Here is a 144,179-nt window from a genome sequence, read left to right on the forward strand (position 1 = left end):
CATGTACGACCGCGCGGACAACTCCAGCCACCCGCACCTCCAAGGGATAGCGCCACACTACACGAGGCCGCCCGAAAACTTCGGCCGAGCGCTACCACGGGAGCTACTACAAACACTAGTTTGCACCATCGCCGTAGCGGACCACGCCACCCGCACGGCCCAAAACAAACATCAAAACAACTCTAATCATAGATGCCACCGCAGTCCACAAAATGACTGCAAACAGCCCGGCCCATGATTATGGGACCGCGACAAGCCGCCGCCTAAGTGACTAAAAGTCAGAAAAGGCCACCCCAGCGTCGTTAATGCAGATGCTTGAGGAAGACGAGGGACGACGAGCGCGCCTACACGCACTCACCACACCGGATGCCGCCTACACAACAGTAGGCACGACGCACACGCCAGCCTAAGCTGCTGGTCGCCTTCCCTGCTTCCCCGACGCCCGGCCCCGCTCAAACGGTATCACCGGGCTAGGGGTCGCGGGGTTGGATAAACGGCCGGTAGCGAGAAAGCTGGCCCATTATGGACACACAGCCGTCCCCAAAATGACGAGCGACTGACCGCCCCACAAGGTGGGGCGCAACCGGAGACAGCCTCCGCAGCCGGAAGGCGGAAGAAGCCTCTCGCACCCCTTCAAAAGGGTGCCGAATGACACTACTACTACTACGAGCGCGCCTATATATACGCGCCCACCCTGGGAGCTCACTCTCTCATCAGCAAGCATCAACAGAGGCACCAGCCTCCCAACACTCTCCAAGTTTTCTTTTAAACCTACAAATATGTTTTCATTAAACACCCTACATATTCCCGGTAATGGTGCGGTAATCCAGAGGTAACCAGCAGCCAGCGAGCCAGCCAGCGTGTTCCAGCCTGCGTGAACGTGTCCTGACTGCGGAATCTGCGAGCCCCACAGTAACTACGCTCGACATTTATGGTCCTTCGTTGCCGAATGAAGAAAGAAACACGTACGCGCTGAATTTTAAGTAGAGCTATACTTGATTCAGAGGAAAAAAGAAAAACGAACGCGCTGAGCCCCCGAAGTTCGCTTCGGCTCAGACCTTACCTACCTACCTCTCCATAACCCACCATTACCGGCTTGCCGGCGGACCGTGCAGTGTTGTAGGTTTTCCTCCACTCACGCGTCCTGGCAACTTTAGTTGCATGTGTCACATGGTGATACCATCACGCTGCTTTCGAACGCTCTAGGCACTGCACTTAGCCATTGCGGGAGATTCAGTGCACCGAGGGATCCACGCTTAGGGGCACTGGCGTTGCGTTCTGTAGCGTCAGAGCATAGGCGTTAGGCAGGTAAATTTGTATATAGTTAGGGACCCCCCGCGTGTGTCAAGTGTTGTGTTTTGTGCGTAAAAATCAAGAAAGAAGAAGATGTCACAAGACGGAAGATCACTTCTCTCACGCAAACGGGACCAGCCTGTCCCCACGCCCACGCCCTCGTCCGGCAAAACTACGTCCGGCGAGACCCATACGTGGAGCAAAGGCACCAGCGACAACCGGAAAACTAGTGGTGAGAAAGATAATGAGTCGGTACACTCAGACGAGCGTCATGATGAAACAGTGGTAGTTCGCAGTAGGTCGAATACTTTAGTGCCGCCCGTTGTTGCGCCGCCGCCGCGAGCGCCGTCTGTTCGCGAATCAGTTAGGTCTGTCCGCGAATCGGCAAATAGGGACCGCGATAGTGAATTAACCGTGCTTTTAGCCGAGCTCGAGGTTCGTAAAGCCGCTCTACTCGTAGCCAAGGCAGAGTCCGATACCGCCAAAACGAAGCTGCAGATTGCCCAAGCTAAGGCGCAGTCTGACGGCGGCAGTATCGCGACCGAGGCCGAGGTACGAACTAGAAGTTGGGTAGAACAAGCGAGGCTACAGCGCGAAATCGCGAGTGAAAACGTAAAAATCCCGCCGCCGAAAGAGACCGCGCCGCGCGCCGCGACCGATAGGGTTAGCAAGCCGCCACCGCGATTTTTAGAGGTGCCGCAAGGTACCTACGCGCCAATGTATCACAAGCCGCCATGAGTTACCCACATTCGGTGGCGATATAACCGAATGGATATCGTTTAGGGCGGAGTTCGAGGACACGTCGCCCATGTTTAGTGCCGTTAACAATGTCAGTAGAATTAGGCGCGCACTTAAAGGCGAGGCCCGGACGGCCGTAAAATCGATCATGTACACAGTTCAGGATCCATACGAAATTATGGAAGCGCTAGAACGGCAATTCGGCGACCCCGAAGAAATTGTACTTACGGAACTGCATAATATCAAACGCATGCTGCGTTTGTCCGAAGACAATGGTAATATCTCTTCTTTCGCCGCGCATATCGCGAACGCCGTCGCCACTATAAAATCGTTGCGTCAGGAAAAATATTTGCACGCGCCTGAACTAGTGAACAAAATAGTGGACAAATTAAATTTGATAGTGCGTTACGAATGGGCCAAATATAGGCAGACTAATTCGGAAACTCCCGGCCTAGCCGCTTTATCTGAGTTTCTCAACGACATTAGTACTGCAGCCAAACGCGTAAACCGCAGACCGACTAATAGATCGCGAGCTGTAGTGAACACGGTATCTTTTGAGCACGAGCCTAGGCGGTCGAGCAACGCTCCCTCTAGATCTCGCGCCCCCGCGTTCTCCCGCGACTGTAGTACGGACTCGGAGTCAGATTTCCACGAAAATTACCCACGCGAAACGGAGGGTAGATCGCGTAGTAAACATACTGTCGCACAAGTCAAGTCACGCGAAGATAATAACAATAAAAAAAAACCCGCGTCAACCGGAGCTAGACCCAAACAGCAGGTATCGTCCGTCCCTGTCTCTCGCACTACGTGCGCCATTTGTAAGAGCGGGAACGAGCACAAGGTTAGTGCGTGCTCGAAGTTTTTAGCAGCGACGATATCTGAGCGATGGGACTTAGTAAAGGGTGCTAGATTGTGCTACAGATGTTTCGACGTGAATCACCGTAGGCCGTTTAAGTGTAAATACGTCGCGTGCGGTGTAAACCAGTGCGAAGCCGGACACAGTAAGCTGTTACACGGACTGAACGCGGCCGCGCCCGCGAACGGTAACAGTACGCCGGCCGTATCTGTAAACAACATTAGACTCCCGCAAACGTATCTCAAAGTCATGCCTGTAGAGGTGTCGGGACCGTTAGGTACCGTACAAACCCTCGCGCTACTAGACGAAGGCGCGGCAATGACTTTAATGCTGCACGAGACAGCCGATAAAATCGCGCCTCGCGTACGCGGAGAGACGTTAGAAATTGAAGGAATAGGCGGCGTAGTTAGAGACCCAGACTCGTACGCGCTACAGGTCGCGATTAGGGGTTTTTGTAGCCGACATTTGGAGTTAATGGAGGTGCTCACGATAGGCGATATAGGTATAGGTTCGCAAGGCGTACCACGTGACTTAGTAGACAAGTGCGAACATTTGTCGAAAATCGCGGACGAGTTAAGTTACCCTACGGCCGTACCTACTATCGTGATAGGTCAAGATAACTGGCACCTCATCATTTCTCGGCAAGTCATAGACTGCCCGCCTAATCTTCCCGTCGCGAGTCTAACCAGATTAGGATGGGTTCTACACGGCCCAGACCGAACGCGTCGCGCCGCGGTAAATTTTGTGGGGCATGCACGGCCTAAAACCGCGGACGACGAAGCTTTAGAGCTCATGAAACGGCATTTCGACATAGAATCGTTAGGCGTTTCACAAAAGTTGCCTCGGGCCGATCCCGACCAACGAGCGCTAGACTTATTAAAAGCCACGTGCGATAAGATACCGGGGGAGAATCGGTATCTAGCGGGCTTATTATGGCGAACCGACGACGAAAAACTCCCCGATAACCGAGCGCAAGCATTAAAGCGGCTACTCAGTCTAGAACGTAAACTAGACCGCGACGAAAAGTTGAAAGCCGAATATGCGAAACATATGAATAATTTGCTCGATAAAGGTTACGCGGAGAAGATGGATTCGCCCCCGCCTCCCGATGCACCTCGGACGTGGTACCTAGCGCATTTCCCCACATTTCACCCGCAACGTGGTAAAATGAGGCTAGTTTGGGACGCGGCTGCCACAGCATACGGTCGCTCACTGAACAGCGCGCTGCTGGCCGGCCCCGACCTGTTAGAATCACTTTTTGGCGTATTAGTGCGCTTCCGCGAAGGTAAAATCGCGGTAATAGCCGACGTCAAAGAGATGTTTTTGCAAATCGAAATTTTAGAGCGTGATCGCGATGCGTTACGTTTCGTTTGGAGGGGGGAAGACCGTACTTCTCCACCGCAAGAGTACAGAATGAAGCGGCTAATATTCGGATCGGCAGCGTCGCCGACAACCGCTTTATATGTCAAAAACGAAAACGCAAAAACGCATAGTGCTGAATTTCCGATCGCAGCTGAAAAAACAATTAAAAATACGTACATGGACGACATGTTAATCGCCCTCGACACGTCCGAGGAGGACGCCAGACGCGTAGTAAACGACATTTACGAGCTAAACATGCGCGCGTCATTCGAACTCCGCGGGTTCGCGTCGAACCATCCTGCGGTAATTGCTGACGTAGTTAACAGCAAAGAGGAAACGTCTTTGTTAGGCGCGAACGAGAGCGAACGTACCTTAGGTTTGAAATGGAATCACAAGCGTGACACCTTAGGTTTCAACGTGAACTTTCGTAATACGCCCGAAGACGTACTTAACGGTCAGAAATTACCTACAAAGCGACAGGTAACGAGTAGCGCGATGTCAATATTCGATCCGATCGGTTACGTAAGCCCCATATCCGTCTTAGGCAAGGCGTTAATGCAAGAGATATGGAGGACCGGAATCGGTTGGGACTCGCCTATACCCGTCTCACTCGCACCCGCGTGGCGATCGTTCATCGAAAACGTACAACAATTACGGGACTTAGAAATTCCGCGACACGTGCCCGCATTTAATAGGGAGGCATATATGCATGTTTTTTGCGACGCGAGCGAAAAAATATATGCCGCGGCCGTGTATCTGGTTAGTGTCAACCCCGAGGGGATTAGAACTTCCGCGTTAGCAGCCGCTAAGGCCCGCGTTTCGCCTCTCCGGGTAGTGAGCATTCCGAGGATGGAATTGCAGAGCTGCGTACTAGCCACGAGATTAGCGGAAACCATAGTCAAGGAGTCAGATTACGTAATAAAGGAAAAGTTTTTTTGGTCTGACTCTAAAACGGCGCTCACGTGGATACGTGCGGACCCACGTAGGTATAAAACGTTCGTAGCACATAGGTTAGCAGAAATCGAGAACACTACCACCCCCGCCAACTGGCGCTGGGTGCCTAGTGCAGCTAACGTGGCTGACGACGCGACCCGCGGAATACCTGCGCAATTTGGAGTGAACCACCGGTGGTTCATAGGGCCCGATTTTATACGTAAACCCGAAGAGCATTGGCCGACCGAGAAAACGCCCACGCCCGTCGCCGATACGGGCGAAGAACGCGTTAGCAAACTCGTATGCTCAGTAGGTGTCGCGAAAAATAAGTTTGAGTACCTACCGGAGGTATGTAGATTTTCAAAGTTCGTACGACTAGTTCGCGCCACCGCTAGGGTTCTGGTTGCCGCCGAGGTTTTTAAAGCCTCATTGCTATCTCAGAAAACAGATACAGAAATGAACAAAGGGCATGTAAATCTAGCAGAGATATTGCTATTTCGCCGGAGTCAGCATGCTGCCTTTCCAGAGGAGATTAAGCTACTGGAAACTGGGCGGCCTCTACCGAAGAAGTCTCCGCTGCATAAGATAGCAATACGACTTGATAAGAACGGAGTCATCGTGCTGAACGCCAGAATTGACAAAGACGTGCACGTACCCGTTCTGTACGCAAAAGAAGATTTTGTCAAGCTGCTGATATATCATTTTCATGCGCTCTTCGACCACGGTAACCACGCAACCGTAATCAACGAATTAAAGCAGAGATATTTTATCATCGGGCTGCGCGGTAATATTCGCTATATAGCGAACAAGTGCCAATGGTGTCGGACCTATAAAGGAACCACACTCAAGGTTCCTGTAGGCGACCTCCCGCCAGAGAGGCTCCAGGCGAATCAACCGCCATTTACCGCTGCAGCCGTAGACCTGTTTGGCCCTATGCAAATCACGATAGGCCGTCGCCGCGAAAAGAGATGGGGTGTATTATACACATGCCTCACGACACGCGCTGTGCACTTAGAGCTTGCCGCCTCACTTTCGGCATCATCTATGATACTTTCCTTGCGCAGAATGATAGCGCGACGCGGCACGCCCACGGTTCTATACTCTGACAACGCCACCAACTTTTACGGCGCAGAGCGAGAACTGGCAGAGGCCAAGAAGACGCTGCCCGACAACTTAAAGCCATTTTTGATCGAGCGAGCCATAACCTGGAAAAAGATACCGCCCGGCAACCCTTCCGCCGGCGGCGCATGGGAACGGCTCGTAGGCAGCGTGAAAAGGTCACTAAAAGTAACACTCAAAGAGAGAGCACCTCACGAAGAAGTTCTGCACACATTGCTGCTGGAAGCCGAGCACATAGTGAACTCTCGACCGTTGACGCCAGTAAATCCAGACTTAGACAGTGAAGCCCTGACGCCAAACCATTTTCTCATCGGTCGATCGAGCTCCATGTCACCACTGGGCGTCTTCACAGATGCAACTATGTCACTCTCGTCATGGAAGACAGCGCAGACCTTAGCCGACCATTTTTGGAGGCGCTGGCAGAGGGAATACCGACCCAGCCTCCTCCCTCGGCCCGGTGCTCATCAGAACGCGAAGAAACTACATATAGGCGACGTAGTCATAGTCGCGGACAGCTCCATGCCAAGAGGAACATGGCCTAGAGGCGTAATCGCACAACTCTTTCCCGGCCCTGATGGCCACGTAAGAGTAGCCATTGTTCGCACCCGCGCAGGTGACGTCCGTCGCCCAGTTTCCAGGCTTATACCTATACACTCCTCACATACAGACGGTGTTGACACACGTGGGGGAGATTGTCGTGTATAGCTAGTTTTTAATCATTCATGTTTAGTTTTAAGCGTTCCATATGTTACTAATCTATTTTGTGTGTTTATTTTTTATTATTAATTATTGTACTAACTTGGCTATTTTTTACGTTTTATTATGTCACGTGTTAGATAATAAGTCTTTATTGTTCCCCAATTAAATATATCCTCTTTTTCCCTAATTTTGTAACATGATTGTAGCCGCCGTGCAGGTCAGGATCTCGACGACTCAAATAAAAAGCTTCGATTTGAAGTAAACTATTATAATTTCAATAGGTACTGGTTTTACAAGGGTTCCTTGACTAAACGGTTAAATGTAAAAGTGGTGTGGTGATTGTATGGAGGCTGATGAAAGAGTGATTTGCATAATTTGAATGTCCGAAAATAGTGGTTAAGATTTGGGTGCCTCTAATTGGCCGCGATACATAATATGTGGAGCGCTCCTATTGGTGCTTTAGAAAAAGCTTCCAAATACTAGCCGAGCCCGACGGCTGCGTTTAGTTACTGTATTATACAAATAAAGGTTGCGTTCGCAACAATGATTATATTTACTGTAGGTACTGTGATTGGCTCAATAAAGAAAATACTTACTCTGCACGTAACACCCACGCCTTGAGTAGGCGTGGCCTAGAGTACCTACGGTGGGGGTGCGCTGAGCGCGCCTATATATACGCGCCCACCCTTAGAGCTCACTCTCTCATCAGCAAGCATCAACAGAGGCACCAGCCTCCCAACACTCTCCAAGTTTTCTTTTAAACCTACAAATATGTTTTCATTAAACACCCTACATATTCCCGGTAATGGTGCGGTAATCCAGAGGTAGCCAGCGAGCCAGCCTGCGTGAACGTGTCCTGACTTCGGAATCTGCGAGCCCCACAGTAACTACGCTCGACAATAACAATTGCTGTTATTTAAAAAAAATGTGAGATCTTAAAGTAGGTTAGATTTGACTTGGCCAGTTTTCATTATATCAATCATTTTATATATATATATTGTAATTCTGATAAAACCTGGCCAAGCCAAATCTAACCTACTTTAAGATCTCACATTTTTTTTAAATAACAGCAATTGTTATAGGTATCCAATAAAGCAAAGAAATAGAGTTTAATACTTGTTTATAATGTTATTTTGTTCCTATAAATACATATTTGGATTTTGCATAGAACTTGGCAGTGGCACTCATTTAGATCTCCATTCTTTTTGCGGCGAGCCCCACAGCCAAGCATAATTTTTGTATTGAACTTGGCTCTCTTTTTTTACATTTATGTTTTTGGTGGGATATCAATACTTTTTGTAAAGAAAACTAGGCAGGTATTTAGATTTAATGTTTTTTCTTGTGTTTCCGCTGTATGGTTTTTACTTCTGTTCTTTGTATAATTATGTGGTGCCGCGCGCCGCCGACGACACACCGTTGGCCGGTTGTTTAGAGCGTATTACAAGTTTTTTTGTATGGGGACACCACTTATTTTTTGACTAAACTTTATTTTAATATTAGGTTTGGCGGCCTGGGCATCCGCAAAATTTCTTGTGTATCCTTACCTGCGTTCTTGTCCTCGGTGCATGGTGCTCAAAGCCTTATAGGGAAAATACTAGGTCCTTCTATTGGATCTATGGAGGCCGCGCACTGCTCCGAGGCCAAGAACGTCTGGTCTATAACCTGTCCCAACACAGACCTGCCTGAAAACCCCTGCTCGCAGAGGCAGTGGGACGAGCCGCTCTGTCAACTAGTACGGAAAAACCTTTTAGATACGTCACCTAGTTCGATAGACCGAGCTCGTCTCCTTGCGACTGCAGAGTGGGAGTCAGGTCTGTGGCTGCAGGCGCTACCCTCTCCAAACATTGGGACTTTTCTCGACAACACTACCTTCCGCCTAGCAGCTAGCTTACGTTTAGGGGCATCTACCAATCAGCCACATCGCTGTCAATGTGGCACCACGGTGGACATTCTTGGCCACCATGGCCTCTCATGTGTTCGAAGCGCTGGCAGGATCCCCCGCCATGCCAGCATAAATGATGTCCTCCGTCGGGCTCTTGTTAGTGCCAAAGTACCTGCAGTCCTCGAGCCCAGCGGTCTGGCCAGGGATGACGGCAAGAGGCCCGACGGAATGACACTGGTGCCTTGGAGCATGGGTCGGCCGCTAGTTTGGGACGCTACCTGCGTTGATACCCTGGCACCGTCCCATGTTCCAAGCACCAAGGATTCTGCTGGCGCTGCGGCTTCCTCAGCCGAAAGCCTCAAGCGCCGCAAATATGCCGCTCTGGGAAGCAGCTACATATTTGCGGCGTTTGGTGTCGAAACTTTGGGGCCGTGGGGGCCAAGTGCGCGTCGACTGTACAAAGACTTGTCGGCGCGCTTAATAGAGGCTTCTGGTGACCAGAGGGCTGGCCACTATTTCGCCCAGCGTATTAGCATCGCTATACAGCGGGGAAATACGGCCAGCCTTCTGGGCACCTTGCCCGTTGACGGCGATCTGGGGCAAATTTTTTACCTATAGTTTTTGTAAGTTTTATTATGTTTGTTAATTTATTTCTTTGTTTCTATCAATAAAGAATCATTGTTTAAGTAATGGCTAATATAGCAAATATAATAATACATATATTGGGGTAGTTTCAAATATCTGCTTGTAACGGTTCCAACGCTACAATAAAAAAATATTTTTTTGTATGGGGACCCCCCCTATTTTTTAACTTTTTTTTGTTTTTAGATTTTTTCCTACGCTTACACACAATAACCGAGCTGGATTCCAAATTTCATCCTTCTAGGTCATCTGGAAGTAGGTTAGGTTTAGGTACTTATATGTCAGTCACAATAAAAAATGTTTTTTTTTGTATGGGGACCCCCCCTATTTTATAACTTTTTTTTATTTTTAGATTTTTTCCTACGCTTTCACACAATAACTGAGCTGGATTCCAAATTTCATCCTTCTAGGTCATCTGGAAGTAGGTTAGGTTTAGGTACTTATATGTCAGTCCCAATAAAAAATGGTTTTTTTTGTATGGGGACCCCCCCTATTTTTAAACTTTGTTTTATTTTTAGATTTTTTCCTACGGTTACACACAATAACCGAGCTGGATTCCAAATTTCATCCTTCTAGGTCATCTGGAAGTAGGTTAGGTTTCGGTACTTATATGTCAGTCCCAATAAAAAGTGGTTTTTTTGTATGGGGTATTTTTTAACTTTATTTTATTTTTCGATTTTTTCCTACGGTTACACACAATAACCAAGCTGGATTCCAAATTTCATCCTTCTAGGTCATCTGGAAGTAGGTTAGGTTTAGGTACTATAAGTCATAAGTCAGTCTTAAAATTTACGACTTTTTGACCTTCATACCTTTATAACCGTTTGAGCTAGCTTCATGAAATTTGGGCTTCTAGATATCCTTATGGATATAATTAAACACACGTAGTTTTATGTGTTTACGTCAAAGATGTTTTGAGTTATAGAAGGGTCAAAAGTGGCACCAAGTGGTTCGTGTAATATTACACTCGGCGCTGGCTAGCCAGTTCCTTTGCTTGAACTTGGCTTGACACGCTGCCGCGTGTCTAGATCAAAGGATTGATTCACCCCGCGCCGCATCGCTTCGCTTCGCGTTCACGTGTTGTTCGCCTACGGAGTACGCTGCATGAGACCACAGACAAAACATCCTCTAGGCTGAGTATAGTCGCGCTACCCCCGCTGCCACGCATACGGTAATTTTACTCCATGTTCGAGTCGAAAGTGTCTTTGTGTGACGTCCGTGAACTCGTTCGTCGTTTGAACGGACCAATCACGGCACGGGACTTCGCTAACCTCGTCCCGCGCAGCCCCGCATTTTTGGCAGCATCGGTTGCATGAAATAATTGCTCTGAACTCCGTCGAGAGGATCAAGTACGTTGTTGAGCGTTTTCCAAAAAAAACCGGGCAAGTGCGAGTCGGACTCGCGCACGAAGGGTTCCGTACCATAATGCAAAAAAAAAAACAAAAAAAAAGCAAAAAAAAAACGGTCACCCATCCAAGTACTGACCACGCCCGCCGTTGCTTAACTTTGGTAAAAAATCACGTTTGTTGTATAGCCCCATTTAAATCTTTATTTTATTCTGTTTTTAGGGTTCCGTACCCAAAGGGTAAAACGGGACCCTATTACTAAGACTTCGCTGTCCGTCCGTCCGTCCGTCCGTCCGTCTGTCACCAGGCTGTATCTCACGAACCGTGATAGCTAGACAGTTGAAAATTTCACAGATGATGTATTTCTGTTGCCGCTATAACAACAAATACTAAAAACAGAATAAAATAATGATTTAAATGGGGCTCCCATACAACAAACGTGATTTTTGACCAAAGTTAAGCAACGTCGGGAGGGGTCAGTACTTGGATGGGTGACCGTTTTTTTTTTTTGCTTTTTTTTTTGTTTTTTTTTTTGCATTATGGTACGGAACCCTACGTGCGCGAGTCCAACTCGCACTTGCCCGGTTTTTAGTATTTGTTGTTATAGCGGCAACAGAAATACATCATCTGTGAAAATTTCAACTGTCTAGCTATCACGGTTCGTGAGATACAGCCTGGTGACAGACGGACGGACGAACGGACGGACAGCGAAGTCTTAGTAATAGGGTCCCGTTTTACCCTTTGGGTACGGAACCCTAAAAAAGTGTACATTTCTGTCATGTCTTCAAAATATTGACTACTTGGGCTCCTTTTACTCAGAATCATTTGTACATTCCCGCCTCATACATGAAAATACATGTGTCCCAAAATTTTGTATCAAAAAATTTTTTTCCAGTGCGTCACGTTAATACAAATAAAAAAAATTTCATACAACAATGTGACGATCTGGAAAGGAATTTTTTGGACACCTTTTTAGGGTTCCGTACCCAAAGGGTAAAACGGGACCCTATTACAAAGACTTCGCTGTCCGTCCGTCCGTCCGTCCGTCTGTCACCAGGCTGTATCTCACGAACCGTGATAGCTAGACAGATGAAATTTTCACAGATGATGTATTTCTGTTGCCGCTATAACAACAAATACTAAAAACAGAATAAAATAAAGATTTAAATGGGGCTCCCATACAACAAACGTGATTTTTGACCAAAGTTAAGCAACGTCGGGAGTGGTCAGTACTTGGATGGGTGACCGTTTTCTTTTTGCTTTTTTTTTGCATTATGGTACGGAACCCTTCGTGCGCGAGTCCGACTCGCACTTGCCCGGTTTTTTCATGTATAAGGCGAGAATGTACAAATGATTCTGAGTAAAATGAGCCCAAGAATTCAATATTTTGAAGACACACTTTTTTTGGAAAACGCTCAGGACCCCTATTCGACAAGCGACGTTTGACGTATCGTGTTGATCTCCCGTTGATGTGGGAAAAATCATAAGTTCTCGAATACGTACAATGTCAAAATTTGACATTAACAATCCACAGTTAGTGTGACAAGCAAACCAAACCGAACCACCCTTAGTTTAGAGTTGAGTTTTGGTTGTACCAAATGATATTATCCACCGTTGATGGAATCACTCAGTATGCAATAAAATCAACTGTTGATTTGACGTGGATGCGAAATCTGACAGTTGTACATGTCGAATTTGGCCCCTGTTATTAGGGCCTCCCCACATCTGGCGTCTTTCGAGCGTCGGCGTCTGTCGGCGTCGGTCCAGCTCTATGGAAAATGACGTCGCTGCGCAGTTGCGTCGACGCTGCGTCGACGTTGCGTCGACGTCGGCCATAGAATTGTAGACGCCGACGCTCGAAAGACGCCAGATGTGGGGGGGGCCTTACCCCGAGTGAGCGTGATGAGGAAGGCCCCGAACGCCTGCCGCGGGAGCCGCCAGGGCTGCATCTGCGGAAACGTTATGTTTGTCCGCACCTCGTCTTCGCCTTCTTTATATCTGAATTTGACTTGCGAGCCCGGAGCACCACGCCTCTCCACTCCAATACCTAAACATTTAATCTTCATGTTAATCGTTTCAATACCACACGTACAGTCACCTGCAATAATATGTTACATAATGAAGGCCGCAAAAATATCTGACACGATCTTATTTGTAGAGGCATAAGAGCGTGTCACATATTTTTGTTGCTTTCGAAGAGTAACATATATGTTATTGTAGGTGACTGTACCATACCATGATTTATTTATAATATTAACAATACACAATGGATCTATGTGGGTCAAACAGAAAACTGTGTTCGCGTCTTTCCTGTAGACATACACAAGAGTTAAGGGCTATAAAGGTCAATTTTCTTATTTAACCCTTATCCACGTGAAAAGGTCCTCCTTTTATTTATAGACCTATGATAAAATCATTACTTACATGCCCACAAGCTGTTAACTATTGCCCACAGGAGAGAAAACTAGCGTGTTCGCGCGAACTGTACATTTTTCTCTCCTGTCGTAAAAGACCGGGATTTATAGGTCCGTGAAATCGAAAAAGAAGTGGGTACAAAATTTACATTAACAGTTTTCGTCTATAAACCATAAAGTTGCCCGGAGCATCGTCCCCAGTACGGATCTGTTGGTCGTTCTTGTCTACGTGACAGCGTGATAAAACAGTGTCTGTCACTTTCAATCCCGCGGTATTAAATAGAGACGATTATTTTATCACGTGGATAAAGCAATCCATAATGCCTGCTCGACGCTGGCTGCGTTTCCCCGTTGTATTACCCAGTGTTGCCAACTCGGATTTTGAAAAAATGCTAGACTAATGTCTAGGTTAAGCCAAAATTATGACAAAGTTTTTTGAAATATGCTAAAAAAAATGCTAAAATATCACTAGAAATTAGACACTTAAAACACATACATTTTTCAAATTTGCAGCTTTTTTCTACTGACAGGATCTGGGCCCAGTTTTATAAAGTTACAAGTTACAGGTTACAAGAGTACAGGCTACAGGCACCTGTAATGCACTGTGAACGGCTACAGGTGTTTTATAAATACACATAAATAATTACAGTTGTAAAGAACCACGGTCAATCTCGATTACATGTGAAATCTACAGGTATGAAGGACATCACTATTTAAAAAAAAACGTGTGTCATAGATACTCGGTTCTCTACTAAATTATGTGTTTTTGTTTGCTGTAAAATATTAATTACTGGAAAAATGGCCAGAAACGAAGGAAAAATCGAGTGGTTGAGAGCGGCGTTCTATGCCAAGGATATACTTTTTGGGCCGTTTTCAGATTCAGATTAAGTTAGATTTAATGAAATATTTACGTAATAAGTAAATAACATGTAAATAAGTACTCTTTCACATTCTTACATTAAAATGTATCGTTTCGGTAGCGGCTCAAAGATAAATACGGTGTGTATCGAAAATTATGAATAGTACACTTTACCATAATGTGAATGCACTATACTTAAATAAAGACACGAATGCTAATAAATCAACGACAAATATCGGCAATAATCCCTTTCCATTTCCTAGTAGATATAATAAAACGAATCGTCAATAAAATCAATATCAAACATATAGTCACTTTATTTCCTATTTACTATATATTTCAGATACATTAACAAAAACTGATAAGGTCAGTGCATGGAAAAGTATGCATGCCCTGGCACAATCGTTGGCGTTGGTGCTTAACAATAAAGAGTAAAGTTTAAAATCTCTCAGAAAACGAGTCACAAGTAACTGCTGTTGTGCTGTTACAGGACTCAAGACGTATGTAAGTTTTTGTTATAAGTGTACCAATCTACACTTGTAATTTACAATATTTTTATAAAACGCTTGTTCGATTATGAGTTTAAAACTATAAAACTCCCGTATTTTCGTCTATGGTTGAGCTACAGGCACTTGTACCTGTAACCTGTAAAATTGTAACACAGTACTTTTATAAAACGCAAATTGTAATAAACGGAGCAAGTGTTGCCAGTAAACGCCTGTAAACTTGTAACTTGTAACTTTATAAAACTGGGCCCTGCTTGACCAACTTTATATATTCCGTCGACGTCCATCCGTCCACAAAAGTCAAAATTCATAATGAAATATGAACCACATAAGGCGATGGCGTATATTGTTGCTGCCAAGTTGGTGCAAACTTGGCTTAGACTAATTTATGCTAAAAAATATGCTAAATGGACAATTTTGTTGCGAAGGCGAGTGAAAATATGCCAGATATGGCATCATTTATGCCAAGTTGGCAACACTGGTATTACTAGACTTACTTACCAAATGTCTTGTCAAACTTGACAAATCGTTACGATAATCGACAACGATTTGTCATACACACACGGTAGATAAAACTGCGCAAATCGGACTGCACAGTTTAATCGCTACGATTTATGGTCACGTGTGTAGCCGGCATTACTTAGCCGCTGAGCGAAATGTTCACCTGCTCGACGGGCGCCAGTCACCCATACACTTATACATAGAATATAACCAACGGAGACGCCATCTCTATAATTTTCGGTACAAAATAGTCTGCCGTTTTTTGCGGGCGGGGACTTTGTTTTATGTTGTAGTTATTTAATAACTTCTCCATATTATAGGTACTAGATATACAGTGTGTTTTCTGTAACAGGAGCAATAAATTAAACTGTATTAGGCTGTACTCCTCAAACTGACCAACATTTGTTCATCAACTTTTGAAAATAACTCATGTTTTGATTTTTATTACACTTTAAAGTTTATATGTTAAAAGCGTGACAAGTAACGTCAAACACACTCATGTCAGCGTACATTGAAGGCAATATTTATTTTGTATGAAAAAAAGGAAGTCTAAAGGATTCATAATTTTTAAAAGTTGCTGAACAAATGTTGGTCAGTTTAAGGAGTACCTACAGCCTTTAGTTTAATTTATTGCTCCTGTTACAGGAAGCACCCTGTATAGGTAATAGAGTCGATATTCCGTTGGATCTTTAAGATGGTTAAACGACTTTCTATTACTACATTTTGCGGAAAACCTAATAGAGTTAGACCAAGAAAAGTCTGCAGCGATTTTCATAAGTACAAGTACAACCCCACAAGTTGTCTGAGTACCCACAACACAAGCCTTCTTGAGCTTACTGTGGGACTTAGTCAATCTGTGTAAGAATGTCCTATAATAATTATATATTTATTTATTTTTATTTAAACTTGTATGAAATTATGACGTGTAAATAACACTTGCACTGCGTGGGCTATTAAAATCGCTGCAGACTTTTCTTGGTCTAACTCTTATTATTTTGTACATACTCTTGTGAAGTGTGAAGAAATGAAGTAAAAGAAACGACCAAGTGCGAGTCGGACTCGCACACGAAGGGTTCCGTACCATTAGGTATCTATAAAAACGGTCACCCATCCAAGTACTGACCCCGCCCGACGTTGCTTAACTTCGGTCAAAAATCACGTTTGTTATATTTTAATTTATTTAAAATTATTTATTTCATGTGATTTACGTACACACATAGCAATACACAACAATAAACAATAAACTTACAAGAATTACACATAAACACAACATATACACATTAAAATTGACACAAGATATACAGTGCTAGCCAAACTCTTAATTTTTGCTACCACTGTATCACACTTGTAGGGGAATGTAGTCCCTCACAGTGGAGCATTATGGGACAGTCTGGCTTTTCCGCTATCATTCTCAAGATGGTGTTGGGACTGTCCCGCACCCGGCGCACCAGGGATGCGGCGCGCACACGCAAGGTCGCCTGAAAACAATCAACGCCCGCCTCAGCAAACATCCCTGATGCGCTACAGAAGCGAGGCAGTCCCATCATCACCCGGAACGCGTTATTATATTGGACTCGAAGGGCCCTATAAGCCCGTTGCGAATACTGAACCCAAAGGCTGCAGGTATACAGGGAAGTACAGAACGCTCTAAAGAGAGTGATCTTTACCCCCCTGGAGCAACCCGCAAACCTTCGTGCTATCATATTTGCCCGCACCGACAAGGCCCTTCGTTCCCTTTCAATATCTATATCGTCCTTGAGGTCGGCCGCAACAACATGACCTAGATATTTAAATTGGGTTACTCGGTCCATTGGACTGCCATTAAGATATATTGCGGGAAACTCTGAAGACCTGTTGCGGCCGCTCTCAAAGACTACATATTGGCTCTTCTTCTCATTATATTTGAGACCGTGACTCACCGCATAGTCCTCACATATCTTGAGCAGCCTACGCATGCCACAGACCGAGGCGCTCAGCAGCACCATGTCGTCCGCGTAACTGATGTTGTTTACACAGACTCCGTCTATATGGCATCCGACATGGATGCTGCTGAGCTCCTCGATGAGTTCGTTCACATACAGGTTGAAGAGCGTTGGTGAGCTCAAACCCCCCTGCCTCACCCCGCATTCCAACCTGTATTCGTCCGACAGCGCATTTGACCATCTAACGCAGTTGACCTGGTTTCCATACCAGTACCTAAACATACGTACTGTTTCCGGTGGTATACTGGTTTTCCTTAATTTTTCCCATAGTATGTCATAGGAAACCAGGTCAAATGCCCTAGAAAGGTCCAGGAAACATGCAATCACTGGGGTCTTGCTCTTGGTGTAATACTTGACAGTATGCTTCAGACACAGTATTGCAGATTCTGTAGACAAACGCGGTCGAAAGCCAAATTGGTTGTCATGCAGTTTTATATGCTTACTTAGCTGTGAATTAAGCACACTGTCAAATACTTTGGCTATAATCGTTGCCAGTGATATCGGTCTGTAATTGTTTTTGTCTGCCAAGTCCCCAGTTTTGTTTTTAACTACAGGAACCACGATAGTACGCATCATATCATCAGGCAGATATGAATGCCTCATACACATTGTAAAAAACATTGCCAATATCCTAGATATGTGAGGACCAGCATTTTGGAGATGCTCGATACTGAGACCGTCATGACCCGGGGATTTGCCTCTGGACATTGATTTAATTACTTTGTCAATATCCTTGACCGTAAACCCCGGGCCTGGTTTTTCATTGGAGGTCTCAGTCACAAGCCCCCCCATCAGCGATGGACCTAAGGGAGATTTCAAAAAGAAATGGTCTTTAAACAGGTTCGCGACACTTTTAGGCTCGCTTACGCCATCAACACTGACCGGGTGACCAGCCACAGGCTTCATTTTACTTGTGGATCTCCAGAAACCACGGAAATCTTTTTTAGAGTGATGAGAGGTGATTATGTCCAGTTTAATTTGGTTTTGATGATTTTGACACCATTTTAACCGTGATTTAAAAATCTTACGACTCTCCACCATCTCTTTAAAAAGACATCCGCTTTTAGGTCTCCCACCTAATGTCCATTCATGAAACCGTTGCCTGGCAACCCTATGAGCGCCACTGACAAACTTATTCCAGCCCACTACCTGTTTTTTAGTCCTACTTCCTCTTTCAATCCTCCCTATAGTCGCCGAATTTCTTAAAGCATTAATTATGTCACTATAGAGATCGTCCAGAACTTTTCTGTGCCCATAAATTTGACAATAGTTGTCCGCACAGGTCCTTAGTTCAGTCGGGAAATCAATACATGTTAACATCTGATTACATTGTTTAGAATACATTTCAACCTGCTCTGGTGTTCTTTCTCCCCAAATGACATTATTATTCTTGTTTAGATGAGCCCCACCAGTAGTAACTCTGGGAACTATAATATTCAGGTCACATTCCATAAACATAGGGAAATGGTCAGACCAAGTAACACAGTTATCTACAAACACATTTCGCACGGAAGACAAGGCAGCTTCAGTAACCACGCAATGGTCCAGCCAGCGCTCACACAAATGCGCGTCACTAAAAAAAGTATAGGTATTCGATGTAATCCCTAGCTTAAGGCGATATGATTCGACTCATCAACGAATCTGAGGGGGTGAGGTGCGCGGCAAACCGTGAAGCCCCGCCCGCGCGTCCGGACCCGCTCGACGAGCTCGTGAGCGCGCGCTGTGCGCGGCGGCGATAGCAAACGGGTCACAGTATAAGGATCTTATGATGGCAGTATTTTAACCATACCGTGCAAGGGTCACGTTTTTATAGTTTTTATTGTATATGTATATATTTTTTGCATTACGTGTTTCTGATCATTATATTTAGAATTATTATTTTTACAGAGCCATGTGTACTTATTATTTACTGATCGGTAACAACGTTTTAATTTAATGGCAGCGTAGTAGAATTAAAGTACCGAAAGGAAATAAACATTTTAAGGTGACGGTCAATTAAGGTAAGGTATTGTTCATATAAAGGTAAGGTATAGGTAGGTAGGTAGGTAGGTAGGTAAGGTAGGTAGGTAAGGTAGGTAGGTAGGTAGGTAGGTAGGTAGGTAGGTAGGTAGGTAGGTAGGTAGGTAGGTAGGTAGGTAGGTAGGTAGGTAGGTAGGTAGGTAGGTAGGTAGGTAGGTAGGTAAGGTAGGTAGGTAAGTAGGTAGGTAGGTAGGTAGGTAAGGTAGGTAGGTAGGTAGGTAGGTAGGTAGGTAGGTAGGTAGGTAGGTAGGTAGGTAGGTAGGTAGGTAGGTAGGTAGGTAGGTAAGGTAGGTAGGTAGGTAGAACCTTAATCAATCGGGGTGAGAGATTAGCATTTTACTCTTAAATACGACAACCTGATAAGAAAACGCAAACATAATCGAAGAGTTTGTATACTACATTGTAAAACACCGGTTGAGTAGAGAGTAATTTTTTTTTATTTGACAAATGGTATTCGGTTTTTGAGTATCAAGGCATACCTAAATAAAGAACACTATTCAATAAATTTCAGCAAATCGCTTGAATACATCCCGAAAAACAATACATTAAAGAAAAATAATAATAAAATCATAAGTCAAAAACTGTCACTAGTAGGATGTTGATACTCAGCAAAAATATCCTTCATTATAAGAGGTACTCACAAAAAAAATAATTTAATCTTTTTTTTATCGGGTTTAGGGAAAACTCAGTTAAAGGTCAGATGGAGGAGCGGATGATGGAATTGAATTGATTGGCAGAGCTAGATAAAGATAAGTCTGCAACGATTTTGATTTGGTCTAACTTTTAACATTTTTCATATTATGAGAAAGCCACATAGTGCTTTCGGTGGGGGGTGTTTAGTATTAATCCTTAATACCTACTGCTATACTGATTTACTTGAGGTAGCGAGGCTACTGGCCGGCGACACACAAGCAATGGTCTAAAAAGTAATAACTAACGGTGTCAGTGTCACCAAAACATCGCGACAGAAAGGATATCTGAATTCGCAAAATATACCATAAAACAGTGCCTTGAAATAACGAGGAAGCCAGCAGCGAGCAATCCACCCGCCGAGGCCTCTGCCAGCTGCAGACCACAAAATCCCGGTAAGCCCTTCTACAATCTGGTAAAGCAGTATAGTGTAGCGAAGGAACTAACTTAAAAAACTACAGTCCACTGGCTTTACGCCACACGTACATACCGTAATGTAACAAATTATTTTCAATATTATGTTTTGTTTCTTCCAAATATCTATTAAATAATTAACTGATTGTTGTTGAAAACCTGTTCAAGGACGCCGAATTAATATCTACTATTCCACGTCCTTGAACAGGTTTAAAACATCAATCATTTTCTTTTTCTACCAGATATGGTTCAGTCAAATTAATTTCTTCTACCTTTCTTAGCTAAACTCTAGTTCTACCTAAATTAGCCAGACTCTAAAACTAGTACAGGCAGCAGCAGATATAGATAAGCAGAATAACATGTTCAAAATGATCGACACAGACCTTATTATCTTGACATTTCCGTGTCATCATTTTGATTACTAGGCCCCGTAGCTATTTCTGCTGCTGACTGTACAATCCAGTAAATTTTAGTGAAACTTTTATATTTTTATTCAGTCTAGCGTATGCTTTATGTTTATTTATTACTATCGACCCGCCCCGGCCTCGCGCGGGTTAACAAATCGCTTAATAATCCTATAAACTTTTGTATAGGATTTTGCTTTGTTCGTCATTCCCACAGCTCGACTTTCGGCCTCGCCCAAAATTACTGGGGGTGGAGCATGCTTGGACATTCGAGATAAAGCTCCGGGCCTGACGACCCTTCAGCCTTCGGCCTTCAGCCTCCTTCGGGCTCGCCTAACCTACTTGGAAATTTGAATTTGGCCTGTGTCCGCCGCCATTTTGGATTTTTCCAATTTTTTTTTTCACATAATAATCTTGGGCCTCCAAGCTCGCCGCATGCCTAATCTCAGCGCACTCGGACCAACATGAAAAAAATTAAAAAAAAAAGTCGCCCTGTGTGAATTTTTTTAAATGCAGTTTGTTTTGTCTTGGGGCCCTCTATGACATTTGGTCGAGCACTCCCCACCCATCTCGCACCGTTTAAAAGTTGCCATACAAGATTAAAATGACCATTATTTCCGCCATCTTGGATTTTTTCCAAAAAATTTTTTTCATAGGAATTTAGGGGCCTCTATCTTCTGCCATGCCAAATCTCAGCGCGCTCGGACCAACTTGAAAAAAAATTAAAAAAAGTCGGCCATTTTGAAAAAAATTAAATGTATTTTGTTTTGTCTTGGGGCCCTCTATGACATTTGGTCGAGCACCCCCCACCCATCTCGCACCGTAATATGAATACTTTTTGAGATATTGGGGAAATTAAAGATCTCTACTTTTCCCCCCTTTTTTTGCTTATAACTTTTGATATTTTGTGTGTGCTACTACACGCTTCGAATACATTTTTCTAGGCATTATGACGAATCTAATGAGGTATCACACGTATTTTTAGGAGTATTATCTCTATTTTTCACCGTGTTCAGTTTCTCGAACAAGACTAATACAACCAAGCACAAGATGAACTGCCTGTAGGCACTTGGAACTCTCAATTATATTTAATTCATGTCGACCGTGGTCAAATATTAAAATTAGTGATATGTATTTAGTTCTTAAATAATTGTATTGCGATATGCCTATTATGGTAATTTTTTCAATTAATTCAATTTGACATTTTATATTTATATAAATTTATGATTATGATGATGAATTTGCACGCTTGACGGGCCTGGCACGTTGCATGCGATCCAAAGCCGGGCGCCTTCGGCATCCTCATACTAAAAGCGTAACACTATACATATATTGTAACATCCCCATACTGTGTCAATCCAAATAAATAATTTCTGATTTTCAAAGGAGTCAAAGAGCACGAAGGAATATAATCATTTTGCAGATCGGACGTAGGTATATCAGTAAAGGTGAAATACTGTAAATATATCATACTTACATACTCACAATTATATTATCTAGGAATATAATATTATTTACCTACATTGAAATTGGTTGCTGACCTAGTGAATTTACTGAAATATTTTAACTGTTGATGTAGTAAAGCTAGGCGCTTTCAACCACCTCGTAAAGTATTAGATGCTTCTGTTATCAGAAAGTGTGTTTTTATAGCACTTAGTGACTTTTTCTTACGTTTCATATGCTTTGTTTCCCATTGTTTGTAAATGGTAAAATCACGTGACCGCGCGGAACACACTGACACAGGTCCGTCCTCTACAAGCGCTGCCGCGCGACTGAAGAGGGCGTAAGTGCGTTCGCGAGTGATTGCGCTTGCGGATTTAGTAGGTATTGAAACATAGAAATTATTTTAATGATGTTACCGAGACAAAGTGATCCAAAACGTCTAGATTATCTTATTACCTATACATTTGTGTAAAAAACAAGTCAAAAAAGTTTGTATTGTAGATATGGTTTGGATTTATTGTTAAAAAAAGGCGTAACTTTGGAATTTTTTTCTATCGAGCAAAGTTTATCTAATCATGTTTTTGAGATCCAAAACGTATCTGCCAGATCCTTAAGTATAAGATATATTTTTTTCACAATTTTAAAACATTGTTTCTTATATTTCTAATGGATTCAAAAAACTGGTTCGCTTAGCTCCTACGGAAAAAGCACGCCTTAATGACGTCTACGCAAGACCACTTTTGCTCGTCACAATAATTAATTAGCTCGGTATAAAAACGTTCATTTGGGTGAGCATTAAAATCCCCCATTAAATAGACTGATTCTACGCCATAATCGTCAATCAATGCACTGACCTCAGCTAAACAATCCGTGAATTCCGCAACATTATCACTGCAATCCGTGGGCATGTAAACACTCACCACTATGACCGGTTGATTATCAGCAGTCATTATCTTTATAGCACACAACCGCGCGTTTTCGCATTTCACCACACTCACACTTTGAAACGCAGATCGCCGCCACAACAAACCAACGCCACCATATGGGCGCCCGCGCAACATTCCCGCCGATGTATCCAGCGCCGAGGTCCCCGTCGAACAGAAATTCTCGTCAATTGTATTTAGATATGGTATGGGATGGTATGGGATGGTATGGTATGGTATATGGGAGCCCCACTTAAATCTTTATTTTATTCTGTTTTTAGTATTTGTTGTTATAGCGGCAACAGAAATACATCATCTGTAAAATTTTCATCTGTCTAGCTATCACAGATCACGAGATACAGCCTGGTGACAGACGGACGGACGGACGGACGGACAGCGGAGTAATAGGGTCCCGTTTTACCCTTGGGTACGGGCGGAACCCTAAAAAGTTTTTGGCAAAAATTTCCTTTTTGGTACAAGCTTTTATCGCTCACTGTACTTTTCTTACAACATACAATAATACTCATCGAGACAATTCAAAACCCCTAACACAATTAGGTTGCGTTGTTTCATCACAGGGTTCCTATGGCCACCTCCTGTCTCCATCATCAGATCAGCTCCATGACACCATAATATTGCATAGTCATCCGATTTATACATGCATGCAAAATTTCAGCTCAATCGGAAACCGGGAAGTCGATCAAATTTAACTTGCAAGATTTGATTACAGACCGACAGACAGACAGACAGACAGACAACGGTCAGATGAAACGTGGGTGAAACTAAATAAAAGCTTGTAAAAGAAGCACTATCTTACTGAATTCATAATATTGTCCCTGTGCTGTGTTGCCTTTGTACTGCGACATCAAGATTAACAACCTGCAAGGAGGTAATGCAATCACTATAGTTCGTTTTTTTAGCATTAGAAAGAACTCCACAGAAGCAAGCGTGCAGTTTTTATCAGGCTCTTTAATTGTTAATAATTATTGAATTATCTAATGTACCACGGTCAATACATATAATTTACTTCAAATTATAACAGCTAAAAGTGCTGGATTTGGAACCACAAGCTTACTTCTGCGAAGTTCTTTCTAATGCTAAAAAAAACGAACTATAGTCAAATCTCATAGCCGGTTAAAATACAAATATACCGTAAGCCCCCCCCCCCCCCCCCCCACATCTAGCGTCTTTCGAGCGTCGGCGTCTGTCGGCGTCTGGTCAGCGCTATGGAAAATGACGTCGCTGCGCAGTTGCGTCGACGCTGCGTCGACGTTGCGTCGAGCAGCGCGGCCATAGAATTCTAGACGCCGACGCTCGAAAGACGCCAGATGTGGGGGGGCCTAAGGCCCCCCCCCCACACAACTGCGCAGCGACGTCATTTTCCATAGCGCTGGACCGACGCCGACAGACGCCGACCCTCGAAAGACGCCAGATGTGGGGGGCCCTAAAATGGGGTGAGTAGGCGCAAAACTAACTCGACATTTTATTTTTACATATGCAAACTGAATGGTGTATCATCATCATTGGCCTGTCACATCAATAAGATGATGGTTTAAACAGCGTCTATATTAAGAGTGCGGCACTTCCGCAAATGACTATTAAGTCCAATGCGAGAGCGGCAGCCGCGACCGCATAGCTGGCAGGAGAATGCCGTGCCCGGTGACGAAGGTGGGAGAGCGGCGCGTTGGTGTCTCAGTTCTCGCCTAGTGTGAAGAAGGCTAAACCACGCTTTATCGTGTGCAACTACCCCTTCACCCAGGGTTTTCCTCCAGTGGTCGCGATCTTCAGCCTCCCTTTCCCAGTTGGTGGGAACGATCCGGAAGGACAACATGTCTCGCTTTGCGCTATCCTTAAAACGAAGCATTGGTCGCCCAACCGGTCGTTTAGCGTGCGCTATTTCGCTCAGGAGAGTCTTACGTGGCAAACGAGAGGGCTCCATCCTGTGCACGTGCCCCAGCCAGCGTAATCGTCTCTGTTTCAAGATTGCTGTGATACTGGGTAAACGTGGGTAATGGTGTATACTCGTATAATAAGTGTTCCGGACATTTGTATTTTAGTTTTTTTTAATTTTATTTTGGGTAGTTCCATTTCATAACTTTGACGATAAACCGGAAATCCCACGTCACCCCGTAGTCCCTCGCAATTGGGGTGAGATGGGTTTTCATACAAAGGTGATTTTGGAAGATTGTTGGATCGATTTTTTTTATTATGAGTAAGTATTACTATTTACTATAGCTCCATTTTAAATTGGAATACATTATTTTTGCAGCAGTAGGCTTAAAATCCCATCTCACCCCCCTTTCATCCTTTGTCTCTCCATTCATAAGCCAACTCTCCCCGCGAATCCTACTCACCCCATTTTACGGTAAATGGTCAAGCAAATCTTGTCAGTAGGAAAAGGCGCGAAATTCAAATTTTCTATGAGACGATATCCCTTTGCTCCTACATTTTTTAGCCGCCTTTTTGTATTGACAAAATCTGCTTGACCAACTATAAAAATAGGGGGTATTACTGCAATATTTTGCCACCAGAGTGCAGCACTAGCGCCTATCGTAAACCATAGAGTAACTACCGAATACATTCTGTGAATTTCTGTGCCTTAAACTGTTATTTGACAAATTTTCAAAGATAATAAAATATGACATTGATGCAATATAGGGAAACGCGAAAAATCGAAATTTAGTTATCTGCCTCTTTATCGCTCGAATATGCAAGAGTGAATGAGGAAATTTAGATTTTCTTGTTTCGCGGTAGACCCTCAGGTTGTGATGGATTGTGGTAGTGGCGCCCCCTACGCAAAGTTTTGCGTAATATTTCCTATCCATAGGATTTTTTTGAACAAAATTTTTTTTCCAAAAAAAAGTTGATCGACATATACAGTGTGGAAAGATAAGTCGGGCCCTGGAGGGAAACTACCTTTGAAATCCTTAAGCTGGCTCATTTTACTTAATAGGAGACATTCCTTTATTTTTAAAAGAAACAAAACAACATTCAAAGATTTTCTAAAACTCGCTTGCCGCTTGCCTCGCCCGGGACTCAAACCGACTAAAAATTCCAAAAAATAAACACTCGCAATTTTATTCTACTAGTCGATACAGTTAATGTTAATGATAACATTGAGAGATGCAACGGATAGTTTTGTTTGGCCGGAGTCCGGATACGGATACCGGATATTCGGCCAGACCATCGGCCGAATATTCGGTATCCGGCCGCCGAACGTTCGAAATGAGTGCACGTGCAAGTAAATGGAATGTTTAAATTGTTTTAAAATAATAAACGAGTACGATTAGATTACGACCGTGACTGTTTCTTTTTCCAATTCTGTTTACAATCCGGCCGGACAGTATTCGGTATCCGGTCAGATGGTAAAATAATGGCCGGATAGGCCGGAAACCGGATATAGTCAGACCGTAAAAAGTCTGCAGCGATTTTGATAGCCCACGCAGTGCAAGTGTCATTTTAAACGTCAAACTTCTATGAAATTATGACTTATACATAACACTAAGACTGCGAGGGCTATCAAATCCGCTGCAGACTTTGTTTGGTGCGACTTTAGTAACCGAATATCCGGTGCATCCACAGACAAAACATCCTCCAGACTGAGCATAGTCGCGCTACCCCCTCTGCCACGCATACGGTAATTTTACTCGATGTTCGAGTCGAAAGTGTTTTTGTGTGACGTCCGTGTCACGGCGGTGAATCACGGCACGGGACTTCGCTCACCTCGTCCCGCGCACCCCCGCATTTTTGGCATCATTGGTTGCATGAAATAATTGCTCTAAACTCGGTCTAGTCTAGAGGATTCCTTAGTCTATGGGTGCATCTCTAATTTGTATACGGTACCTCTTGGAGGTAGACCACAGCCCCAAATAGATCTCCCAGAAGTCCGCCGATGTGTTGACACTCTGTAGATCTCGTATATTGTGGAAGGTATTGTAGGATGGTTTGCCAACGCATTCGGCTTTCCTACACCAGCCAAATGCACCCTGAAATGCTGAAATTGTGACACATTTTTTTAGAATAGTGAATAGAATCAGGCGTTACTTTGCGGAAATCCATATTAATTAACCTCGTGCCGCTCAATGTACATTAGGATGTACACTCAGTTTCGATGGAATGTCAACCTTAATGAAAAAGAAAGTACCTAGGTAGCATTTCATTTGTCTCGTGAAATTTTCGAAGAAATGAAAATGAACCCAAGTGAAAATACAACAAGATTCTAATTTCTTTGGCTATAATTTTGTATGGTGGGCGGCACGAGGTTAAAACCAAAATATTTCTTTGCTAATCCGCGTAAAAGATAACGTGCTAGTCAATCAGTGCTAACCCGTTATACCGTAAAACGGGGTGAGTAGGTTTCGCGAGGAGAGTTGGGTTATGAATGGGGAGAGAAGGTTTGAGAGGGGGGTGAGAAGGGATTTTAAGGCTACTGCTACAAAAATAATGTATTCCAATTTAAAATAGGGCTATAGTAATACGCGTAATAAAAAAAATCGATCCAACAATCTTCCAAAATCACCTTTGTATGAAAAACCCTCTCACCCCAAATACGAGGCACTACGGGGTGAGGTGGGTTTTCCTCTTTATCGTCAAAGTTATGAAATGGAACTACCCAAAATAAAATACAAACGTCCGAATCACTTATTATTTACACCATTCAGTCTTCCCATGTAAAAATATAATTTTATCGAGGTTTGAAAGTCAAATTTCACCCAACTCACCCCATTTTACGGTACTTACTTGCGTATTTTTTACATGCAATTAAATTAATCATTAATGCATTAATTTAAAAAAATGTAAAAAATACGCAAGTAAGTATAACGAGTTAGCACATCAATCTGAACTAAATCAATCCGGATTGATCTGTCGGCGGCAGATCGTAAAATCGGGCATATCGAGATATTTCTAGGCATATAATGAAACGCCGCCATTTCACGATCTGACTAACGACTACCAGCCATACCGTTCAAACATCAACGTTTGACGATTCGCCTGGCAACGTTCAATCGAATTGACGCGTCAATCCGATTGAATCAATTGGAATTAACGCATCAATCCTCTATTCGGATTAAATTAATTCTCAATCTAGATTAACCATAGTCCCTTTCCCTTCCCTAAGAATTAAGATTACTTTTCAAAGGTGTCCTTTTTTGGGACTTACTTGCTGGACTTAAAGTCGATATCTGAGGTTCCCAGAGGTTCGAAAACATGTTCCTGATGTCAGTATTGACTGATGTCCCTTTTTAGGACATTTTTCGAAATTGGCCGATTACGTTCATATTCGAATCGATGTCGACCATAGGCACAGAATAAATAATAGTACTACCGTACAGAAAGGAAACTTCCTACAAAACCGAAGTTTGACAGCGGTTCAGGGTCGCATCATGCTATCCCTTTCTAATATATGACACTATCCCTTTCGGCTATTTAATGTTGTCAAAATTCAAGTGATTATCTTATCTGTGGTCGTGCACGCAGAAGGTAGTCAAGTGGTGCCAACCCTAATAATTGCTCGGAGCAATGCTGAGCCGAGCGGAGCCGAGTTTGACCGATCTCAGGAGTTTCGCACCCCTGCCATAGGTCCCGAAAACTGTTTCCTACGTCAGTATTGAAAGATGTCCCTTCCATTTCGGGACATTTTTTTAAAATTGATCGTTGGCAGTTTAAAACGATATCTGAGTTTTCCAAAGGTTCCGTAACATGTTTTTAATGGCAATACAGACGGAGTTTCCTTTTTTTTTGGACATTTATGGGACATTATTTCTTAAAATTAACCGATTGCGTTCAAAATCGATATCTGAGGTGCCCAAAGGTTTCGAAACATGTTTCTGACGGCAATACCGAGAAATGACCTTTTTTGGGACATTTTAGGACGTTTCTAGAGATTAACCGATTGCGTTCAAAATTGATATCTGAGGTACCCTAAGGGTCCGAATCGAAGGTAACAGGGGTTACGGGGCGTCTGTTGTCAGACAAGAGGGATTGGCATAATTGTAACAAGAAGGTAACAGGGGGCTTACTTGGCGGCGTCTTCTGCGAAACCGCAACCGCTACAAACAACACTGAAATCAAATCAGTAACACTGTTTACAAAATATAGCATTAATAAAACTTATTGTCTAATAAAACTTATTGATTAAGTTACGAGGTATGTTCTGATTGTAATAATAGGTAATGTCTAATGAATTTCAGCCAGAAACGTCACCTTTGACTAAGCAATCAAAAGCAAATTGTTTTTCTCCTACGATTGAAAATCAAAGAAATATCGTCGAGTGACAAGCAAAAGTCAAGTGACAAGTTAAAAGTTTGTTTGAGCATTCTGCGCTTTAATTTCTATAGAATCACTAGATATATGTCTATATCAAAGTTTTGTTCAACATGACATGGCTAAAAGTATCGGAAGCGCCGCACCGATATCGGATGTCGGAAGGTGGCAATGACAAAAACATTTGCAGGAGAGTGCCATTGGCATTAAGTCCGCCTTTTTGCGCTATAAATAGCTTTTTAGCAATAATGATTTATTAAATTACATATTTTACATTCCTTTCTTCCGACATCCGATCGGATTTTGTGAAAAACGTTCAAAGGTGCCGTAGTATTGAAGAATTTTACCTGATATACATACAGCAGTCTCTATAATTCTGAAGGCACTCATTTTCATCGGCAATAACACTCAAGTGGTTTTACAAATCAAAGGAGCTCAACGTCGTTACTCAGATGTACGCCTGTGGGGGGGGCGATTTCGAGTATTTTGTTCAATAATATCTCCAGTATCTCCACTACTAAGCATTTAATTTCTACTAACAGAATTGAAATCGAGTGGTCAACACAAGAGATGCAACGGATAGTTGTTTGGCCGGATACCGGATATTCGGCCTGATCACCGGCCGAATATCCGATATCCGGCCGCCGAATATTCGGTCAGCGGAATTATACCTACATTTCGGTTTTTCAGGTGCGCATTCTGCAGGTTTGACCTGTTTCCTAGTGAACGTTCGCGCGGACACATTTCTAACTAGGTTCGAAATGAGTGCGCGAGTCAGTGGAATTTTAAAATAATAATCAAATACGATTATGACCGTGTTTGTTTCTTAAATCCAATTTGTTTACTCCAAAATCAAGCATTGTTACTATCCGGTATCCGGCCGGATAGTAGGTCACTATTCGGTATCCGGCCGGATAGTAAAATAAAGGCTGATAGGCTGGATACCGGATAGTAACCGAATATCCGGTGCATTTCTAATAGTCAATACCACTAGATTCCAAATTTCATCGCTCGTATTTCAAAAATTTGCATTTCGCCATTTTCCACCGATTTTCGAGTGACGAAATCGAGCGGTCGAATTTCAAAAATCGACCCCCTGTATGGTATGTGCCTGCGCTTTAATTTCACGCCTCTATACATTCAATTTCACACGCCTATTTCATGCATCACGTCTCCCCTGGAAGCCATTGAAGAAATGGAGAATCAATTACCTAAATTAAACTTATTTATTTAAAAATTAATTAATAAGTTAATAAACATATTTATTTATACAACGTGTTGCACTCTGGGAGTGCCGACAGAAGTGAAAACACAATGACAGGCCAAAATGTCTGCAGCACTATTATATGTATAATTGACCCATCCTTCTTTCTATTGAAAACTTTAGTTCCGAAATTGCGGGCCAGTGAGCTTAAATTTGTAGCGTTAATTGTTTAAAATTCGGATAGAAATTGTAAAGTTACCTTGCACAGCCCTCGCATCTAAATATATTTGGTCATGATATTTTGAGTTTTATTCACCAGTATACTAGTAGTCATATGCCTTATGGGAATATAGTTCAGAGCCGGAAACCGCTACCAACTTTTAGTATGTAGTTGGGCATGGCATTGGGTCTCCAAAACTGCCGGGAGACGGCGGCGGCGGCCATCTACTTCAGCGGAATGACGTCATCAAAATGACTCCCGCTTCGTTGCGAATATTGCATACTGCACCCAAACTATGCATAGCACATACACGTGTGGGATATTAAATGAAAGCCAATTAAATAAACTATATTTTATTTATTCAAAGTGTATCAAAATATGCAACAGTTTAAGAGAAATTTACAAAATAATAAAAATTACGTAAAAAAATATTCGATTATTTGGGTTTTACAACCAAACCAAAAGTCGGACGATAAAGCAATGTACTACAACATTAAAGATGACGTCTCAAGCCATACACTGATATCAATAAAATCAAAATTGGACCAAATATGTGGAAATTATGCATCAAAATGTAGATATTTGCCCATACAAATGCATAAAAGTTAAAAAAATCCAAATTGGTCATTTTCAGGATAATCCGCATAAGCTTCTAGTATGTTATTAGCAATATGACCTGGATTGTAAAACTGCCGGGAGACCATCTTTATTGTTCCCCAGTCACGAATTATGACGTCATACAAATAATCACTGCTGAATTTCGTAAAATGTAAATTATAGCTATACTATGAGTCACACATACATGTGTGTAACATGTAATGAAAGGTTATTAAATTTAGTATGATTCACCTAAACATTATTTATAAAATAAATGTATGGTTTAAGAGCTAGAAACAAAGAAATACCACTTTTTATGGAAAAAGTAGATGTATATAAATTTTATAGCTAAACTAAAATCGTCAATAAAACGTTGCATATAACATTTAAAAAACCAGTTATTCAACTATACATCACAGTTTAAATTTTACATTTTCGATAAAAACTGTGGAAGTTGTGGAAAAAAAACTAAAGCGCGCCAACAATTATACCTTAATGCGCTCATATTATGCAAAGAATAGTTCTAATTATCGAGTATTAAATGAATGAACATTACATAAAATACATGAAAACGACATTTTCGAATGGAACCATAATTAAAAAAAAAATAATTTACTTGATAAGTAAGCAAAATACTGTTTCTTTAAGTACATAATGTCCTCCTTTCAAAGTCGGTTAAAATGTGGTTTTTGTGACCTGGGCTACAAAGACAAATAAATTGACACCTCATTTATCAAAATCAGATCAGTTGTTTCGTGTAAAAAATACATAATTACATACGTAGACAGTAGTTCCTGCTGTAGTCGCGGTAAATATTAATATGAAATAGACTCTTATTGTCATGGCCTAACGCTACATTATTAGAGAAATGTAAAGTTACATGCCAGTAAGTAGGTACATGCCTAATATAAAATGCCTTATCGAGGTAAATGCCATATCAGTTCACTTAATGCGATACATAATTATATATTTAAGCCTCGATTAGCCTTATACATACATATATCACTAGCTCAGTGACCCAAAGCAAAGAGGACCTTGGCCTCTGACACAAAAGAGCGTCACTCTACCCTATTCTGCGCCACTTCGCGCCAGTTGGGTATTCTTATAAAAGTGGAATCTTGAGTGGTGCAAGGGTTTCAAGGCTGAGCTGAGAAGGCTGGCAGAATTTTCCCTCTGATCCTCCGAAATACAGGTCACCCCTCTGGTCATTCGAAGCCTCCATAAGGCATCTTGCTAACTCATCGAGGCGACGCCCGCTAGGCCTGCTAACATCTGCGGCCTGAGGGTTTCAACGTTAGATGCCAAGCCACGCCAGGCCATAATAGTAAAGGTCTAATTATTGAATTTTAATTTTTTGTCCGACTACGGCAGAATTTGCTATCTATGCGTGCATGTGTAGGTACCGTTTGCATGAAACTACTGAACTGATTTTGATAAATTAGGTGTCAATTTATTTGTCTTTTTAGCGCAGGTCACAAAAGCTACATTTTAACCGACTTTGAAAGGAGGAGATTATGTACTTAAAGAAACAGTATTTTGCTTACTTATCAAGTAAATTATTATTTTATTAACTATGGTTCCATTCGAAAATGTCGTTTTCATGTATTTTATGTAATGTTTATTCATTTAATACTCGATAATTAGAACTATTCTTTGCATAATATGAGCGCATTAAGGTAGAATTGTTGGCGCGCTTTAGTTTTTTTTTCCACAACTTCCACAGTTTTTATCGAAAATGTAAAATTTAAACTGTGATGTATAGTTGAATAACTGGTTTTTTAAATGTTATATGCAACGTTTTATTGACGATTTTAGTTTAGCTATAAAATGTATATACATCTACTTTTTCCGTAAAAAGTGGTATTTCTTTGTTTCTAGCTCTTAAACCGTACATTTATTTTATAAATAATGTTTAGGTGAATCATACTAAATTTAATAACCTTTCATTACATGTAACACACATGTATGTGTGACTCATAGTATAGCTATAATTTACATTTTACGAAATTCAGCAGTGATTATTTGTATGACGTCATAATTCGTGACTGGGGAACAATAAAGATGGTCTCCCGGCAGTTTTACAATCCAGGTCATATTGCTAATAACATACTAGAAGCTTATGCGGATTATCCTGAAAATGACCAATTTGGATTTTTTTAACTTTTATGCATTTGTATGGGCAAATATCTACATTTTGATGCATAATTTCCACATATTTGGTCCAATTTTGATTTTATTGATATCAGTGTATGGCTTGAGACGTCATCTTTAATGTTGTAGTACATTGCTTTATCGTCCGACTTTTGGTTTGGTTGTAAAACCCAAATAATCGAATATTTTTTTACGTAATTTTTATTATTTTGTAAATTTCTCTTAAACTGTTGCATATTTTGATACACTTTGTATAAATAAAATATAGTTTCTTTAATTGGCTTTCATTTAATACCCCACACGTGTATGTGCTATGCATAGTTTGGGTGCAGTATGCAATATTCGCAACGAAGCGGGAGTCATTTTGATGACGTCATTCCGCTGAAGTAGATGGCCGGCGCCGCCGTCTCCCGGCAGTTTTGGAGACCCAATGCCATGCCCAATAACATACTAAAAGTTGGTAGCGGTTTCCGGCTCTGAACTATCTCTGTGATCGTTTTCCATAAGGCATGGCACTATAGAGTTCACTTTTATTAGCGATTTCGTCAGGATGTAGCTTTATTGAATTATATTGGAGTGATATCAGGTGTGTCTCACTCCGCGATTTCGTCGCTTTGCTACAGGTAGCTAAGGGCTGATTTAGACGGCGCGCGAACTCGCATGCAATTTTAGTTACATTGCGCACTGTGGATTACGTCCAACTCACCCGACCAATCAAAACCCGCAATGGTATGAAACTCGCATGCGAGTTCTCGCATCGTCTAAATCGGGCTTAAAAGTACATCCGTTCGGCCCCAATTTTGGGGTTTGCCATAAGCCGCACGTGGCGCTGTCGCCACCTAGCGGCCGGCCATATCTGTGCTGATCGTAACAGACGCGTTTTGTTAGAGAGTGAGTCAGTACTTAGTACTATTATTTATTCTGTGGTGATATTTAGAATGTAACTGTGAGATCCTCGTATTTCAGCCCGTACAAGATTAGAACATTGCGCTTTGTAGCTGGTTTGTTAGTGCACGACACCTTGCACTTTGTGACTATGCGCTGAAACTTGGCACAGTTGATTCTTAGCTGGTCATAGGGCTTCCAACCAAATACCGTACTTCTTTCAATACCGGTATTAATACCGAAACTGTCTTCATCAATACCGGGATCCCGGGATCCCGGTATTGACTATGAATCTCTTAAAATGTTTCAGTTTTATTAAAAAAAAAGGCTTACCGTAACACCAGATATGTATGTCCTTAGCTTAGAATATTAAACAATAATCGCCATCTGCAATAATATGGAATATTACGCAAAACTCTGCATAGAGGGCGTCACTTACTCAATCACATGGCCTACCGTGAAACACGTCAGTCAAAAGTTCGTTTTCTACGAAATTACGATTTTCGCGTTTCGCGGTGAGCCACCAGTAAACAAACCGCCTTGATGCATGAATGTTATAGTAAAACTTTTCATAAAACTGGTTAAGGCGTAGTATGTATAAGTTACTCTATGGTTTACTAAACAAATTAGTGCCGCACTCTGGCAGCAGAACATTGTAGTAATACTCCCTATTGTCTTTTGTCCCTCCAGGTTGGCAATCATTTTATCCGCCTTGTTGCCTTCACCACTTTAACAGTCATATTTTTAGTTCAACCTAATAAACCAGCCAACTATGTATATTCAAATTTGCCACTAAAAATTCGTTTGCCATACTACAATTCCTTGCTCATTTGTTTCTAAAGTCTTGGCTTCTTATTCCACTCTTTGATATAATTTTAAGAACTACATAACTATATTAATATCATATCCTGAACATCAGAATTCATCACCAAATATTTATCTATGCATTATGCACCGATCTTGTTTCAATTAAATGATCATGTTTTGTTAAATGGGCAAGTAATATTCTTATTAGAGCCGAATTTAATCATTTTAATGGATTTTAAACGGTATAATCGGCACATTTCCTTGTTTTTGAAAATACCGGGATCCCGGTATTGCATTAAAAAATACCGGTATTTAAAAATGCGTTTTCACAGACGGGATCCCGGTATTTCGGGATCCCGGTATTGGAATGGTCATGAGGAATTAGAATTTATTTTCTCTCTTTAATATCGTTTTTAATATTGACCCTAGCGAAAAAGTTTAAATATACTTTCTTGTAAGAAGTTTTATGTAAATTATTCATGTAATAAAACATTTTTTGCTATTGGCCATCGTTTACGACGTGAATCTGTCCGCACTTTAAATTCGATTTAATGACCAAGGCTTAAAGTCGAAAAATCCAACAACGCTTGATAAAAAGCGCCACCACTGTCGTGTGAATACACCTACATGGTTATCCATTTGTGTCATTCAAACGCTTTTTTAACGCGCGTTGAAAAAGCTGTCGTGCTAATGGGGCCTAACGCAACAAACCGCCCTGACACAAGATCACGTGATAATTATGATGCGGGTACCCAATGTAGGTACCCATAGACGCTAAGCAATCAAGGCCATAGGCCATGGCGCCGATGCGAGCTTTTATTGTTAATGTTTTAAAGTTGGTGTGGTAAAACGGTCACCCATCCAAGTACTGACCCCGCCCGACGTTGCTTAACTTAGGTCAAAAATCACGTTTGTTGTAAGGGAGCCCCACTTAAACCTTTATTTTATAATGTTTTTAGTATTTGTTGTTATAGCGGCAACAGAAATACATCATCTGTGAAAATTTCAACTGTCTAGCTATCACGGTTCATGAGATACAGCCTGGTGACAGACGGACGGACAGACAGACGGGCAGTGGAGTCTTAGTAATAGGGTTCCGTTTTTACCCTTTGGGTAGGGAACCCTAAAAAGAAATTTTATTGTCTGTGAAAACTTGTCAAAAAACAGTTTAAGGCACAGTATGTATGTTACTCTCTGGTTTACTAGAGGCGCTAGTGCTGCACTCTGGCGGCAGAACATTGCAGTAATACCTCCCATCACGGAAGAAAGAATGAGCGCGCCGCGCTCTGACGGGAAACGGCATGTGCCTGGATTAGTATGAGAACCTATGTCGCCAAAACGCTGTCACAAAAATTGGCCATATTTTCTTATTTCGAAAGGGATTACGAGCCCTTGCCCATCACAGTAATTTGAACTTTACAGTCAAGAAAATTATGTCGAAATTGCACTACGATTTTTATTTTTTTGTAAAAATACACAAATCATTGACAAATTGTCATTTATGCTCTATCCCTTTTACACTTGCATGGCTTTTCCAAGAGTGAATGCGATAGGATAAAATATTCGACTATGAGATTGAGACATGCGATAGGGATGTGCATGATTCGGTGTGATATCGATAAACGCTTATTTATGATCAATGTACACGTAAACTATTCAGTTTTTTTATACATATGTATTACTATATTTTCGACGATTAGGTACCTAGGTACTTACTTTTTAATAATGAAATCTCGTATTGAAAGTAATTACGCCACCAACCACGCATATAACTGTAAGCGAGTAGGTATATACTAAAAACTGTTACTCTTTAGCACACCCCAGAACAATATTGCTTTGTAATGACGCGAAATAATAACCTGCTAGCCAATTAGTGTTAACCCGTTGTGTACTTATAGTTTTTTTTAATTAAATCAAATTTCTTACCCTCCCACCGCGATGAGTGTGTGCGTGCGTGAAAAATACGCGAGATGCGTATTTTTTACCTGCAATTAACATTCTCACTAGATGCGTGCGTAAAAAATACGCAAGTAAGTGTAAGTGTAGTTAATAAGTGTTCACAATACTTATTAACTAGCACGCTATTATTTTAAGGCAAAACAAAGCAATAATGTTGTGTCATACATCAATATGAATCTCCGATATAAGCTCGTATGCGAAATTATTAAAAAATGCTAATTATAAACAATGGAAATATTAACAATATTTTTTGCACTTAGACGGTTATCAACTTATCGCAATAATGCGGATAGAAATACCGCTCTGATGTACGAGCGAGATAGCACTATGCACGTTTTTACCGGAGCATGGTGTGTAGTCGCATCCAATGTGAAGAACGCTTCAAGATTTGTGCAAGCTTGTGGAGCGGGCTTTAGACTGGCCAGCAAATACCCGGCAGTAAAATTATGTGACAGCTTAAAACTGACACCTTACCTACTCGTATTTAATAGAGAAAATTGACAAATATGTATGGCTACTAGATACTATACTATAAGAAAAACTTAAAATCAAATAATCCATTGAATTGCAATAAATAAGTATGAACATATTTTGTACCTACATAATATAAAATGTGCATAGGCGACGACTTTTTTGATATGATCATCCAGAGGCAAAACAAAAATAAATTATTAAGAACATGTATGAACATAAACAAACCGAACTGTGTATATACATATATACGAACATCGACATCGATAACTTTTTTGATATGGTCCTCGCACTGTGGGCGAATAGCGCACCCGTACATGACTTTTACGCTAAGTAGATATCAACCTTATCTCTTTTACATAAATCTGATTTTTGTACTAAACAATCCAAAAATCCTTGCGGAAATCGAAAATGTAAAAAATATTGAAATATTACATAAAATAATACTTACCGATGATATGAAATGCCTCCATATGTAATATTTTTTGTCCCGCTAGTGTTTTTACACTCCAAAACGGAGCAGCACGGCATATTCGTAATTATTTCTAATTTTTACTGGAATCGTTTTCACATCTGACATGTCAAAAGCGCCATGCTGAACTGTCACACGACTGACAATAGTCTGTGCTGAAAGTGTATGCAGCTAATAGTCATATGCCTTATGGGAATATAGTTCAGAGCCGGAAACCGCTACCAACTTTTAGTATGTAGTTGGGCATGGCATTGGGTCTCCAAAACTGCCGGGAGACGGCGGCGGCGGCCATCTACTTCAGCGGAATGACGTCATCAAAATGACTCCCGCTTCGTTGCGAATATTGCATACTGCACCCAAACTATGCATAGCACATACACGTGTGGGATATTAAATGAAAGCCAATTAAATAAACTATATTTTATTTATTCAAAGTGTATCAAAATATGCAACAGTTTAAGAGAAATTTACAAAATAATAAAAATTACGTAAAAAAATATTCGATTATTTGGGTTTTACAACCAAACCAAAAGTCGGACGATAAAGCAATGTACTACAACATTAAAGATGACGTCTCAAGCCATACACTGATATCAATAAAATCAAAATTGGACCAAATATGTGGAAATTATGCATCAAAATGTAGATATTTGCCCATACAAATGCATAAAAGTTAAAAAAATCCAAATTGGTCATTTTCAGGATAATCCGCATAAGCTTCTAGTATGTTATTAGCAATATGACCTGGATTGTAAAACTGCCGGGAGACCATCTTTATTGTTCCCCAGTCACGAATTATGACGTCATACAAATAATCACTGCTGAATTTCGTAAAATGTAAATTATAGCTATACTATGAGTCACACATACATGTGTGTTACATGTAATGAAAGGTTATTAAATTTAGTATGATTCACCTAAACATTATTTATAAAATAAATGTATGGTTTAAGAGCTAGAAACAAAGAAATACCACTTTTTATGGAAAAAGTAGATGTATATAAATTTTATAGCTAAACTAAAATCGTCAATAAAACGTTGCATATAACATTTAAAAAACCAGTTATTCAACTATACATCACAGTTTAAATTTTACATTTTCGATAAAAACTGTGGAAGTTGTGGAAAAAAAACTAAAGCGCGCCAACAATTATACCTTAATGCGCTCATATTATGCAAAGAATAGTTCTAATTATCGAGTATTAAATGAATGAACATTACATAAAATACATGAAAACGACATTTTCGAATGGAACCATAATTAAAAAAAAAATAATTTACTTGATAAGTAAGCAAAATACTGTTTCTTTAAGTACATAATGTCCTCCTTTCAAAGTCGGTTAAAATGTGGTTTTTGTGACCTGGGCTACAAAGACAAATAAATTGACACCTCATTTATCAAAATCAGATCAGTTGTTTCGTGTAAAAAATACATAATTACATACGTAGACAGTAGTTCCTGCTGTAGTCGCGGTAAATATTAATATGAAATAGACTCTTATTGTCATGGCCTAACGCTACATTATTAGAGAAATGTAAAGTTACATGCCAGTAAGTAGGTACATGCCTAATATAAAATGCCTTATCGAGGTAAATGCCATATCAGTTCACTTAATGCGATACATAATTATATATTTAAGCCTCGATTAGCCTTATACATACATATATCACTAGCTCAGTGACCCAAAGCAAAGAGGACCTTGGCCTCTGACACAAAAGAGCGTCACTCTACCCTATTCTGCGCCACTTCGCGCCAGTTGGGTATTCTTATAAAAGTGGAATCTTGAGTGGTGCAAGGGTTTCAAGGCTGAGCTGAGAAGGCTGGCAGAATTTTCCCTCTGATCCTCCGAAATACAGGTCACCCCTCTGGTCATTCGAAGCCTCCATAAGGCATCTTGCTAACTCATCGAGGCGACGCCCGCTAGGCCTGCTAACATCTGCGGCCTGAGGGTTTCAACGTTAGATGCCAAGCCACGCCAGGCCATAATAGTAAAGGTCTAATTATTGAATTTTAATTTTTTGTCCGACTACGGCAGAATTTGCTATCTATGCGTGCATGTGTAGGTACCGTTTGCATGAAACTACTGAACTGATTTTGATAAATTAGGTGTCAATTTATTTGTCTTTTTAGCGCAGGTCACAAAAGCTACATTTTAACCGACTTTGAAAGGAGGAGATTATGTACTTAAAGAAACAGTATTTTGCTTACTTATCAAGTAAATTATTATTTTATTAACTATGGTTCCATTCGAAAATGTCGTTTTCATGTATTTTATGTAATGTTTATTCATTTAATACTCGATAATTAGAACTATTCTTTGCATAATATGAGCGCATTAAGGTAGAATTGTTGGCGCGCTTTAGTTTTTTTTTCCACAACTTCCACAGTTTTTATCGAAAATGTAAAATTTAAACTGTGATGTATAGTTGAATAACTGGTTTTTTAAATGTTATATGCAACGTTTTATTGACGATTTTAGTTTAGCTATAAAATGTATATACATCTACTTTTTCCGTAAAAAGTGGTATTTCTTTGTTTCTAGCTCTTAAACCGTACATTTATTTTATAAATAATGTTTAGGTGAATCATACTAAATTTAATAACCTTTCATTACATGTAACACACATGTATGTGTGACTCATAGTATAGCTATAATTTACATTTTACGAAATTCAGCAGTGATTATTTGTATGACGTCATAATTCGTGACTGGGGAACAATAAAGATGGTCTCCCGGCAGTTTTACAATCCAGGTCATATTGCTAATAACATACTAGAAGCTTATGCGGATTATCCTGAAAATGACCAATTTGGATTTTTTTAACTTTTATGCATTTGTATGGGCAAATATCTACATTTTGATGCATAATTTCCACATATTTGGTCCAATTTTGATTTTATTGATATCAGTGTATGGCTTGAGACGTCATCTTTAATGTTGTAGTACATTGCTTTATCGTCCGACTTTTGGTTTGGTTGTAAAACCCAAATAATCGAATATTTTTTTACGTAATTTTTATTATTTTGTAAATTTCTCTTAAACTGTTGCATATTTTGATACACTTTGTATAAATAAAATATAGTTTCTTTAATTGGCTTTCATTTAATACCCCACACGTGTATGTGCTATGCATAGTTTGGGTGCAGTATGCAATATTCGCAACGAAGCGGGAGTCATTTTGATGACGTCATTCCGCTGAAGTAGATGGCCGGCGCCGCCGTCTCCCGGCAGTTTTGGAGACCCAATGCCATGCCCAATAACATACTAAAAGTTGGTAGCGGTTTCCGGCTCTGAACTATCTCTGTGATCGTTTTCCATAAGGCATGGCACTATAACCACAATCTTGCCACACGCTATAGACATACGTTTCACTTCTATTACTTCTTTGTTTTGTGCCTCCCATTGTGTGCGTAACTTCTATTTAAGTTAAGGTAAGTACTGTCACACAGGCGCGTTTTCCGGGCGGGGCGTGAGCGCAGCGTGAGCGATTTAATGTAAAAGCGGCGCGCCTCGCTCACGCGCCGCCCGCTATACGCGCCTGTGTGACGGAGCCTTTAGTATGACTCTTAAGCCCCCTCCAGACTATGTGCGTGAATCGCGGCGCGACGTCGCGGAGCGAACATATCGCGAAGTTGACGTATGACTCCACACTCGCACACTTCATGGCGATTTCGCAGTTTGGTTTGCGGCAATATGGCGGAACAGCATCAGCTGATCGAGTTTAACTGTTAGTTATCTATGGAATCATACGTGATTTAGCTGTTTTTCCATTTTGTTTTATTGTAAAACCGTAAAATATAGCTGCTTAATATAATATAATCATAGTATAATTCATATTTTTTATCTTGCCACAGAGGAGCCAAAATATTGAGTAATGTGGAGTCTTGCAAGTTCGCGCTTCGCGTCTCCTTTGACGCGGGCCGAAATACCGACAAAAAAAGGGAGAACAATAAGGCGCGAAGGCGTGAACAATCTGCGAAGTCGATGCCACACTTGCGTTCGCGGCTTCGCCCGCGATTCACGCGCATAGTCTGGAGGGGGCTTTAAGACGGTACCAAAGACTAGGAAAAAAAATAAAAAAAATCAAACAGTACTTAAACATTTATTAACAGTAATTTGCGTGCAATTTCCACACGAGTGCATTTTGTAAAATATAAATAGTAGAAAGTAGTAGTAGTAGCAGGCGTGGCTCACTCCGCGATTTCGTCGCTTTGCTACAGGTAGCTAAAAATACATCCGTTCCACCCCAATTTTGGGGAAAGCCATAAGCCGCGCGTGGCGCTGTCGCCACCTAGCGGCCATATCTGTGATCGTAACAGACGCGTTTTGTTAGAGAGTGAGTCTTCTGTACCTAGTACTATTATTTATTCTGTGGTAGCAGTAGTACACATTACTGTGCTGAGATGTGCTGGTTTCTCGGGCTCAGTACTCGTCGTGGAAGGGGTAATCAGGATGGTCGGAGCTGTAACAAGGTGATTGGAATAACTCATTGATATACATTAATTAAGACAAAACTACATTAAGTACCTATTTATGTCGTTTTGTTAAACCTTTCTTACACGTGCTGCCTGTGACCGGAATACTAAGACGACATTTAAGAGCCAGCCAGGAGTGGTCATTTCTCCATACAAACGTACTCGACTGTTTCCTCCGTGGGTATTGATGCTAGAGCAATGATTTTTTCAACACAGATTAATATTATCAATATCTGTGTCGGACCGTTTTGCTTTTTTTTGATATTTTTGTTTTTTAAGGCGCTAGAGCCCTTCAAAAATGGCCAAAATAGCCTCATTGACTATGCCGCAATGAGAGGCGTATAGTATTCAAAACTGATATCAATTAGCCAAAAAAGCAAAACGGTCCGACACAGATAATTTCATAATCATTTAGATTTCCAAATTTGGTTACGATTGGTTAAGTTTTGGAGGAGGAAACAGTCGAGTACGAAACCTCGATTTTTGAGATTTTTACACAGGATTTTTCGCCTTGTCCTTATCGCACTAGTTTTAGGAGCCGCTTCCGTTAGCGAGACGGGTATATTTACCTAAAATATTTAAAACTCAGCTCCTGTTTCGTCTTAATGTTCTGCACGTCCAAGTAATAACGGATGTAGGTTACTGTTACCACGCTTTTGTAGCGCATCAGGCGATGGCCTGCAGGTCTTCAGGCGACAGCTAGAAGTCGAACACCTGGAAGTCTTAGATGGTAATTATTACTAACTCTCCCATTTTGCAGACGCGCCCGTCGCACTCCAAGGCGGCGATGGCCTGCAGGTCCTCAGGGGACAGCTGGAAGTCGAACACCTGGAAGTCCTAGATGGTAATGAATACTAACTCTTCCATTTTGCAGACGCGCCCGTCGCACTCCAAAGCGGCGATGGCCTGCAGCTTCACAGGCGACAGCTGGAAGTCGAACACCTGGAAGTCCTAGATTGTAATGAATACTAACTCATCCATTTTGCAGACGCGCCCGTTGCACTCCAAGGCAGCGATGGCCTGCAGGTCCTCACGGGACAGCTGGAAGTCGAACACCTGGAAGTCCTAGATGGTAATGAATACTAACTCTTCCATTTTGCAGACGCGCCCGTTGCACTCCAAGGCGGCGATGGCCTGCAGGTCCTCAGGGGACAGCTGGAAGTCGAACACCTGGAAGTCCTAGATGGTAATGAATACTAACTCTTCCATTTTGCAGACGCGCCCGTTGCACTCCAAGGCCGCGATGGCCTGCAGGTCTTCAGGTCAGGGGACAGCTGGAAGTCGAACACCTGGAAGTCCTAGATGGTAATGAATAAGTACTCTTCCATTTTGCAGACGCGTCCGTTGCACTCCAAGGCGGCGATGGCCTGCAGGTCCTCAGGCGACAGCTGGAAGTCGAACACCTGGAAGTCCTAGATGATAATGAATACTAACTCTTCCATTTTGCAGACGCGCCCGTCGCTCTCCAAGGCGGCGATGGCCTGCAGGTCCTCAGGGGACAGCTGGAAGTCGAACACCTGGAAGTCCTAGATGGTAATGAATACTAACTCTTCCATTTCGCAGACGCGCCCGTTGCACTCCAAGGCCGCGATGGCCTGCAGGTCCTCAGGCGACAGCTGGAAGTCGAACACCTGGAAGTCCTAGATGGTAATGATACTAACTCTTCCATTTTGCAGACGCGCCCGTTGCACTCCAAGGCCGCGATGGCCTGCAGGTCCTCAGGGGACAGCTGAAAGTCGAACACCTGGAAGTCCTAGATGGTAATAAATACTAACTCTTCCATTTTGCAGACGCGCCCGTTGCACTCCAAGGCGGCGATGGCCTGCAGGTCCTCAGGCGACAGTTGGAAGTCGAACACCTGGAAGTTCTGGATGATGCGCGACTTTGTCACCGACTTGGGGATCACGATTAGCCCGCGGTCGATCGCGTACCTGCAAGAGAAACAAAAGTTAAATATAAAGGGGTCAAATACAGTTTTTCTGTACTTTTTGAAAACCATTGCAGAATTTATTCTATAGCCAAAGAGTTAGCGAAGATAATTACCCTGAAACCGCCCAGTCTGCGAAAATATAATTATGTTACAGAGTGTAAAGTAAAGATGAACGTCTTGCTCTGCGAGGGAATGGTAAAATGTGGTTGAGAACTGGCGAGAAACGGCACAGGACCGGGATGAGTGCCGAGCAGTCGTGTTGGAGGCTAAGACACACTTTGGGTCGCTGCGCCAGAGGAGTAAGTAAGTTTAGGTTTTACCTGATGAGAACCTGCGCCGTAGTCTTCCCATACTTGTCAGCCACAGCCTTGATCCTGGGGTCCTCAGTCAGCTGGGGTTCCCCAGGCTTAGCCCACGGGCGGTCTGGCGAGCCGAGCGGCGAGTATGCCGTGACAGCGATGCCCTTGGACTTACAGAAGTCTAACAACTTCTGCTGGTTCAGGTATGGGTGTACTTCCACCTGGAATTGAAGTCGAGTTTGTAGCATAGAGATATAAAGAATAGATTGCTAATGCTAACTCCATACATCAGTTTTCTTATTACCAAATCGCGGGCACAGAATAAATAATAGTACTACCGAACTACCGTACAGAAAGGAAACTTCCTGTGCAACCATAATTTGACAGCGGTTCAGGGTCGAATCATGCTGCCCCTTTCTAATATATGGCACTATCGGTTTCGGCTATTTAAGTTGGGGTTCTCAAAATTCTGTGGTCGTGCACGCAAAAGGACGTCAAGTTGTGTCATTCCAAATAATTGCTCGGAGCAATGTTGGGCCGAACGGAGCCGAGTTTATCCGAAGGGAGGAGTTTCGCACCCATGACGCATATTTAGCCGTACCTGGTTAACTTGGGGAGGGATCTTAGCGACAGCGAGGACTCTCTCAATCTGCCTCCTGTTGAAGTTGGAGACTCCGATGCTGCGTGCGAGGCCGGCGGTCACCAGGGCCTCCATGGCGCCCCACGTGTCCACGTAGTCTGTGCTCGAGTAGACGACCTTGCCGGAACTGTCTTTAGGGAAGGGATCGTCGCCTTCCTGAAATTAAAGAAGAAACGAACATAAATACACTTCTATTATAGACCGCCAACAAGTCCCTCAGTCGATCCTTCGCGTTTTCTGGCCAAAAACTATGCGCAACGAAGACCTATGGCGTATATGCCGACTAACGCCCATTGGCCAAGAAATCGCGACACGGAAATGGAGATGGATAGGCAGGGCTGGATTAACCCTAAGTCAAAGTAGGCAACTGCCTAGGGGCCCCGCCTCGGCTTGGGGGCCCCGCCTCGGCTAGGGGGCCCCGGCGACTCAGCGCGCACCAAATCAAATTTTGTTCCATAGGCTCAAAATTCATGAGTAAATTTTTTATTATTAGGCCCGATGAAGATCGATACCCGGCCTTTTAACACGGTTTCACAATTTGCGATATTGTCAAAAAATTTCGCGCTCGCTGCGCTCGCGTTTATTTATAGTTCTTTAAATTGACCCTGTATCTACATGTTAGCTTGACTGGTGAATTAACAGAGGTACCTAGACCAAGAAATTGTTAATTATACGTCATAATTTCGTAGAAGTTTTGACGTTTAAAATTGTCTTCATAGTAATTTATGTAATTTTAATATATGGAAATTCTTTATTATTAGGTTGATTCTAATCATGTGGCTCGGCGTTTGGTCTTATGGTCGAGCAATGGCTGTTCAGCCTCTCAAAATATTGACTATTGAGAAAATCAACTTACTACTAGTGAGCTTAGCTTTTAGCCTCGCTTAAAATTGGTCATTAGAGGTAGATAAGAAAGTGGTGCTGAAGCTCTCATCTTTGGTATTCCACTGGGAATTGGCCTTAAGCCTAAAGGGCTCTCCCCACACTTGATGCGACGCGGAATCGGCAAAAACTGATAGAATAAAGCTTTATGTCCACGCAATAAGAGCGAAAAAGACATCGTTCGATGTCTTTTTCGCTCGCGGAAAAAACGCAAACTTTTATTTCCCTGTACTGAATGTGCTGTGTGCAGAATTGACTGTAGGGGGCCCTGAGCTTCGCACTGCCTAGGGTCCCCGACATGCTTAATCCGGCCCTGTGGATAGGACATACTATTCGAAGAGGGGAAACAAATAACGCAACGCTTTCGGTTGGAAACCGCCGGACGGAAGCCGTGGCCTCGGGCGCCCTGTACACTCTTGGCAGCGGTCCGTCACAGATGAGCTACGAGCGGTCGGGTTGAGCTGGAGCGAGGCCAGAGCGGTCGCTGAAGATAGGAAGGCGTGGCGCGAGCTTGTGAAGGCCCTTTGCACCTCTGAGGTGCCATAGGACAACAACATATTATAGACCGACCGCATGCACGTCAGGCTTTACTGAATACCTGATACTGCCTTGTCCGGGTGTCGCCGTCGACGGATACGTCTGGGGGACATCATCATCATCATAGACCGACCGCTTAAATGAGTCCTCGCCTGCGCAGTACGGGGGCGACGGGGTAGGATGGCGCGCGGGGGCGGGGAAGGTGCGGGCGCCGTATATTTCAAATTCTCAAAATGAGCTTTTTAATTTGACACATAACATAACACGATATAGTTTTAAAAAACTTTATTTTTTAATTGTCTCATTTAAGTACTCCCCAAAAGTGTTTAAAATTCATTTATATCCGTTACATGTCCGCCTTTGGGTCACTAATTTACATATATATGTATCAAATTTCAATTTAATTGGTTCAGTAGTTTCCGAGAAAGGCTGTGACAGACGGATAGACAGACGGACAGACGCACGAGTGATCCTATAAATAAGGGTTCCGTTTTTTTCTTTTTGTGGTACGGAACTCTAAAAACCACCAGAATACAATACAATGAATACAGCAAAATTAAGATGAGTCAAAACCGGCGGTCTTATCGCTAAAAAGCGAACTCTTCCAGACAACCTTTTAGCCTTGTAAGACCCAAGCCAATTTTTGCGGTTTAATTTGGAACTTTCTTTTATTTATTTTGAGTACATAACCCGAAAATAATTTGTACTTGTACAAGTACGCGGGGACTTACGAGGTTATGGCTCCACTACACGATGGGCCAGCGCCGGCCACTCCAAGGGACGCAGCCATGCGGTAGAATGAGATAGCAATATCACTTGCTCCCTCTAACGCATAAATGCGTCCCTTGGAGTAGCCGGCGCTTTCCCATCGTGTAGAAGGAGCCATTAAGTAGGCTAGAGATGCACCGGATATTCGGTTACTATCCGGTATCCGGCATATCCGGCCAATATTTTAATATCCGGCCGGATACCTGATAGTGACCTACTATCCGGCCGGATACCGGATAGTAATATTGCTTGATTTCTGAGTAAACAAATTGCATCTAAGACACAGTCACGATCATAATTGTACCCGTTTTTTAGGGTTCCGTACCCAAAGGGTAAAACGGGACCCTATTACTAAGACTTCGCTGTCCGTCCGTCCGTCCATCCGTCTGTCACCAGGCTGTATCTCACTAACCGTGATAGCTAGACAGTTGAAATTTTCACAGATGATGTATTTCTGTTGCCGCTATAACAACAAATACTAAAAACAGAATAAAATAAAGATTTAAATAGGGCTCCCATACAACAAACGTGATTTTTGACCAAAGTTAAGCAACGTCGGGAGTGGTCAGTAGTACTTGGATGGGTGACCTTTTTTTTTTGTTTTTTTTTTTTTGCATTATGGTACGGAACCCTTCGTGCGCGAGTCCGACTCGCACTTGCCCGGTTTTTTATTTTAAAACAATTTAAACATTCCACTCACTTGCTCGCGCACTCGTCAGTTCTAGTTCTAAGTAGCCCAGAAATGAATCCGCGCGATCGTTAACTACGAAACAGGGCAAAACCTGCACAATGCGCACCTATATTCGCGCGGCCAGATACCGGATATTCGGCCGATGGTCAGGCCGAATATCCGGTATCCGGTATCCGGCCAAACAACTATCCGTTGCATCTCTAAAGTAGGCTGTTACCTTATAAGCCTGGGGCCAGTGGATGAGATAGAGGTCCAGGTACTGCAGGCCGAGGTCCTGCAGCGTGACCCTGAGGGCTGGTTCCACCAGGTCGGGCCGGTGGTACGTGCCCCACAGCTTCGAGGTGATGAACAACTCCTCACTGCAGGGAAACATAGATGGCGTTAGTATCTTAGGGTAGCGATTCTCAAAGTGTGTTCCGCGGAACCCTAGGGTTCCGCAAAACCTCTGTTGGGGTTCCGCGAAAATACTTGTAATAATAAGAAAAAAACCAGCACTTCTATAGGTATATCTCGTCCACAGTGACGAACGAAAATTTTTAATTTGGGGTTCCGTCAAATATTTCGCTTTCCAAAACACGTCACCAAAAAAGTTTGAGAACCGCTGTCTTAGGGCGGTATTTGATAGGGATGCCACGAATATTCAGCAACTATTCGATATTCGGCCTATTCGGCCACTTTGCCGAATATTCGGTATTCGGCCGAATGATGCCTACTATTCGGCCGAATACCGAATACCTGTTGCACCTACCTAAAAAGAAAAATTACACAAAAAAATAACCAAAAACTAGGTACCTATAGATGGTCAAGCAAATCTTGTCAGTAAAAAAAGGCGCGAAATTCAAATTTTCTATGGGATGATATCCCTTCGCGCCTACATTTTTCAAATTTGCCGCCTTTTTCTACTGACAAGATCTGCTTGACCAAGTATATATAATGTATTTTTGGAAAGTTAGTTAAATACCATGGTACGTTTTTGAGGAAATGTTGATTACAGAATATTTTATTCTTATCATGGGTCTGATTTAATTGACTCTAACTACATTAATTGATTCTGTTCAACATAAAAATATATGTTAGCAAACGTTGTGATTTGTTGGCGAACAGTTTTCATAATAATTGTGACTCAAAATGTTCGCATTTCATGCCGAATATTTGGTCGCCGAATATTCGGTATTCGGCCGATAGGTGGAGCCGAATATTCGGTAATCGGTCAAATTCACTATTCGGGGCATCTCTAGTATTTGACTGTATTTAAAATATAGATGCTCAAGCAAAAATCTTGTTAGTAGAAAAAGGCAGAAAATTTAAAAAATGTAGGTGCGAAGGGTTATCGACTTATCGTCCCATAGAAAATTTGAATTTCGCGCCTTTTTCTACTGACAAGGTTTGCTTGACCAGCTATAAATTATTTTTCACCATGCATGAAATAAAGCACCAGAAGATTAATAGAGAAACGTAGAGCAGTTAGTTTTAGACACAATTTATATTTTAAAACTCGTATGTGGCTATAAAGAGTAGGTATTTTGATTGTGACGTCACATGCTAGTGTTTCATATAAATTCTATAGTAGCAAAATCGTTTTGACAGTTCGATAAAAAGAAACTGATTTGACTAGTAGTCAAATACCCTATTGCTACAGCCTACAGGCTACAGAAAATCTAAAAATTCAATTGAAACGGGAATATCTCGATCTCCATACAAACATAATTATGTGAGATTTCTGAAATTTCTTTGTGAAAATTTCGCAATTTTGGAACTAATGGGCCAAGGCAAAGAATTAATATTGATCGTATTAGAAATGTAAAGTCTAAGTAAATTCGTGCCCCGAAGTTTGTCAGCTGAAGAATATGGTGCCGTACCATATTCGTATGTACCTAGGTATTGTAGTAACTGAACTGTCAAACGTCAACTTCTGGTAACCAGAGTTACAAAATAATGTTCGGAGCCGTACAGTACCATCTACATTAGCTGTCAAATTCAAAAATCAATGAGTTGTGCTATTAAACGTTAGTATATAATACTTATCTAGAACCAGCGACCTGCCCCGGCTACACACGGGTTGACAAATTATACACCTAAACCTTCCTCAAGAATCACTGTATTGATAGGTGAAAACCGCATGAAAATCTGTTCAGTAGTTTTTGAGTTTTTCGTTATATTTATGTTTGAATTTAGGTATTTTATTATGATTTTTTTAACATGGTTTAAAAAAACCCTTTTTTCGTACTCGATAGCTGTGACTGTGACGAATCTTACATATACGAAATCTACATATTTGCGTTCGTCTTTGACGTCTCTCAAAACTGGCCAGAGATTTTAATTTTAAACTAATTAACACAAAAGTTAAAGCCAGTGTTTTTGCCTAAAATTGTTCAACTTTGATGCCAAATATCTCGAAGGGAACGGACTTTGAGGTATACAGGGTGTCCCAGAATTCGACGTCAAGCCGTAAACGGATGATAGACCAAGTCATAACAGTTATAATAAAAATACAAAAAAAATCCAACTCATGTTCTTTAAAAATCATGGTCACTTTAAAAATTCACAAAAAAATCCACACCCTGTAATTATTCAAGATTACACAATAATAAAAAAATTAGAATAAATTATGGAATTTGTAGTAACAAGAGTTAAAGAACCATTACAGGATGTGGATTTTTTAGTGAATTTTTAAAGTGACCATAATTTAAAAAAAACATGTGTTGGATATTTTTTTGTATTTTTATGATAACTGTTATGACTTGGTCTATCATCCGTTTACGGCTTGACGTCGAATTCTGGGACATCCTGTATATGGTATAATATATTGCTTAAGGCCGTTGTTGTTAATAAAGTAGAATCCTGGGCGTAATGAGGGATTCAAGTGTTAACGCCCAAGACGAAATAATTTTGGTACCGTGTGACACATACTGCTTTTCACATCAACTATGAGGAAAATAAAAAAATCTTGACACAAATTATTGTGTTTCAAAATATTATTCAAGCTAAAAAAAGAACGCAAATAATAACAAAAGCATGCTTTTCTGTTCTGTTGTGCTACTTTGATTCCCCCTAGCAGGAAGGAAAAGTGCCACTTTGATCCGTCCTAGCGGGGAAGAAAAAGCCCTTTTCCGAATATGTGATGTGAAAAAAAAATTCAAAGGAGTATCACCAGTACCGTTCTTTACCATAAGGGCACACGGTGCCCGTGCCAGGGCTCCCATCCTCAGAGGCCCCAAAGGACAGACAGTAACAGTATATTTGATTACCTATAATAGAAGATCAAAGTATAAAAATGTTATATATAGTCGCACCCAGGAAGTTATATATTAATCGGGAGCGAACTGTCACTTTTTTGTCATACTAAATTGAACCTTATCACCGAGCCAGAAAGTTGTTCGTACCAGACTAGAGAAAACGGTCCACATGAGATAGAAAACCAGAGCCCCGTGTCTCACTCGCACATGTTGCCAATGTAAAAAAGATACCATTGTGGCAGTATTTATATCAATATACTACTGAAAGTAATTACCTTCATATACTATTTTAGTGCTATATTCCGATTACAGTTCCGATATCTTTTAAATAATTTGTTAATCATTATGATGTCAATATTATTAACTGATTAAACCAAGCATGTGCATAACAAAAAAAAACATTAAATTGAATATGGTAGAAATTGTAGTAACTTTGGATATTAATTGGTATCCCCAACTTGATGACATATTTTTCGTGTACACACACACACACACGTGTACAATCAAGAAAACACTGTCAAACTCATTTATGATATCGGTGCGATTTGGATCGGTCTTACAGAATTGTTATTACGTACTTAATGTAAAAATAAGTTTACCTAAATAGTATACTAATAAATAAATAAAGATATACTTATTTCGGCATGTTTAATTATTCGATTCATGTAATGAGAGCTATATAATTGCCAAAAATTAAATCCAAAGTCCTTAGACATTACAGACTCATGTTTATACTTACTTACATAATACATATTTAATTACTGAAACGTTAATTCTAACTATTTATATAGATGTAATCGATTCTATATAGGTTGGACACACATTTCCGTCAGTATACAAAGGCGGCAAATTTGAAAATTTTGTTGCAGACCACAGATCTACGATGACGCTTACGCTTAAAGAATAGCTTAAGTATGCAAAAGGGAAGTCATCACGTATATCAACACACCATGAGTATGATATTGATAGTGATAGGTATTTTGTTAAGTATAAATAGTGTAAGATGCCGGTTTACACAGTTAAATGTAAGTTTTTATTTCGTTGTGTGCTAATATTTTATTATTTTAGTCAATACTCAAGATAATTTCGTGTATAAACATAAATTGTTACGCCACGCTACGCTAGGGCTTGACAAAATGACTGGTATCGATAACTAGTCGGTATAGTATTAATATAAGGTAATTTGCGATACAAGTGTTGAAAGTAAGAATCAAATTCGTAACGAGTGGTGATAAATTAAAACACGACCGAAGGCAGTGTTTTTAATCGACACGATTTGCGAATTACCTAGTTACGTAGTACAACGTTTTACCCCATCCTGGATATCTGTCTCGCTCTCTCTTATAGCTGTGTTTTTGATGTAGGTACGGCGGACCACACCTTCCTCACAATCGACCATGATCGCGATTCAATACGCCCATCCCATCTGTAACTGTAGCTTTTATAACGACTAAAAGCTGTTATAACGACTAAATTAAGTAAGGTTGTTGTGAAGCGTTTTACAGGAGAGAAAATAACTATATCCATCTCTTTTCTGGGACAATTATACTAGCATAGGGAAAATACAGTATGATTCTCTCTGATTATGTACGAATGAGAAAAGATCCTGACCAAACTATACATTCAATCTTATGCTAATATCCCACATACATATGACTTATGGTCACCCTAATTAGAAAGAGATGGAGGGCTCAGGTTTGATGTCTCATGTGGACACACTTTTTGGCCAGTGTACACTATCCCGTTTACTCTCTACGTCCGTGGTCGCACCAAACAAAGTCTGCAGCGGATTTGATAGCCCACGCAGTGCAAGTGTCATTTTAAACGTCAAATTTCTATGAAATTATGACGTATACATAACACTTACACTGCGTGGGCTATCAAATCCGCTGCAGACTTTGTGCGACTATATATAGTTTTTCCAGCCATATCAAGCCCCCTCCAGACTATGCGCGTGAATCGCGGGCGAAGCCGCGAACGCGAGTGTGGAGTCGATTTCGCTGTCTGCGAAAATCGACGCCACACTCGCGTTCGCGGCTTCGCGCCGCGATTCGCGCACGAGTGTGGAGGAGGCTTTAGGCATAGTTCAAGACGGCCCTGAGTATCACATGATATAATAACATCGGCAAAGACCAGGTGCTAAAACAATACAGCCATAAACACGGTGAAGGTCGCATTATCGTGATTCATGGCGTGATAACACCTCGGGATAACACTGATAAATTGTGCACAAGGTGTTATCAGCCTATTATACCGTAACGAAATTCTGACTAAGAATTAAAAAAAACCGGACAAGTGCGAGTCGGACACGCCCGGGGTTCCGTAGTTTTTAGGGTTCCGTACCCAAAGGGTAAAAACGGCACCCTATTACCAAAGAGATTAGATAGTTAGAGGTCCTGTCATAGTAAATTTTGTAGTCACAGTAAATTTACTGCCATCTATCGACACGCGACTATAACTCAAAATGAAAACGTATAAAATTATCAAAAAAATGTATAAAGGTATGTATATATTGATAAATGAAGTTATTATTTTTATACATGAACATGGGTCGTTCATTCACTGATAAGTGATATCTATGTGTAATATTATTAATTTATGAAACGGTGTCGTCACGCCATCTAGCCGAGAATAGGCTTAAGCTGTGTGCGGCATCTAGTCATCTACCCGAGAATGACTTTTTCTTGATTTCCGAGGCACGGTTTTTCCTTAGACTTTATTCATCTTATACGAAGTTACATATGTCTTTGCTATTACTAAGACTTCGCTGTCCGCCGGTCTGTCCTTCTTTGTGTCTGTCTGTCTGTCCGTCTGTCTGTCACCAGGCTGTATCTCATGAACCTTGATAGCTAGGCAGTTGAAATTTTCACAGATGATGTATTTCTGTTGCCGCTATTATAACAACCTATTGCCAATTTAATTTCTGATCAAATTGCCAATTTGATTGTCTGGACGGACCCGGATATCCATCTATGCGGATGCGCACGCCGGGCCGCAGTGTGTGACCAAGACAGCGTAATGTGCGTATATAGTGATGTCGTGATCCACTCGCACAGGGCCCGTAGCCAAATTACATTCGCTCCGTATCGATTCGATCTCTACGTTCGCGAGCGACTGGTCGATAATGTTTATAATAACCTAGCCAAGAGGCAATCTTTTTAGTTATCGCATATTCGACGGGCCAAGTCGATAAAAATTAATTTTAGTCTGTGGTTCTCGTTCAAAACTGTCAAGAAACGTCAGCTGTCAAGAGTGTCAAGTGAACAGCGAATCTAATTTTGGAGAAAATAATTGTTTTATCGGTAAGCAAATGAAATATTTTGGCATTTGTTTAACTTAGTTAATTACAATTTCGTGATAAAATAACTCTATATAGTGTAATAGTTGAAGAGTGCGTTGTTAATTGCATATAATTTTGACCTAAGTTTAACAATTTCAGACAGCCGTCGTCACCGCAGCCCCAATCAAGGCGGCGGCGCAGCCAGAGCGGGCAAGAGCGGGCTCCGCGGGCTCTTCTTCCACGCTGAGAAGTCCTCGCCAAGTTGGCACGAACAGTCAAAGCTGCCGCTGCAATGACGCCTTCATGGCAGTTACCAGTGCTAAGGACGTGCACTGCTGGCTTACTTGACCAGAAGAGACAATACTTTAAGTGTTAGTAATGATTCAAACCGTGAAGTGAAATTGTGAACAGGTTTGCCCGAATCAGTGTAACCTCAGTGAACTCATTTACTTCATAGACTTCAAACATTTTCGAAATTAACAAAAGTCAAGCGAACATTGAATACATAGATGTTATGCATTAGATAAGATAAAAGCTGCCTGTGAAACCAAAACCAATAAATCATATTATTACTTAATATTATTTTTTAATTACCTACCATCTTTGCTTTGAATGGAAATTTGGGAAGGGAATCTCACCCGCTAAGCTACTGGCTATTCATATTTAACCTTTTGTATGCTCCTGTCAACAATTTGTAATTCATATATCAATCATAATTAAATAAAATAAAATAAATAAATAAATATTGGGGACATCTTACACAGATCAACCTAGCCCCAAACTAAGCAAAGCTTGTACTATGGGTGCTAGGCAACGACACATACTTATATAGATAAATACATACTTATATACATAGAAAACACCCATGACTCAGGAACAAATATTAGTGTTCACCACACAAATAAATGCCCTTACTGGGATTCGAACCTAGGACCATCGGCTTAGCAGGCAGGGTCACTACCCACTAGGTCAGACCGGTCGTCAAAATTAATGCATTTTTTAAAGTTGAATATAGGTAAGTACATGGGAGCAGATCTGCTCCTAAGCATACCAAAGGTTAAGGTGGTAACCACCATAAATAAATGAATGAAACAATGATTGGGTTAAAAGTTAATTTATTTTATTGGAAATCTATTAATGAAAGATACAGCAGGTATTTTTTGCCGGCAGCATAAAATCAGTAGCCAAGCATTCTTTTCTTGTTTGCACATATATTATGTAGTGTTTTAAAATAGTAAAACAACACTCAATATATTTTTGTGGTTGTACATGTGTCATAGTTTCTTCCCTTGACCCTGGCTTTGGAGCACCATAAATATGTCAAGGCTGCAATGAATATCCAAGTCACCTGAAACAAAATGAATGCTTAGTTTTTCAAAAAACTCTGTAACATTTGGTTATAATATTTATCTATTCTCTACCAGTCATATGACAAAAAAAAACTAAATGTTTTGTGTAAGTACATATATTTTTATATAGTGTGTAGGTACAGTCAGCTGCAGAGAAAAGGTACCACCGCTACATAGAAGTTTGTATGCAGGAGTGGTACCATTTCTCTGCAGCTGACTGTACCTGCGCCTGCCAAAAGAAGTCATATACAATATGTTTCATAATATGAAAAGTTTCATTAATATGGTTGATAATTTATATGCATAACAACAGCCGGTCTGGCCTAGTGGGTAGTGACTAGTGACCCTGCCGGTTAATCTGATATTAATCCTGAGTTTGAATCCCCGGTAAGGAAATTTGTTTGTGTAATGAGCACAGATATTTTGTACCTGAGTCATGGGTGTTGTCTATGTATTTAAGTATAGTTTGTCAAAGGACTGTCTCATTTCAAACAAAGACAGAGAGAATCATACTAGCTTTGTCATAATCATAATCATAATCATAATCATTTATTCGATGCATATACTAGTACTAGCACCCAAAAGTATGAGTATAGTTTTCCTGGTTCTTACTGAGTGACAAATTGGTTTGACCATCTATATATAGTTATCTAAGTACCCTAAGTACCCACAACACAAGTCTTCTTGAGCTTACTGTACAGTTCGACAAGAAATTGTAGAAATCAAAAAGTAGCAACACTGTAGTCTCGTCTCTTTCAAATCAATTTAAGAAAATGGGATGACACTACAATATTGCTAGTCGTTAGTGACCTTGCCTATGAAGGTTATGGTTTTGCTTCCCGGGAAGGGCATTTATTTGTGTGAAGAACATTTGTTCCCGAGTCTTTATCTATATTTGTAAAGCCTTTACCTATATACCTTTGCCTTTACACAATCAATTCACTTTCCTATTGAGAAACAAGTGCTTGCCTGTGTGCATATGGGTACCAAATTTAATCTACACCATTCATCGGTTTATATTGAAGACGTAACAGGAACACATAAGAAGTTATTTTAGCATCAATTACATATTTTATATACTTATTAGGTATGTGGGGATAAGTTATTGGCTCACTCTTACCTTTGCAGGGACGTTGTTTCGTGTTGCATTTGTGGGTGCATAATCCATTTTTCCATGACACTGTCAATATAGATAGGTAGATATTCAGCGCCTCGGTCACATTGGATCCTTTGGGTGAAATGCTGCGTACGGCCCACTATCCTTTGATCTGACCCCGTAGCATAAAGCCACCAGCCACCAGCTAAGGGCAGTCCTTTCCTAAGCAGTTCCAATAGGCGATTTTTCAGACGGCGCCTGCGTCTAAGCGAGACTTCCGCGTTGTTCGCCGCCCACAATAATGTTAAAGTATGCTTTTTACTACAAATTCTAATTTACAAACACTATTATACGGCATTTTCTTGTGCTTCGATAAGTTGTCTGCAAGGGGATAGCTCTCGCTACGTATCGACACCTAGGAGGCGATAACGATTCGATTTCGCATGTCAAAAGTGTCACTCGGCTAGGCAATGTATGACAGATATCGAATTCCAGTAACGAAAGTTTTGCGTTTCGTTACAACATTGCAACTTGGCTAACATTTTTGTATTCGTTAATATTTTTCGACAAACTCATCTACGGTACCTGTCATTCCCATACATTTTTTATCGATTCGTTAGCGATATCTTTTTTCGAAATGCGTTTTGGCTAGGCCCCCAGGAACGACATCTATAGTTCGTCAAGCAGATCTTGTCAGTAGAAAAAGGCGGCAAATTTGAAAAAACAAGGCGCGAAGGGATATCGTCTCATAGAAAATTTGTATTTCGCGCCTTTTTCTACTGACAAGATTTGCTTGACCATCTATAATATGAAGTGCTAGGCAGAGTGATGGCAGGTGGACTAAAATAATGGTGGCCGCTTTCAAATGAAAGAAGCGCCTGGCGTCCGTTGGCTCGTTGGGTGGATGACATCCGGAAAATTGCGGGTCACTTCTGGATGAGATTAGCTCAGGACCGGGACAAGTGGGCCAAGTGGCATACTAGAAGAGAGGACTATGCTCAGCAGTGGGCGATAAAGGGCTGACATGACGATGAATATGAAGACCCCCTTACCGTGTGACGACTCCCTCCTGTATCTTGGCGGCGAGCGCGGCCCCCACCTCCTTCTCATTGCCGCAGTGTGTGAGCGAGACAGCGTTATGTACGTATATAGTGATGTCGCGCTCGCACAGGAACGGCATCCAATATGAAGACCCCCTTACCGTGTGACGACTCCCTCCTGTATCTTGGCGGCGAGCGCGGCCCCCACCTCCTTCTCATTGCCGCAGTGTGTGAGCGAGACAGCGTTATGTACGTATATAGTGATGTCGCGCTCGCACAGGAACGGCATCCAATATGAAGACCCCCTTACCGTGTGACGACTCCCTCCTGTATCTTGGCGGCGAGCGCGGCCCCCACCTCCTTCTCATTGCCGCAGTGTGTGAGCGAGACAGCGTTATGTACGTATATAGTGATGTCGCGCTCGCACAGGAACGGCATCCAATATGAAGACCCCCTTACCGTGTGACGACTCCCTCCTGTATCTTGGCGGCGAGCGCGGCCCCCACCTCCTTCTCATTGCCGCAGTGTGTGAGCGAGACAGCGTTATGTACGTATATAGTGATGTCGCGCTCGCACAGGAGCGGCATCCAATATGAAGACCCCCTTACCGTGTGACGACTCCCTCCTGTATCTTGGCGGCGAGCGCGGCCCCCACCTCCTTCTCATTGCCGCAGTGTGTGAGCGAGACAGCGTTATGTACGTATATAGTGATGTCGCGCTCGCACAGGAACGGCATCCAATATGAAGACCCCCTTACCGTGTGACGACTCCCTCCTGTATCTTGGCGGCGAGCGCGGCCCCCACCTCCTTCTCATTGCCGCAGTGTGTGAGCGAGACAGCGTTATGTACGTATATAGTGATGTCCCGCTCGCACAAGAACGGCATCCAATATGAAGATCCCCTTACCGTGTGACGACTCCCTCCTGTATCTTAGCGGCGAGCGCGGCCCCCACCTCCTTCTCATTGCCGCAGTGTGTGAGCGAGACAGCGTTATGTACGTATATAGTGATGTCCCGCTCGCACAAGAACGGCATCCAATATGAAGACCCCCTTACCGTGTGACGACTCCCTCCTGTATCTTGGCGGCGAGCGCGGCCCCCACCTCCTTCTCATTGCCGCAGTGTGTGAGCGAGACAGCGTTATGTACGTATATAGTGATGTCCCGCTCGCACAAGAACGGCATCCAATATGAAGATCCCCTTACCGTGTGACGACTCCCTCCTGTATCTTAGCGGCGAGCGCGGCCCCCACCTCCTTCTCATTGCCGTAGATGTGCGCGCAGTCGATGTGTCTGTAGCCAGCGTCTATCGCGTCCTTTACGGCTTGCGTCACCTGTCCGGGCTGGGACTGTGGACAAATTGTATTGGAAATAAGTTGGTCAGTACATATCGCGACGCTATAAAGCCTCCTCCACACTCGTGCGCGAATCGCGGCTTCGCGCCGCGATTCACGCGCATAGTCTGGAGGGGGCTTAACGTCTACTCTAACGTATACTCAAAATATAGGCGCAATATTCACTATTTGTATGGAAGGTTGAACCTTCACGCCTACATTTTTCAAATTAGCCGCCTTTTTCTAGTTATGGAAATGGCTTTATCTACTATAGATCAAAGAACTATAGATGGACATTTGGACAAGCATATTGTCAGTAGAAAAAGGCGCGAAATTCGAATTTTCTATGAGACGATATCCCTTCGCGCCTACATATTTCAAATTTGCCGCCATTTGCTACTGACAAGATCTGCTTTGATCAACTATACTTGGTCAAGCAGATCTTGTCAGTAGAAAAAGGCGGCAAATTTGAAAAATGTAGGCGCGACGGGATATCGTCCCATAGAAAATTTGAATTTCGCGCCTTTTTCTACTGACAAGATTTGCTTGACCATCTATATATACTGGGTCAAGCAGATCTTGTCAGTAGAAAAAGGCGGCAAATTTGAAAAATGTAGGCGCGAAGGGTTATCGCCTTATACAAAATTTGAATTTCGCGCCTTTTTCTACTGACAAGATTTGCTTGACCGTCTATATGTGTGTACCAGGCAGGCATTAAGTTACACAGCCATGGCCATTGTGATTGAAAAAAAAAACTTCGGCATCTGTCAAACTAGTGTCGTGACAGTCACTGTCACTTATGCTGCCTATTTCTATTGTTGATATTAGATGCTTTTTTATTTCATCACAATTTATTTGTTATTTAACTTCTTAAGTAATAAATACATTAATATCGGTAAAATCTAAGACAAGTTAAACCACGCTGTGAACTGATTAGGAGTCTAAAAGAGCGTGGATTGCACTGTAAGTCTAAATCATATCGATCTATTTATCAATGCAATTATTTCAATGATGAGGCCTGATAGCTATCGACAGCAATCTTATGCCTCCTCTACACTATGATATAGTATTATGGGAAAGATCATCGTGCAAGCATCCACATGATCGCCTGCACAACGCAACCACCCGGCGATTCGCTTAGTTCCCGTTGATGCGTGCCCAAATAGCCGACAACTCACGATCATTGCGGGGACTGCCGAATGTGCGCTCTACACCAGCGGTCGGCAACCTTTTAGCAGTTAAGGGCCACATAGTAGTTAACGAAGTTGACGTGCGCCGCACTTTGTTAATATTTATGACTTTATCAGGCATTGTCGTTCGTCATGAAATAGCCAGGAAGGATGTGAGAGGTTGGCGGGCCGCCTGTTGCCGACCGCTGTTCTACACTATGGTCCCCGACAGTCAATGTCTATCATCGCCAATAATGTGGAGCATTATGCAAAATACTTAACAACAATGTGCCAAGTTAAGAGATTTTTGTGTGTATTTGCAGGACTATTCCTGTAAAGAATTAAAAATATAATAGTTAATTATAGGTCTATAGTTTGTTTTTTTAGCACTAGAAATAAGGTAAACAATCTTGATGTCTTTTAATTGAAAAACACGTTTTAAAAATAAGTCACGGCAAATATGTAATAATTATAAACGCGTTTTTCAATTAAAACACATGTCAAGATCGATTACCTTCTTTCTAATGCTGAAAAAAACGAACTATAGGCTTATAGACTTATAATTTCATCTTTTCTGTAACAAACCAATAATAATGAAACACACTCAATTAGCTTACACTTTGGTTTTTTATCGTTCTTACACTAACTAGTTTTTATTAACAAGGTTTTTCCATTAAGATAACATCCAAGGTCTTTTAACACTATTAATAACCACACTTGTTACCTCAATAAATTAGTCCAAAAACATCGCTATTTTTGTGTCTTAGTTATAATTCATGTCTCCTTGGTTTTAGGTGACCAATAATGTCTGCGTCTCTGGCAGACTTAATGCAGAAACTTAGTACTACACAGTATTCCATTGGCTCACAGCATTGGGTGAATGTAACACATATAACCGATCCTGGCGATTTCTACGTCCGTCCAACAGCTTACAGAGATTATTTGCCTATTTTAAAACAACATCAAGGACCTGCTGATGCTATGAGGCTTCATCTTGGCAGCAATGTTGTGTTTAAATCAAAAACAAATAAGCATCATGTTAGAGGACAAATCAGAAACATAAGAAATGAGAATGAGGCAACTTTATATGACTTGTTCGCTCTAGATTACGGCTTTACAGAATCTGTGGCTATAGAAGATTTGAAGAAGCCTTTAGATGAATCCCCAGTGCCATCTCTCGTCTTACATTGTCAACTAGGAGATTGCCAACCAAAAAACAATGATTCTTTTGATGAAGAAGCTATTGAAGCTATGGTTTACTATGTAGGTGATGAAAGAGCTAAAATGATAGTCCAAGGAAAAACTGGTGATAAATACATAGTGCAACTGATCAATACATGCCCTGAAGACATTGCAACTATGTTGGCATTAACAGAATACACATGTTTCGGTTACGGGAACAATGTTATAAGCCGAATACCCACCATAGACCAACCGAAACTATACTATACATACAAAAAAGTTAAAGTAGGAGATACATTAAATGTCAGAGTGCAATCTGGGGACTCCTTAAACAGTTTTTATGTTTGTGAAATTGACGATCACAACCAGTATATCAAAGAGTTGAACAACTTGAAAGAATACTATTATTTAGAGCAGGATTTTATCGCTGAAAACTTGAAGTGTGGTAAAGCTGTCGCTGTGTTTTCGGACTGGTACTCGAGGTACGAGCGAGCGATTATAACGGATGTCATTATTCCAGAGAAAAAAGCTGTTGCTCAACTAATTGATTGGGGTATTAAAACTGACATCTACATGGATGCTACGCGGCTCAAAACAATGTCTAGGGAATATTATTTTTTGAGACCGGCAATGGCCATCTACTGCACGGCTGATGAGAAACAGGTATGGGACAATACATTACGCAGATACCTGTATCCGGGACATGAATTTGTGGTAACAGTTAAGAAGGTTGGATGTCAACTTGATACGCCTTGTGTTGTAACTATATCTAAACAGCAGAAATGAATTACAGAGTGGTTATGTGACATTCTCAGGAAAAGGTATCACTTAATAAGATTGATTTCAATAGCACTAATTTGGTAAATGACATAATGGGTACTCTTTTTTGAGAATGACAATATATATAGTTATATTTATAAGATTATAAGCAACTGATCAGTTATGAAGTTATTTAAATACTTTAAGTTTATTTATAAGTCTAAGCTTAAATGTATAATTTAACACTGTTATTGTAACGTTATGTGATTATAATTAATAATTATTTATTTCAAATTTCAGTCATAGCCAGACATAGGAATCCGCGGGGCAAATTGTGAATTAAGACTTTATGTTTGTGCATTTATGGTGCTAATTAGAACAAAATAGTTAAAAATTAGTTTTTAATTACCTAATCGTTTTAAAACAGCCTATATTTTGTTGTAGTTAGTGCCATAAGTGCACAAACATAAAGTCTTATTTCATAATTTGCCCCGCGGATTCCTATGTCTGCCTTAGAAAATAGTCATTTTGACAGGGGAAGTTGTAATATCGATTCCGTCTTTTGTCTAGTATAGTCAACTGTAAAAATATAGGTGCACAAATCATCTCAATAATATGACCCATATGCTCTTATGTCGGCGAATTAAGAACTAGGGGACATATTTTTGAATAAGTTGGCTACACCCATATCACAGAATAACTATATAATCCCATTTTTTACATTTGACTGTACCTACCATCGCCCTCACTGTAGGCTGCCCATCGGTGGACCTTATACCTTTTGTAATAAGGTCCCCGATGACAGTTAATGTTTGTACATACATACATACATACATACATACAATACAAGTAATGATGCCGTGCCTTTTAATAAAAATATAATTAAAACAATTTTAGACTTCAGGGGAAAAACATAGACATTCTATTTCATAATAATTAATAATTACAAAACATACATAATTGACTTTTATATTAATGTCCATACTACGTAAGTTATCGTAACATATCGGTCGACCGTACTTTGTGATTTAAAAAAAAGATAAATGCAGTTAATTATCGCGATAATTGGAGTTTTGTTATCTGCCTCACCATCGCTCTTATACTATTTGAGCGATACCTATAGTTTGTTTTTTTAACATTAGAAAGAACTGCGCAGAAGTAAGCTTGTGGTTCCAAATCCGACACTTATAGCGGTAATAATTTGAAATAAATTATAGTAACAGCACCAGTCATGGGACATTTAAGAGGAAATTTGGAGTATTTGTGATATTTCCCTAATACATGTGAATGGTCTACCGCTTAGCGTATTGAAAGATGAAAGTCCTACCCGTCTTTCATGTTTCAGGCGTGTTGTATCAAAGATACTGCAATGAGTTTCTACATACTTAACAAATTAAAACTATGCTATTTTTCTCCAGTCATGGACACCAAAGCTCCAGTAATGGGCCCCCCAGTAATGGACACTGCTCTATCAGTATAAAATATTGAAATAGGTTATCAGATCTGGTCCATGTTATCATAATATTGCATTATCATCCGATTTGCATATTTAATTACGAATACAAAATTTCAACTCAATCGGAAAACGGGAAAGTGGCTCAAACTCGGCTACCAAGATTTGACCCACACTAAAAACGATATTAATTTATCCGAAGTCCGAGCATACCTCCTGGTTGACATATTTCGTAACTACATTTTACTTCTGTATTGTTTAAACATGAAATGATGGCATGGCAAGCATCATTATGTAAATTGCCCATTATAGGAGGTATGCAGTTTTACAGCTCCTATAATGGGATTGGGCCAAATACCACTATTTTTTTACATCTGTGGAGTCACAACATAGTATGTTGTATACCTTATCTCATTGTAAATGCAATTAACAAAACACATTCTAGTTTTCAGCAAGTATTAATTAACTAAAATTTAATAAATTAACTCACCTCTCTTAGCGAAGTTGTTAAGAATTCGTAGTGGTATTTTTTTTCAGTGACACGACAACTGTTGGGTTGACGCCAATTTCTTAAAAAACAACCAAATTTAATAAAAATTCAAACTGAAACAGCTCTAGGACTCTTATTTATGATAATATACAGGCAGTGTTTATAAACTACTTTTAGACACTTATTTTACAGGATTTGTGGTTTTTTGTCCCATTACTGGTTCCACGCCCATCATAGGGTACACTACTATATATGTATTGACCATGTTACATTAGATAATTCAATAATTATTAACAATTAAAGAGCCTGACAAAAACTGCACGCTTGCTTCTGTGGAGTTCTTTCTAATGCTAAAAAAAACGAACTATACTTAGGGATAGGTAATGAAATTTCGATTTCAGGTATTATAGAAATTTAGAATAAGGTCTTAAATTTTTCTCTGGACTCTTCGATTACTGTACCCACCTAACTAATTTTCTGTTCTGTTAATCAATCAATCAATCAATCAATCAAATTTTATTTCAGGCAAAAAATATACCCATACAAAAATATTAAAAAATAAAAATAATTACAATTAAAAATATCCCAAATTAAATCCCAATTAGTCAAATAATATAAATAATTGCTGAGTTCTATTAGTCAAAATAATTTAATGTTTAATATGTGTTAAAACGACTGCCTAAATGTATTATTAATACCTAGTATTAGTTATTTACGAGATTTAGAAATTAAACAATTTAATTTGGAGTTTTATGTTTGATTTATATTTTAACGGTGACTTGCATGTTGTACAATTATAAATATTATAATACATATTTATAATAATACATAATATCGGTTCGAACAGAAAGAGGGACTTTTGTGCAAACATGTGTATCTGATCACACGACAGCGGTGGCGCTTTTAATCAGGCGTTATTGGATTTTCGACTTTAAGCCCCCATTCCCACGGGCGCTTTTTCAACGCGCGTTAAAAAAAGCGATTGAATGACAGAAATGGATACATGTGTATGTATAGTAACAGCACCAGTCATGGGACATTTAAGAGGAAATTTGGAGTATTTATGATATTTCCCTTATACATGTAAATGGTCTACCGCTTAGCGTGTTAAAAGATGAAAGTCCTATCCGTCTTTCATGTTTTAGGCGTGTTGTATCAAAGATACTGCAATTAGTTTCCACATATTTAACAAATTAAAACTATGCTTTTTTTCTCCAGTCATGGACACCAAAGTTCCAGTAATGGGCCCCCGGTAATGGACGTGGATCCAGTATAAAATATTGAAATGGGGAATAAATTACGGCAAAATAAAACAATTTTTGGTATAAGCTTTTATCGCTGAATGTATTTTTCTTTCCACAGCCAATTATTATTGTATTAGATCCATCGAGACAATTCTAATTATACCCTAACACAATTAGTTAGGGTTTAGTGCGATAAAGTTCCCATGGCCACCTCCTGTCTCCATCATCAGATCAGGTCCATGTTATCATAATATTGCATTATCATCCGATTTGCATACTTAATTACGTACTTACACAAAATTTCAACTGAATCGGAAATCGAAAAGTGGCTCAAATTCAGCTACCAAGATTGGACCCACGCTAACTAACAGGGCAAGTTAAATAAAAGTTTGGAAAAACGATATTAATTTATCCGAGGTCCGAGAATACCTCCTGATTGACATATTTCTTAACTACATTTTATTTCTGTATTGTTTAAACATGAAATTATGGCATAGCAAGCATCATTCTGTCATTTGTCCCATCATAGGAGGTACGCAGTTTTACAGCTCCTATAATGGGATTGGGCCAAATACCACAATTTTTTTACATCTGTGGAGTCACAACATAGTGTGTTGTATACCTTATCTCATGGTAAATGCAATTAACAAAACACATTCTAGTTTTCATCAAGTATTAATTAATTAAAATTTAATAAATTAACTCACCTCTCTTAGCGAAGTTGTTAAGAATTCGTAGTGGTATTTTTTTTCAGTGACACGACAACTTTTAGGTTGCTGCCAATTTCTTAAAAAACAACCAAATTTAATAAAACTTCAAACTGAAACAGATCTAGGACTCTTATTTATGATAATATACAGTCAGTGTTTATAAACTACTTTTAGATACTTATTTTAGAGGAATTATGTTTTTTTGTCCCATTACTGGTTCCACGTCCATTATAGGGTCCACTACTATATATATTCACACGACAGCGGAGGCGCTTTTTAAGAAGTTATGCAGACGTTAGCGAATAGTCACTGTCAAACTCGTCGTAAGGCTATATAGTAGTAGCGGTTGACCAAAATCAGCTGCAAATGGTGTTAAAGGTATGAAAATCGGCACGATTAATCTTTAGGCCATTTGAATCAATTTGACCCGTAGCACCAATAAAAAAAAACAAACGGAAAGGAGTTATGACGTCATCTTTTTTTTGTATGGAAAAATAAAAAAAAATGTTCAGAAACCTATCGTGTGTGGTATTAAATGAAAGGGTATTTTGAGCCGGTTCTAAAAATATATCACATTATTATATTTCCGTCACTTGCATTCAATTAAAATAAAAATAATATTCAAAACATACCAAGTTTGGGAGCCTCCAGATACGAAACCGTTGAATTATTTTTTGCGAAATATACCTCAAGTAATACCCAATATCCTCATATCCAACCCCAAGAAATTAATTTCGAAAATATTTAGTTTAAGTATTTTTTTTAAATTTTTTATTTTTACAAATTGTGATCTATCAATCTATCAATGAAACGGCCTCCTAGCCTAGTCGATAGTGACCTTGCCTATGAAGCAGGAGGTCCCAAGTTCGAATCCTGTCAAGGGCATTTATTTGTGTGTCATCATCATCGCACAAATAAATGCCCTTACCAGGGCTTGTATATGTGTATATGGGAATTTATTTGTATGATAATGATGGTGAACACACAAATAAATGCCCTTACCAGGATTCGAACCTGAGACCTCCTGCTTCATAGGCAGGGTCACTATCGACTAGGCTAGGAGGCCGTTTCATTGATAGATTGATATATCACAACTTGTAATAATAAAAAATTAAAAAAAAATACTTCAACTAAATATTTTCGAAATTGGTTTCTTGGGGTTAGATATGAGGATATTGGGTATTACTTGAGGTATATTTCGCAAAAAATAATTCAACAGTTTCGTATCTGGAGGAGTCCAAACTTGGTATGTTTTGAAAATTATTTTAATTTTAATTGAATGCAAGTGACGGAAATATAATAATGTGATATATTTTTAGAACCGGCTCAAAATGCCCTTTCATTTAATATCACATACGATAGGTTTCTGAACAATAATTTTTATTTTTCCATACAAAAAAAAGATGACGTCATAACTCCTTTCCGTTAGTTTTTTTTTATTGGTGCTACGGGTCAAATTGATTAAAATGGCCTAAAGATTAATCGTGCTGATTTTCATACCTTTAACACCATTTGCAGCTGATTCCCGAATTTCAGGCTGTACCGCTATCACTAACGCTACGTCTTACGTAGGCGAACAACGCGCGAACGCGGCGCGGCGCGGCGCGGCGAAATCAATCCTTTGATGCCCATAGAAGTGTCCTACGTAAGCGATCTCGTTGCGAACGCGGTGCGGCGCGATTTGCACGCGAATGTCAGGCGGCGCGGCGCGGCGCGGCGCGGCGGCGGCCGCTTTCGCCGCGCCGCGCCGCGCCGCGTTCGCGCGTTGTTCGCCTACGTAAGACGTAGCGTAATAGAATTGCGGGACACCGCGCGTCAACTTTAAGCCCCCATTCTCACGGGAGTTTTTTCAACGCGCGTTAAAAAAGCGTTGGAATGACACAAATAGATAACCATGTAGGTATGTATTCACACTACAGCGGAGGCGCTTTTTATTAAGCGTTGTTGGATTTTCGACTTTAAGCCTTGGTCGTTGAATCGAATTTAGAGTGCCGACAGATTTAAGCGCTTTTTTACCGCGCTTTGAAAAAGCTCTCGTGCGAATGGGGGCTTAGGGAGGTTCTTATAGGTTTTTGTTCGCCTTAAGCCCCCATTCTCACTGACAATGAATGTATAAGGTAAATGTACGCTTCACCGAATGCTTAAGCCCTAAACTTACGTTTAATTTTTTTATTTGTTCTGATATTTTCTTACGAATATGTTCAATACTAAAATAGAAACATAGATAAATTTGTCCTCATTACTATAAATTACTGAAATGATTGGACGTGTATTAAAAACATTTTTAAAGTCATTTCTTCCAATTTCCTTGTTTGTACCGTTTACCGAACTAAGAAACGTGATTTGCACATTATACCGAATAGGGAGCCCGCATTACCGAACTAGGAAATAATTGTATGAAAATATGGTGTTGAGTGGTGCTCAAACTTCAGTAGTTCACTATTAAATCCCTACTATGCTTCGTTTTTTAGCATTATAAAGATGGTAAGCGATCTTGACGTGTCTTTTTTATTGAAAAATACTTTTGAAAAATACGTCAGTAAGTAAGGTACGCAACAATTATAAAACATGTACGCATGTGTTTAAAAAAATTTGGCTGTTTCATAAATTTTGGCTCGTCCATTTTCTATGGAAGGGTAAATTTTTTTTCACGATTTCGGAGTTGGTCCCATAGTAAAAGTTGCTCAGTATAATCCCAAAACCTCCCTGGGAATGGGAATGTAGTTAATTTTTAGCCACCCTGTATGGGAACCCCGGAATTTCATAACAAAAGATAAAAGTTTAAAAAATCACAATCGCCCACGACGAGAGGAATCTAAAAAAAATTTTTGGACATCTAGGTTCGGACCACCCTGTATAAAATATTATTGCTTCATTATTTTTATTATCCTATTCAGTTTTTTTGTCCACATTCCAAGACTATTATCAGGCGTCCAATAAGAATGTCTAAAGTTTGAAAAGCGCTGGCATTGAAATAATGGTCACAAAAAATAAACATATAAATATCGACCTAGCCGTTATCGTAATAAGGATTATATTCTCATGAACGTCGAATAGAAACATGGCCAACGCAAACATGAGTTCGGTAGCAGAGACCATGGGTACCATTTACCGAACGGCCGTTCGGTGAACGAAACATGGAAAATATGTGGAACCTATTTCGCGAACGGATTTTGAAAATAGTATTTAAATCGTAATCAATGTGGTATAACTACAAATCTATCATTAAATTTAATACTTGAATCCATTACAAAACCGTACATGTGTAAAGTTCTTGCTAATACTGACGTAAAATATCTAAAATTATTGTTTGATAATAGTCTTGCCAAAAACCTTATTTTGATGCCAAAAAGTCGTAAAACATGAACATTTCAAACGCAGTTTTATAATAATATATATAGGTTATTGTTGTTCGGCAATTGCTCATAAAATTACAAATACATTAAGTTATTTGTGAAATTAGGTAGTTAATCTAAATAGTTCGTAATCAACCATTAAAAAAATAATTTCATAAACATACGCTTTCCCTGATTCCGGACGCTGTTCGATAATACCTTCCAATCAAATTGTCGGTGTACTCATCACCAAACTCACATTAAGCTTAATTTCTGATAATATGACTGCACTAAATTAATTAAATTGACTAAAATACACAAACTAATTAAGTAGTCACACTGAAAAACCATACTTTGAAACACAGAAATAAATTTAAAAGGTTTTATGACCTTAAGAAATATACGCAACTTCTTACCGATTTCTTTAAGGTTGCCCATACAAAGTGGCAATCGGCAGCAACGATCCGTTTCGATCAGTTGCCACGTCCCAACTGCGGGACAAATTGGCCGACTCTGAGGCATAGTGGAAGAGATAGGTATTTAACTCGTGGAAAAAAAATACGCAAGTAAATATCAGCTGTAAATAATCGACTTACAGCCTAAAATAGAAGAAATTCGGTAATACGGACGGATATTGAGCGTTCGGTGGAGCGTACTTTTACCTTACTTGGTCAAGCAGATCTTGTCAGTAGAAAAAGGCGGCAAATTTGAAAAATGTAGGCGCGAAGGGATAGCGTCTCATAGAAAATTTGAATTTCGCGCCTTTTTCTACTGACAAGATTTGCTTGACCATCTATAATTCCTTATTTTATTTTTTCCACCCTTCTACATTGTCTGTGCTATACTAATTTATAAGGGCTGTCTAGATTGTCTGTGGTCCCTCTTTCAATAGCTACACTCCGCCGCACGTATGTTGTATCAATTTACTTATAATATCTGAAGACTCCTGAAGCTTTTACTTAATCTCCACCACACCACCCACCACTGCCAGGCTCATCACTCACGAGAGCTTTTTTCTTTTTTGAGGTTTCGAGTTACATATCTATCTTAGGTGATCTTAGGTAAAACGCATGAAGAATTCATATTAATTATATAAACGCGTCTTATTGCCTTTATGTTTATGTTTTTGTTATGCCCTATCAGGAAGGTACCTTATAACGAATAATCCCTAATCCCTGAAAGTCATAAAAAGTATTTTACAACATGATAGCATTGAAAATTATCGGGCAGCTATAATATTGCACTTAATATATTACTTTTTCAAGTGCAATAAAGGATAATTTATTTACAAACAAGATATAGTTATACAGTGGTATTACTAAAAGAAATCAATAACTAGCTTAAATCTAACATAGGCATTTTGAGGCATTGTACCAAGGATGCTGGCGGCATTTCCTCGCTGTACCGCAATGCTGATACATTGTGCGAGGTAGCCGCCAGCTCTTCGGTCACCAGTTACGTCAACCAGACGCTTCGCGATTTCTGTGAACAATTTATGCGCGCTGGGACCCCATGGACCTAGAGTTTCAACTCCAAATAGTACAATGCAGGGGCATTCCACGAGACTGTCGCTTACAAAACGCTTTTGTATGGCAGCTACCTCAATAAAATACGTGAATCTCGAGAATGTACTGCCAATTTGTTAGCCAAGTCATGAAATATTACCTGACCCAATATCGCTTACTCAGCATTTCCAGAAGTATTAGAAGAATTGCGTTATGTAAGCGACAGTCTCGTGGAATGCCCCTGCAATATTATTGCACTTGAAAGAGAAGAGTCGTAGAATGTATCGAACCCGGATCCCATACATTTCACGAGACTTCTAAAGAGCAAGCCACACGGACTCCATAAGTGATCCTTTCGGATATTCTTGGCTCCGTTCGTTTCTACACAACTTGACGTCCCTTTGCGTGGTAATGACTTGAATTTTGACAACCTTAAATAGTCGAAAGGGATAGTGCCATACATTAGAAAGGGAGTCGAGAAGAAGAACTTCGCTAACGGTCAATTACTTACAAAAAAAATTAAAAACCCCCTCTATACCCCAGGCTGCCAAAAAAACATTTAATGCCAAAAATGCCTTACATAATTTTGGACAAGAGCTGATATATATACCTACTCTTGAGCCCCCATTCGTAATACGGGACCTTTTTCAACGCGCGTTAAAAAAGCGTTCGAATGGCACAAATGGATACATGTGTATTTATTCACTCGATGGCGGAGGCGCTTTTTATTAGCCGTTGTTGGATTTTAGACTTTAAGCCTTGGTCGTTAAATCGAATTTAGAGTGCGGACAAATTCAAGCGCTTCTTTAACGCGCGTTGAAAAAGCTCTCCTGCGAATGGGGGCCAAAACTACTGAACCATCAAAAAGTCCGAATCGGTCCAGATTTTTTTGAAAAATTCGGAAACGGATTCAATTGAAAACTGGAAGAAATCCCTTAAAAGGATAAGTGCCTTTGTACTTTGTACTGCCTATGCTGTGCCATACATTTGTGTTTTGTATCTACAATGTTAGTACAATAAAGAGTTTAGGTATAGGTACCTATGTACATATAGGTACCACATTAGGGTGGTTCACGTTTGTATGGGAAAAAATCAAACTAGCTAAAAGAAGCGGCACCCCCTCATTTTGTTACACTTAGGTATTATGTTGACAAACTGCCGTATTCGAACTTCAAGATATTCACAAGAGACGACACGTACTAGATCCATTCTAGATACGTTATAGTTTAGATATCAACTAGTTCTCTTTTGCAGCGCAATTCGGGCAACCAATGTCACTTATTTATTACATTAGATAGAGTAAGATATCTATTAGATGTGAATTGGATCTCTAAGTCATATCCTGTGGATATCGTTCAAGAGTATCTCCAGAATCGCGCAAATGTCAAATTTGACCGGTTAGACCTTAAACATATCGTTATCGTATCTTGGTGATGTCTAATAGATATCTATTTCAAAGTCCGAATCGGGCCCAAAATAAATACGCCATGTTTTGTAATCTTATCTCAACTACACGGGGGTGCTCAAACACTTTGAAATTTTCCAAAGTTGTATGAAATCCAATAAAATAAAATAATTATTTTTTAGATTTATTAGTAGTAGTTTTCACATTATTTGAAAGTATGATTTAAAAGTCATTGAAATTCAAAAAATCTTACTTTTGAAAAAATAGAATTAAAAATGTTTTTCTACTTCAAAACTTATAAATCACACCTGCAAATAGTGTGAAAACAGATTCTTTAATAAAATTTTGAATAATAAATACTTTTTTTTTGGATTTCATACAATATACAAAATTTCATAGTGGTTGAGTACCCCCTTGTAATTGAGATAAAGTTACGAAACTTGATGTATTTTAGCATAATAAGTGACACAAAATAAGAGGGTGCCCCTGCCCCGTCGGGAAATAAATAAAAAAAAATTGAACCACCCTAATACCGCACATAGGTAGGTACATACTTTGTGAAGCCGGTTAAAATGAAATTCTTATTTTTTCCTGTCACTATACAAAGGTTTTTTTTTTCGATGTGGCGCGCGCACAGCTCTTGTGAGCAAGGACCCCGCTAAGGATACGGGAGAGCCTTGCTCATATGCATATCTGTCGCCAGTTTTCCCTTAGTCGCCTTATACGACACCCACGGGACGAGATGGGGTGGTGCTATTCTTTTCTGATGCCGGCACCACACGGCACAAATACAAAGGTTTATGAATGAACAGCCACTAACCTTCCACGTCCCAAGCCCTAGGACTGGGCAAGTCTTTCCATTATTGAAGGTAACCACGGGAACTGCCATCGTAAACACAGTGTTATAATTATACTTCGTACCAATAGTACACACGTCTGTAAGTGTCGGCGTCCGGTCGCGGACTGAGCGGGCGCGTGGTATATTTATAAAGAGGTTAAGTTAGGTTTCTGTGCGGTGCCATTGCGCCGATCGATTGTGGTATAGTCAGACCGTAAAGTCTGCAGCGATTTGGATAGCCCACGCAGTGCAAGTGTCATTTTAAACGTCAAAATTCTATGACGGCAATAAACTATTCTATGACGTATACATAACACTTACACGTGGGCTATCAAATCCGCTGCAGACTTTGATTGGTGCGACTCTATAGGTCTTGAAGTTTAGAGCGGTGATTGGAGGAGTGATGCCAGCTCAAGTATGCGTGCTATAAAACACCAATGTCAGTGCGCACATCTAAACTCCTACAAACCTGGAATCCTGCAGTTCAGGAAACCAGAACACGAGAATCTCGAAAAACGACAAGAACAAGGCAGGCCACGGGTGACCCTCGCGCAGACAGCTTTCTCGCGCAAAGATTAGCAATCCAGCGCGGGAACGCTGCCTGCGTGATAGGCACCTTGCCAAGGGCGCAATATTTTGATAGGTATTTTAAATTTTTAGCTTTACTTTTTAGTAAAGTTGTAGTTAATTTTAGTTTTATATTCATTTTACACAATAAACGAGTTTCACTAAAAAGAACAAGACATTACACAAAACATACATACGATATTTAATAGTTATTTGTTTTACAAGGTGGCAAAGTTGTTGTTTAACCGCTCGTGCTAATATTGACACCAGAGCAAGCGAAAGATTCCAAAATTCGAAAACTGGAATCCTGAGCGTTGCGAGGGTTTCAATGCACAAGGGTTAAACAAAATTTGCCCCCGAGTGAAACACAAAATTTTTCACCACACCAACCCGAAGCAAATATTAAATGTAAAATATCAAACAAAATCAAATCCAAATGAATGTTATCAAATATTTTTCATCCAAAATCATCATTTAAAAGTCAATTCTACCAGCAAACATAAGAAAACATCTCAAAAATTGAACCAAAGAAACCGTACCCTAACCTTGCAAATGTAACTGACGTAACTATGGAATTATTTAGCTTCCGTTCAAGGCAAGGACGAAGTTATGCGAAATTTGCTCCTATAATGTAGGTACGAGTATGACCTTAAAAAACCGGTCAAGTGCGAGTCGGACTCGCGTACGAAGGGTTCCGTACCAGAATGCAAAAGAAAAAACAAAAAAAAAACGGTCACCCATCCAAGTACTGACCACTCCCGACGTTGCTTAACTTTGGTCAAAAATCACGTTTGTTGTATGGGAGCCCCATTTAAATCTTTATTTTATTCTGATTTTAGTATTTGTTGTTATAGCGGCAATAGAAATACATCATCTGTGAAAATTTCAACTGTCTAGCTATCACGGTTCGTGAGATACAGCCTGGTGACAGACAGACGGACGGACGGACAGCGAAGTCTTAGTAATAGGGTCCCGTTTTACCCTTTGGGTACGGAACCCTAAATAAATAAGCGCTTTTACAGCTAAGCGATATTTTCTCTCAAGACTTGCTTATAAGGGCGCTAAATTTCAAACTTTATTTTTTAAATAAGGTTCAGTTTCGAACACGCTCTAAATCGATATTTAAATTATGAATCATGGTCTCAATTCACGTTACTTTCAAGAGCTCGTATTACACGCGTTAATGTCATTATAAAAGCAACCTTATTACAAACTGTTAGGTCTCTTTTACATACTGGAAACGGTGGGTAGATGCGGTTTTTTGTAGCTAGGTTGTTTGATGGTGTTCTAGGATGGAAAAATTTAAGAGCCTTGGGTTTCCGTATAGAGTAATGATTTTATGACAGAGTGACTCAAAAGGCCAACATATCAATCAGGCCCTTATTTCACCACGTTGACAGGTGCGATAATTGTTGACATCACTGTTACTGACGTCACAGGCCTCCATAGGCTACGGTAACCGCTTACCGTTGAACGGGCGGTGTGCTTGTTTGCCACCAACGTTTTAATAAAAAAAACTCCATTATATCGCCAATAAACAAGTACTTATTTGGCGAAGCTAATGACAATAGCTAGCGTCTTTCGAGCGTCGGCGTCTGTCGGCGTCTGGTCAGCGCTATGGAAAATGACGTCGCTGCGCAGTTGCGTCGACGTTGCGTCGAGCAGCGGCCATGGAATTGTAGACGCCGACCATAGACTTAATAATATTTAAAGACGGTGTCTCAGCGAGCTGTCACTGTTGCCACTTTTGTTTAGTGTACGATTAACAATGAGGCCCACCTTGCTGTAGCCATGTCGATAAAGTTATATCGATAAACTATCGACATTTCTTGCAATTTTAATTTTACTTCAAAGGCTTAACGATACCTAAAATGACCAAAAACGCTTTTATTCTTTATTGTGGTTATCAGATCACAATTTTATAGTCACGCCCCAGCAGGGAACCAAGGGAAAGTTCAGATATTTAATTAAAATACATAAATACCTCCTAAAATAGGTGTTCCGCAATAATTGAATTATATTATTATATTATAATATATATATTCATTATCCATTAGCATTTCAATTATGTTTATGTTTAACGAAGATATTGAAGCTTCAATTAATCGCTATTTCGTTCCGCTGTGTAGCGTTTATCGATATATAACATGGTTAATATCGACTTTTTACATCCCTAAAAGAGCACACATATACGCTTTTACGCACACATACACAGCCTGGGCGCATCAAGAAAGGCAACACTTGATTTGAAGTTCACCTTGTCAACAGTATGGTTGTCCTTTTTTGACAAACGGCATTTTAAAAGAGCGAGGAGAGAGAAATGATACTAGTTGCTGCGTCGTGAAAGAGAACAGAAAACGTTGGGCCCTTGACGCCGACGCTCGAAAGACGCCAGATGTGGGGGGGCCCTTAGGGGTATTGGCTGTGCCAGTGGGGAGACACTCTTCCTTTCGGGCAAATTCGGCTCCGCTCGGCTCAGCATTACTCCGACCAATTATTAGGGGTGGTATTGCTTGAAGCCGAAAGGGATAGTGCCATACAGCTAACCAATTTGTATATGGGGCCCAATATAATCCACGACTCTTCTATTTCCGAACAGACTCTAAGGGCCCCCCCACATCTGGCGTCTTTCGAGCGTCGGCGTCTACAATTCTATGGCCGACGTCGTAGCAACGTCGACGCAGCGTCGACGCAACTGCGCAGCGACGTCATTTTCCATAGCGCTGGACCGACGCCGACAGACGCCGACGCTCGAAAGACGGCAGATGTGGGGGGGCCCTTATGCTCTAAGGCAGCGGTCGGTAACCTTTTAGCAGCCAAGGGCCACATAGTAGTTAACGGAATTGACGCGGGCCGCACTTTGGTAATATTTGAGACTTTAGCAAACATTGAAATAATTTTGTGAACTTAGTTTAAATGTAAATACTTTTTTAATGTATATTTGCATGTATACATGTATACTTATAGCAAATAAATTATATGACTATGACTATGACTATGACTATTGTCGTTTGTCAATATTACATACAAAATATACAGGGAGGCTCGCGGGGCGTAAGCGAGAGGTTCGCGGGCTTGTTGCCGACCGCTGCTCTAAGGTCTAAGCTACGGGGCTACCTTTTTTAAATGTCTACCTCTACCAAAAATGCCAAAAGATTTATATGAACACACTGGCATTAATAATGACACGCATTGACATTTAGGCAAGTCTGTCAAACATTAGCCTTCATCTAGAATAATTGTTTACAAGAATATTTCTACGTGTTTTCAAGTTTTACTTACGTTTTATTTTTTAATGGAAGTAAGTAAGAGCAGTGTTTAATTTGTTGTTAAGGCCCCAACCCGCATTGAGCCAGCGTGGGGAACTTCTTTACTCCTCGTCCACGGGTACGCCATCTGTCTCGAAGTGAGACTACAGAACACGGAATTATATATGGCATTTTTGGTCTCGGAGTAAATATCTATTTCTGGTCCTAAAATGAGGAAACCACGTGATCAATGTTGCAATTCATTGAAAAGCAGGGCTAAAGTAGGTGTTTATCTACCGTCAATGCTTCAACATTGCCTACTACTATTAGTAAGTAGCCTACTAAGCCAAACATTGCCTGGCTTGAAAAATCAGTGACTGTCTATCAAATAGCTGTGTATGTAGTATTTCTTTTAACGGTCACACTTGACTGTAGGGAACGTATTTACTACGTACTGTCGTACGATCTACATCTGTACCTGAGTATCTAAAGTATCTAAAAATACTTTTAGGTATATAATGTAATGTAAGGTAAGTACATAAAGATAGACAGTAGCAAAAAGATCTCTATCGATGTATTCTCAATACGAAGAAGTGTGTCTGCGACCTGCGACTAGTAACTGCATGGCCTCGAGTTTAGTGACTTTAGTGCGAGTTCCTAATATTCCTATATTCGGTATATTTGCCACTAGGGGCTGTCCATAACCCCCCCCCCCCCTATAATCATCCAAAAATCATGCTTCGAATGACCCCGTTTCCTCCTACGTCGTGCTACCGTCATCCGATATCCAGACGGGGGGGGGGGGGGGTCTGGATATCGGATTACCACCCCACTCCTAATTTAAAATGACGTAATTGAATAGCTCCCTAACACAAGTAACAAGTGTATTAACTCGCTAATCAATGCTCACTAACCAATGTGTATTAAAGACAAACAGGCTCCTATTCCTATGCGAATGAGATGCAGGCTGGATTTCCACCATAGATGTGTGAGGATGCATATAGTTCGTTTTTTAGCATTAGAAAGAAGGTAAGCGATCTTGACATGTCTTTTAATTGAAAAACGCTTTTTATAAATCGTACCTAGCACTGTGTACTTGTAGTTGGAAATGAGAATTTTCTGTTTACGATGAATCGTAAAATTTGGCAGTTTTAGTGCTAAATGGATTTCCAAGATCCTTACGCTACGTCTTACGTAGGCGAACAACGCGCGAACGCGGCGCGGCGCGGCGCGGCGAAAGCGGCCGCCGCCGCGCCGCGCCGCGCCGCGCCGCCTGACATTCGCGTGCAAATCGCGCCGCACCGCGTTCGCAACGAGATCGCTTACGTAAGACACTTCTATGGGCATCAAAGGATTGATTTCGCCGCGCCGCGCCGCGCCGCGTTCGCGCGTTGTTCGCCTACGTAAGACGTAGCGTTACTAAATTTCATCCATTTTTGTTAAGACAGTAAAAAGTTATCGACGAAAGTACGAAAATTCTCATGTATGGTATCGTTTCGCAGTACTCAGGCAGAATTACCGGTATTAACATTATTTGCCACAAATTGTAAGGCGTCACGGTAGACCTCGTCGGAGATGGCGGGACGAGCTTGACGCTTTTGACAAAGTCTGGTGGACTTCTGAGGATAGGGATTCGTGGAAGAATAAGAGGGAGGCCTTTGCCTAACAGTGGGACAGGGCTCATAATAATAACATGTGTTGCCCTTGAGCCATCCTAGATGTCGCTTTTTGTGGGAGCCCATCCTGTGAGGGCGAGTCACCGTCTGCCGGAAATAAAATTGCATACCGTTTTATTAGGCAGGTGTCCGGTTTTTTACCCAATAGCTCAGTAATTAGTCCATCGCTTTCACCCAATAACCTAGTTCATTTTAGATTCCATCAACTCTCAACAGCCCTTACACCCTGGCGGGTGCTGCCTCTGCGTGCGTCCCATGACACGGGTAAGGGCAGCACCCGCTCGGTGTACCACTTACATTTCATTAAAGTGTCAAAAGGGCCTCTACGTGTTGGCTTCGGCTCCGCGCACGCCTCCCAAAAGTCCGGAACACCATTGTTCCGTGATGGGAAAGACTTATTTAATTTTCTAGAATCAAAAGTCAACCCCCGATCAGTCTGATTCAGAAGAAGTCCAGACTCCGTCCAGCAGCAAAGTGTATCCAGTGCTAAGCTTCCTGAGCTGCGAGACGTACGACTTTAGCGTGGACAGCGTGCCCGATAGCCCGAGCCGAGATGCCAGTCAGTTCAGCGATGTTTACAGGCTGCCCAGCGGGTGGACTGGTAAATGGGCGATTCTCAGAGATGACCTTCGGTGCCTGACTTCGGTGCCAAATTTTTTTTTAAACTTATATGATATGCGACTTTATTTCCTAAAATCTACCCTTAATATAAAAAAATATTGGTAGTGGAGGCCTCCATTAGAACCTTATAGTTTTTAAGATATTTGAGATTTAAAAAACACCGAAATCATGTGCAGGCATTGAAATCAATTTACGTCACCGAATTCAATAATGCTTACACAAAAATCACATTACAATTTTATATCTCAATTATATTACATTTTAATCATATTTTTCATTCCTATTCGATGATACTTAAGCGATGTAACAAGGCTAATGATCTCGAAAGCTTACATAAATTCACTAGCTATAGACTTAAGATTTTAAAATAACCAAATTACGGCTTGTAAATTAACATGTCTAGAAGATATCCCACACTATATGACTGTCCAGATATAACAGGGTGATGTATGGTCCTGGAACGAGTTTCAGACATGTCGACCACAAATTCGCACATTATAATCAAATATTCATTGCATTATTATAGCCATAAAGGAGAAGATGTTTGTTTCACGAAATCCGACCGCACACGCATCAAAAAGAAACTTATGTTACCTGCACCCGATAAACAATACACTTTTGAGTGGTATTCAATGCTCAAAAAATATTTAGTGTACTTAACTACTTATAAAGCAATGTGATGCAATACGGAAAACAAGTATTTTTTAATAACAGAGTTTTAAATCGTGAACTCCACCAATTTAAAATTATAATATTTGAAGTGGTCGAGTAATGCTTGAAGATCTAATTACCAATGAATTATGATCTCCAGCACCCTCAAACACTTGAGCTAAATTGTGCCTCCTATATTTAGACATAAAGACATAAGACATTGAGGATTGTTAAAACATTTGCTATGTTCAATTTGTGTCTATGGCTATCCTTTAGAAATATCGATTAGTAGGTACGCTCAGTGCCTTTGAAGAGATCTCGACATTAGAATTTGCTCTGTCCCTTGGGTGCACCTTGCATAGTACTTACATACACAAGTTATTTTAAAAGAAGTGGGATCTAATTGACTACATTCATTTAACATGGCTGATACGTTTAAAGGTATCAAGGTGTAGGGCCTCAGGTGATACAGAGGACAATTAACATAATTTACTTAATTGGTTTGAAAAGAATGTCAAGACAGAGAAACAAACATTGGGTCTACACGTCTGGTTTAAAAAAAACTACTCATAGTAAACTAGTGATTTTGTGTATCTACTATGACTTAATTTACTTACAAACATAATTTTATGTTTATACAACGTATATTTCACTTTTTAGATGTGATAAATTAGTACAACAAACTAGTTAACAAAGCAGGATTTGAATTCAGTGATCACTTTTTTGATATCGGTGGTCAAAAAATCCACCGAAACCAAGGAAATCAACACCAGCGATATCAAATTTAATCGCTTTTTAACAATTACAGAAATAGCACGAATGATGCAGAGGAGATGTAATAATGATGGATTTACGTACTTCCGAGGATTTCTTAATCACTTGCATAACTATAATTGCACTAAAACTTTCGGAGTAAATTGCACCACCGATCTCAAAAAAACATAGGACCAAACCCACCGAAGGACGGAGAAACGTTTAAAAAATCACTTTATTCTACTGTGACTGTACCCCTATTTTATTCAACGGTTAAGGCACAACTAAATCATACTATGTTTGAGACACTGAGTTCCTGGTCTACAACTTTGAAGGAGTACCGACATGTTTTGCAAATTACACCGATATCAGTCACTAGCCCGGGACACATCGTAAATTTGGGTTTATTCAATGTGTTGAGCAGACACATTATTTTGATATAGAGAATAAGATTGGCTAACTAATACCTTATGCGTGAATACCCATAATAACTCGGATCTAATACTAGGTCAGGAAATGAATGCTCAAAAAACGTTGTAGAGGGAAATGCTAGGAACACAATTTTTGACTCCGTAACTTTGTTTGGACTAGTTAGGAGGTGAACATATCAAAAGTCCCCGGCTGTAGCCCCGGTGCTGGGGGGTAGAGGGGGGTAAGAAGGTCGAATTTTTCGGTTTTTCATTGATATCTTGGAAAATTTGCGTCTTAGCAACATGACTACTAAGACAAACCGAAAGCTGATAAAATTAGTTACAAGTTTTATCCAGTCAAGTTTTTCGATATCATGAATAGTTTTTGAGATACCCGCTCTTGAAAGTTTATTTAGGAATTTTAATTTTATCTTGATATCTACGTCAGTGAAGCTATTAGGCCATGTTTGGTATCATTTTCGTATAAATCGGGGGTGCTGAATTCATTTATGGTATCACATTGACACTATTCCGAAGTAAAACCAAAATTTAAAAAAATATATTTTTTTAAATCCCTCTTCACGCTTAAACTGCTGAACCAATTTCGTTGAAATTTGGTATAGAAATAGTTTCAGTCTCGACACAGGACATAGGATAGTTTTAATAACCAAAAGCATCTTTTGAGGGTGTGAAAAGTGGGGTGGAAGTTTGTATGGGGAGTCAATAACCGCTGAACCGGTTTAGATGAAATTTAGGATGGTATACATCTGTGATTTAGATGAAAATGATACCAAACATGACTTCAAACCTTACCTTAAGGTGGTTCGCTTTTCATACAAAATTCAATCAAATCTCATTAAGTAACTACACAGTATTAGTACACAAATATTTCCGCATTTATCTTCTTTCGAATATTCGTTTGCGCGAAATTAACAGGAAAACAATGTTTCATACAGAAATCATGCAAAAATCATAGTTAACTTTTCATCAATTTTACGTATGTGTGTGTCACAAATGTCGTGTACAGATACATTTGCGACGTTGCCATACCATTTCCGACGTTGCCGGGCTGACCACGGCTCGAATTTGGAGTGCCGTCATGTTTAGTGCAATTTTGTTGACACTGATATTTGACAGGTAGTTAATTGACCTAAGCGAGAAGTTCGTCAGCTTAGCTAAGAACTATCATGGCGTGTTATGCAAACAGTCGCTTTTTTGCTTGCAAACGGAAGTTTCCCGGTTCGATCCCCAGTCATTGTATGCTGGAACATAACTTTTTGTATTTTTGTTACACCTACATTTCGTATTGTTTTTTATTTTTATTTAATTTTTCTTATTATCATAAATCGATTATTAAGTATAGGCTACACGTATTCTTTAATTTTTACAAAGATAATTAGAAATTATACTCTTCCTAATCTCTCTGATTTTTACAATCAGGACATCCTCACTGCAATAAAAACCGGGCAAGTGCGAGTCGGATCCGCGCACGAAGGGTTCCGTGCCATAATGCAAAAAAAAAAAAAGCAAAAAAAAAAACGGTCACCCATCCAAGTACTGACCACTCCCGACGTTGCTTAACTTTGGTCAAAAATCACGTTTGTTGTATCACGGGAGCCCCATTCAAATCTTTATTTTATTCTGTTTTTAGTATTTGTTGTTATAGCGGCAACAGAAATACATCATCTGTGAAAATTTCAACTGTCTAGCTATTACGGTTCGTGAGATACAGCCTGGTGACAGACAGACGGACGGACGGACGGCCGGACAGCGAAGTCTTAGTAATAGGGTCCCGTTTTACCCTTTGGGTACGAAACCCTAAAAAGAAGTGTATAAAATTTCCTGTGGTTAAAAATAATGGATTTTGTCTATAAATGAAAAACACAATTATTACTATAGTTTGTTTTTTTTAGCATTAGAAATAAGGTAAACAATCTTGACGTGTCTTTTAATTGAAAAACACATTTTAAAAATAAGTTACGGCAAATATGTAACAATTATAAATCTAATACGATCATTTATATTCTTCTGCTTTCATAAGTAATCGTTTTTGATTTTGAAAAACCTGATAACACTGAGTATGTGGGGGAAGCGCTGCTGGCCTAGCGGAAAGCAATTCGGAGGTCGCGGGTTCTAACCCCGGCTCGTACCAATGATTTTTCGAACTTTTGTACGAAATAGCATTTGATACCTACCTATTTATACACCGATACCTATTTTTCGGTGAAAGAAAACAATGTGAGGAAACCGGACTAATCCAAATAAGTTTACTCTCTGGGTTGGAAGGTCAGGGCAGTCGCTTTCGTAAAAACTAGTGCGCATGCCAATTCTGGGATTAGTTGCCAAGCGGAGATTGAATATCTGGGAGACCGACCAAAGCTTACAAAACATAAAAACTCAAAAATGCGCGTTTTCTCATAGACCTAGCTAAGAGATCAAACCCCTTATAGCAAATTTCATCGAAATCGTTAGAGCCGTTTCTGATACCATCCAAATATATAAATAAATAATTATATATCTAATAATTGCTCGTTTAAAGGTAAGATAACACAAAGGAGAAACAAAAAGAAATTACCTACTCGCACCAGTCTTGAACCCCAATCCTCTTGCACGTATTTCCACGAACATACCGTTACGCTATTGCAACATACTTACGTTGTGTGAAATTGTCTACTACAAGGATCACGGAAACACTGTTTGCATGTGTGAGTAATAGTAGGAAAAAGCGTGACAGCAACACTCCGTCAAATTAAAAAGGTGGTTTTTGCACAATGAAGTATTCAATGTTTTATTTAATAGTTCAATATTTACTTAAAGAGTGCGCGAAACATACTTTTAAGTATACAAATACCAAGACCATTTCACAAAAAAATAAAATCTGAAATTTTGCAGAAGTGGTGCCATCTAGCGAGAGTTAAGTTTTGAGTAACCTAGGCGAACCACCTTAAGCAGTATTAACCTCAGGAATTCAGTTTCGTCGACGAAGTTGAACTCCCCCCGTACTCCATTTCACAACTTTAAAGGATGATTATTGAGATAAAAAGTATCTTATGTCCTGTCTTGGGACTCGAAATATCTGTATACCAAATTTCAATTAAATCGGTTGAGTGGTTTAAGCATGAAGCAGAATTGAAAAAAAAAGGTATTTGTTTAAAGTTTATATGTTTTTTCTTAGGAATGGTGTCAATGTGATACCAAAAATGAATTCAGCACCCCCGATTTATACGAAAATGATACCAAACACGACCTAGCAGCTTCACTAATGTAGATATCAAGATAAAATTGAAAGCCCTAAATAAACTTTCAAGAGCGGATATCTCAAAAACTATTCAAGATATCGAAAAACTTGACTGAATAAAACTTGTAATAATTTTTATAAGCTTTTGGTTTGTCTTAGTAGTCATGCCGCTAAGACGCCAAGTTTCCGAGATATAAGTGAAAAACCGAAAAATGTGACCTTCTTTCCCCCCTCCACCCCCCAGCACCGGGGCTACGGCCGGGGACTTTTGATATGTTCACCTCCTAACTATAGTTCGTTTTTTTTAGCATTAGAAAGAACTCCACAGAAGTAAGCGTACAGTTTCTATCAGCCTCTTTAATTCTTAATAATTATTGAATTATCTAATGTAGCACGGTCAATACATATAATTTACTTCAATTTATTACCGTTAAAAGTGCCGGATTTGGAACCACAAGCTTACTTCTGCGAAGTTCTTTCTAATGCTAAAAAAAACGAACTATAGTCCAAACAAAGTTACGTAGTCAAAAATTGTGTTCCTAGCATTTCCCTCTATAACTGCTTATTGCTTGGCCTATACCCCATCTTGAGTAATAATTTTTTGTTTCATAAAATCTGGGTGCGGGACACGCCCACCGAACATAATTTTCGGCATTTAAATTTATTTTTCTTGTATTATATAAATAATAAATAAATAATTTGATAATGTTCCAGACAGAATATAGGCTGAAGATCGTGCCTAAATTAATTCAGATTTATTGAACAGTAAATTCAATCATTTATTGCCCCGGACACGTAAAAATGGCCCTCCTGAGAAATGCCCAAATGCACTTTTCCTCTTTAACCCCTGTAAGTCCAGTGATCGGTAGAAAGTCACCTGTAATCAGGACCGTCTTAAGCTATGCTGGGGCCCTCGGGCACATAAGAATTTGGGGCCCCTTTTGGAAAGTAAAGAAAGCGAATTAAACTAACATTTTTCTAGTATGATCTTCTATTTATTATGGGTAACCACGTAATCCTGTTACTGTCTGTCCTTCGGGGCCTCTGAGGATGGGGGCCCTGGGCCCTGGGCACGGGCCCCGTGTGCCCTTCCACTTATGGTAAAGACGCTACGCGTTTTACAATCAAATAAAAAAAGGCTCACAAACACTCCTGCATGCTCGCCCGGCGCCCCGGCGGTCACCGGACGAGTGATGCTGGATAGGGTCTGGCCGAAGGTTCCGTTTCAGCCAAAACAATACCTTTAAGACGCCGAAATTGTATTTTAGGTAGTGTTCGGTTTTGGATTTAGTTTTAGAAGGCCGCGTAGCCAACATGTCATTCGCTTACGTTCCGTAGCTATTGAAATGCAACTGTCACTGTCGCACTAATATGGAAGAGCGATAGAGAGGCACAAAGCGTTTCGTTGTCGAAGCGATAGCGATTGTCACCTTGGCTAGGCCGGCAGGTTTCGCCATAAAAATGATGATTTTGACAAAAACACGATTTCTGTCGGACACTAATATCATCCTAAGTAGTTGGTAGATATTTTTTTAATTTATAATTACCTACTTTCCGCTTTAACTTTTATCATTCATTCCTTATGAAACATCAAAAGGATTTGTTACTATTTACGGATTTAAAAGATGTTTCTGTAAACTTGATTTCATGGCCGATGTTATAAAATATAAAGTTAATTGTTATTGGATAAATACGGCCAAACGACCAATCTGTGTCAATTTTAATAATATGATATATGATAGACCTGTAACCCCAATTGTCCATCCCATCCGTCATTTTATTCCAAAATTTGGTAACAAACCAAGATGTTTGGGCAATACAAATACTGACCATTTTTTTTTATTATTGCAGATGAAGAACAAGAATCTCCAGTACAACCTAACATTGTTGTAGTGCAAACACTAGAAGGCCAATCACTTTTTACCAGAGGTTGTGACAATGGTAATACAGACGTAAGCCAAACACAGGATACCAGACCAGTTTCGGCCGGAATCGTGGAATTAGTTAAAGATGCAAGTGGTAGGACGTTGCTAAAATCGACCGATCAGGGGTCAAAAATTGTCTTAAATAAAAGTAGAGTAGAAAATGTAGAAAGTACAACGGATCAAAGAGATATCAGAGAAATAGAAGACACATCTAATGAACGAAACGTAGAAAAAATAGATGATAAAACAAACGACATTTATTTAGGAGAAGAAGACACATCCAATCAAGTACATTTAGAAGAAGAAACCGTAATATATCAAAGAGACGTAGAAGACATAACAAATAAAAGCAATGAAGACGTAGACATCACAGCGAATGAAAAAAATGTAAGCAATTTTGAAAATACAAAGGACCAACTAGAACAGACTAGCTTTTCCAATGTTCTAAGTCAAACATTCGACATCGAAGAAGAAAGTCAATCGACTATTTATTCAACAATTAGTAACACAGAGGAAACGTCAACGATTAATGCATCTGACCCCGAAATGTCTGTTAGTGAATTTACAATAATTAATATTGTAGTTGAACTAAAATCACATGGTGATGCAAATGAGAATCTTCAAACGGCTACTAATAATCCGAATCCAGGTATCGATTCTCAAGAACAATTGGATCTCCCAGTTTTACCTGTTGCTATGAAGCTAGAAACTACTGGCAATAAACAATTGTTCTTGTATCAACAAAGCACAGCTAAAGGTTCTCTAACAAATAATAACTTTGAAGAATTACAGTTAGAAGATACACAACATCAAAGTATTTCTAAATATAACGATAAAGATAAAAAAATAACTGAAAATATATCAGAAAAATATAGTCTAACAGTGATGGAAGAAAAAACCGTACAACCTAATGTTAGAACAGCTGTCAATGCAACAGTTGAAGAAATAGAACAAATACAAGAAGTTATCCAGCATAACCAGTTATTTCCGGACATTATCGTAAAGAATATTGCAGGACAAGCAGTGGAACTAAAATCAAATTCAATAGAACAAACAATAAATACATCCAGACTTCCAAATACATCCAGAGATTCAGATATTTTAATAGCAGCAAACCCAATCATACAAAAAATAAATACAGAAGAGCTTGGCAAACTTCAGGAAACACAAGAAAACTGGAAACATGATGAAGGGTCACCAAAACAAATAATTAAAATAGTAACTTCAGCAGAATCAATGTCAAATTTAGAAAAGAATTCTGAGGTTATAACACATGAAAGTGTTACTGATAATGTCGATGTCGAAGCAAAATCGTCAGAATCAGTAGCAATTACAGACACTATTATAACTGAAGAAGAACTTTATGCACTACTAGTCCATAAAAGTGTGATAGAAGATAACTTACATAATATTCCTGAAGACAAGCTTATTGAAACAACGAAACACATTGACGAAGCCAATGTGAAGTCTTGTGAAACAATTGAGTCGGAAAATCCACAATATAAAACTCTTAACGATGAAGAGAAAATAGTCGCAATACAAATGAAGGTACTCCCAAAGCTTGTAAGCAATTTAAAATGCACAGAAACAACATTATGTAAGACTTTTGAAGAGATGAAATTGAGCGAGCAAATAAATCAAACCAGTTTTCATGTTATGAGCAATGTTCTTTCTAAAGCAGGAACGGAACAACCCGTCAAAGGAAAAGTTTCTCCTAACGGTCCCAGAATAGAAGAACGAGAAGAATCAATAATTGTAGCGCAACCAGCTTACACTAACATTTGCAAATCTCTAAAGATTATTCCTGATACATCAAAAGTAAACATTGAAAAGCACCATTCTCTTATAACGCTTAATGTCGAAAGTGACAGGCCAAGTCTGAATTGGAGTACTGTGGTTGTGCCCGTGAAGGGAGATCCGGTCGCAAAAAATCCTCCTCCTCAAGACTATGATCCGCGAGGTACGATGACATCGTCCATATTTGTAGATCAAAATCGCCAGCGCTTCGAACGCCTAATTGCTTTGAACACGATTTTGTCAGTGTCTTTGCATTTTGATGATATTTATGATTGTTTGGTACTTAGTATTATGGACCCCTACCTGACCAGGGGCCCATTTCTCAAAAGCTTGTAACTTGTAATACCAGTGGAAGTCCCTTTCTAACAAAAGGTGTCAAAAAGTGACATCCGCTTATGTATTACAAGTTACAAGCTTTTGTGAAACGGACCTCAGACAGTAAAAAATATTATCAAAATTTCAAAACACTGTCATAAATGTCTTTAAAGAAATTAGTAAAAAAAATCGCTTTTACATTTTAGAAAATAGAGCGGGTATAAGTCTTACAAACAAAACTACCCGCTCTATTTTCAGGTCAATGTGGGCAAGACCGGCAAAAAACTTTTGATGGAGAAAGCCGGCATAGTGCAAGAACTCCAGAATTTGTATATTACGTACGTACGTCGCTCAGACACAGCCAGAAAGAAAGAACCCGCTTCCTTCTGCTCTGCCCACTTTCTGTAAGTCGAGAGATGTGAACACCCCGTAAGAGCTAGAAACGATGAAAGAGTTCGTAGACGGTCATACCCGCATTGATCTTAAAAAAAATTAGCATCGAATACCATGCAGTATCAGAGATATTCGTAGATTAGGTATGTGTATAAGCTAATTTTGGCATGGCTGTAGGGAATGTTGTACAGTCAAGGAATTTAAATTCCGACCCATTTCGTACTTTGTCACAGTGACAACCGTATGAAGTCTCTAGCGGCTTTCATATTGATTGTCACTGTGACAAAGTACGAAATGGGTCGGAATTTAAATTCCTTGACTGTACATAAACAAGATAAACAATATATTTTTAAATATTGATCCTAGCGAAAAAGAGTACTGAATCTTTTTATAGGATATTATATGTAGATTACTCTTGTAATAGAACATCTCCACTCCCCGGTACTTTTAGTACCTTGTTTAATACACCAATCCCTACATATATCTATGCCAAAATTTGCTTAAGGAGTATCAAGGGCCTGACGAAATCAGTCGATATGTTCAGGAAAATAATTGGTCAATCTCATCTAGCACCCACACATACACAAATTAAATCACCAATTTGCATTCTACTATATAAATTGGCATTTTTGTGTCCGCACCTGCTGATGTGATCGGGAAATCAAATTGGTATTTGCGTCCGCACGGCCTGTTCGGTCGGAAAATTTCATCAGATTGGCGAAAAATTGTCTCGTCTGGATACAACTTTATACACGAATTATGTATTTCCCCTGTATTCCCTCCGTTTGGATGCCTAAAAAATTGATCGAAAATTAACTTTAATTCCAGGTTATTACCCACAACCAGGCTATCCACCTCAAGGTTACCCACCTCAAGGCTACCCACCACAAGGGGGCTATCCCCCCCAACCTGGGGTCGGGGACCCCTACCAGCCAGGCTACCCGCAAAACTACCCGCAGGCAGGGTACCCGGCTCCAGGCGCCTACCCGGCTCCACCCGGCTACCCCCCAGGTCCCCAAGCTTACCCACCTCAAGGTAAACAAAATTTTATCACGCAGATATGTCTGCAAACAAGAAGAAACGAGAGTATTCACTATACTATATTTTGCCTTTAGTTAAAAAAAAATGTACTAGCCCCCGCACTACCATTCTGGTATTAGTGCGGGGGCTATAGTTCGTTTTTTTTAGCATTAGAAATAAGGTAAACAATCTTGATGTGTCTTTTAAATGAAAAATACATTTTAAAAATAAGTTATGGCAAATATGTAACAATTATGAATCTAATACGATCATTTATATTCTTCTGCTTTCATAAGTAATAGTTTTTGACTTTTTAAAAGCGTTTTTCAATTAAAAGACATGTCTAGATCGCTCACCTTCTTGCAAGTTCTTTCTAATGCTAAAAAAAATGAACTATAGTACAATTATTGTTACTAAAGCCAGATCCAGACGGGTGTAACGTGTAATGTAAGATTACGTGTATTTAGTGTAGGTAATATGTATTAGCGTCAACCTGTGGACCCGCGCTAAGAACCGACAGGCGATGGATCCGGCACGAGTGTTAGGTACCTACATGTATGTAGGCTTTACAGTAAAATAACCATCAGCGTTTACTTTTTTATTTTTAAAATTCAACTACACACTTAAAATTCAAACTCAAAAATATGATATCCGCGGTCCCGCGCATGCATTTCGCTCACGCTCAGCTCAAGGCCTATTTACCTACATGGCGAGAACTCAGTTTCATTACATTGCGGTATTAGATTGGTCGGCTGAATTGGATGTAACCAATAGTCCTCAATTAAACTACAATCACATACGAGTTCGCGCACCGTCTAAATCAGTCTACAATTTCATGTAGCTCATCCAGAGTTATTTTTGCAGCAATTTTTAGTAAGTGGCGTAAATGTTGCCGTTGTCGCCGTCGAGGCTCCATCGCTACTTCACTCGGACTGTCATACTATTTCGCCCTACATTTGAATTCCACTGTCCTCCCAAACTGTTCTGTCCTACTCTTCTGCCCCACTGCTCTGCCCTCGTCTGAAACGGGCATTATGCTCACTGGGCTTTGAGCGTCTTTGTGTGGTCCTCTACACGATTCGCGCACAAGTGTGGAGGGGGCTTTAGGCTAGGGCTTTGAGCGTCGTTGTAGACCTGTTGCTTATTTTCAGGGCAGCAGAACGCGACGTCGCCAGTCGCAGGCGGCTGCCTGGCGGGCTGTCTGGGCTGCCTGGCCGCGACCATATGCTCTTGCTGCGCCACTTGTCTACTCGGACTTTGCGCTGGCGGCGGCGGCGGCGGCGGGGGGTACGGGGGCGGACATCCGGGGGATCCCGGCTATAATGCGCCGGGGACGATGCCAGGTATGATACTGTCTCCCACAGACAAAACATCCTCTAAACTGAGTATAGTCGCGCTACCCCCGCTGCCACGCATACGGTAACTTTACTCCATGTTCGAGTCGAAAGTGTGTTTGTGTGACGTCCGTGAACTCGTTCGTCGTTTGAACGGACCAATCACGGCACGGGACTTCGCTCACCTCGTCCCGCGCACCCCCGCATTTTTGGCAGCATCGGTTGCATGAAATAATTGCTCTAAACTCCGTCTAGAGGATTCCTAGTCTATGCTGTCTCCTAATGACTCCTCTACACGATGGGCCAACGCCGGCCACTCCAAGGGACGCAGCCATGCGGTAGAATGAGATAGCAATATCACTTTTGCTCTCTAACGCATAATTGCATCCCTGGGAGTGGCCGATGTTGGCCCATCGTGTAGAGGAGCCATAAAAGAACTGCATGCAAAAGAAATGTACAGAGCAGACACGCCATAGTACGATTTACATCATTCATATTGCACATGGGTAAATTTTCGTGAATTCAGAAAGAATCCTATTAGGCCTCATTCGCACGAGCGCTGTTTCAACACAAATGCATATATGTGATGTGTTTATTCCCACGATGGCGGTGGCGCTTTTTAACAAGATTTTATTAGGTCGACCTGTTGTAACTATGTAATGGAATCTAAGGTACCTAACTAATTTAACCATCTTCCAAGGATCGTCGTCATGAAAATTGGCAGCTGTATGTAGGTGATGACAATACAATAATTAATATGGTACTGTCGAACTGATCTGATGATGGAGACAGGAGGTGGCCATAGGAACTCTGTGATGAAACAACGCAACCTAATTGTGTTAGGGGTTTTTAGAATTGTCTCGATGAGTATTAGTTGTCTATCGTAAGAAAAGTATACAGTAAGCGATGAAAGCTTGTACCATAAATGAAATTTTTGCCAAAAACTTATTATCAAGCGTTGTTCAATTATCGACTTTAAGCCTTGGTCGTTAAATCGTATTTAGAGTGCGGATAGTGCGAATGGGGCCTAAATATTACTGAGAACATCCGTCCTGCCACCGGGCCTTGCGTTCGAAGCCGACGTCAGGCGTGGCTCACTCCGCGATTTCGTCGCTTTGCAACAGGTAACTACTAGAACAGGTTCTACATCCGTTCCGCACCAATTTTGGTGGCTAGCCATACGCCGCGCGTGGCGCTGTCGCCACCTGGCGGCCATGTCTGTCCTGATCGTAACAGATGCGTTTTGATTTTGATAGAGAGTAAGTCCTCTGTACCTACTACTATTATTTATTCTGTGCCGACGTTGATTCCGACCCCTGGCCGCGTAGCCAAAATGCCAATCGCTCACGCTCCGTAGCGATCGAAACGCAACTGTCACTGTCGCACTTATATAGAAGAGTGATAAAGACACACAAAGCGTTTCGTTGTCGAAGCGATAGCGATTGTAACCTTGGCTAGGCCGGCTGGTGCGATAACTCTTGCAAGGGTCGTTTTCAGTTTCACGAAATATAAGAATATCGTTACCTAACAACATTTGCCATTGAACTATTTTTTTACATATCAAGCCCCCTCCAGACTATGCGCGTGAATCGCGGGCGAAGCCGCAAACGCGTGTGTGGAGTCGATTTCGCTGTCTGCGAAAATCGACGCCACACTCGCGTTCGCGGCTTCGCCCGCGATTCACGCGCATAGTCTGGAGGGGGCTTAACAACAATAACAACATTTGCCATTGAACTATTTTTTTACATATCAAATGTTGTTAACGATATTCTTAAGGATCCAGTACACAGTGGTCAAGGATGGTCCATGCCAAGCCATGCTTTGCAATGTGCAACAGTAGGCTTATATCACGTAGACGCTCACATAATTGTGCATCAAAAAAAAAACCGGGCAAGTGCGAGTCGGACTCGCGCACGAAGGGTTCCGTACCAGAATGAAAAAAAAAAACGAAAAAAAAAGCAAAAAAAACCGGGCAAGTGCGAGTCGGACTCGCGCACGAAGGGTTCCGTACCATAATGCAAAAAAGAAACAAAAAAAAAAGCAAAAAAAAAACGGTCACCCATCCAAGTACTGACCACTCCCGACGTTGCTTAACTTTGGTCAAAAATCACGTTTGTTGTATGGGAGCCCCATTTAAATCTTTATTTTATTCTGTTTTTAGTATTTGTTGTTATAGCGGCAACAGAAATACATCATCTGTGAAAATTTCAACTGTCTAGCTATCACGGTTCGTGAGCTACAGCCTGGTGACAGACGGACGGACGGACGGACGGACGGACGGACGGACAGCGAAGTCTTAGTAATAGGGTCCCGTTTTACCCTTTGGGTACGGAACCCTAAAAAACGGTCACCCATCCAAGTACTGACCGCTCCCGACGTTGCTTAACTTTGGTCAAAAATCACGTTTGTTGTATGGGAGCCCCATTTAAATCTTTATTTTATTCTGTTTTTAGTATTTGTTGTTATAGCGGCAACAGAAATACATCATCTGTGAAAATTTCAATTGTCTAGCTATCACGGTTCGTGAGATACAGCCTGGTGACAGACGGACGGACGGACGGACGGACGGACGGACGGACAGCGAAGTCTTAGTAATAGGGTCCCGTTTTACCCTTTGGGTACGGAACCCTAAAAACAAAAAACAAAAATCAAAATTGCAGGCTCTGATTGATATAAACCTATAAACTGAAAAGTCTCTTCATTGCTCCACGATAATGACATTTTATCATCGGGCTATCAACATTTAATAAAGCGGTCAAAAATTCAAGAAATGAATGAAAGATTCCTTTGAAGTGTGCCAAAAAACCGACAACTCCCCGATCACCACGGCTGACAACTGACGGCAGTCGTCCGCCAATTGCATACAATACAATACAATACAATACTCTTTATTGCACACCTCACATACACGTAGTTTACAATAAATGGACAATAACATAAACAAACCATACCATGCATACCATAGCCCCCTGTACACAATGGCCAGGGCGTGGCACGACCCATCCTTTACCACTGTGTACTGGGGCCTTTATATCGATATTTACGCGTATTCCGCCCAATATGCGACTAAAGGCCCCAGTACACAATGGGCCATTGGCGGCCACTTCAAGGGACGCAGCCATGCGGTAGAATGAGATAGCAATATCACTTGCTCCCTCTAACGCATAAATGCGTCCCTTGGAATGGCCGGCGATGGCCCATTGTGTACTGGGGCCTTAAGCTCTTTAAAATCGGCCAAGTTTCATCCAAATCTTATGGCAAATAAATCGTTTACAATAGAAAACTTAGCCCACATCAATCTTTTGAAAAACTAGATACTGTTCTAATATCATCAGTCAAGCTCGAGCAAGTCGAGCATGATGACGTATTATCCGAAATGTAATATCAATTGCAGACAGTGCTAAATGTAATGATATAACGTAACATCCCTATATTTATATTATCATAATTATTTAATTACACAAACGGGCCTACCGTGATATAATTTCATTGTTTTTACCTTAAATTCTGACGTTTCAGCTGAGTTGCACCAGCTGTGGTCACGGAAAGACTCAAGAGTCAAGCTGTGGTGCAACACAGCTGAAACGTAGGAATTTAAGGGGCTCCCCCACGCCAATGACCTTCGATCTGAATCCCTTAGTTTTCTTATATTTTTTGTAGCTTATCATATTAACAGCAACGGCTTTAAGTAATATAGTATCCCATATTTACTTTAAAGTTCATTGTCTTCGAGATATTTGGCATCAAAGTTGAACAAATTTAGGCTAAAAAACTGGTTTTCTGGCCATAACTTTTGTGTTAATCAGTTTAAAATTAAAACCTTGGACACGATTTTCGACGCTTCAAAGACGAACCTAAATATGTAGATTTCGTACATGTAAGATCCTTTACTGCAAACTAGATACGAAAAAAGTGTTTTTTTGGACAATGTTTAAAAAATTCATAAAAAAATAAGTATTTATTTTTTTCAAAATCCGGTGGACAAAACCGGAGATAAAAGATTGAAGAACCGATAACCGTTTGTTTTATAATTCTATCTGTAGTGCAAAAAAAGGAGATACGATTCAAAACTTGTCAAAAATCGATGAAAACCTCGGGTAGCCCCTTAAGGTAAAAACAGTGAAATTATATCACGGTAGGCCCGTTTGTGTAAAATATTAAATATGTGTACAAAACTACAAAACGCGAGAGTTTAAAAAGTGTTATATCAAATTATCATATTGATGTTCAGGAGCACCAGGCCCCGGATTGGGTGGAACAGGAGTGCCAGGAACTGGGACACCGATGGATCAACCGTGGCAAGGAACGGGGGCGGCCGCGCCAGGAGTGCCAGCAACTGGGACACCGATGGACCAACCGTGGCAAAACACGGGGACGGCCGCCTCCCCACCAGGGGCTGTTTCGCCGATGGACCAACCGTGGCACACACCGCAGCAAACACCGGATCAGAGCCATTACGGTATATACTCGTATTTCTACATAACATAAATACAAGATTGACATAGAATAGACTACCAGTAGGCTGTGTGAGTTGTAGACCTCGCGCAAAGCTGAAAAGGGTCAAACAGGAAACTGTTGTTACGTCTTTCCTGTAGACATACACAAGAGTTAAGGGCTAAAAAGGTTAAAATGTACAGTTCGCGCGAACACACTAGTTTTCTCTCCTGTGGGCAATAGTTAACAGCTTGTGGGCATGTAAGTAAGGTTTTATCATAGTACTCTAAATAAAAGGAGGACCTTTTCACGTGGATAAGGTTAAATAAGACAATTAACCTTTATAGATCTTAACTCTTGTGTAGGGTAACAGCACCAGTGGCCAGCCAGGGACCAGTGGTCAGCCTTTTGAGTCGTTTATTGGTCATAAATATCTGGTATATTCGTTTAAACAAATCGCGAGTACTCAAATAGGAGCTTTGATTCCTTATTGGTTAATACGTCACACGACAGGTGCGGCGAGGGAACGGGGGGAAGGAATATACTCGTTCATACAGGTGCTGTTTGTCGACGAGTGCAAAAGTGTCATGTCCGCCATATTTTTTACTGCACGTGGTGTTCTCTTAACAGGCAAGAAAAACTATGTTTTAATGTTATAAGTTATTATTTTTGTTAATGATTGGTTTGTTTATTAGTTTATCTATTAAATTGGATCATCTTTTGATGAAAATATCAATATTTCACTTATAAATTGAGGGGGCTGGCCACTGGATAACACTTTTTTCCAAAGAATCCAGTGTTCAGCCCCCCACGGCTGACCTTTGGGTTATTCGTTTATTTTATTATTTTCGAGCCAATGCGACCGTTAGGACCGTTAAATTTACATTTTCAAATTTAGTTAGGCATGCCCTAGTCAATTTTAAGTAAAATCCAGTAGTCAGCCGCATTTGAAATTACGTTATAATGCGGCTGACCACTGGAACTTCTTCACTCCACTTCGCGGATCCAATACTCAGCCATTGACGTTGCTTGGTACGTCGCCGCCAAAAATATGTCCACATTTTTAAACCCTATCTCATTGAAATAAGGTTCAAAAGTGTATACATGTTTATGACGTTAACTATACATAACTATCATTTTGCTTTTTAGGTATATGACTTTGTTTATTAATCATAATTAGATCTGCATATAATCGTTTCATTATTTTTTACCGAATAGGTACCTTCTTCTTCCTCGCGTTATCCCGGCATTTTTGCCACGGCTCATGGGAGCCTGGGGTCCGCTTGACAAATTTTTTAGATATAAGAATTGTATGTAGGTACTTATATATAAGAAAAAATAATGATAATCATATTGTTGGTTATGATATAAATATAAGTGATTTTGATCAAATTATTATGAATATTATAAAGGCTGAGTACTGGGTACACAGAGGCTGCTTACTGGATTTTGGAGGCTGACTACTGGAGAAAAGTGCCACTTTTTGTTTTAACTTAATTATAGATATTATTAAGAGGATTGTTATTTTTTTAAATATTTTGTTTTAAAATTATGATAAACAATTGATCTAACTATGTCATTTGTTTAATTATCCGACTAATCCTGTAGAAATGCCGAACGTTCAAATTTAAAAAAGTCGTTATAAGGCTGACTACTGGTGCCTTTACCCTATGTCTACAGGAAAGACGTAACACAGTTTTCTGTTTGACCCAAAAATGTTAAAATCATTCTGAAAATATACTTCTGAGATGTGTGAGCTTATAAAAAAATAATCGGGAGCCTTGAATCTAGGTACAGTCACCAGCAATAATATGTTACACAGCGAAGGCCGCAAAAATATGTGACGCGCTCTTATTGCGCTACAAATAAGATCGTGTCAGATAATTTTGCGGCCTTCGCTGCGTAACATATTATTGCTGGTGACTGTACATCTTACACAACACTGAAACAACTTTTCTTTGTTTGCTGCGGGATAGTTTGCAAAATCTAGCAGCGATTTTTTTTTCAATAGCGCCTTTTTCTATTGACAAAGTTAGCTTGCCAAACTATAAGTACTGGTACCAGTATCACAGAATAAATAATAGTACTACCGTACAGAAAGGAAACTTCCTACAAAACCGAAGTTTGACAGCGGTTCAGGGTCGAATCATGCTATCCCTTTTTAATACATAGCACTATCCCTTTCGGCTATTTAGGGCAGTCAAAATTCAAGTGATTATCTTATCTGTGGTCGTGCACGCAAAAGGAAGTCAAGTGGTGCCAACCCTAAAAATTGCTCGGAGCAATGCTGAGCCGAACGGAGCCGAGTTTGGCCGAAGTCAGGAGATTCGCACCCCTGCCAGTATATCAAGTTATTATTGAGTTGAGATATGTGACCTGTAGAGGTGACCAGTATAAGATATACGGCAACATTTATTTTGGTGTGTTTATCTTAGTTTACCAAAACTACACTAATTATTTACGCAGTTTTTAGGGTCCCGTAGCCAAATGGCAAAAAACGGAACCCTTATGGATTTGTCATGTCGGTCTGTCTGTCTGTCTGTCTAGTCTGTCTGTTCGTCCGTATGTCACAGCCACTTTTTTCCGAAACTATAAGAACTATACTGTTGAAACTTGGTAAGTAGATGTATTCTGTGAACCGCATTAAGATTTTCACACAAAAATAGAAAAAAGCAATAAATTTTGGGGGTTCCCCATACTTAGAAATGAAACTCAAAAAAATTGAGGTTTCTAATATCATTTTTGTCCAAACTGAATAGTTTGCGCGAGAGACACTTCCAAAGTGGTAAAATGTGTGTGTCCCCCCCCCCCTGTAACTTCTAAAATAAGAGAATGATAAAACTAAAAAAATATATGATGTACATTACCATGCAAACTTCCACCAAAAATTGGTTTGAACGAAATCTAGTTAGTAGTTTTTTTTTTTAATTTTTAATACGTCATAAATCGTAAACCGCAATTTTATTACGTTACTTGCTGCTACGGAACCCTTCATGGGCGAGTCCGACTCGCACTTGGCCGGTTTTTTTTTATTTCCTTAGGTTAGTTCTAGCTCAACATGTCTTGTTGTTTGTTTTGCGTTTATCGTCTTTGTATTCCTGCATGTGTGTGGCAAGAATAATAAATATGGCAAGAATAATAAATAGATAATTATTATTCTTCCTATTCTTATTTCTCCACGCACACAGAGAAGCTCCGGTAAAATAAAAACTTACACACACACAGACAAAACATCCTCCAGACTGAGCATAGTCGCGCTACCCCCTCTGCCACGCATACGGTAATTTTACTCCATGTTCGAGTCGAAAGTGTATTTGTGTGACGTCCGCGTTTTGAACGGACCAATCACGGCACGGGACCTCGCTCACCTCGTCCCGCGCACCCCCGCATTTTTGGCAGCATCGGTTGCATGAAATAATTGCTCTAAACTCGGTCTATAGTTTGTTTTTTTTAGCATTAGAAAGAACTTCGCAGAAGTAAGCTTGTGGTTCCAAATCCGGCACTTTTAGCGGTAATAATTTAAGTAAATTAAATGTATTGACCATGCTACTCGTACATTAGATAATTCAATAATTATTAACAATTAAAGAGCCTGATAAAAAGTGCACGCTTGCTTCTGTGGAGTTCTTTCTAATGCTAAAAAAACGAACTATAGAGGATTTCTAGTCTATGCTTACGCATTATGCTTCTGTTCCAGATGACGACAGCTCGTTTCGCGACGAAACCTAAGGAGAGGACTACTTAGAAGCTAATTTATAAGCGGCATTACATTGTAGGTGGCTCTCGAACGAAGAGAAGATTCAAGTTTAATTTAATATTACGTTTTTAATTTTATATAGGTACCTCTCGGGTCAAATGATGGTATGGTCCCTATGACAGTCTAATTTATTTATTTAGAAATTTAATTCAGGCAACAAGGCCCGTATTACAAATACCTTACAGACTAACATACATAATGTAATGTAATGTAACATACGTAATGTTTATGTCATTTTAAATGGAGTACAAACAGTTTATAATTAAATAAATCAAAGTCCCCGGGCCCCGCCTGTTTGTGTGAATGTATATTCGCGATAAAGTCAAAAACTACTGAACGGATTTTCATGCGGTTTTGACCTATCAATAGATCGTTGAGGTAGATTTAGATGTATGGTACGGAACCCTAAAAAACGAAAACAAATTCAAAATACATATAGTAATGCATAATAACGGGGAGGTAACTTTATAATAAATTTTATGATTTTATAATCTCTACAGCTTACTGTGCGTATGGTTATTGTATTGTCAAGTGGAAATAAAGTAAATATTATTGTATTGAAGTGTTTGTATTGGAAAATATTGAGAACATGTATACATGTATATATACAAGTTCTCGGTATTTTCCAATTAAGTATAATACTTAATGGCTTATCTACATGGTGGTAAACTTAGTTTCTATCATAGCGAAATATAAGTAGTACCTACCTTTAGAAGGAAAGAGTGGTGGTAACTCTATGTACCTAATATACATCAGGCCGCGTAGCCAAGATGCCGATCGCTTACGCTCCGTAGCGAGCGAAACGCAACTGTCACTGTCGCACTACTATGGAAGAGTGATAGAGAGACATAATGCTTTTCGTTGTCGAAGCGATAGCGATTGTAACCTTGGCTAAGCCGGCAGATCCTTTTGCGGACCGGACAGTACATAGATGGACTTTGGCTCTGGAAATTAGGTACCTATGAAGATCGATAAAACTGTTATAGAACTCCATTTGACTTTGATCCGTATTCTTTCGCTGATATGTTAACTTATTAAATAGTAATATTAACGCCATCTACTCGACTATAGGTGACTATAGGCCAAAGGCATGGTGCAATCTTTTCGAGCGATGGCGCTATAACCTTCAGCCTACTCTATCAGTGAAAGAATAATAATCAAAGTCAAATGGCGTTCTAACAGTTTTAATCGTCTGTCGAAAGATGGCAGTAAATGTACTGTAGCTACATACTTTACCATGACAGTAACTCTCTATTTCAAATTCTCTTTGCTAAAGGCAGCTTATTGGCCCGCAAAAGGGAGCCTGGTGTCGGCTCGACAACCTAATCCTTAGTACAGGCACTAGTATGTGATGACTGCCATTCCACCTTCTACCCAAAGGTTAAAACCAACTCCTGTTTTTATGTCTTAGATACTACAGTAACAGTTCGGTTGAAAAGACGACTAACAATAAGATTAGTTAAGAATCTGTCCGTACCAACTGTTGTATAAGGGTCTCCCCAAATATATCGACGCGCATTCGGCAAAAGCCGATAGGAAAAGCTTTATGTCCGCGCAATAAGAGCAAAAAAGCCATCGACGCGTTGGCAGGTGCCGGCCGATGCGAGCCGAGCCGAACGACGACTTTTTCGCTCTTATTGCGCGGACATAAAGCTTTTTCCTATCGGCTTTTGCCAAATGCGCGTCGATATATTTGGGGAGACCCTTATAGTACAAGTTAGGGTCTAGTTTATACCTAATAGGTATTTAGACCTTATTGGGATTGTACAGATCTTTTACGATATTATACCTCGTCGAAAGTCACTGGTAAATATGAAATAATATTTCATAACTAACAAAACCTACCTAGGTACCTATCAGTGGCGGCGCGTCAAACATATCCATAGGCAAGCCGGGGCTAATTTGGCTTACATATTTCCTTTACAACTCTGCTCAGACATCCAAAAACAGGCAAGCCGGTGGGAATCGGCTTTTATGGACGCGCCGCCACTGGTACCTATACGAATTTAAAATAAGGATATATATTATTTTGTTAACTTTTATCAATTGAAATCGAAATCTGAATCTAAAATATTCAAATGGTTGAGCTTTAATTGAGGATAAAATAATACTTTATTGATAAAAACAAAGAAAGAAATAAACAAACATAATAAAACTTACAAAACTATAGATAAAAAATTTGCCCCAGATCGCCGTCAACGGGCAAGGTGCCCAGAAGGCTGGCCGTATTTCCCCGCTGTATAGCGATGCTAATACGCTGGGCGAAATAATGGCCAGCCCTTTGGTCACCAGAAGCCTCTATTAAGCGCGCCAACAAGTCTTTGTACAGTCGTTGAGCTAAATTCAAAATAACCAGACACTCATCGAACTGTCTTCATCTAAGCCAGGGCTCTTCAAAGACTTCAAACCCAAAGTTTCTGAGGCGCAATATGGCCCTCAGGTAAGTTCAGGTCAGGTCAGGAAAGTTTGGAGGCCCCTGATCTAAGCTGGATGTGCTTGAATCTGACATGTGGATTTAAAAATAACTGCATAGAATAATGAACGAACTATTTATCTCGGTTTAATGGTATTCGAGATACCGTAGGTACTTTTACTCAGTCCTGAAAATAATTATACACACATTACTATGAATATGACTAAAATGGCAAAGGTATCAAAACTACTTGTCAGTTATTTTAAGATAATGAATAACCTTCATATTTACGTAAATTAATATTTTGAATGAATATACTTAGGTACCCGTGTAAAAATCATTTATTTACTACGCGATCTGGACCTGTCCCAACATACCTATCCCAACTCCTTTGTGAATATGGGTTGTCTAGAAATTGTTTGCCGGGCAAGCAATTATTAAAGCATTTTTGACGTCCTCAAATCCCGCAATCTCTCAGTTTGTGGGCAAAGCCTTTAAGATATTTCCTAAGAGACCAGACATGCAGAGTGGACACCAAAAAGGCTGGGGAAGCCATACTGGATATTTTGCGAATTCCTAAACCTCCAAACCGAATAGGGAGGGACGCTTGAGACCAGGAAGGCTCACTTAGCTGAATGTTTAGAATTGTCTCTTTTAAACTAATTTTGATCAAATCATCTTATTTATAGGCTTCGAGCAACACCGGCAACCGACACATCGTCTATATAGGCGACAATAAATTTTGACGTTTCCAAAAAGGACAACAGCGGAGCACATGTAAATAAATTTAGGGACAAAAAGGCAGAATTTAAGAATCACAAGAGCATAATAAGACCTAATTTCGAGTACCTAAGCGATCCGTGTGACTTTTGAATTTAGCTAGGTATAGAGTTAGATGCGCTGTTTGAAGCTAGTTTTATTTTATTTATTCATTTCTTTTAGTAAAACCACTATACATATATACCTTGTTTGTAAATAAAAGATATTTACGTTATATAGGTATTTAGAAATATAACCGGGAAAAGATTCTTCAAATATAGGAGAATTATATGCCGGAGACTAATTAATAGGGGGTATTCATAGATGTAAGTAAATTGAGGTAGATATGGTACCAGGCGCACGATCGTGAGCCATTAAATATAGGCTCCGGAACCTATATTTAGTTAGTCGTATGGGTGACGCCAACCTGTCAAGTTGTCAAAATCGTTGGATCAAATTTTAGTTTTGTCAACTATGAACGTCACCCGTCTACATAAATAAAAGGTCATTGGGGGTATTAATGGGGGGCGCTCGAGTATTTAGCAAGAAGATAGGGTACGTGAGCCACCTAAGGGCGCACCAGAGAGTGGATCAGCTCCACTCTAATAACACGAGTTAAAAATTGCCTACTCCAGAGCACACAGTCGCTGTGGCCGAAATCGGTCAGGAGAGCATCATCATCATCATCATCATCATCAATAGGGGGTCCCCCTATTAAATAAGTGATTATTTTATATTAAATACAACATTACAATACCCGTCATAGCGGAAACACGTTGTGTGAACTTTTGTACGTCGATAGTCGGCTTTTAGCTGTTTTTTTCCGTTAAAACCGAACAATGGGGCATTTCATATGAAGCGGACAGGAAAAAAAAAGTGAGGTTCCCGAATTTGTTTATATTTGGTTTAGTACTTCTTCTAGTAGGTATAAAACCGGACGCTAAATATTTTTTATGTGTGACGTTTATTTTAAAAATTATGAGCTTTTCAAAAATTACCGTAATTGAAATTCCGATTTTTTGAAACTCGGATATCGTATAATTAAAATATATAACTTATTATTAAACCAAGCGTTTTGTATAGAATTTTTAATGATCTTTTCAGCGAAGAAATCAATTTTGAATAATAAAAAAAAAATGGTTAAAACCGGAAGTAAACTTTTCGAAACCATTTTTCGAAAACTTTGACCAGTTTTTTTTTATTTTATTTTATCTCAAAATATAGCCCTAAGTATGTACAAAATACACTAGAAGTTGCAGGATGGGATCTCCATTGGTTAAAACAATAGGTCAATAAATGTACATTCATGTCGCCCTGAGTGCGACGTACCGTACTGGTATACATACATATAGCAGCTGTTTAGCTTATAAGAACATGTATTCAGTAAGACTGCTGGTAAATTCTAAACATAACATAATGAAATAAGAAAGTCAACAATTCTAACCAGTTTATTTCATAATTTTTATTATTTTACAATAAGAATCTATGCTAGAGGTCGTTCTTTTTACAAGAAGTCCGTCAGTTTTCGGAATAAACGCATGAAACTTTTTTGTTCCTGGAATCGTGACTGCGGAATCAAACCTGGCCTGCAAAAATATCCTCTGACGTTGAATATCGTCTTTAGTTAGAGCAATAGTAGATTGCCGTTTGCTTCAAAGATGATTTTGCCCAAAATTTTCGAAAAATGGTTTCGAAAAGTTTACTTCCGGTTTTAACCATTATTTTTTTTTTATTCTTCAAAATTGATTTCTTCGCTGAAAAGATCATTAAACATTCTATACAAAACGCTTGGTTTAATAATAAGTTATATATTTTAATTAGTCGATATTCAAGTTTCAAAAAATCGGAATTTCAATTACGGTAATTTTTGAAAAGCTCATAATTTTGAAAATAAACGTCATACATAAAAAATATTTGGCGTCCGGTTTTATACCTGCTAGAAAAAGAACTAAACCAAATATAAACAAATTCGGGAACCTCACTTTTTTTTTCCTGTCCGCTTCATATGAAATGCCCCCAATGTCAAATATAATTATTAATTACCCTTGTGGTTTTATGTACGGTTTTATTCGGTTTTGAAAGTAATTCATACATAAACCTGCAGTTTTTGAAATAAAAATACACAATGACAGCAGTTTGTTTATTTTTTTACAAGACAGTTGTCAAAGGTTTGATTGCCATATAAAATTTGATAATGTATGTTCCCGTTTCATCCACGACTCTTCTCTTTCCGCACAAACTCCAAACTCTATGTCACACATGTCAGATAATAGGCAAGAGCGATAGAGAGGCAAATGTTTTTCAATTTCTCATGTTGGTTTGGTGGTAGAGTCTGGGTACTGAAATTTTACCTAAAGTTTTGGCGGGAAATTCAAAAAATCTTGGGCTGGTCACACGTCCGATATTTAGATTTTATAGATATTTTTCAGAACTTATAGTTCATCCGTTTCTTTATACACTTGTCCTGTTTATGAGATTCAGGCATTAATAAATTCACGTAGTTAATCAAAGTAGGCAGGCACAATCGGTTGCGTCGTTCAAGGAGAGGTTAAAGAAGCTATGGTTATCTGATCTGACTGATTAATTTGTCTATATATCTATTGTATAGTTGCTTTATATCGTTCTAATTCTTTCCAATTTTTAGTGTATTTTCCCCAATCCTTTTTGTGTAATATATGTATGTTTATCCTATAAATTTTGTATGTATTTATATCCTTTATCTTTTTGGTACCTTGTTGTACACTTTGCTGCATTTGTCACCCTCTTTTCACTCTCTCCTCTCATCTACTCAAAGGTTAACTGGAGGAGATCCCTCAAAGGGATAAGTTCGCCTTTGTACTTCTTACTAATTGTATGTTATTTTTAATATGTCTTTTTGTACAATAAAGAGTTTACTACTACTACTACTACAAAGTAATAGGCAAATGATAGAACTAGTACTTAAAGTATCTAGATATTTATAGAGCACCAACCTCCTAATTTGCTTACATTTGGTTAGGAGTTGTAAACATTGCAGTTTTTCGTTATACAACGCTACATGACGACTTCGCACATTGTCGTAATTATTTACGAGCTTAAATAACAGTTTGCGAACCTCACTCAGTATATAAATTATTAATATTATTTAAAATAAACCCCTTATAAACCGCAAACAATTTGAATGAATGACATAAATTGACAACTGACTTTTAGCTTTTTTTAAAATCATAGACAATTGGTGATACAACAACGAAATATCTGTCAACAATTTTTGGCTAGCCAGACCTATGCCTTCAGATGCGGTGTGGTAAAACGTAGTGGTTATATTCTCTTGTATTGGGTGTGGTTGTTCAAAATTCTTTACGTAGTCAGAAGCAGAAGTTGCTAAACGGGTGAGGTGTTCTAAAGAAATTACTTTGACAAGTGTATTATTCTCTTAAATACGGAGTGTAGAAGTACCTCTACCTTCCATACTCTTAAAAATAAAAGTCGTGTGAAGATCATTTCAACAGTTCGCCCGCTTAGCAACCTCTGCTGCTGATTGTACAACGGAAATCCCCTCGTGAATATTGTTAGACCAAGCAGAGTTATTTTATTAAATGTCAAAATTCTAGGAATTTATGACGTACATAGCTATAAATAACACTTGCAGTGCGTGAGCTATTCTATCAATATCGCTGCAGACTTTTTTTGGTTTAAGTTTCTAATGTTGCCTTACTTATATAAACAAGGTTCTTATATCTAACTCTAAACTCACTGGCAATGACTTTAATTTGAATTTGAATTAAGAAGAAAAAAGAAGAATTCCATTCGAACATTCTTCATTTGAATCACACCCCACAACGTTTGGCTTCCGTGCACACGCTGTCATGGCCATAGTTTTCAAGTAAAATAACCCGGATTTTTCAAAATTCTCAAGTACCATTTAAAAATAGCCAGTAATTAAATTAATGTAAACCTTATTCAAATAAAAATGGCTTTAGTTTTGCGAAACGCTGCTCTCCAGAAACAAGTATCGCTGTTGAAATGTATCAAAACGCGAACAGTAGTTACAACGGCGAATAAAAATAACAACCAGGCGCCATTATGTAAGTACACTTCTCCGCCTTGTAGCCTAGTTCATGTAGCAGCCGTAATTTTCATTAAAAACATATACATAACGTGTCAAGACCTAGGAGCTCGAACGCTCGAGGAAAATCATGCCATAAGCGCTGTTTTTAGACGACGCCAGACTAACGAAAGGAACTTTCGATACGGGAAATTGGCGAAAACATGTACTCACATTGGTTTTAAGTAGCTTCATTACATCTCAGCATATACAGCACCACATTAATAAGTAGTTTCGATACTTAGATTTAGTTATTGGTACAGCAGGATTATATTAGCAGTTCTAACAGTCTTTTTAAAGGTAAGTAAATGTAGTCTTGTGTGATTTATACTTTATCTAATAAAAAGGTTCTTTATTATAGGCTCGAATGTTTGTTGTCTACGGTAATATTCATTATTAGGCTCCTATTCTCTACTAAACTATTCTCCGTTTTAAAAAGCGAACGTTCCACATTTTTTCCGTTTTGACGTTGTCAACCTGACGTTAGTCTTCCGACCGCGCCGCTGGTATGTTATTTCGGAGAACGGTGGCCGCCGAAGGACTTCCACGCTATATACATCGTGCGTTCTTCTCAAATAGCATGCCAGCCGGCTTTGACAAACGAGTATATAGCATGGATGTCCTTTGCAGTGGCGACTCGGGCGGCGGACGTAGCGGCCTTGCCCCGCGGAGTGACGTGGCCCTCGGTGTGGGTGCGGTGCTATGCTGAGAAAAAGGATGGCAATGATGCCAAAAATTGCCCTTGCCCGACGTGCGGCTGTCCTTGCCCGTGCGGTCCGTGCGGGCCTTGCGGACCTTGCGGACCTTGTGGACCTTGCGGACCTTGCGGACCATGCGGACCTTGCGGACCTTGCGGACCGTGCGGGCCTTGTCCCTGCGGACCTTGCGGACCTTGCGGACCTTGCGGACCTTGCGGACCTTGCGGTCCCTGCGGTCCCTGCGGACCTTGTGGGCCGTGCCGCTGCCCTTGCCCATGTGGACCCTGCGGGCCTTGCGGACCCTGCGGGCCTTGCGGACCTTGCGGGCCATGTGGGCCTTGCGGACCGTGCGGTCCTTGCGGACCATGTTGCCCTTGCCCCTGCCCCTGCCCTCCTAAATGTCCGCCGAAAAAATGCGAAGCTACTAACGATCCACTTGCGGGCGGGAATGCGCAGACGCAAACCCGCGCGGGCCATGCCGCAGCGCAAGCTTGTGGAATCAAGATTGATTAGGAATTAAATTTATTTACTTGCACTTTTATACACGATTTTTTTGTAGCCTATGAATAAATTTTTGGTCAGATTTATTTAATCATTTTATTTAGTAAATGAACTTTGCAGTAGATAATCTACTCATCCAATTATCAGTTAGACATGTCGTTTTAAGTAATTGTAACAATGAATGAATGAAATTTGTCACGTGTTGTAAAGAAATAAATTATACTTTATAAAACTGCTATTTCTGTTTTCACATTTTATCGAAGTCTTTTACAATTCCTATTACCTATTTTCGCATTTTTGGTTAAGTCTTTTGTTCATAGCGTACAGCTAACCCAAATTTGGTATCCTTTTCGTATCCCGAGTCCTGTAGAAGCTTAGACATAGGATAGGATACTTTTTATCTCAGATTCGATGGACGGGATTACTGTAATTTTCTGATTTTAATCAAATATCGTGATATGTAGACTACTGATCTAAAATCTATTTTTTTATTCGGTAGACTAAAATGACATTTCATAGTATGAAATGTTATTTTATGTTCATATATGAAATTTAATGTCATTTTAGTCTAACGAATAAAAAATAGACCTTAGTGTAGTATATTGAGGGATCACAATATTTTAAAGTCAGACCGTAAAAGTCTGCAGTGATTTTGATAGCCCACGCAGTGCAAGTGTCATTTTAAAAGTGTCATTTTCTAGGAAATTATGACGTATACATAACACTTACACTGCGTGGGCTATCAATCCGATGCGACTAAGTATATCAACAATAGACGTATGAGGTGCTTATATTCATAACGTGATTTGTCACAGTTAGTATGTCAAACTGAGATAAATTGAAAACATTATTATTTCGTATTACATTGATGGTCCTGGGTTCGAATCCCAGTAAGGGCATTTATTTGTGTGATGAACACTAATATTTGTTCCTGAGTCATGGGTGTTTTCTATGTAGGGTACATCGCCAATTAGCCAGTTTTCAATTACTGGCCACCTATACTAAAATGAATTCTGTGTATTGTAATGGAAAAATATTTAGATAACAAAATACTTCTATGAAGCCGGACGGGCGATTAAATCTGTGTCTCGAATAGTGTCGATGGACTGTCAAGTTGGCAGCGATTCCGTGTTGCCAGGGAGATAGGTCTGAATCCCTTCGAAACCAGTTCGATCGCCAACTAGTTCTTACCAAAATAATTATTATCATTCTCCATGAACGGGTAGGAATGTATAGATTGTCGAGTCTTCCTTTCCCTTTCTTAAAAATATCATACCGTGCTTGTCCAGCAGCGTTTACCACGCTCTGTTCTAATTTCCGTATTTAGAATTTCACGTCAGTTTTGTTAAATGCCTTGGGATTGTAACCCTGGCAACATCGAAGAGGAGGCACCGAGGGAGAATGATTCGGCCATTTTGGGACTTGGATTTTCTTCCCCGACCTAGCCGGGCTCGGCTTTATATTAAATAATTGGGACAACGTTCTCATCTTTGCCTGCCCTCAGGTGTACCTTGAGGTTAACCCGTTTCCCGAAAGGGCGAACCAGGAGCGTCCTGGGCACTTCGGAGTTGATATTCGATCACTCATAAACCCCGGCAAGACGATTTTCCTCCGACAGGAGGTGTCTACTAGGGGCGCGGCCTTTGGTAGGCCAGATTCTGTGCCAGTCGACCTGTGCAGCTGGCCCCGCCAGAGTCGGAGCTATTGGAACCTCCGGCCATCTGGTCGAGAGAGAGAGCCGTCGACTGTCGCTACAGTGCAGCTAAGCCTTTCACTACTTTTTCCTAAACTGCGATTTTGGACTATTCACCTTTTAGTATTAACTATCCAATAGCGCAATCGACCAAGTATCACCAACAATAATTAAAACCCGGTTAGATAAATATAAATTTAGTTTACTATCAATAAGTCGTTAAGTAGTGTTTAAGCTCAAAAGTGTAAACTTAACCAGGTCGGCAATTAAATTGTACCTGTCCACTATCGGGTTGTTTGTTTTATCCCCTTCAGGACCCTTAGTTTAAAAATAAAGTATTACAGCGGCGCCCGAATAGGTTTGGTGATATTTGGCTTCTTTCCCTCCAACATTCAGCGAAGGTTTGAGCTTGGTTGTTTTGTGCTATTGTATTTCAATGTAACTTACTTTAAAAATATTTAAATTTAATTGAGTTTTGGTTAGCAAGAGTGTCTAACCACATGTTTTGTCTGGCACAGTCAGTACCTACTGTTGTATTTCACTTCCATGTCATTTTACGGTACTAGGTTGATTTAGGGAAGAAAATCCACTGTTTACATTTATTTTTTTTTTAGTTGTATTTATTTTAAGGACTCTGTACATCCTCTTTTATTTTTATGAAAACATTATTTCCACTGTGTTTAATGTTATTTCATATTACTTGTTGACTCTTTAAGAGTGTGCTATACCTAAACTGGTGAACTTAAACTTGTTGTTGGTCGATAACGCTATAACATTCTTAAACTTATAAACTAGGTAATTATTTCTTTTCGGGGAAATTATAAGGAAAATACATTTAATATTTAATAGTGATAACCTTTACTACTGTAACAATGGCGAATGAGACCGCTTTGGAGGAGCGTCCAATAGCTTTTAATCTCTTAAAAAAAGATGAACTCGAGTATGAAGTGACGGTGCGCCTCGGGGTACCACTGACTACAGTGATGGAGCTCCGGAGCCAGCTCCGGAAGTTGAATCAGGAGATTCCCACTGACGAGGTCGCGGACTACAATGGTGACGTCAAGGAAGAACTGGACATAATATCTGCAAAAATGGACGACCTTCGTGACCAACTACAGTCACCAACGCAGCGTCGTACTTCCTTGAAGCTTCTTAACCGCGTACAGGCGGTTGCACACCATCTTTACCACCGTCTAACCCGCCTAACACCAGCTGAATCAGAGGCCTCAAGGCATTGTGAATTAAGTGATCAGTTGGATAAACTACTATCTCGCCTTGACAATGTGTTGATTAATTTTAGAAGTGCATTGTCAAGGGATGTCGCACTCGAGGTTGACAAACCGAATCCTACGGCCTTACCAGCATGCACAAAACACCATAATTTGGTGCAAAAATTAAATTTAAAATATGATGGCAAGACCTGTGTCAAAGCTTTCTTACGTAAGTTAGAGCAAGTGCGTGTGTCACGTGACATACCGGATTCAACCTTATTTCGCTCCGCCTGCGAACTATTCACGGACGAGGCATCCTCGTGGTTTAACGGAATCTGTGATCAAGTACACTGCTGGACGGACCTGAAGGCTGTGATGATCCGTGATTACCTCCCATTAGATTATAATGTCCGACTTATGAGGGAAATACGTGCTAGGACGCAGGGTTTTGATGAGTCAATAGTTAACTATGTCAGCGTAATGCTTAATTATTTTTCCCGTTTAGAGACACCCTTACCAGAGGCCGAGAAATTGAGTATATTGGTACAAAACGTCAGACCATTCTATTCTAAACAATTGGCATTATTTAAAATAGAATCTATAGGTGAACTTAAAGATCGTTGTCGGCAGCTAGAGGCCGCCACTCAAAGCGCCAAACGTTTTGCCGAGCCTGACAGAGATTTAAGTAAGTCACTGGCCCATGATAATTTGGTTTACAAGCCACTCACAACAAAAACTGTCTCGGCAGTGCAAGCATCGGCTGACTTTTGTGTGCGGTGCCGCGTGGACGGTCACACCTTGAAAACTTGTAAAGCAGCTCCTAAACTCGTTTGTTATCGCTGCGGCGAGAACGACGTAACAGCCCGTACTTGCCCTAAATGTGCGTCCACACCTAGTACCTCAAAAAACTAATAACGCCGAGTCAGGGTATGGCTGATCCGGTTTCCACAAAAAATACTAAAAAATATAAAAGTAGAATATTTATTCGCACGCCTATATTTAGTAATCCCAGAAAGCCCACTCTAGAAAACCATACACAACTCAATAGTTATTTTAATAACAAATCCCCTAGCTCTTCAGCACCCATTACCCTACTTAACCATCACTTACTTGCACCTAATGCTGTATCAACTTCATTGACAACAAAAGGCCAATGCCGCCCATTACATACCATATCGATGCCAATTAATAAAGCTAACACCCTTAACCCGCTTACTAATGCTTTTACCCCCACTAACATAACTCCATCCGCTTCACTTCCCTATCCTACCCTTACTAACCACACTAACACCCTTAACCCGCTTACTAACGCTTTTACCCCCACTAACATAACCCCACCTACTTCACTTCCCTATCCTGCCCTTACTAACCTCACTAACACTCTAAACCCGCTTACTAACGCTTTTGACCCCTCTAACAACATTACCCCTCCCGCATTATTTCCCCATCCGGCCTTTACTAACCTAACTAACCCCTTAAACCTCCTTACTAACGCTTTTGTCCCCACTAACTACATAACCTTACCCGTTTTACCCCCCACAATCCCTATTTCGCAAAATAACTTGACTTACCCACTTAACAAAATTTACCATAATGTAAATTACTGTGTAGAAGCACTACCTAAAGCCCCCACAGCCCATATTTGGCAAAATAACGTAACTTACCCAAATTATGAAATTTACCCAAATGCTAATTATTGTGTAGAGGAACCGACTCAATCCTCCACGACACGTATTTATCAAAATAACGAAACTTACCCACATAACCAAATTTACCCCAATGCAAATTCTTATATAGAAGCACCGTATGTGCCTTCCACGACCCATATTTGTCAAAATAACGAAACTTACCCTCATAATGAAATTTACCCTAAGGCAGATTTTAGTGTGGAAGGACCTTCTGTACCCTCTCCAACCCCTATTTGGCAAAATAACGTAACTTACCCACATAACCAAATTTACCCTAATGCAAATTATTATACAGAAGCACCGTCTGCACCCTCCACGACCCATATTTGTCAAAATAACGAAACTTACCCACATAATGAAATTTACCCTAAGGCAGATTCTAGTGTAGAAGGACCTTCTGTACCCTCTCCAACCCCTATTTGGCAAAATAATGTAACTTACACGCATAACGAAATTTACCCTGAGGCAACTAACAGTATGGAGAAATCGTCTACATTCCCCATAACACCTTTATCACAAAATAACGTAGTTTATCCACAGAACGAAACTTACCAGGATACAAATCCTTATTTGGAAACATTCCCCGCTAATTCTTATAATGGAGCCTTACAGGATACAATCGGTCCGTGCAGCAATGTACGCGAATCACAGATCTCTCATGCCGACGACCAAGCATCTAAGTTCGATCGAGAGGAATGGCACTCTTGGTTGTCATTTGTTACTTTTGTTTTTGAGTCTTGCCATAGTTTGAAGTTACTAGATTCGATAAACGAAGCTGATGAACAAGGCTTGCGACCATACCTTAAAGTAAAAATTTATGGCATGTCCTATTCTGGCCTAATGGATTCTGGCTCGGAGTTGACAATTTTGGGTGGTGACACCTTTGACAAGTACTTTGAGGGTCGAGTTACTCTGCATCCGCCGCACGGTTTAACTCATATAATCTCGGCGAACAAAGTCCGTTCGCCCATCAAGGGCCATGTATTCTTGCCCGTATTTGTAGGTGACAACACGCAAGTCGTAAAGTTTCATGTGATACCGGAGGTCCACACTAAACTTATTTTCGGTCTTAACTTTTGGATAGCCTTCGGCTTCGGACGGGATATCCTCGCGCTACTAAAGAATGGAACCTGTTCCTTATCAAACGAAGAACATAACAACATCGTCTCTGAGGTCAGGTACATACACGGCTTGGAGTCTCTTTCGACGGAGGAACAACGTGAGGCAGATACTATTATTAAAGAATTTGCATCAATATCCGCCGAGGAGAAGGGGTTGGGAAGAACGCATCTGCTAACGCATTCGATTGATACAGGAGATGCGAAGCCGATCAAACAGCGGTATTACATGTTATCTCCGTACAAACTTGCAGAGCTCAATAAACAGCTAGATGAGATGCTCCAGCTGGATGTCGTCGAGCCAAGCAGCAGTCCATGGAATAACCCGGTGACCATGGCCCCGAAATCAGATGGCTCCTTTCGATTCTGCCTGGACAGCCGAAAACTAAATGAAGTTTCCAAACACGACGCTTACCCCCTACCACTAATTAATCAAATTCTTAATCAACTAGGGAACGCGAAGTATTTGTCATCCTTGGACCTTAAATCAGCCTTTTGGCAAATAGGCTTAGATTCCAAGGAATCCATGGAAAAGACCGCCTTTACGGTCCCTGGCCGCGGTTTGTTCCATTTTAAAGTAATGTGTTTCGGCCTTACCTCAGCCCCAGCAACTCAGCAACGCTTGATGGACATTTTGTTTGGTCCAGAATACAACGGCCGTATTTTTATATACTTAGACGACATAATAATTGTCTCTGAAACGTTTACACAACATCTAACCCTACTTCGCCACGTACTAGAACGACTTCGATATGCTAACCTTACAATAAACCTATCTAAATGTAAATTCTTTCGTAGGCAACTAAGGTACCTAGGTTTTCTTGTAGACGAGTACGGCTTACGCACGGACCCCGACAAAGTCAAAGCGGTGGTGGACTTCCCCATACCGAAGAGTCGGAAAGATGTTAAACGCTTCCTAGGTACGGCGTCGTATTACCGCCGATTTATTAAAAATTTCAGCAACATTGCTGGACCTCTCAATCAGTTAACGTCCACGCGAAAAGGCGCTCCACCTTTTCGTTGGTCCCCAGAAGCGGATCAAGCTTTTAATGAGTTAAAAGTAGCAATGACCACGGCCCCAGTTCTAGCCTGCCCAGACTTCTCCAAATCATTCTCGGTTCACTGTGACGCTTCAGATTTCGGCATCGGGGGAACTCTGACACAAATATTTGAAGGAGAGGAACACCCACTGGCGTATTACAGTCGATCCCTCACGCCTCAAGAAAGAAATTATTCCGCCACTGAGAGAGAAGCTTTGGCGGTGGTCAATGTTGTAGAACACTTCAGACCATACCTGGAAGGAAGTCGTCAATTTAGGATTGTTACAGACCACGCCAGTTTGAAGTGGTTCCTTAATCTCAAAAACCCCACGGGGCGCCTCGAAAGATGGGGTTGTCGTCTCTCACCTTATAACTTCACAATCGAGCACCGGAGAGGCTCAGAACATATCGTACCGGACGCCTTATCAAGGGCAGTTCCCATCTGTTTAATTGATACAAACACCACTAATAATGACCCTTGGTATTCGCAGATCTATAACAAATGTGAATCCAACCCAGGATCGGTACCTAATTATCAATTGTTAAATGGTCGCCTTTATCGCTACACCAAATCAAAGAATGCCTTAACTACCGATTTCGAGTGGAAAGAGGTGATACCAGTGGAATTTCGTGAAGAAATCATGCATGCTAACCATGCAGTCCCCACTGCTGCACATTTAGGTACCGCTAAAACGTATAACAGGTTAAAACTTCGTTACTCCTGGCCACGGATGTATGAAGATGTAGTCCGATACGTCGCCAATTGCTCGGTGTGTGCCGCTTATAAACACAGCCAACAACCGACTCCAGGCTTCATGGGAAGTGCGAAAGTTTGCAGTCGGCCCTTTCAGTGCCTCAGTATAGACCTGGTTGGACCGCTACCACCCTCAAGGAAACTAAACACTTATATATTGGTAGTAGTATGTTGTTTTACTAAATACTGTATGTTGTTTCCCTTGAGACGTGCAACCGGGGCTGTAATTTCCCAGAGATTAGAAGATCATGTATTCATGATCCATGGTATCCCCCAAACAATTATTGCGGATAATGCATCCTACTTCACCGGCGGGGACGTTCAGAAGCTGTTCGCCAACTACAATATCCCACAACTACACTACACCCCCGTTTACTGTCCCCAGGTCAACACCGTAGAGCGTTACAACAAGACCCTAGTAACAGCAATATCAACGTTCGTTGAATCGGATCATCGCTCGTGGGACGTGAATATTTCTCGTATACAGTTCGCTTTAAATACCTCAGTCAATGAAACAACATCATATACTCCGTTCCTGCTCGTGCATGGACGCCAAGCAGTACCGGATGGCACAATTTACGACGACCCCGAGGAGGTCGACGAAATCGTTTTTTCCCCCCGGGGAGAGTACCTCGACAAGATTAAGACCCTTAGGGCCATTTACCCGACCGTGAAGGAATTATTACAGAAAGCTCATGACCGCAACATCAAGTATTACAATGATAAACGTCGTGATATAGAATTCAACGTCGGAGACGAAGTGTGGAAACGCACCTTCAAGCAGAGCAACGCCGGTAAATACTTCTCGGCGAAGCTAGCACCCAAATATGACAAATGTCGCGTCATTCGGAAAATATCCCGTTTAGTCTACGAGTTGGAAGATGAGAATGGGAAGCGTCTGGGTAAATGGCACATAAAAGACTGCAAGCCAAGTTCTGTCCACACCACTTGACTCCTGTAACGAGACGTACCAATACTCCACAATCCGGGTAGTCTATTATCTTTTGGGAAAGCGCTTTATTTATTTATTTTTTTTATTTTGTTTGTCCATTGAAGCGACGTTGGCTTCAATTTTTTTTTTGTTTTCTCTTTGTTTTGTCCCGTAGGCCTAGATGCGATTGTTTCCAGCGACGGCCCCGCGGACTCAATTGATGCCAAGGGACAAATCGACGTGCGATTGTGGGCCGTAATCCACGTCCTAGGGAAGTCCTTAGATTCCCTTCTCCTTACACCGTTCGGCTGGTGACACAGCTCGAGGGCGAGCTGGAATTTTACTCCTTCGTCTTTTGCCTCTGTCGTAAAATTCTCCTGGTTAGGGGGGTGTGTAATGGAAAAATATTTAGATAACAAAATACTTCTATGAAGCCGGACGGGCGATTAAATCTGTGTCTCGAATAGTGTCGATGGACTGTCAAGTTGGCAGCGATTCCGTGTTGCCAGGGAGATAGGTCTGAATCCCTTCGAAACCAGTTCGATCGCCAACTAGTTCTTACCAAAATAATTATTATCATTCTCCATGAACGGGTAGGAATGTATAGATTGTCGAGTCTTCCTTTCCCTTTCTTAAAAATATCATACCGTGCTTGTCCAGCAGCGTTTACCACGCTCTGTTCTAATTTCCGTATTTAGAATTTCACGTCAGTTTTGTTAAATGCCTTGGGATTGTAACCCTGGCAACATCGAAGAGGAGGCACCGAGGGAGAATGATTCGGCCATTTTGGGACTTGGATTTTCTTCCCCGACCTAGCCGGGCTCGGCTTTATATTAAATAATTGGGACAACGTTCTCATCTTTGCCTGCCCTCAGGTGTACCTTGAGGTTAACCCGTTTCCCGAAAGGGCGAACCAGGAGCGTCCTGGGCACTTCGGAGTTGATATTCGATCACTCATAAACCCCGGCAAGACGATTTTCCTCCGACAGGAGGTGTCTACTAGGGGCGCGGCCTTTGGTAGGCCAGATTCTGTGCCAGTCGACCTGTGCAGCTGGCCCCGCCAGAGTCGGAGCTATTGGAACCTCCGGCCATCTGGTCGAGAGAGAGAGCCGTCGACTGTCGCTACAGTGCAGCTAAGCCTTTCACTACTTTTTCCTAAACTGCGATTTTGGACTATTCACCTTTTAGTATTAACTATCCAATAGCGCAATCGACCAAGTATCACCAACAATAATTAAAACCCGGTTAGATAAATATAAATTTAGTTTACTATCAATAAGTCGTTAAGTAGTGTTTAAGCTCAAAAGTGTAAACTTAACCAGGTCGGCAATTAAATTGTACCTGTCCACTATCGGGTTGTTTGTTTTATCCCCTTCAGGACCCTTAGTTTAAAAATAAAGTATTACAGTATAGGTGAATAGAACTCATTTTTGTAAGAGGCGGCCAGTTATTGAACGAGTGGGTTGTGGATAAATTTCAGTTACTGGCCATTTTCCTTATACTGAAAATGAGTTTTATTTATCTGTAAATAGAATTCATTTTTGGAATAGGTGGCCAGTAATTGAAAACTGGCTAATAATTGGATTTTCGTACCTTATATACTAAAATGAACTTTGTTCACCTATAAATAGAAATCAAATTAAGTGGCCAGTAATTGGGGGGTGGCTAGTAATTGGCGATGTACCCTATATAAGCATGTATTTATCTATATAAGTATATATATCGTCGCCTAGCACCCATAGTACAAGCTTTGCTTAGTTTGGGGCTAGGTTGATCTGTGTAAGATGTCCCCAATATTTATTTATTTATTATTTATTTATTATTGATACAATTGAAATATTGCGCTATTAGTTAAAAATAATATTGTAGACTAATACTATTTTAAAATTATTCGTCATTAGTAAATTAACTTTGATTTTTGAGATTTAAAAATGGACAAATCATGTTTTGCTTGGACAGTTTAGATAAAACCTTTAATGCACGAACACGAACGTTATAAGGACAAAATTATGGAAAAAAATATTTAACACCACAAACATCACAATAATGGTACATTTGAACATGTGTATATTTAATAATGTGTATAAGCAGTTGAACATTTAGGACGCCAATGACCGATATACCTGCACCGCAGGTCCAACGCCAGACTGATTAATCGGTCACAGACCACAGAGCAACATAAGACCTACGTGCATATGCATTTAACCTTTTAACCGCCAGGAATTTTTGAGCGAGCGTGCTCGTGTCGCCACCGGCAGTAATTGTACCACGCAAAGTAAGGTTGGCATAGTTACGGGAGTTATAAATGGGCTGTAAAAACCAAATCAGAACTTTGTCTTATTTATCAGACTGTGGCGAAATGAGCTGGATATGTAATGTCTTATATATCAGACTCTGGCGGTTAAAGGGTTAAAGTTCAATTTCAGTTTAGACACTTCGGTGACGTAGCGTTCGAGTGACAGCTTTTGTGTTTGACACGGAGTCGAAAAGTCGAAAATACCTAAACCTAAACTTCAAACTAAATCTAAACTTAACTCTTTATATTAGGTTTAGTAAGGAACACAAATGTATGGAACAGCTTGCAGTTTAGTCTCAGGCGATGCCGCTTGGCACGATTGTTTTTTAGGTCAAACAAAGTTGATCTGGCCCGGTAGCCGGGAGATCGTACCATGCAGACCCCCCCAAAACGGGGGGTGAAAGGGTCGGCTCCCCAGGTCTAATCTATGCTATATTCCTTCCTAGTCTTAGCAACTATATAGGGCGAGTTATATACCAATTTCGTATAATTTAGGGACGGGGAATTCATTTTCGAAATTATCATACCTTTCCATACAAAAAAATATATATATATTTCTGTTGGGCACATCGTTTTGTTTGACCTAAGGAACAATCGTGCCAAGCAGCATCGCCTGAGACTAAAGTGCATGTTAAATCACCTTACTCAACCTGCTATTTAGATCCTATCGGCAACATACCTACCCATACCTAGGTCAAGCAGAAAACGGTGTTACGTCTTTCCTGTAGACATACACAAGAGTTAAGGGCTATAAAGGTTAATTTTCTTATTTAACCCTTATCCACGTGAAAAGGTCCTCCTTTTATTTAGAGAACTATGATAAAATCATTTCTTACATGCCCACAAGCTGTTAACTACTGCTCACAGGAGAGAAAAATGTACAGTTCTCGCGAACACACTAGTTTTCTCTCCTGTGGGCAGTAGTTAACAGCTTGTGGGCATGTAAGTAATGATTTTCTCTAAATAAAAGGGGGACTTTTTAACGTGGATAAGGGTTAAATAAGAAAATAACCCTTTATAGCCCTTAACTCTTGTGTATGTCTACAGGAAAGGCGTAACACAGGACTTGCAAGCATACTTAAAACAAAAACGCATCTACTATAAGGGTAAAATAAGAAAATAACCCTTTATAGCCCTTAACTCTTGTGTATGTCTACAGGAAAGACGTAACACAGGACTTGCAATCATACTTAAAACAAAAACGCATCTACTATAAAGAATACGGTTTGTAATCGAATGACTAGAAAGGAATGTCAAATGGTTTATTAGCGGCACTTGCACCATCCCACTAACCCGGGGTTAAGCGGTTAAACCGTTACCCCAGTGTCAAATTGTACAGTCACCTGCAATAATATCTTACTCTTCGAACGCCGCAAAAATATGTGACACGCTCTTATGGCTCTACAAATAAGATCGTGTCAGATATTTATGCTGCCTTCGTTGCGTAAGATATTATTGCAGGTGACTGTACAATTTGACACTGGGGTAACGGTTTAACCGCTTAACCCCGGGTTAGTGAATGGCGCAGGTGGCCCTTAAGGGTTAAACAGTTGTTGAGCTAACCTCAAGACGTCGCCAAGGCAACCTAACCCCACATGCGTAAAAAATCTGGATGACTCCACTTCCTAACACATCTTAGGTGTCCAAAGATTAATTCTGCCAAAGGAAACATTTGGTTCAGAGAAAGCCGTATTTGACCTTTTTATATTGTGTACAAACGCAACTACTACTTATGGTAACATTCCATTTCTAACCGCAGCTGCACTCCCGGTACTGAACGCGTCGCTGTGATTATCAATTTCCATACTCAAATGAACAGTAATGCAGCTGTCGTTGGAAATGGACTGTCACCTTTATTTGTATTTTTGATATACGAATCCCACCGACCGGCTTTATTCGCGCCGCGCCGGAGCGCATTTTCAATGTGTATGCCGTCCGGAGCTGGTCGCATCTAGGGTTGCCATATGGAAGAATTAAATGTCCTGACAAAAATCCGGACATCACCCTAAAAATCCGGACATTTCTTCTAGCAGAGATTTGGCGTTAGCTTTAACGACACTTCGGCGGCGCGCTGCTCTCTGCGATGTACTGTATCGTGGATCTACTTTTCCCTTTCCCTTCGCCCGATCCCGTAGCCCCCTCCCCGGGTGCGCATTTTATTTTTATAAGGTCATTCCTAAAAATCTGGACACATGCCAAGTCCGGCTGCAATCCGGACATGTCCGGACAAATCCGGACGTATGGCAACCCTAGTCGCATCTGGGTGCAGCCGGCCGACTTGCGGCCGTACAGTCACCTGCAATAATATTTTACACAACGAAGCCGCTAAATATCACAATCGCACACGTATATGTATTATTGCAGGTGACAGTACAAATGTGATGCGCGCCAAATCTGCCCGTTCGGTGGGAATCGTACTTGATGGCTCCTCTACAGGATGGGCCAGCACTGGTCACTCCAAGGCAGGCGTGGGTCACTCCGCGATTTCGTCGCTTTGCTGCAGGTAGCTAAAAGTACATCCGTTCCACACCAATTTTAGTGGATAGCCATATGCCGCGCGTGGCGCTGTCGCCACCTAGCGGACATATCGTCGGGTGACAAGCAAAAGTCACTAAGTACTATCAAAAAATTAAAGTAACGATGCAATTTATTACACTTCAGTTTATTGTACAATAATTTCAATGGTGTTATTAGTTAGTGACATTTGCTTGTCACCCGACTAGGGTTACCATATAGAAGAATTAAATGTCCTGATAAAAATCCTGACATCACCCTAAAAATCCGGACATTTCTTGTAGAGATTTGGCGTAGCTTGAACGACGCCCCGGCGGCGCGCTGCGCTTTGCGGTGTATTGTATAGTGGATCTACCTTTCCCTTTCCCTCCGCCCGACCCCGACCCCGTCGCATCGCATTCGTTACGTAGTATATATAAATGACACTTGCACTGCGTATAGTATGAAAATCGCTGCAGATTTTTCTTGGTCTAACTCTAGTATCAATCATGCATGCGGAGCCGGCATAAGCTAGGTACTGTCATTTTTAGGGTTCCGTACCCAAAGGGTAAAACGGACCCTATTACTAAGACTTCGCTGTCCGTCCGTCCGTCCGTCCGTCCGTCCGTCACCAGGCTGTATCTCACGAACCGTGATAGCTAGACAGTTGAAATTTTCACAGATGATGTATTTCTGTTGCCGCTATAACAACAAATACTAAAAACAGAATAAAATAAAGATTTAAATGGGGCTCCCATACAACAAACGTGATTTTTGACCAAAGTTAAGCAACGTCGGGAGGGGTCAGTACTTGGATGGGTGACCGTTTTTTTTTTCATTTTTTTGTTTTTTTGCATTGTGGTACGGAACCCTTCGTGCGCGAGTCCGACTCGCACTTGCCCGGTTTTTTTATCTTATTCTTACTACTACGATCTTAGGGCCATTTGCATCATCCAGGGTTAACTAACTCGGGAGTTAACCGTTAACACAGGGTTAAATTGTACTGGTAACTCCAGGTTAAATCGGTCAACCCAGAGTTAGGGGATAACCCTGGATGGCAAACTGGCCCTAAGGCCCCTCAAAAAGTAAATAAGCGTGGGAAATAAATAAGCTTAGTGCTCACTTCATATATAGATGAAAACCACCATAGGTGGGATGAGCCTTCCGAGGTCTACCCTATGGGGTTCTACAAAAAAGGGTGTAAAGGTTTATAACCTTTTAACCGTTTGACATTCCTTTCTAGTCATTCGATTTCGAACCGTAATTCTTAATGTAGAGATGCGTTTTTGTTGATGGCAAGTATGTTGCCGCTACGGACTAAACGGAGGCGGCATGCGTCCATAGCCTACAGATACTGCTTAACATCAGGCGGGCTGTAAGCTTAACACGTTCGCGGACGCGGATTGCATAGCATCCGTTTTTGTACTCCTCCTGGTGACGCGCCTGCTATTGCATCCGTTATTCTTTTTAAATTTCTTCATTGAAATGCTTATCAATCCGCTTAACCACAGTATAATATTATTCATCAACTTTTCCTCTACCAGTCACCAGAGTCAAATAATGCGTACTGCCATATTACATAGTTTTATCGAAGTTAAAAATTATCCTGTGACGTCTCCAAATTGGCCCCCCTTTCTGTGACGCGGATGCTATAGCATTCGTCTTTGTATGGCAGCTCCCTTAGTAGCCCGGCAGGTGCGTCTGGGAGTGGACACATGTAATTTGGGTCAATTTCGTGCGCGATAGCGATTTTGACGTATTTTTATAAAACCGTAATTAATGTTTTTCTTACAATTTCTTTAAGTTTTTCATTGTGTTTTAATAAACAAACGTGTTTACTTGCTGTTAATTATACTACAGTAAAATTTTGTTAACGATTAATGTGAAAAAGTGAGGCATGAATGTGTATACCTATTATTGAAATAATTACGTTACTAGTCATAGTTTTGGTCATATAATTGTGAATTATAGCCTGTTGGCGCTCGATGATCACCTCCCACAAGGTAAGCACCTTATGACACGCATTTGTGGTATCATTCTGTGTATATTTCATGCCTTGTATTTGGTGCAGATGCATCCGAAAAAGAATATAAAGTTGGGTGAATCATCGCTTGGCAGGAAAAGTGGTGGACGCTTTACGTCCAGAACTTAACGCGGCGGTGCGTTACAGGGAACTGAAAAAGTGTAATGCGGTACATATTGACACTTTTGAGAAGTAGTGTTGGCGTAAAATGCTGCGTATACCTTGGACAGCTAGAAGAACAAACCTCTCATTTTAAGAGAGCTCAAAATTGCAACTCGGCTCTCTACAACATGCTATGAGACCCATGACTGGGCCTTTAGATTAGAGCCGGTCTCCAACGCATAATTTGTAGGTAGTATCACATAATTTGAGGTCGAATGAACAGCGAACGTGCTTGGCATGGGGCATGCATGAGATGGACTCAATATTACAATGATAAGCAAAGAGGGAACAAAACAGAAGAAGAAAATTGTTTGAAGAGGTCAGCAAATGAGTCTTTAGAGCAAAAATCGCGCCCTTAGGAAGTCAGAAGTCTCAGCCATCAAGTCCATTGAGCACGATGTATGAATGCTATAACATGCGATGTCATATAAAATCCCATCTTGACTACGTCATGTGACAGACATGCTTATGCATCCGAATAGTATAGCATTTGTTGTCACATAGCGTATAAAAAATATACTTCATATTGACGCGGATTGCATAGCATTCGCCTTGCATAGCATTACGCGTCATATACAAACCTAAAAGATATATTTGTAGTGACAGGAATGCTATAACAGTCCCAATATTTCCATACAAAATTTAGGTGTCCAACTGGTGTGACTGAGCGTCCGCGAACGTGTTAACTCTGCTGTATACAACTCATGTATGATAAGATTGAAGCTCACTTAATAATTATAGTTTCTTTTTTTGAATAGTTTAAACATTTATTACAACACTATTAAGTAAATATAAAACATTAAATTAGCTTAAAAATAATAATACAAACTATCTCTAAACTAAATAAACTTAAAATAAAAACCCTATAAATAAAAAACGTCCCCCAAGTCACTGCCGATGGGCAGTGTGCCCAGAAGGCTGGCCCGTAAGCAAGTTTAAAAATTACATCGCGCCACTACAATTTCAACTTTAGCATTCCGATTTAAGGCGGTTCGCTTTTCATACAAAATTCAATCAAAGCTCATTAAGTAACTACACACTATTAGTACACAAATATTTCCGCATTTATCTTCTTTCGAATATTCGTTTGCGCGAAATTAACAGGAAAACAATGTTTCATACAGAAATCATGCAAAAATCATAGTTAACTTTTCATCAATTTTACGTATGTGTGTGTCACAAATGTCGTGTTCAGATACATTTGCGACGTTGCCATACCATTTCCGACGTTGCCGGGCTGACCACGGCTCGAATTTGGAGTGCCGTCATGTTTAGTGCAATTTTGTTGACACTGATATTTGACAGGTAGTTAATTGACCTAACAGAGAAGTTCGTCAGCTTAGCTAAGAACTATCATGGCGTGTTATGCAAACAGTCGCTTTTTTGCTTGCAAACGGAAGTTTCCCGGTTCGATCCCCAGTCATTGTATGCTGGAACATAACTTTTTGTATTTTTGTTACACCTAAATTTCGTATTGTTTTTTATTTTTATTTAATTTTTCTTATTATCATAAATCGATTATTAAGTATGGGCTACACGTATTCCTTTATTTTTACAAAGATAATTAGAAATTATACTCTTCCTAATCTCTCTGATTTTTACAATCAGGACATCCTCACTGCAATAAAAACCGGGTAAGTGCGAGTCGGACTCGCGCACGAAGGGTTCCGTGCCATAATGCAAAAAAAAAAATTAAAAAAAAGCAAAAAAAAAAAACGGCCACCCATCCAAGTACTGACCACTCCCGACGTTGCTTAACTTTGGTCAAAAATCACGTTAGTTGTATGGGAGCCCCATTCAAATCTTTATTTTATTCTGTTTTTAGTATTTGTTGTTATAGCGGCAACAGAAATACATCATCTGTGAAAATTTCAACTGTCTAGCTATTACGGTTCGTGAGATACAGCCTGGTGACAGACGGACGGACGGACGGACGGACGGACAGCGAAGTCTTAGTAATAGGGTCCCGTTTTACCCTTTGGGTACGGAACCCTAAAAAGAAGTGTATAAAATTTCCTGTGGTTAAAAATAATGGATTTTGTCTATGAATGAAAAACACAATTATTACTATAGTTTGTTTTTTTTAGCATTAGAAATAAGGTAAACAATCTTGACGTGTCTTTTAATTGAAAAACACATTTTAAAAATAAGTTACGGCAAATATGTAACAATTATAAATCTAATACGATCATTTATATTCTTCTGCTTTCATAAGTAATCGTTTTTGATTTTTAAAAAACCTGATAACACTGAGTATGTGGGGGAAGCGCTGCTGGCCTAGCGGAAAGCAATTCGGAGGTCGCGGGTTCTAACCCCGGCTCGTACCAATGATTTTTCGAACTTTTGTACGAAATAGCATTTGATACCTACCTATTTATACACCGATACCTAGGTATTTTTCGGTGAAAGAAAACAATGTGAGGAAACCGGACTAATCCAAATAAGTTTACTCTCTGGGTTGGAAGGTCAGGTCAGGGCAGTCGCTTTCGTAAAAACTAGTGCGCATGCCAATTCTGGGATTAGTTGCCAAGCGGAGATTGAATATCTGGGAGAGCGACCAAAGCTTACAAAACATAAAAACTCAAAAATGCGCGTTTTCTCATAGACCTAGCTAAAAGATCAAACCCCTTATAGCAAATTTCATCGAAATCGTTAGAGCCACCAAATATATAAATAAATAATTATATATCTAATAATTGCTCGTTTAAAGGTAAGATAACACAAAGGAGAAACAAAAAGAAATTACCTACTCGCACCAGTCTTGAACCCCAAACCTCTTGCACGTATTTCCACGAACATACCGTTACGCTATTGCAACATACTTACGTTGTGTGAAATTGTCTACTACAAGGATCACGGAAACACTGTTTGCATGTGTGAGTAATAGTAGGAAAAAGCGTGACAGCAACACTCCGTCGAATTAAAAAGGTGGTTTTTGCACAATGAAGTATTCAATGTTTATTTTAATAGTTCAATATTTACTTAAAGAGTGCGCGAAACATACTTTTAAGTATACAAATACCAAGACCATTTCACAAAAAAATAAAATCTGAAATTTTGCAAAAGTGGTGCCATCTAGCGAGAGTTAAGTTTTGAGTAACCTAGGCGAACCACCTTAAGATTCAAATTAGATTGCATTTTCGGGAAATTTGACTTGGCTTTAAATGAATAAAGCTGGATTAATTGAAAAATATCGGAAAAACCTTGTCGATTGGTGCGGCCTGGAAAAGGGTTAAGTACCTAAGGAAATAAGTGTATAGAAAGAAGACGTGCTAATAGAAACCAATAGGTACAGTCAACTGTAAAAATATGGGTGTAGCCAACTTATTCAAAAATATGTCCCATAGTTCTTAGTTCGCTGACATAAGATCTATGGGACATATTTTTGAGATGATTTGTGCACCCATATTTTTACAGTTGACTGTACCTACTTGTTATTGAGATTACTATATTACGTAACAAAAGGTGTACAATTTCACGACTATATAATCTATCAATTTCACATTTCTGCTCTAAAATCGTTAGCGACCTCTTATGCTACGGCGTCATTGTTACCTTACTATCAATTTGACGATTTATTTAAATTATTTGAGGTAGGTAACTAATGAATATGTTGGCGTGAGATACCTACTTTACTTATATTTGTAATAAGATTGAGTTATATGTTATATGTATTGGATACTTATTTTCCATCGTATTTTCTCGGAAACGTTTGTATTTACCATGCTAGACACGTTCGTAAGTTTCCGTGAACATACGCTGGATAATAATGCTTTACATGTTTACATTATACTTTCGTCAGTCATCTTAATTTTATTAGTTTTATTATGAAAGTCGAAGGCAGAGCTACTCGGCCTGCGTAAGCGTTGCCGCTCCGCTCAGTATACGCACGCACGGCTTGTATTGTAAAGGCTGCATTGCGTGCGTCACTTCACGCAAGCGGTGTGACAGGTCTTACGAGAATTCATATTTTACAACGCAGCGGAACGCGTGCGTTTACTTGCACAAACTACGCATACTCATCAGGTGCGACCGGTCAGGTTAAACAATTGAATATACGCAAAGTAAAACTAAAATTATTTTCCTACTGTACACAAATTGCTTCACACTCAGGCAAACCGCGTCGCGAACCGATCCCAGTGTATTTTGGAAAAATAATGAAGATCAAAAGCGTCAAATTTTTTGCAGCCACGGCTGAAGCAAGCATAACGGACGGAGGGGCGTCGTTCGGTTTAGAGACCATGCACGTGAAGCCATCGGCAAGCAGGAGACGAAGTCGGAGCTCTTCATGCCCGAAACTATCCGGCGCTTGTATCCCAACAATACTTACAATCCTACCAGCCACAGACTTCCTTACGACGTCCATGACAGTGTCTAAGCGTAGCTACTCATGCAAGCCAGGATGCTGCTCCTGCTGCCCCTGCTGCCCCTGCTGCCTCCCGCCGCCCTGTAACACGCCGCCGAGGTGTCTACAGTGCATGAGAGGATACTACTTTTACCCTTACGGCACTTGGTTCTGCGGGCCGTACCATGTTGCTAGTTGCTGTGGGGTCGCGAAAGGAGGTTGCTGCTGTGCGGCGTGTCTTGCTGCTCAAGGCGTGACTGTTGCTACCCAGGGCTTGGCTGTTGCTGGCCAGGGTTTAAGTGATGCTATGAGTGCCACTGCAAAATGTGCTATGACTGGTTTGAATTATTCCCAAGCTGATACGACGCCGAGCAATCATACGTCCGCCGCTCAAGCTACCGCTGCGGCCCAAGCTGCCCCTGTCCAAGCTGCCCCTGTCCAAGCTGCCCCTGTCCAAGCTGCCACGGTTCAAGCTGCCCCGGCCCAAGCTGCCCCGGCCCAAGCTGCCCCGGCCCAAGCTGCCCCGGCCCAAGCTGCCCCGGCCAGAGTTGAAATAGTCTTAGCTGCCGCTGCGGCCCAACTTACCCCGGCCCAAGCGAAAGCTGTTCAAGCTCAAACCAACAAGAACGTGCAGGAAGAGGAAACTGCACCTGTGGAGATAACCGGGGCAGCTAAACCAGACAAGAAAGAGAAAGAGACGCTGCCAGGATCTGATGTAATACACCTGTAAAGCCTTCCTTGAACATGAACAGATCATCATCAGAGTGTATCGTCATCTTTCGTCCCATTCGTCGAAATATGTTATTCGTGACTTCATTTCTTTTCAATCTCCTGTTAACAATTTAATACGTAAAGTCCAAATGATAAGACGTGAAATGTATGTTTAATGGATGAGACAAAAACAACCGAAACAAGAATATACCTATACACCGTGTTTTTATTGACTTCCGTTAACTTCGGGGCAGGGATGTTGCGAACATCCGCATCCGCAACCGCGGAACATCCGAATTATTTTCTACATCCGCATCCGCATAGAATCGATGCGGAGCATCCGCATGATGCGGATGTCGACCAAGTCGGTAACAGGAACGTGTTAGCGACGGCGCCGCCGACGTAAGTGCTAGGTATTTTCGTCATAATAATTAACGAAATCATCTAGACTAGATCCCGAAAAGTCGGTCAAGATACCTACTGTTTATTAAATAAAGCGCACCTATATTATTGCTCAAATACTAACCGTTTCGTTTTTTTAAATAAAACATCCTAAAAATGTAATATTTGACGGTTTTAAGTACCAAATCATGACATCCGCATCCGCATCCGCGGATGTGAGGCTTTAAACATCCGCATCCGCATCCGCGGATGTCAAAAAATCTGCAACATCCCTGCTTCGGGGTATGGTTAAGTACGTTTAAGAGAACTAAATGGCATAGTTAATTCTCAATTTTTTTTTTTGTTTTAGTAAAAATTTTAAGTTTATAAAGTAATTAAATGTAGCATATAACGTTGTTGTAACACGGGCATTACATTTAACTTAACCAAACAATTGAAATCTGTGACATATCAATTCGTACATCGATCGACCGAGATTGTACTTAAGTTTAGTAGCAAATGTTTGAACTCATTCTTAACACTAATCAATATGTAAGCCGGCCCTAAGGCAAGTGTACACGCTTGTAGAGGCCTTATAGAAAAAAAAATTGATTATCTACTAAATGGAGTTAATTAGAATATCGGTGTCTTTGAGAAAGTTACTTGATTTAAGCTCAGGAATGCACCCTTGAAATTAACGGAAATAAAAAAAACCGGCCAAGTGCGAGTCGGACTCGCGTTCCAAGGGTTCCGTACATTACTAAATTTTTAACAATGAATTTTTTAAACGTGAAACGCGAGTGAATTGCCTTTAAAAAACCCGTAGGGGTAGGATCAAAAAATAAGTAATTAGTCCGACTCACGCTTGACTGCATATTTCTAATAGGTTTTCCTGTCATCTAGAGGTAGACTTATTTTATGTATTGTTTTCAAAATTGTAGACCCAGTAGTTTCGGAGATAAAGGGGGGGGGGGGATGGTCATATTTGCCTATTTTCTTGAATTACTTCTAAACTGTTTATTCCAAAATTATAAAAAAAATATAGGTATTTGAGATTTTCATGATGAGCTCTTTCAATTGATATGTAACACGATATAGTTTAAAAAACTTTATTTTTGAATTTTCTCATTTACCCCCCAAAAGTGGCCCCTATGTTTAAAAAACACGGTGTATACCTACAACTACATATACCTGTAACTACAGAATACAGAGAACTATTTCCATTTTGTTAACGAAAATGCCCACCCTATGATAACATCGGATCAGTATTATGGCACGAAAAATCACGATCAAGCGAACGGGGCGAAACACGATGATACGGTTAACGATACGTTACGATACGGGCATTTCTGTTTATTAACCCTTTTGGTCCGTAGCGGCAACATACTTGCCATTACTTAAAACAAAAACGCATCTCTACTATAAGAATTACGGTTCGAAATCGAATGACTAGAAAGGAATGTCAAATGGTTTATTAGCGCCACTTGGGTTGTACCGAAATTTGGTATCGTCTTGGATCGTCCCATTCGTTTTTCGTCAAGTTCTTAAATAGGACTACCTATTGTGCTTTCGTCACCCATTCTACATTCGTCACAATCGTCGATGGCTTTCAATGTACAATGCGTGACGAAAACACAAGGACTAATTTAAGAACTTGACGAAAAACGAATGGGACGACCCAAGACGATACCCAAAATTTTGTTAATATTGGGTATTTTTACACTATTTCTACTCAAAATCACTATCAATGAGAAAAAACGTAATCCCAAATACAACCTTCTATGACCGTAACAAAACAGAAAAAAAATGTATGAAATTTTGGGGACACTTTTTTTTCTTGTATGATCGAAAGAGCTCGTGATTCTGAGTGGAAAAAATATGAAAAAATTCCAAAATGTTAAATGCCAGTTTGGGGTACAACTTTAAATAGAAATGTCCTTACATCGGCTGTAGACTGCTTTGCTAAATAACTCGTTACTCTGATGTGGTCACAATTTGGCGAAGTATTAGCTATCCATCCCAAGGAGCAAGATGGACAGATAATATTACGCAGTTTATCTATGAGCACGATTAACTGGCACTTCAGGTTGACCCAAAGAAAGCGGAAAATAGAAATGTGAATCAACGAAGGAGCCGTGTCAGGCCTCCTATTGCCTCCTATTTCCCTCCTCTCATAGAAACAAAGAAATGGTCACTTAAAGAAGAAAGAAAGTCTCTTGTGGACCCGCCGTGTAGGTCGAGATAAATGGATGTTGGATAAACTGGAATATTCGTTTGTGCGTCGTGTGTCGACCGCTTGGAGGGTGATTTTTCAAAAGTTTTATCCCGATCGAGAAAATCCTTTGTAGTTGACGATAAAGCTTGGACATACCAGAAATAACACTGAGAAAAAATCGTTTAAAACAATTGAATTGCTTAACGTTTAATGATTTAAACAGTTCCATATGAGCGTATCGAACCAAGCAGTAAAGTTTACTTTTTGTACGTTAAGAACGAAAGTACATTAGTTGATATTGTAATAGCAGTTAATCTTAATGAAATCACTTTAATGTGAGCTCGATAGATCATATTTTATTCAGAGAACTCAAATAACGTTCACGTTTTCTTTAAGAATCGTCAAATACAAAAGCTTTAGTCGAAATAGTACTATTTACATATAATTATATCAGGTATTAAACTATTTCTATGCAGCTGCAGTATTTTTATACCCTATACCTACTTAATCCAAAAACTCATTAAAACTATAAAAAAAAAACTACTAAGAACACCCAATTATGTGATAATGTCCTGTTTTGATTCATTAATTTCATTCGATTGCACTTTAGGTAGGTGTTAGGTTCGCTGTGTCTCAAATGGAACTCGTCCTTTCAGCAGCGGATGTGTCGAAGAAGCCGACGTTGCGACAAATCTTCAAGGCCAAGTTCAAATTCCCGCTGTTCAAGGTGAACCTAATGTCGACGCTAAAGAGGGAAGCGCACACGGCGGCCGCCCCGCTGTACAAGAGCCTGTCCTGCTCCGACCTAGCCGATGGATATCGGACCGTCGACAGAATACAATTCATCGACGACAGCTGGCTGAAGGCCCGATCGGCTACCAACTTCACGAAACCGAATGTGATCGAAGCTATACCCGTCAATATGGCTCCTAAATTAAAAAAGGATCGGGCCATCTTGGATATCCTCGTCCCTACCGCGTTTGAGGGCATTGCGAACGCAGTGTGCCCGTGCTCGTGCCCGTGTGGACCGTGTGGACCGTGTGGACCGTGTGGATCGTGTGGACCGTGCTGCGGCCCATGCGGCCCCTGCTGCGGCAACATGGCGGACTGCAACTGCGGCCGCTTACTGCCCCCTCCATGCAACACACCGCCCAAATGTATCCAATACATGCAAGGTTACTACTACTACCCGTACGGCACTTGGTTCTGCGGGCCGTACCACGTGTGTACTGGCGCTGTTCCAGTGTGCGGTCCCGTGTGCCCCGGCACCGCGTGCGGCATCGCGCCCCCCAACCCTAGCCTGCTCTGTAAGTGCGGACCTTGCTGCTGTGGGCTCCTCTCGTGCAGCATCTGCAACCCTCCACCTTTCGGTCCGGGCCCTGCAGGAGCAGCACCTCCCGCAAATTCTCTTAATATTACATCTTGCTACGGAGTTCCTGGCGTATCCAGCACTCCTACCATGGGCCCGCTAGGAATGTGCGCATCCTGCACACAGGAGTCTTGGGGTCGACCTCAACCTATGGGACCAGGGGGTCTGCCTATACCCTTCGGTGTACCCGGAAGCACAACTCAAACCCCTACGCCTGATGGGTCCGGCTTCCATATCACCTTCCCTCCAGTACAAATAAGCCCTCCGCAAATGATGCCCACTTCGCTAAGTCCTCCGACGGTCCCACAATGGGCCACGCAGCATGCGCCCTGTGAATGTTCGGGCTGTGTGGCGAAGAGAAACGAGACTGGACCTCAAAGCCCCCCGCAGTGCAATACACCTGCAGTCATGCAAAGCATCATGGAACCGTTTTCGAAAGTATTTACCACATCGAAACCACCCGTAAATACGGCTGAAAACTGCAAACAACCTATTAAAATATCTGAAGACCCGAAAGTGAAAACGACGTTCCCTTGGTGATATTTAAAAAATATTGTAAAATAATTAAAAATATTTTTGTAATTCTAGAAATAAAATTGCAATTTGTACTCTAGTTGAATAGTTTCATTCTGTTGCTATTATTTTTGTACCACCACTAATACATTTAACTATTTGATGACAAATACGAAATTTAATATTCATTACTGAATGAATTTACAAATAATTAAATGTGTTTCTCTTAGGGTGGTGTTCCACCTGTCCCAATTTCTTGGTCCAGTATGCATTCTCTCACTAAGCAAAATTGAGACGCAAATACACATTGCATCAAGAAATTGGTCGATGGAATATCACCCTTAGTAAAATAATATTTCTTAGGTAGGGCAAATTAATTTCGTATTATACAATTCAGCACGACCCCGGATGATATTACAATTTTTGCAGTACCTATTCACGAACAAAATTTAATTTTATGTAGGTACTTATCTTCTTAAAAAATGTACTCGCACGGTTTCGACATTGCGACAGAGGTCGTGGTCGTGCTGAGTAGATGCTCCCCGGCACCACCACACTATTTATGGTTTATTTAATGGGTCGTCCCATTCGTTTTTCGTCAAGTTCTTAAATTAGTCCTATTCTGCTTTCGTCACGCATTCTACATTGAAAGCCACCGACGATTGTGACGAATGTAGAATGGGTGCCGAAAGCAGAATAGGACTAATTTAAGAACTTGACGAAAAACGAATGGGACGACCCAAGACGATACCAAAATCCGCTGCAGACTATTCATGGTCTGACTCTAACACAAAATTAATTCATTAATGAAATGATACATTTTCAGATTTTTTATTAGGTGCAGGGGGCAATTTCAACTAAGTAATTGAAATCTCAACATAAACATTTTCATGTAAAATGTTGCCAAGACGAAATCATAAGGCTGTCGCGAGCCTTATGATTTCGTCTGTCGTAAAATATTTTCCATAATGTCCATTTTCCATAACAATATTTATTTGCTTTTGCTATGTACAGTCACGTCTAATAAGGTTTATACCTACATAAAAGTACATTTTTCTCGTGAAGATGTACAGTCAGTCAAGAAAGCGTCTACCCTTTTCGACTCTAAAGAGACCACTTTCTTGGCTGACCGTACCGCGAAAAAAATACCATCTGTGGTCGTGCTGTATAGTACCTACCACACCACGTGACGATAGCGAATCGGCCAATGCACATAGTACGACTAAGGTGCAGAGTTAGTGAAGTTAGGGCTTGTAGAGTTAGACGCTTGGCTCTACACGAGACCTGATAAGTAACTTTTTGACAGTGCGAGTCTTAAGGTTTCGTCTAGGCAACATTTTACATGAAAATGTTTTTGGTGGGATTTCACTTTTTCTTGTAAGTTGCCTATGACAATCTTCCATCTCCTAATTTAGGGCTGTGGGTATATAATGTACTATTAATAATTCCGAAATACGTATCTGGGCATATTTTAACCCTTTATAAGGCCCGTTGACAGGGACGTGCTATCGCAGAATTTGTTGCAGCTATCAGAAGCCTACATTTCAAAAATCTATTTTAAAAGCAAGTTGAATATTCAATTAATGCAAAGGATTTTGAGCCCTATTATTAAAACAGTATGGTTGAATTTCTGATTGAGCGTATGTGGTCGATATATCGCCTCTGCCTTATAAAGGGTTAAACAATCTGCTTTCTACTGATACCCCATTTAAACTTTAACCTCCTTTTCCCCCCTAACGCCCTTTTCCACCCTTACGGTGTAATTTCGGGGTTGAAAATTATTCTATTCCCCATTAACAAAATCTACATACCAAAGTTAGAAAAGGTAGGTAGTGCCCTTGCGCTTCGCTTTGCTCGTCTTGGCGGGGGCATTACCGTACCCCCAGATATCTTTAATGTACATTATTGACCAGGGAGATATTTAGATTAGTTTAAATTACCCCGCAGTCGAAATTGCCCCCTGCACCTTAATATTTTTAGTTTCATCACTATATTGACTAGGATTTAGGAAATAGTGTCTCAAAAATCCATACATATCTAAAATAGGTCAAATCAATTTCTTAACTCTTACACGCCAATTGATAATCCTTAAAGGCATTAGTTTAGTTGATCTCCTAGAATCTTCGGAGTGTATCTACTGTGCCCGCTTCTCCATACAAACGTAGCCTCTCTGGATATTGATATTATGGAAAATGTTATAACATATTTTGATGTATGTTAACCATATTAGCGGCCGTGGTGTATCCTCTTAACCCTTTACCAAGCTAAGGGGGGCTATTTCCCACATACGGTACCTCAAACGTATGTATGTTCTACTTTCGACGAGTAAGACTGACATTCGATTGTCATTTTTACAATGTCAGCCTGTTAAAGGGTTAATTCACGGAGTCCGCAGCTAGCTCGGCCGAATTTCACCTTCCCATTCAAACTAAGTTTCGTCCTTCTCATTTAAAAACTACGTGTATATCTATACCTGTAGGTAATTGGTTTATATATACCTATATACTAAATTTTGTATCTTAAACCTTATCCTATTGTAAGTACAAAGTTTCAGTGTAATCTAGCTAGTTGTTTTAAAATGAGAGCGTAACTACGTTTGTGTGCAGAACTCCGTTTAATTTATTTCATTTAGGTACGCCAGGCTTTGTGAAACGATTTGTACAAGTAATAAATGAAGCAAATAATTGGTCGTTTATAATCATCATGCTGCGGCATCTGAGTGAATGCATACGTCATATAATATTTGCCAATCCTTTGCATACTCTATGTAAACCCTAGGTGTTAGGTCAATGTCTCAAACAGAACTCGTCCTTTCAGCGGCTGCCTGCGAACTGGAGAAAGTGACCGCCAGCATGCCAAACCCCCCCGAGAAAAGGGGATTTGAACCTTCGTTCTATAAAGTTAAGCCCTGTATTACAACCACCGCCCTCCGGAAGAGAGGGAATCATACGATGGTCGTCGAAAGTAAATCATGTGCGACCCTGCTAGGTCGTCGGCGCAAGAATAAAAACAACCTGTTGAAGGCACGTTCCATGTCCAGCTTACTACCACAACGCCGGTGCCAAGACCCCAGTCCAGAGCTTGAAAGATCGGTATCAGAGGGCCATCCAGCGCTTGGTATTTTGAACACGTTGTTCGCATGTCCATGCGGGCCGTGTTGCGGGCCATGCGGTTGCGGATTTTGCGGACCATGCGGTTGCGGGTCATGCGGTTGCTGCGGCCCATGCGGAGGGTGTTGCGGCCCATGCGGAGGGTGTTGCGGGCCATGCGGTTGCGGATTTTGCGGACCATGCGGTTGCGGGCCATGCGGTTGCTGCGGGTCGTGCGGTTGCTGCGGGCCATGCGGTTGCGGGTGTTGCGGCCCATGCGGAGGGTGTTGCGGGCCATGTGGTTGCGGGTGTTGCGGGCCATGCGGAGGATGTTGCGGGCCATGCGGTTGCGGCGCGTGTTGCGCGCCATGCGGGTGTTGCGGCCCGTGCCGCGGCAACCCGGCTGACTGTAACTGCGGCCGTTTGCTGCCGCCTCCGTGCAATACTCCGCCCAGATGTCTACAATACATGCAAGGTTACTACTACTACCCGTACGGCACGTGGTTCTGCGGGCCGTACCACGTGTGCACCGGCGGCGTCCCTTACTGCGGCGCCCCGTGCTGTGGCTCTTGCGGGCCTTGCGGGCCTTGCGCACCTTGCGGACCTTGCTGCTGCGGCCTACTCGAGTGCACTCTGTGTAATCCTCCCAAAACGTGGGGAAAGTCCGACGATAAGGAATCCAACAGTAATCATGACTCGTGTGCTTTACCTGTTGGATTACAGTCACATTTATGCAAGCCTTGCCCCGCTATCGTCTCTATTAAAAACGGCTGGGCCAATCGTCCTAAAGCACCTGCAACGATCGTCAATGAAGTACCTACCGGAAGTGCCGGTTCTCTAAAGAATCGTTACTCTGTTAAATCTACTAAGTTGACTAGCTCAGGTGTAGCCAAAAGTTCTACATTCAAGAAAAATGAAGACGCTAAGCCTAAAATCGTTGAACTGTTTACATAACATTTTATTGACGATTGAACCAGCTCTACTGGTTATGGTTGAATGGTTACCTGAGAAATTCTTATTCAGTCACAAAATCATTAGGTATCAAAAACTTTGCAGATGTTTGTACCACGTAACTTTGTAAGTATATTTGTAAGTACATTTGGCAACACACTAATCAGCTACTAAAGTATGTAATAGAACTAATAAAAATCGACTAATTAAATTTGGTTTTATTTTCAGCTACACAATAATGTGACGTTCCACGGTGAAAGGTACCTTATGGCGGTATCGTCTTGGGTCGTCCCATTCGTTTTTCGTCAAGTTCTTAAATTAGTCCTATTCTGCTTTCGTCACTCATTCTACATTGAAACCCACCGACGATTGTGACGAATGTAGCATGAGTGACGAAAGCAGAATAGGACTAATTTAAGAACTTGACGAAAAACGAATGGGACGACCCAAGACGATACCCTTATGGCGGTTGGCGCTTACGCTATGCGACGTACATTTACCCGTGGGACGTTACAATTTATGCGACCGGCTAGATAAGACTAAATTAATGTTGAATATACGGTCAAAGAATTTAATTTCCGACCCATTTCGTACTTTGTCACAGTGACAATCAATATGAAAGCCGCTAGAGACCTCAAAAGGTTGTCACTGCGACAAAGTACAAAATGGGTAGTAAATTAAATTCTTTGACTGTACCTATATTAAATAAATACATACTAGGTAGTTTCTGGTTTCTCGACCCTTTTAATTTCTCGAGGCACGGGAATTCCCGACCAGGATTTCTCGAGATTCTCGAGTATCTCGAGAAATTTTGTAAGTTGTAAAAAAAAAACACCATGCTTTTTTTTGTTGCCTTATTATTAGGTACAAATCACTCATACGAATGGTAGGTGTGATCAATAATCATAATCAAACATGTGGTAAATGTTTAGTTCCCATTATATCGTTGGGTGTCAAGCAAGTCACTAACATCAGTGAAATTACTATTAGAAGTATTTGAATAAAATTAAATTATTTCTCAGAAAAATATTCAGGCACCTGCCGCGATAGCAGAGGACGCTGCTTCGATTCCAGCCTGGGGCACTGGAGGCCTTGGTCACTTTTTCTTAGTATTCATTTATTTCAGTTTATCGTTGAAATTATTGGACAATAAACCGTGTTGCAAGTGTAATAAAGTGCATTGTTACTTTTGATAGTACTTAGTGAGTTTTACTTGTCACCCGACGATATAACAAAATGTAAATTAACTAATTTTCACCACACCAACTGATAAAGGCTCTCTTGATTATTTAAAAACCGATAGCGAAGTTGCATTTTATTCACATGTGAGAGAAAGTAATCAAATGCTAGAATTGTTTTCTTATGTTTGCTGGTTGAATTGACTTTTACATGATGATTTTTAATGATAAATGGGTCAAACAGATCACTGTGTTACGTCTTTCCTGTAGACATACACAAGAGTTAAGGGCTATATAAAGGTAAATTTTCTTATTTCCTTATCCACGTGAAAAGGTCCTCCTTTTATTTAGAGAACTATGATAAAATCATTACTTATATTATATACCCACAAGCTGTTAACTATTGCCCACAGGAGAGAAAAATGTACAGTTCGTGCGAACACACTAGTTTTCTCTCCTGTGGGCAATAGTTATATAACAGCTTGTGGGCATGTAAGTAATGATTTTATCATAGTTCACTAAATAAAAGGAGGACCTTTTCACGTAGATAAGGGTTAAATAAGAAAATTAACCTTTATAGCCCTTAACTCTTGAAAATTTTTGGTGATGAAATTTTTTGCGTTTCACCAGGGGGCAAATTTTGTTTAATCGCTCGTGCTTTGAAAGCCTCGCAACGCTCAAGATTCCATTTTTCAAACCACTCGCTACGCTCGTGGTTCACTTTTGGAATCTTTCGGTTGCTCGGGTATTATTAGCAATAGAGTTGGACCAAAAAAAGTCTGCAGCGGATTTGATAGCCCACGCAGTGCAAGTGGCACGAGGCGTGAAATAAAGCACCAGGGGGGCGATTTTTGAATTACGAGCGCTCGATTTAGACACTCGAAAACCGGTGGAAAACAGCGAAACGCTAATGTTTAGCGATAGAAATTGGGAATCGAGTGGTATTGACCACTCGTTTTCAATTCTATTAGTAGAATTTAAATGCCGGGTACTGGAGATATTATTGAACAAAATACACGAAATCGAGCAGTCGAAATTCAAAAATCGGCCCCCAGATAATTATTAGAAAAACACACGAGACATTTTTAAACACAAGATGAATAGAAACTAAAAAAAACATTTCGATTATTTTGGTATCGTCTTGGTTCGTCTCATTCGTTTTTCGTCATGTTCTTAAATTAGTCTTATTATGCTTTCGTCACTCATTCTACATTGAAAGCCACCGACGATTGGAACGAATGTAGAATGAGTGACGAAAGCAGAATAGGACTAATTTGAGAACTTGACGAAAAACGAATGGGACGACCCAAGACGATACCCACCACTTGACTTCCTTTTGCGTGCACAGATAAGATAATCACTTGAATTTAGACAACCCTAAATAGCCGAAAGGGATAGTGCCGTATATTAGAAAGGGATAGCAAGGGATAAATAAATAACTTCGGTTTTGTGGAAGTGTCCTTTCTGTACGGTAGGTCTATTATTTATTTTATTCTGGGCTATAACCGTGAAAATCGAAGTTTGCAAATTGCGGGGATCTTTCTCTTTTACTCTAATGACGGCGTAATTAAATTGACAGAAAAAAAATCCCGCAATTTGCGAATTTCGGTTTTCGCGGTAACCCCTCTGTGGTTTAGGGAAGACGTGTGTAAAACGCTTTGTATTACCATTTTGAAGTCACCCTGTATGATATTTTATTAGACAAGAATTTTCAAGTCTATATATTTAACTCGATGTGACAATTATTTACTACGCAATACTCAACGTAACAATGAAGCTGCTAAAATTGTGATATTTTGCTAATAGAAATATATCGAGACGATTTGATTTATCATTTTTATCAATAATAATTTAGTTTTAAAATATTTGTTACTACACGGCCCTTTTTGCATTAGAAAGAAGATGTGTACGTGATCTTATTATTGAAAAACACTTGAAAAATAAATGGAGCATTATCTATGAAAAGGGACCTTATTGTCGATGGCGCATACGCCGCACAGCGTCGCGCGGCGTTGTATTTATATCGGAACATCGTTAGCAATGGCGTAAGCGCCATCGACAATAAGGTCCCTTTTCATAGACAACGTCACAAATCATGTAACTATGTATCATACATATTATGTTCATTGATCATTTACATGATATTTTGCGTTGCTTCCATAAGTAATAGTGAAAAAATTATATAAAAAGCGTTTTCAATAAAAAGATACGTCATGAATGTCATGATAGTTAAAAAGTTTCAAACCATTAATCGGTTGAAGCCAGAACGATATTAGGGGGATGGATCAGGGTAGTTTTTTATTTGGTTGGTTTAATAAATGTTTTTTTAAGTACCTGATAAGATAATGTAAAAAAATAAAACATTGTTTACATTAAGTTATACCAACCTAAAGAAATACACTATATGGTCATGGACACAGCACGTGTTATTAAGAGTGTTTTCTTTTTACTTATCTCAAGTGATTTATTTCTCGAGTTCTCGAGGATTTTTCCGTCTCAACTTAGGACAAATTTCTCGAGATTTCCTACCTTATACTCGGTATCTTTAGGCATTTAAATAAAATTAAGTAAACAAAATCTATACCCGCAAATGGCTCCTTAAGCCAGTTGAGGGTAGATAAAAACATTACATGATCAAATAATTCGCCAGTATTACACAAACCACGATTCAGTAAGTGGATAAAATGTAGTAGGGATATAGGTTTTAGGTTGATGACTCAAACAGAACTCGTCCTTTCAGCGGCTGCCGTCAGAGTTAAGATGTGCTTACGAAAGCTCTCGAAGACTGCAGTTAAACTGTCGGCCATTCTGAAGAGGCCCTCCCTAAAAAAAGCCTGGGAATCTGTGACCTCCCCCATCTTCAAGAGCGCCTCTTGTCCTACATTAGATAAAACACAGACAAAGTCGCACATAGTATCTATAGATACCTGGCGAAACACACGGTCAGAGATAAACTTAAAACGACTCGATCATGGGTTGTCGAAAAGCCTATCAGATAGCATTCCAATCCTGGAGAGCCTTGCGAGCGCGGCTTGCCCCTGCCCCTGCGGTCCATGCTGCAGTCCCGGCTGCGGTCCATGCTGCAGTCCCGGCTGCGGTCCATGCTGCAGTCCCGGCTGCGGTCCATGCTGCAGTCCCGGCTGCGGTCCATGCTGCAGTCCCGGCTGCGGTCCATGCTGCAGTCCCGGCTGCGGTCCATGCTGCGGTCCATGCTGCAGTCCCGGCTGCGGTCCATGCTGCGGTCCATGCTGCAGTCCCGGCTGCGGTCCATGCTGCAGCCCGTGCTGCAGTCCCGGCTGCGGTCCCTGCTGCGGCAACATGGCTGACTGGAACTGCGGACGTCTGCTTCCACCTCCATGCAATACTCCGCCCCGATGTATCCAATACATACAAGGTTATTACTACTACCCTTACGGCACCTGGTTCTGCGGGCCATACCACGTGTGCACCGGCGGCGTTCCGTGCCCGGGCCCCGTCTGCCCGGGGACCCCGTGCGGCATCGCACCGCCTAACCCGAACTCATTCTGTGGTCCATGCGGGGCCTGCTGCGGTGTCCTTGGTTCTACTGCGTGCTTGCCTCCTGACACCCGTGGAACAAGTACACAAGGGTTTTTGGGACAGGTCGACCCCTCGAGAGATGGATACAGAGCATACTCTGAACCAGCTGGCCCAGCTGTACCCATAGGAGCATGTTTACTATCCGACGTGCCTAATACTGGATTCTCCTCTCCGAAAACGCAGTTCCCACCACAATTTACATCCCAAGCCAGTCACACTACACAACTCGATGGCTCGAACACCCCAAAATGCATTGATATCTACGCACCATGTCAATGCGCCGAATGTCAAGCAAGCAAAGCAACAAATTTCCTCAGCAAACCGAAGGAATCCAAAGTATATCCCGAAACTGATACGACACGAATATTCCGGCGCGGCATCAATGCGGACTTGGTCCTGAGAGCTTCTGCGAAACAAAAGTACCCAAGGAAACCTATCGTGTTCCAGGAACGCCGGAATTATTGTGAAATGTTAATGAAGCCCACACACCGACGATGATTTACAATATTTACATGTATTCAAAATTCAAAGGTTGAATAGGAATTTGAAGTTAAATTTTATAGTCTGCAAGCACGCCAAACCAAATGATATTTATTAATTTGAAATAAATAAAGTACCTATTTTTCATTTATTATTGGCTGCAATACTAGTATTCGCAGAGCTGTTGGACCAATGTTGGACCACTCCAGGGGCCCGTTTCTCAAAAGCTTGTAACTTGTAATACAAGCGGATGTCACTTTTTGACAGCACATGCTAGAAAGGGACTTCCACTTGTATTACAAGTTACCAGCTTTTGAGAAATGGGCCCCTGGAGTCAAGACAAATGTCTGTGATCGATACGGTAAGGAATGCCGATATCGGCCATTGGTCAGTTATCATGCAGTTATCGCAGTCGATGTAACCTCCTCAATGCTAATCCTCGCCAATCTGAGGGGCTACCGCGAAAACCGAAATTCGCAAATTGCGGGCATTTTTCTCTGTCACTCTAATTACGCCTACATTGGAGTAAAAGAGAAAGATCCCGCAATTTGCGAATTTCGGTTGTCGCGGTAGCCCCTCTGATTAAAGGCCAAGCCACACCGGCTTGCGTGTGCGTGACGTGCGCGTGTGCGTGCGCTAAAATGTTGGAGCCGCACACGCACACGTCACGCAAGCGGTGTGCCGTCTCTCATAAGGAAATGTATACTACAACACCGCACTCGCACGTGCACGTCACGCACACGCAGCCGGTGTGCACAGGCCTTAAATATTGCCCGATCAAATTTGTGACGCCAGTATTTTCGTTCTGGGGCATTTTTTTCAATTTAGAGGGCTCTAATGTCACCCATAGGGCCCCCCACATTTGGCGTCTTTCGAGCGTCGGCGTCTACAATTTTATGGCCGACGTCGATGCAACGTCGACGTAGCGTCGACGCAACTGCGCAGCGACGTCATTTTCCATAGCGCTGGACCGACGCCGACAGACGCTCGAAAGATGTGGGGGGCCATATCTAAAGTTGGTGATTAAATTGGAGATTGACGCCAATTTCATTTCTGATCAAATCGGTCGATCGTGTCAGATATTTTTTCAACCTTAGAAGAGTAATATATTATTGCAGGTGACTGTACAATGTACATCATTTTAGTTAATTATTAACATAATAAGAAGATGTTATTTCAGAATCGATAATAATCGTTAACGAATACCGTATCGTTATCACATATCGTTATTTACCGTTATTATATTACATCCCACTCTACGCAAGGAAGCCCAGTGTTGCCAACATAGAATATGATCTGGCTCCTCTAGCACATTTTCACTCGCTTTGTATCAAAATTCTGCATTTAGCATCTGACATGACCACTGATATTCTCGTGGATTGAAATATTTGAGTTCAGTTTTGCATTCTTCATGTGTAGCCAACTTGCTAGAGTCTGACCAAGAAAAGGCTGCAGCGATTTTGATAGCCCACGCGGTGCAATAGAGGTTTGGTTTCTTCAAACAAAAACGTCACTTATGACACGTTTGACACTGACACACACTGACATATCCAATCTATATCGTTTCAATATCTAGTATTTAACGTATCTCATTGTTCTAATATGTAGGTACGGCTGTTAGTTGGTCCTACCAATTTGACAGTAAGAACCAGGAAAATTATACTCATACTTGTCTTTTGGG

At 40.7% G+C, this 144,179-nt stretch overlaps 3 protein-coding genes and 1 long non-coding RNA gene across 6 annotated transcripts; 3 read left to right on the top strand and 1 right to left on the bottom strand.

Annotated features, from left to right (window-relative positions):
• Positions 1-42,144: 42,144 nt before the first annotated feature.
• Positions 42,145-73,812, bottom strand: LOC134676416 (aldo-keto reductase family 1 member B1-like). Of its 3 annotated transcripts, none has more exons than XM_063534805.1 (8): positions 73,685-73,812; positions 59,532-59,627; positions 58,293-58,339; positions 48,497-48,638; positions 45,363-45,557; positions 44,783-44,982; positions 44,194-44,463; positions 42,145-42,519 (listed from the first exon to the last, which is right to left on the bottom strand). In XM_063534805.1, exons 1-7 carry the CDS (start codon positions 73,751-73,753, stop codon positions 44,286-44,288), a joined length of 927 nt encoding a protein of 308 aa, XP_063390875.1. In that variant the 5' UTR covers positions 73,754-73,812; the 3' UTR covers positions 42,145-42,519; positions 44,194-44,285. The 3 variants fall into 3 exon arrangements, with proteins under 3 accessions (XP_063390875.1, XP_063390877.1, XP_063390874.1); XM_063534807.1 differs by lacking the exon at positions 58,293-58,339 and adding an exon at positions 59,038-59,084; XM_063534804.1 differs by lacking the exon at positions 58,293-58,339 and having other exon boundaries at positions 59,485-59,627.
• LOC134676457 (uncharacterized) lies at positions 54,586-55,372 on the top strand. The gene is made up of 2 exons (XR_010099928.1): positions 54,586-54,817; positions 54,955-55,372. It is a non-coding gene; the product is annotated as an uncharacterized LOC134676457 (long non-coding RNA).
• LOC134676159 (uncharacterized) lies at positions 60,426-65,148 on the top strand. The gene is made up of 2 exons (XM_063534437.1): positions 60,426-60,575; positions 61,576-65,148. The coding sequence occupies exon 2, from the start codon at positions 61,586-61,588 to the stop codon at positions 62,747-62,749; it is 1,164 nt and encodes a 387-aa protein (XP_063390507.1). The 5' UTR covers positions 60,426-60,575; positions 61,576-61,585; the 3' UTR covers positions 62,750-65,148.
• A 307-nt stretch (positions 73,813-74,119) lies between the features above and the next one.
• On the top strand, positions 74,120-96,138 carry LOC134676561 (uncharacterized). The gene is made up of 6 exons (XM_063534952.1): positions 74,120-74,242; positions 79,605-79,794; positions 86,718-88,751; positions 90,143-90,331; positions 91,468-91,659; positions 95,882-96,138. The coding sequence occupies exons 1-6, from the start codon at positions 74,120-74,122 to the stop codon at positions 96,136-96,138; spliced, it is 2,985 nt and encodes a 994-aa protein (XP_063391022.1).
• Positions 96,139-144,179: the final 48,041 nt, after the last annotated feature.

The sequence above is a fragment of the Cydia fagiglandana genome, chromosome 24 (genome assembly GCF_963556715.1).
Source record: "Cydia fagiglandana chromosome 24, ilCydFagi1.1, whole genome shotgun sequence".
Lineage (NCBI taxonomy): Eukaryota > Metazoa > Arthropoda > Insecta > Lepidoptera > Tortricidae > Cydia > Cydia fagiglandana.

Bases quoted from the DNA above. Each gene is read 5' to 3' on its own strand.
- LOC134676159 (XM_063534437.1), top strand. From the start codon at position 61,586: ATGTCTGCGTCTCTGGCAGACTTAATGCAGAAACTTAGTACTACACAG.
- LOC134676416 (XM_063534805.1), bottom strand. From the start codon at position 73,753: ATGGCAGTTCCCGTGGTTACCTTCAATAATGGAAAGACTTGCCCAGTC. The intron at 45,558-48,496 runs GTAACAGCCTAC...CTTTAATTTCAG, and splicing joins ACTGGCCCCAGGCTTATAAG to GAAGGCGACGATCCCTTCCC. The intron at 44,983-45,362 runs GTACGGCTAAAT...CTTCAATTCCAG, and splicing joins TCCCTCCCCAAGTTAACCAG to GTGGAAGTACACCCATACCT.
- LOC134676561 (XM_063534952.1), top strand. From the start codon at position 74,120: ATGCGTGCTATAAAACACCAATGTCAGTGCGCACATCTAAACTCCTAC. The intron at 74,243-79,604 runs GTGACCCTCGCG...TTAATTTTCTAG, and splicing joins AAGAACAAGGCAGGCCACGG to AATCAAAAGTCAACCCCCGA. The intron at 90,332-91,467 runs GTAAACAAAATT...GCTTATTTTCAG, and splicing joins CCAAGCTTACCCACCTCAAG to GGCAGCAGAACGCGACGTCG.